Source organism: Tympanuchus pallidicinctus, unplaced genomic scaffold (genome assembly GCF_026119805.1).
Source record: "Tympanuchus pallidicinctus isolate F22 unplaced genomic scaffold, pur_lepc_1.0 scaffold19, whole genome shotgun sequence".
NCBI lineage: Eukaryota > Metazoa > Chordata > Aves > Galliformes > Phasianidae > Tympanuchus > Tympanuchus pallidicinctus.
Window position 1 is genome coordinate 10,261,514 of NW_026294710.1, and position 121,896 is coordinate 10,383,409.

The 121,896-nt window shown below is 43.3% G+C and overlaps 1 protein-coding gene and 1 long non-coding RNA gene across 6 annotated transcripts; one reads left to right on the forward strand and one right to left on the reverse strand.

Moving 5' to 3' along the window:
* The first annotated feature begins 22,808 nt into the window (after window positions 1-22,808).
* On the forward strand, window positions 22,809-116,862 carry FAM107B (family with sequence similarity 107 member B). Of its 5 annotated transcripts, none has more exons than XM_052681054.1 (4): window positions 22,809-22,831; window positions 107,417-107,600; window positions 112,158-112,311; window positions 113,729-116,862. In XM_052681054.1, exons 2-4 carry the CDS (start codon window positions 107,473-107,475, stop codon window positions 113,843-113,845), a joined length of 399 nt encoding a protein of 132 aa, XP_052537014.1. In that variant the 5' UTR covers window positions 22,809-22,831; window positions 107,417-107,472; the 3' UTR covers window positions 113,846-116,862. The 5 variants fall into 5 exon arrangements, with proteins under 5 accessions (XP_052537014.1, XP_052537015.1, XP_052537011.1 ...); XM_052681055.1 differs by lacking the exon at window positions 22,809-22,831 and adding an exon at window positions 55,986-56,132; XM_052681051.1 differs by lacking the exon at window positions 22,809-22,831 and adding an exon at window positions 91,291-91,585.
* On the reverse strand, window positions 23,346-34,240 carry LOC128079653 (uncharacterized). The gene is made up of 3 exons (XR_008206271.1): window positions 34,067-34,240; window positions 32,942-33,095; window positions 23,346-29,172 (listed from the first exon to the last, which is right to left on the reverse strand). It is a non-coding gene; the product is annotated as an uncharacterized LOC128079653 (long non-coding RNA).
* Window positions 116,863-121,896: the final 5,034 nt, after the last annotated feature.

Genomic DNA, 121,896 nt, shown 5'->3' on the forward strand with positions numbered 1-121,896 from the left:
AACAGTGGCAAATATAAACAAATGTTTTGGGCCATTAGTTCCTCTAATGAAACAACCAGGCACAGCTGGACCTAAGTGGTTGATGAGGTAGGTTCATCCCAAGAGGCTTTGTCATTGATTTCAGTGCCCGAGAATCAGACATAAAATGCTGTTTGGAATTCACAGGCCTCAGAAGGCTTCAGAATAGGCACAGGGAACTATTTTAGGTTAGGGATGCACACAGAGACTAAAATCCTTCCAGGAATAATAGCAGGTTCCTGTAATTTGGGCCCAGCTATGCATTTTGAATGTAGCCCTTTGCACCTTCTTGTCCAAATATAAGCAGCCACAGCTTTCCAGCTGCTCTGCTTGAATTAGTGCTTTTTTTGTAACTCTTTTTAATTAAGCAGGAAAATGCTGCAGCAATAGCAGAAGGGACCCTTAGCTGTGCCCTGAAACAACGCACCAACAAAATGTTGCCTTCTCTTGGAAGAGCACATCCTTTTCACCTGTACACATCGATAGCTGCCTCTAGTCCTGACATTTTACAAGCTCTGAGAAGAGAAACTAAGCAAAGGTAAGAGAGTCCTATGAATTCACCATTCATAGGAACCAACCCCATAAGTGTTTGGACATGTTCACCTTTTCTGGAAGTCTTCCTAAGCAGATCTTGTTCCAGTGTTAAGCCCAGCTCTTCCACTGCTTCCACTAACCTGTCTGAAAGCTCTTCTGTCTGCTGATATCCTCCTCTGTGGGCCTGCTTCCTTTTATAGGCCAAAGCTTCTTGGTTCCAGCTGCCTCTGCTGGGAAGTTATGTGGCCTTCAAAAGGTTAAAAGCAAATGTAAATATTGTACTGCAAAAATAGTTTCAGTTCTGCTTTCTCTATTGAACCTTAAAACCCAAGTGAACTTCAGTCCTTCCCATAGCCTATTTCTCCACTCTCTGGGGTACATACACAAGATTTTTTTTATTCCAGTTTGTCTGCAATTATTCAATCAGACGTTCCACAGACATTTATCTCTTTGACAGAAGCATCTAATATTCATTGCGCTGATCCTGTTACATACAGCCTACACCCTTTGCAGCTTTTCTTAATTGTGGCATTTGCAAATGAATAATTAGAAACACAACAACAGCTACTACAACAAGAACAGAAAATCACGCACACACACAAAAAACAACAGAAGAGATTGTTCTTGTGTCAGCCAAATATAATAATGCATAATATTTGGAATGTTGCAGTCTCATAATTTCCAAGACAAGTCTGTTTCCACTGTGCAAGAATTCTGCAGTTTATCATCTAGCTTGCTCAACAGAAAAGCATGTGAAATGAAGTACTAAATCTTGAGATCCTTTCTGGTCTGAAATCATGCACAGCTTCAGAGAGGAAGCAGCGGCAGTTCCTTCTTTTGTGAAGTTTAAACAATAAACTCAAGGAGTAAATGAAAATTATTTATCCTGGGCCATCGTCCACTGGCAGAAGATTAATGGTGTTGTCTCATGAGAAGAAGTGAGTCTTTGTGCATGTGACAGAGTGAAACAGAGTAGTATTTAAAGTACAAAAATGGCCACAAGTTGATATGTGAGTAGATGCATAGTTGAGGTAGAAGGACAGGAGGAGAATACTCCTGTGCCCACAAAATCCCTTCTGAAAACCTTGGTAACTGTTGGAACACCTCTTGACCATCTCTTGAAATACCCTTTGAAATATTCATTGCTGGAGATTGGTATTTCCAAGCACCTTTCTCTAGCTTAGAAATGGTGTGCAAAACAGTTTCACCTTGAAATTCCTCTCCTTCTCTTGGCTTTCATCTTGCCAAGGTTTATCTGGCCCAACCTCAACAGCTGAAGTCATCCACCATCACTGTGTGTCCCAGTGTGCTGGGACATTCCCTCAGGCTCTTTCCAAATACAGCTGGGCCTTTTCTCCCTGCTCAAATTAAGCTGTTCCAGCTCAGAAGTCTACAGTTCATATCCTTCAGTTCTGCGCTCCTGGCTGTGGACTGACCATGGTGGGCTGGGTCCCTCTTGCTCATGGTTTCTTGCAGATGGACTGAAAGCAACTGATTACTCCCCTAACCTCTTCTGTTACTTCCCTTAATCTCTGGATTGCTTTTTTTTTTTTTTTTTTTTTTTTCTTTTCTCCTTGTATGATTTCAGTATTACTTGCTCCAGAGGGAATAATCATTGATAGAAATGTCCATGTCCAGGAATTCCTCTTTGGTTCCTGGTTGTGACTTGCTGGTGCTTTCTTTGGCCTTTCCTCATCAGGATGAAATCAAATCTGCTTGTATGATGGGAAAGGACAGGAGAGGGCTTGTGTGCCTGAGGGCAGCTCTGTTCTCCCACCACACTACAGCTCATTCAGTAGAAGCTGGTACCTCTCAGAGCAAGACATAGCAGCTGCTCTGCCTTTCTTCTTATGTGGTCTGATGGTGACAGGACAAGGAGGAATGGCTTTGAAGTAAAAGAGAGGAGATCTAGGCTAGATCTTAGGAATATTTTATTTTACTCAGAGGCAGTATTTCTGGAGAGCTTTCCTGTTTCCAGGGGGATTTGTCTTCTCCACAGGAGGATTTTCCCAGTGGGCTTCACTTGCACGTGTTGGGAAGAAAACTGACACAAGGAGATTTCTATTAAACCATTCTTGCAGCTCCCCAGGCTAGTGTAATTTAGCATTTTCTCAGAAATAATAGTAACACTTATATCATTTTTCATCATCATTAGTTTTGCTTGTGGAATTGCTTTGCAGAGAAACACCCTGGATACAAGTGCTGGTTGAATCCCATTGTGTTGGTTCCCTTCACCATCATTTTATTAACAAATGCTGCCAGCAACGGAAAGGGGCATGATTTTCCAGCAAAATCAGCAGAATCACATGTGCAGAGCATGGGATAATTTCTCAGTAAGATCTGCCTGGTTAGGTCTGAAACTCCAAGAGGGAGGAATGCGTGTATTCATATATAAAGGAGCATCTGGAGCCCAGCTTGCTTTAGTGCTGTTCCTAGGAGACTTATGCTGGGTGCTAGACAAAGCTATGATCATTTTTGTAGTTTGCACTGACGTTACAAAGCAGTGTCTCATTTAGCTCACATGGGCATGTAACGAGAGGAGCTATGCCAAGGCAAGGCATTAGAGGAATAAGTCTCTACAATCTAGCATAATGAGTTTATTTTCTAATGTAGTGCTTGAGATTTTAACCCAGCCTCTGCTCTCATACCTCCTCCAGGTGGGTCTGGCCCCTTAGTCCTTTCCCACACACTTTGCTTTCCTCTTCCCTGAGCCTGCATTTCATCTTTTATTTCTTAATGTTGCTCTTTGAACTACCCTTGTTACACAATAGCTGTAAAACCTAACCTTCCCTTCAAAATGCCTTAGCAAAGCTATGTAATATGTAATGAGAAATACTAAGGGTAGATGTGGCACTGAGGTACGTGGGTTAGTAGGCATGGTGGTGGTGGGCTGATGGTTGGATTAGATGATCTTAGTGGTCTTTTCCAACCTTAATGATTCTATAATTCTATGTTATGCTTAATCAGGGCATCTGCAGTGCTAGGATTCCTGGTGTGCTGAGAGCCACCGGCTTGGCAAGGTGTGACTGGTGGTGCTGCTCCTTGGGATGCCACCAAAAGAGACCAAAAAAATGCATGTTCAGGACTGATGAGCTCAGGGAGGTGTTTTAGCGCGTGGCTCTAAGGTCAGTGGTAGTTGGCTTGACCATGATGACCATGATTGACCATGATTGTAGGAAGGGAAGGGATGAGAGAGAAATGCAGAGTAGTGCGAGCCTCCTAATTCAGTGGGAAGGCAAAGGTGGAACGGAAAGAGAAACTCCCTTATGCTAAAAAACTGCAAATGAGGCAGTGTGGGAGACGACCAAAACCAGTCCTGACTCTGCATCCTCTCCCAGTCCTTCCAAAGACGTTTGGACACAAGCAGCATGGAGACCTGAATACGTACTTTGAAATTTCAATTCTTTATTCACTCCTCCAAAGAAAAAGTATAAATCTTATCTGAAATTATTTCTGTTTTTAATAAAGATTTGTTTGTCAAACAAAACAAGCAAACAAAAAAGCCAAGACAAAAAACTTTCATCTAGCTTGCTAAAATTATTAATAGTCATATGTACATCCATGAATTCTAATCCATAACACAGTTTCCAGCAGTATTATTGTTTGATACCAGTATGGATGTTTCAGGTCCCTTCTAACATTTCTTGTTTGTATCGTAACATGCCTTGTGGCACCTGTAACCTCTAGAAACAGCCAATTGCAATGATGCAGGTGATTTTCTGTAAATGATTGGTTTAGAGGCTTTTAATGCATTTTGGACCTCAGTCATTATGGATTTCTGGAGATGGCAAAGGGTAATAAGATAATGGATATGTATTTTCCACTGCTGTGCTTCACTCATTTTGCCAGTCTCCTCTGTGCAGGTGGAACTGGAGGGCATGTATCCAAAACAGTTACACTGCACTTCAGTTTGTGCATGGTACAATGAGGAGCAGTTTAGCAGAGCTACCAAACCACGGCAGGAATTTGGCTTCACACAGGCTTTCTTAGAATCACAGAATCATTAAGTTTGGAAAAGTCTTCTAAGATTACCAGTCATCATCCCTTCACCACCATGCCTACAAACCCATGCCCATAAGTGCCACATCTGCATATTGTTTAAGGCTTCACACCTAAGGGGAGTGTGGTGAATGTGTTGATGTTCTGGGTCTTTCAGGAGGTGTGAGTAATCTAATATGTCAAGGTAAACTTTTTTTCTTTTTAAGCAAGCAATTAGAGGTGAGCTACTTCACTTCCAATTTCACCTCTTTTTTATCCTTGTTCTTCAGTTGGCTTGCAAACAAATGGGGGATATTAGGGGAGAAAATGCAGGGATGTGATGCAGATATTCCTTTGCTGGGCATCATATCATAGCATATCTCATTATCAAAAGACTTAGGTAGCTCCACAACCTGATGCACTTCCAGGGCTGACTTAAGAGTACTGGAAATCTAGCTGTGACTTCAAAGGGCAATGCTTAGCTAACATTCCATTTCAGGCTGGCACAGAAACACAGAGAGGTTGTGTTTCTTGATGGAAGGACTTACACATTTATCACTTTGCACTCTACCAGGAGTGTTGGCTGGGGAAGGGCAGCAATGGAGATCTGGTTCCTTGCTTGCAGAAGTCATTAGCTTGCTGCCAGCCCCTTCTTGCTGAGAGAAGAAAATCATGACCACTTCCCCTCCAGATAGCTCACTTTCCTTTTCCCTTCCCCTTCTTTGTCATCCTTCCCAGTAAGTAAAGGCATTTTCAACAACCAACCTCAACCCCAGCCACCTGGTGCCCCCATCCCATAGGATGCCCCTCACTGGGGTCATAGGAACTGCTCCAGTGCCCACCAACCGCTGCTCCTCTGATCTTGGTCCCCTTCAAGCCCTGCTGATTGCACACCCAAATTGCTACAGCTGGCTGCTTTGCTTCAGTATCCTATAATCAGAAAACACGCAATACAGAGCACTGCTGTAAGTTTTCAACCTTACTGAGAACCTCCTAAGCAGACCTTCCTTTTTACTTCACAGAGATTCTTTGCTAACTGCAAAAAAGTCTTCTTAAGAGTCACTTTTCACTCTTCAAACATCAGTACTCCCAGGCATGCCTAAGACCAGGGTGATGGTTCTCCTCTGTGTCAGATCTGGAGATCTGACCAGGCTGTTGCACATTTATTATAAGCAATTGCTTTCTCCTGTTTTTGTACAGGCTCCTTTGTCAACCTAAACTTCTCAGAACAAAATATGCCATCAGTACACGTTTCAGGTTTGGTGGTGGCTCCTCACTTACCCTTCTCTCCAGAAGAGTCCTCAGGTGCAGAGTGCTTTTTCTCCCAACTTTGGATTACAGAAGGACACAGGGCTCAGCCTGGTCCCTGTGTAAAGTCCCGCTCTGTTCATTTGTCTTCTCTGCTCTTCACATCCCATATTCTCTAGCGCAGCATGGGTCTGAGGAGGTCTGCTGCAGGTTTTGGAGAGAGGTGAATTATAGAATCATTAAGGCAGGAAAAGACCATTACAATCATCTAGAACAACTGTCAATACATCATCCACGCCCATCCACCATGTCCTTCAGTGAAGAGCTGTCTTACTGCAATAACCACCTCAGCTAGAGATGGCACTGCAAAAGAGCTTTGCACCACTCTGTGCATACACTGAGATTCATTGTGGTCATTGGCAATTGCTAAAATACCAGTTCTGTGCTCAAATGAGTCACCTGAAGCTTCCTAACACTGAGTCTCATCAAGATATCCCAAGCAGATTGTCACAAACTTATAATATTTCCACATCCCTGGGGGGTAAAATGGTTTATCTGCTGATGCGACCACATGCAGAACTAGAAATTACTGCCTGACTTCAGAATTTTGATGCAATAAAATGAAAGAACTCTAAAAGTAATCCACATGACAAAATGGATAGCCTTTAAGGGCAGAAGGAATCCTTACCTCATCTAATCTAATCTTGCAGAGAGCAAATGAAAGGCTGCAATGAGGTCACCCCACAGCCTTCTTTTCTCCAGGCTGAACAAGCCCAGCTCCCTCAGCCTGTCTTCATAGAGGAGGTGCTCCAGCCTTCTGATTACCTTCGTGGCCCTCCTCTGGACCCTCTCCAACAGCTCCCTGTCTTTCTTGTACTGGGGGCTCCAGACCTGGACACAGTACTCCAGATGGGGCCTCACAAGGGCAGAGTAGAGAGGGACAATCACCTCCCTGTCCCTGCTGGCCACCCCTCTTCTGATGGAGCCCAGGACACCATTTGCTTTATGAGCTGCAAGAGCACACTGCTGGCTCATGTTAAGTTTTTCATTCACTGGTACCCCCAGGTCCTTCTCTCTGCAGGGCTGCTCTCAAGGACTGCTCCTTCCAGTCTGTATAAATGCATGGGATTCCTCTGGCCCAAGTGCAAAACTTTGCACTTTGCTGTGTTAAACCTCATTAAATTCATGTGGGCCCAGCTTTCCAGCCTGTTGAGGTCCCTCTGAATTGCATCCCTTCCTTCCACCGTGTCAACCGCGCCACTCAGCTTGGTGTTGTCAGCAAACTTGCTGAGGGTGCACTCGATTCCATCATCGATGTCACTGATAAAATTGTTAAAGAACACCAGTTATTACATTGAACTGCAAGGAGCTGAAAGCTATTTGTGCTTGGAAAGTAGCATATGTTTGACAGGAACGCAATTGCAGGTCCCCACCCCAAAGTAAGCCTTTGATATTGTGATGAAATGAGCTTTGTAAAATAGCAGGATGGTCTCCTCCTGTGAAGTAACAGATTAAATCTTGATCACCCTGATGTTGACTCAACTGTTAGCAGCCAAAATATTACTTGCTCAACACACTTACCTCAGTTATAATCTGCAGCAGGATGCTGTGGTTAGGGTGTCTCCAAAATAAAGTGGAGCATCACAATTTCCCCATTAAAAGAGAATTCTTCATCCTTACCAAAGGGCAAATTAAAAATGGGCTTTCATGAATAGTTCAAACTAATTCAAATGTGCCCAAAGGGAAAACCCGGCTTGTCCTGTCCCATCTCATTCCAGCCCAGCCCTGGCTGTATGTTGCTGTCACCACCACAGTTGTGACTCCACACAGTGAGGCAGGTCAGCCTGTTAATCTGGCTGAAAAACAACCCAGCTCTCTTCCTCTCATGAACTACCTGTATTTCTGCACACCAAAACCAAAGGTAGATTTCCTGGGGAAAGAAAAGAGGTGATAACCCTCTCTCCATTACTACCACCCAGTGTAACATGAATTTAATGAGTCATGCAATGCTAATGACTGTTCTCATTGCAGCTGTGTCCTCCTCCACCATGCACATTATAAGGGCTGTTCCTGCCTCTGAGGCTTCAATATATCCTCAGAGCAGAGATGTCTTTCTCCAGATGCTATTTCTGTGGTTTGTATTTTTCCATGCTCTATGCTGCATTGCATGCTGTGCTCACCTACACTTGCACAGAAGGGGTTGGAGCAAATTACAGGGAAGGAACATGCTGCAAATGGGGGACGTGACGAAGCCCTTCTGTAGGGCTGTGCATGCTGTTTGCATCTTGTTAAAGCAGAACGTTTTTGGATCATATTTTTATCAACACCTCTGATGATTAAAGATGGAGGTTTTTTTTTCATTTTCCCAACTTGTGCCAGCAGAAAAGTGCAGCCTTTCTCACTTTGGTGCCAGGCATCCAGAGAGTCTAAGCTATTGTTGCTGCAGTTGCTCTTTCTCCATGCCCTGCACATGTCCCATCAGATTGCTCTCAGATAGTCACTGGGACTTTTTCACTTGACAAATCCCAGATGGAAATATGGGAGCCCTAATTCTGGGCCACCCAGAGCTGTAGTGACAGGTCTACAGCAAAACAAAGGAGCAGACAGAATGCTTGAGGCCTGTTTGTGTCTACCATGAAGCTCTGGTTTATCAGAGGTAAGCAGTGGCCTGAACTGTATGGCACAGCATGGAAGCTGATTTCAATGTTTTTATGTTAAACACTGCTACAAAGAGCACTTTTCTGCAGTAAAATTGCATCAGTTCACATTCCTGGAGAAGCTGAGACCTCTTCCACACACCTTTTATTGTCGTTCTGAATCCAACACAAAGCTGATTCAGATCAGGTTTTCCTCTGTTCAGAAAGCCTTACTGCAAGCTTTCTGGAAGAATTTTTCACTAGACAATGCATTTATTGTCTGAATTGTTAAAGCTGCCCTGCTGATAAAGATCTCATCCCTCCTCCTCTGAAAGCTCTACCAAGGTTCAATGGAAACAAGAGCAAAGTGACCTCTGCCATTTTTCTCCTAGCTGGCCCATCCTATGGTTGGGGTTCCAGGAAATGGTTCAAGAGGGTCTTTCCAAGTCAGCATACCCACATGCCACTGCTGTGTGCAGGGATTTGGTCTGCAAGGTCCCTCTCCATCCCACCTCTGACCAATCACACAATGTCACTCATCTGTTCCTTCCAACACATAGGAAACTTTTTTTTACAAGACTGGCATCTCACTGATCTTTTGATGACTTACACCAATCTGGGTTTTCTCAGGCTCTGTAAAATCAGGGCAGCCTTCAAAATGGGAATAAGAGAAAAAGTTGGGGAAAGTAAACAATGGCATTAAAATTATATGCACCCAATCCTGTCTTCTTACTGCCATTTTCCAAGAATGCAAGAGTTTCTCCTGCACAGGTTGGGTGCCCACAGGCCTCAGCTCATCTCCTGCTTTTTGTCAACAGCACAGAATTCACCTTTTCACTTTTTAGGGAAATGGGGACACTTACAGAAGTCGTTTTGGTTCCCAACTTTCACAAGGAGAACACAGCAGACTAGAAAAGGTTTTATGCATAACAAAATAATAGATTTAAGCAAGTCACCCTGAGGGCAAAAGCACAGGGACCTTCTTCTGAATGACTAATTTAAAGCCAATAAATTACTATACTTATTATTTTAATAGCCAAGTACCACTCATGAAAGAAAAATACTTGTCTTGCAAAGACATTTCTCTCAAAGTTTTGAATTCGCATGACTAATTTGTTCTTTTGAGCAGACCAAATCGGACATCCATCTGAGTCCAGTTTACAGCACACAGCACTTTTTCCACAGTGCAGTTCAATCCCAGTGTTTTGGCACTGCTAGACATTAATGATTGCAGAAGTGAAGATGAAGAATGACCATAGTCCGAAGAATGCTCTTTACCCTGCAAGTCTGGTGACTCGCACAGACCAGACAGATGTAGGTATTTCCCCTGCAGAGGTCACATATCTTTAGCTCGCAGACAGCTTGTGAGATGTAGAAGCTCTGAGATGAAAGTAACCGAAGACTTTTAAAGGTTGATTCTGGTATCTAGCTCTGATTTTCGTAGTATTTTAAGAATAGCACATCACTGGAAGCATCCCCTACCTCTAGACCTTGAACACAAAAACAATGCAGAAGAGTGTGGTAGGGCAGCACAGTGACAGGGAGGACACTTGCAGTGATCCCCTGCTGCTCAGCTTTGGACCTTGGAAAGGTGCAAATGAGGTGTTCAGAGCCAAAGAGGTCGAGTGGGGCTGGGAGATACAAAGGCAGATTCAGTGTGCCCCAGGGCCAAAGAGAAGATACATACAAGGGGATGGTTAGTTCTGAAGAGAGGAGAGATGAAGCACTGAAATAGCAAGAGGAGAGGGAGGCAAAGGTGTTTTTGTTCGAGTTTTACAGCCAATACCTCAGAATGCAGCACAGCAGGGGTGTTGTGTGACTGCCTGGGCAAAACTGCTGGGAACCCTGGAAAATAGGAAACTGTGGTGGTGTCTGTGCAGGACAACGGGCTTGTACCTGGCACATTTGAAACATGATGCTGGGACTTGTAACGCACACAGGAGAGCTAGGAAGGCATGTTCACTCCCCATCCTTTGCTCTACTCTGGACAAACTTACTTGGGAAAGCCCAAAGGAGGTTTCTTATGGGTAGATGTGGCTGGAGGGCAGCATGCAAAGATCCAGAGGCACTGAACATCTCTGTCCCTTTCTGGCTCAGATTGCAGGACGCAGGCATTCTTCTCTGCCACCTCTGCTGCTGCCTGAGGGAGATCAGCTAAGTGTTACAAAGAGAAAAAAGCTAAGAAAGATCTCTCAACTGCTCCCCTGATGCACAGAAGCACAGTGATAGCTGCAAGCAACTTTAGTTTTTGCCTTCTAGAAAAGATCATTATGGGAAACAATAACATTCCTTCACAATTTTAAAGCCATCAGAAGGTACTGAAGGGAAAGGACAGTGCTGCAGAATACAAGTTTTTCTTTTGTATTCTGATTGCCTAGAATCATATAATCATTAAGGTTGGAAAAGACATCTAAGATCATCCAGTCCAACTGCCAACCCATGCCCACCGTACCCACCAACCGTGTCCCTCAGTGCCACATCTGCCCTTTTCTTGAACGCCTCCAAGGACAGTGACTCCACCACTTCCCTGGGCAGCCTGTGCCAATGCCTCATCACTCTTCTGTGAAGAAATTTGTCCTAATATCCAACCTGGGGAGATCCTCTAAGAAAAACAATCAAAAAGCAGGATTAGCAGCTAACTCATCTGCTCTTCACATGAGTAGTTGTGTATGCGAGGTCCTGTAGCAGCTTAATTCTTGACAGTGGCAAAACTTCTGATTTAGCTTTTCTAACAGAAAACTGTGTTTTTTGGGATAAGCTACCCCAAATCACCTGTTGGGGGAAATGCATCTCTGAAACGTATCAGTCCCCAACCAAAGGGAGAAGTGAAATTTTGCTCCCCTCCACCCATTTCCTCCCCTTTAATAGCAATGTGAAGCACAGGAAGGAGAAGGAAGGCATTTTTTTGCCCTTAAAATAAACTCCAATTGAGAAATAAGAGAGAACCTCAGCTTTGTCACCACCTCTCTCTCCTGCCCCACCAGCTCTGCTCACAAGGACCATTCTTACCCAACACCAGTACTGCTAACCCAGGAAGTCTGTTCACTTGAGGGGGATGAAGGTGGTTTGTTGCCCATTGGCAGGGTATATTAGCAGGCTGTGGGGCTGTCCCTGTGTCATAAATCCCCCGTGCTTCCTTCATTGATTAGTAAGCACAGGAGTATCATGGTAGGAGACAGAACCAGTATCCCACCTTTCATTTCATGTCTGCAGCTGATACAAGTCTAAAAACTTTCACCCTACTTCCTGCAATAGGGCTGTACCAAAGGGAGCTTTTTAGAGAAAGCAGAGGTGGGAGTGGGTCCAGTGTGGCCATGGAACAGGTCAGGAAGCTCCTTGAAGGAAGGTTCAGCTCTGCAAATCTGGAGAATCTGTGCCAGGGTGTGAGAAGCCTAAGATCAGGCAGGTACAGCCCTGCTATGAGACCTTTCCTAGTTCTGGGTGTTCGGCTTTGACCACAGAAACCAGAAAGTTCAGCTTTCTCAATCTTTATTGCAAAGCCCCTTGCAGGATTGCACAACTGCCTCATGGCTCAGTCATCTGCCAACATTGCTACATGAAATGCAGATATATGTAAAAGGGTTTAATGAGGATCTTCTTTCTTTCACTCCTCTTCTGTTTTAACTTTCAACCCTGTTGCTTACTCTAGGTCAACTTGCTTGACGATGGCACCTAACTTAAGGCTTTCTGGAAGCTGCTTGGTGCCTGGAGCTCTCTGGACACAACCAATGTCCAGGTACCTCCAGCAAATCCAGATCAACCGGTGATATAAATCTTGGCACGAGCAGGACACCAGCATGGGGATAATTTCTTGTGCCTTGGATCTTCCAGTGGAAATTACCTCAACTGCAAATATGTGAAGGATATAAAAGTGGGGAGGCAGCTGAGGGTGGTCCCAGATTATGGGAGGGCTGCGCTAAGCTGGGCAGTGATTCCCTGAGCACTGAGGCTGCACTCACACACAGCCAGGGGGAGGAGGTGGGCAAATGTATTTATTTGAGCAAATTACGTTCTCTGATGTGAACATGTAAATATCAAACCTTTCAAATGTGGTCCTGCACTCTCGGGATGAACAGAAGTGATATGAGATGCAACAGAGGTTGAAGAAAACTGCCCACAGAAATTAGGCACTCCAGGGAGATTTTGAGAGAAATTTGGTTCTACTACAAGAAGATGTTATCACTGAAATATTTATTGCTTCTAAGATTTCTTGCTGAGGACCACCTATGTTGGCCCACGTCCTGTGATACCCTTCCTTTCCAAGTTCTGCCCAGTGCCTGGTGTGGGCTCACCAAGAGCAGCAAAAGTGTTCAGCAAAAGGATGAGATGTGATGATGCCTGGGGTGCTCCTTTAGCACGGATGGGAGAAGGATAATTCTTTGAATTGACCATTTACATTCAGAAGCCTTCCAATGACCCCCAGTGTGCTTTCTAAGAATATTTATGTTTCTAGATCCAAATGGTTGCACTTCTCTGCTTGGTAGAAGGAAAACCAGTTAGTAGTGTCTGTCTATGGGCTTAGTTAAAGTGAAGTGGGAATCTGTGCCTGGGAGTAGGCACAGATCTTATCTCTTGCTTTTTGCAAGCACTCTCTGCTTGTGTCCAGCCCCCATCTTAAATTTCCTCCTCCTTCTGCATGCATGTAACTGCTGCACTGATCCCCTGCTGCCAGTTTTGGGATGGATTTGCTCTGCTCTGCCTCTGACCCACTCCTTTATGAAGAAAAAGCCTCTACCAGGCTCCTAGGTGAGAAACATCTGGCCACATCTCACAGCCTCATTTTGCTTGACCTGTTTGCTACAAACAGCACAGAGAGCTACTCTCTCCCCATTGGCACCACGCTGATTCACTATTGATTTTTGTGAGCTTTGTCCTCCCTTTTTGACCTGGGGAAAATTTGTCACAGTGTTGTAAATATCCTAGAAAAGAGATGCAAAAGGATTCATCTTTTGCACGGATATTAAGCAGTGCTTTCTTTTGTAGCTTTCTGTCTCCATACATTCCCAAATTAACAAATTAACAAATTAACAGAACTTTAACCTCTCCAGCTCCTTCTAATCTCTTCATAGCTTTGGCCACTCTATCATTATGGAAATCTTAGTTATTCCAAGAGCCTCAATGAATTCTGTCACCAGAGAGCAGGATCTGCCCATTGCCAGTTATTTGTGTGTGTCTTCTTTCAAACACTGAGGCAAATATTCCAGGAAAAGAGGAAACAGTGAGAGTAAAGATCATGGAAATCAACAAGTTGAGGGCATGCGCGGTATCATAGCAGTCCAGAAACAAGAGCTCTCAACATTTTCCACAGATACCTGCAAGAAGCAAGATGCCAGGTCCCCAGGAAAGTTACCTCTGGGAGAAAGTGCTTCTGATATAAAATGCTCTCCTTGGTGGACCCAGCTGCCTGTCTGTGGCTGCCCCTTTCAACTTCAGCAAATACATCCTCATAAGCATCTCTCAGAAGGCTCGCAGCTCTTTTAGGCAAGAAAAGGGCCCAGTGCTTAGGTACCAGCCCTAGGTCAGCCTTAGAAGCTTGTAGGCTCTCTGTAGTCCACTGGCAAGAAAAAAAAACTTTCTGTGCTGGGTGCATGTGTATTTGTTGAGATATGTCCAGGTATGGTGGGAAGGGTGGATAGGAAATTGCCTGTCTCACTTATAGCACTCATAGCTTGCTCCTCTGAAAGCAGCTCAACAGGTTGTCTCTATCCCACCACACGTCTCTGGGTGCATCTGACCTACTAAGTCCATTCCATGGAGACGCTGTTTTTCTCTCCTTCTTTTTATCCTTGTATTCCTCCATTCATTATAAGACCTTTACCCTTTCATTCAATTTGTATCTACAAAGTCCTCTGTTTACAAACAAAGATTTGTGACCCTGAATCATAGAATCATAAAATCATTCAGGTTGTAGAAGACCACAGGGTTGATTTAGGCCAACCATCAATGCTACCCCACCATGCACACTAACCATGGCCCTCAGTGCCACATCTGCTTACTCCCAAGGACATCTTTGAGACCTGAAGGCTGGAAGAGCAGAAATGATTTTTGAATGTCTATTTTGATATAAAGGACAGAGGCAGGAATATAATCCAAAGCTGAGACATTAGTGCTATGTGTTTGAGAACGCTGTTTTATCTTGAGGTGTAATTAAGATTTGTTGATGCACTCAGTGCATTTTCATACAATCAAGAGGCTTAAAGGCAGCCAAATTGAGGCTTTTATTTCAGCTGGAAAGTGGTTTCTGCTACTTCTGTAATGTTTACGTAAGGAGACAAAAAGGTTTTCCAGGCAGAAAATAAAAAGCTGTTTATGGGAGCTTGAGCATTCGATCACAGAGCAGGGCAAGTCTGGAGAGAGCCAATGACAAAGCATTCTTGCTTGAGGAGAACCAGGGAGTGAGCAAAGGACCAGGGATCAGGCAATTCCAGTCTGACCAGCTTTTGAATTCCTGAAAATGCCTTCCCTCTTTATAAAAAGCCTTTTTATCATAAAGATGATACTTTGCAGTGCTGCTATTCCAGCTAAGCTCATAACTCTGCCAGATGAAAAATAGACGAGGTGAGAAGTGAATCCTCTCAAAAGCAGAAAACTTTCTAAATGTAGTTTTGAAACATATATATTTATATACACACATAAAAGTTATGTATATTTATATACACACCATATATTTATATACACACGTATATTAAAAGACAAACTACCAAGAGGCCAAGAAATTACACAATTACTTGCTGTCAACTTTGCAGCAATGGGCAGCATAAATACAACTCATAACACATCTGGAAGTTTCTTCTGGAACTGAAAGCCCCAAGCCAAGAACAACCTCTGACTTCCATGTGCTTTGGGCTGTGTGACTTGTATTGTTTAAAGAGAAATGTGTTTGCCTCACACTCTAAACACAAGGGAAATTGCTTTTCATGGACCCCTGACCTGGCGGAGATGGGGGGCTATGTGGGCCAGGAGCTGTTTTATGATCTACTGGAGAGAATGGAGATTTTGGTAAGAGCAGCACATGGGAGATGGTGTTGGTGGCAGACCACAAACATATTCCCTTCATAGCAGTTTGTCCCATTGCAACACTGCGTGGTCGGCAGCATACAAAGGCTGAATGTAAGAGTCAAGATGGCCATGAGAGTCACAGATGAAGGGACAGAGTATCCTTTAAAAACAGATATGTGAGGAGAAGTCACTGCTGGCACCAATTGCCTCTACAGGAAAGGGAAGGCCAAACAAGACTTTGGGACTTGTGCTGTTTCCCAATGGATTGGAGGAAGTGTGTGACCAGGCAGACCACTATTTGTTCTTGTTTAGACAGCTGGTGGTATTGCTGGTCTGGTGGGTATTACAACCTGGTTAGGTTGGTTTCCTTCCTCTCATTCTTTGTGGAGAACTGTTTGGATGCTGTGGAACCAGTGTGGGTGGCTGGTGTTGACCCTCACCTACTGGGTCCAGAGTCAGGGAGCACAGCTTTTGACACCTCTTCTGCAGTTCTTTTGGGGCAAACTCAAGCTCGCATAAGCAACTCAGAGTATTCTAAATTAGTTTGAGGTCAGTGTGGCAAAGATCCATGCTGTAAACAAGGGATCATTTTTGCAGTTCCATCTTCCTGCTATTCCAAGGAGCATCCATGAAGGGGATGCTCAGTGCCTGTCTGTGTCACGCTTCAGGGGTTTTGGTCAGGATGAGCCAGGAAGTCTTTTCCTCTTAGGGGAGTAATTTGTAGCAGTTTTTGGAGGAGGATGTGGATATTGAGGGCAGCTACTAATCTCCAGGCCTTTGAGCAAAAGGGCAGCATGGTTCCTTACTGGGATTTGCAAGAGCATGGGAGCGGAAGCTGGGAAGAGTGGGTGGGGTGATATCCCCTGTGGCTTGTCTGTGCTGAAGAAAACCAGCTGTCAGACCAAGTGCTCATTGCCAGCCTCGTGGTCAGCACAGTCAGCTGTCAGGTCAGACATCACCCAACCTCCAGCCTTTTTGTGCTTCCCTTTATCTGTGCCTTTTTCAACACACCACAGCCTTCTCTGAGCTTTTCTCTTCTTCCTGGAAACCTGGTGTTCTCTGACCTGTGTCAGCAACAAAAGTATCTGTTAGAAGATTTTACCAAAGGGAAACTGCTGAGCAGCAGCAGTACCTGAGAAAGAGGTGGTGATAGAAGCTGGAAGTCCAACCAGAACTGTAGATTTCATGCCTCATATCACAGAATCACAGAATCACAGAATTGTAGGGGTTGGAAGGGACCTTCAGAGATCATCGAGTCCAACCCTGTCTGCTTCCTGTGGTCTGGGCTTGGAGAGGTGAATTAGGAAGGTTTAGCAATCATTTATTGAAGCTCTACAGGTGGTTACTCATCTACCACTGACCACATCCTCATGCTCTCTCTTCATTGCATGTCACCTTGGTGTCCCTTCCAGTTGGACCATATCTGAGGACCACACTGGACTCACAGGTCCTGGCATACATAATGAGGTCCTGTATCCTAAGGAGATGTTCTGGGCCACTGAGTGATGATATATAACATGCCTGTGTCATCCCTACCATCCATCTCCCCCAGCCCCCAGCATGGTTCAGGTGACAGTAACAAAAGATGCTTCCCAAGAAGCCACAGGAAAGGGCAAACCCCTGAAGTTATGCTGGTAATGGTCTAGTGTGGTGAAGAGGAAACCTAGAAAGGCAACTACCTCTGATCTGGCCACATGGTTCCTATTTCTGTCAGACACCTGGTAGGTCTTGTGTACCCTATCACATTCACATATGGAATTTCTCTGTTAATAACTGGAAGGGGAAAGAGAAGACAGTGAAACTGTGGGGAAAGGTTCTGATGCCTGCTACCTTGAAGGAAAAATTGTTTGGGTTGAGTCTTTCCACTTTAACATGTAGGATAGATGTAGACCTTTAAGAAAATACTCTTCTTACTGTGCCTAAAAGGGACTGGTGAGACTAGCACCTGTCCAGCGAGCCCTGCCAAAGTCCAATTCCCTCACATTCCCTAAGATCGAATGTATCCAGCCCCAGCTTCCAGCCCCAGCTTGTTATTGAGAATAAACACCCCAAACATGAGCTGAGGAGAGGGGTACAGACCTCATCCAACTAGAGGAAGCTGTGACTACCTCTCCCAGTGCCAAGGAGCAGCCTCAGTGAGCAAGGGAATGATTGGGGTGGCAGGTAAGCCTCCCTGGTGCTCCCTTCCTGCTGAACAGTAAGAAAATCAATTTTTCCCTTGCATTTGCCTCTCTGACCTGTCTCCTCCTCTTTGTTGGGTTTTGTGGAGGCATTATCCCAATATGGATACATGCAGGCATGTATGTCAGCTGCCACATCTCTTGGTGCATCACCACTGTAAAATGGGAAGTGTGTGATGGGAAATGCACTCATCTGCTGCACAGCAGTGGAGCTGGAGCCGCTGGAAGAGTCTCTGAAACCAGAGGCTGTAGCTGGCAGACCCTGGCACTGAAATATCTGATCCCACACCAGAGTGAACAGAGAAATGTTGGGCTGCTGAGCACCCAGTGGTGCTGAGGCAAGATTTTGCTTTTCTTCTGCAAAATTAGAGCATGTTTGTGGAAATATTTCGGTGTGGCCTTGCAGCTTTCCTGCTATGTTCACAGGTTCTATTGTATGTCTGTAGAAAATCTGAAACGAGAAAACTGAGGGACGAACTATTTATCCCATATCCTCTTACATCTCTGCATAGATACCAATACAATATAATATACCCATGCTAATACACAGGTAAGTCCTCAAGCTCATGCCTGAGCTTCAAATCTCAGATGAACTGCTGACAGCAAAGGATGTCCCTGTCCATGTCACTGGAAGGTCTTCCTTGACTGCCAGCTTGGATTTAACTGAGGCAGCTGAAGATGTTTCCCAGGCAGGGCACTTCTGGGCCCTGGCTCTCTGTGGGCCCAGGCAGTCCCCAGGGCTCTCTCCTTGCTTCAAATCTCTGCCCAAATTTCCAATGAGCTGCAGCTGTACTGCAGCCCTTAAGAAAGGGATGAAGATGATGAGTGCCTTTTGGATAGATCCTCAAATAATTCTTCTATGAGAAAGGTGCCACTGATCTGAGCTGGATTTAAACCAGCTGAGCTGTTGAGAAACCAGATGTGATTTACTAAGAGGTCAGGAGTGGAGCAGGGAGAGATAAATGGCCAATTTCTGATGTCAGAGATGTACATCCCATCACCAGAAGGGGGGTCCCATCTCAGCCGTGCTATGCTGGTGGAGGACGCAGGGTGGTATATCTGCCCACTGGGCCAAAGGGAAACACGAAAGATCAGCTGCAATTGTTACAACCCAAACTACACAATGGAATAAGCTGATCATGTAGCTTGTCTCTTATGTCATAGTTGGCACATGAACCAAATTCATGCATTTCTAGGGCTTATGGGCCGGAAATGTAGTTATTATAAATCCTCTTATCTGTCCCACAGAGCCTATAAGAAAACATTCTCTTTTTATCTTTGAAGTGTTGAAATACATATGAAGCATTCCTTGCCCTGTGCACCCATACATATCACTCTTGCCTATCACCATGCTTTCATTCAAGACATTATTTCATTCCCTTAGCATGTCATTAACAAAGCCATTCCATCCTTATTAACTCCTAGCAGGGAGTAATGCCTACACTGTTTGTCCTACTCCATTCTCTGATCAGTTTGAACAGGACACTTGTCCCTGGATTTCCACACTGGGGAAATGTTCTTCATTTTCCTCAGGAAAATGAAACATTCCTTCAGTTGAAGTCTGATTAAACATGGCCAGAAGATCCTGGCTCTATTTAGTGCTAAGCTGCATTTTTCAGATGCCTTGACATTACATCAGCTTCTGATAAAAAATATCACATCTTGTGCCCTCCTTTTTACTTTTTCCCCATGCAGAGCAGTTTGCATGTCTGGTGGCACAATTCAGCAGTAGTCCCTGTACTTAGTTCCTTGAACTCATTGCGGGTGGGCTGGACTAGATGGCCCTTAAAGGTTCCTTCCTACTCAAAGGATTCTGTGATTCTATCATTTTACAAGAAATGCCTGTCTTCCAAAATTCTTTTTTAATATTCTACAGTGAAAATTCTTGGAATATAGTGCCTTTATTTCAGGCACCATTGTGTCATGACCTGCATCTTCCAGCATAGCTAGACTGTCTCCCAGAGACTCTTCTCAGCCTGAAACTTTCACAAGCACTTCTTGCAAGTGAAATCGTTTTGGAGGCAGAGTATAATTTACTGAGAATAGAGCATTAATATCATAATCTAATAATTTATAAACTCAAATCCAAACAAATCTCCAAAAGGCATCTTGGCAACATTTCCAGACCTACCACTTCAGAGTGTCATAAATACTGTTGTGTTGTGGGTTTTTTTTTAATCAAACACTGAAATTTTCCATTAAGGATCTTTCTGTGGGTTAAGTTCAAATTGCAACAAGTGAATGGTGCTGTTACTGAGGTGGCAAAGCAGCTATCAGACAGCTGCTCTGGGGATGAAAGATGAGCAGGGGAGTATACGTTAGGTGCAAGATCTTTGCTTGCAGCTTCCTGCTTGCCTTTGCACCATCAGCTTTACCCTATTAATGTCTCTACAGACAAGAAATGTTACAGCAGGTGAAATCCAGTGCTGATGCACTGATGCAGCTGTAAAGCCAGGGAGATACACGACAAAAGTTTTCCCCAGAGCAGACCAGGCTGAGCCTTCACCCAGTGTATCCCAGTTGCATCACCTACTCTTCCACAGTCATTTCTTTTCCATTTCCTCCTCTTTACCCCCATGATTTCCTCTCTGATGTCTTTCCCCTTCTTACACAGCCTTGCTAAACTGGCTTAATTCTCATTCAAAGCCATACTTCCCCACTGTGAGATTATAAACAAACCTCCAAGCGGATGTGAATGTTCATCCCTTGCCCCCCATGCAGCTCCTTTGTGTAATTTCTGTCAAAACAATGCTGAATAACAGCAAACTGTTCTCCAGCTTGTCACTTGAGAGGTTGTTGTTGTCAACAGGTTCTCCATAACCACCTCATCCATCCTCCTACTCCACTTGGTGGCTTGGGTGTGTGACAGATTTGCAATCCACACTGCATTTTTAATAAGCCTCTTTGGACGTCAAAGGAATCATTCTGAAAGTGAAGCTCAGCCCCTCTGACCTCTCTGAGCTTCCCTCTTATATTTAATCTGGAAATACTACTCTGAAAGCTGAATGTGATCTCCTGCTTGCTTTATGCTCCAGCAGCTCCTGCTTCGTGTCATTCCTGGGGCAGAGTCCTCAAGGCTGGATCATTCACATTCATTTCCACAACCAGCTCATCGCCAAATATCCCATAAGATTGAGGCCTATCTAGTGATGTATCTGTGGTTTACAGCCTGCAGGAAGGCTGCAGTTATTTGCCTGTGGGTGGAAAACCTAGATCTGGAGAGGTGAAGTGGTTTGGCCTGATGTTGTGCAGGAAATGTGTGGGGAGGAGGGGGTGAACCTGACCAGCAAGCTGAGCACTGGGCCATCCACACCTTCAGTACCGTGTTCAGTTTTGAGCCCCTCACTATGAGAAAGGCACCGAGATCCTGGAGAATGTCAAGAGAAGGGCAGTGAAACTGTGAGGGGTCTGGAGCACAGACCTGATGGGGAGTGACTGAGGGAACTGGAATTGTTCGGTCTGGAGAATAGGAGGCTCAGAGACCTTATTGCTCTCTATAGCTGTTCAGTAGGAGGTTGTAGCAAGGTAAGAGTCAGCCTGCTCTCCCAGGTAACAGATAGGAGAAGAAGGAATGGCCTCAAGTGCCAGGGTAGGTTTAGGTTGGATATTAGGAACAATTTCTTCTCAGAAAGAGAAGATAATTCTATGATTCTATGATCCTAGAGGTCTTTTCCAATCTTAATGATTCTTTGTCTGCTATGAGGAACAATAAAGCAAAAAGTTCACATCTTATTTTAAATACAAGTGATTTGCAGCAAAGCAGAGTTGCAGGCTCTGTGGCCAAAGCTGCTCTGAGTTCCCCAGAATGTAATTCATCTTCAGGTTAGCGCCACAAAACCTGCTGCCATTGCTTGCTCGTGTCACTTGAATGTGCTCGTCTTTTTCCCCTTTAAAATCATATGGGCACTTCTGGCAGGGCATTAATCAAACAGATTTGAAAGGGCTGAGAGAAGGATCTTGACTTCTGCTAGTTTTCAATTACATTTCACTAAGGTCATTGCAGACGAGCCTTCGCTGTATCTGGCTGCAGTCCTAGAGAGCTATGAAGCTCCATCCATGTGTCATCTGCTCATTGCCCAGCGCTGATTTGTATCCTGGTAGAGAGCAGAGCCCCCCTTCTGTCACTCAGGTCATCTGACAGCTTTGTGTCTGGCCCATGACAGTCTTTGCTGTTCATCCTGAGCTGTGTCCAGACTCACCTGTCTGAAGTGACTCTTTCAGATGGGACAGGTCACCACCTGGAGGAGCCTCACTGAAGCCTACAGGGCAAGCTCAGTGTAAGCTTAAGACAGAAGAGAAAGTATCCCTCTTGGGCCAGCTGGCCTCAGACAAGGAAGAAGGATGCTGGGGGAAGAGGGCTGCATCTCCACAGGCCTACGGTTATCCTCCATTCCCAGTCATTTTCCAAGCAGTATAAGAAACCTATTTCTACCACATTGAATGTGGCCATATGTGTAATGGCAGACAGAGCAGAGGCCATCAGGTTACCGCATCGTTAACAGTGGCGCAGTTATGGGAAATACTGGATTCCTTCTCTTAACTAAACTTGAGATGACAAGGCAGATGTTGATCTGTGACCAGATCTTGTCTTCTGAATGTTGAGGACATTCACTTCGCAAGGGACAAAATCAGAAGAAAAAACAATTGTGCCTTTTTCTTTTTTCTGCATTTGGCATCAATGGGATTTTCAGATGACTGGAGTTAGTATTTTAATAAGGAAGAGTTGAATAATTCTAGCAAAATTTTGATTCCATTCTGAAACGGATAGAGTAGCTCTATGTCTTCAGCTGGAACACGAGACGAGCAATGTGGGGTTTTTCTGTCAAAATTATGTCTTGGATTTTCATCTCCAGCCAACTACCACTCAGATTCTGGGTGGGCTTTATGAGGCTTCACACAATTTCTGAGCTTCAGACCCTCCATACACATTAGTGGCATCATGGGGAAGTGAAGTCTGGCACGGAGCTGTTGGGGAGTTTGCTTTCATGCTAGGCATGAATTACAAAACTATTAGATGAAAGATGCTTTTGATGTAGTTCATGTTTTTATTTGTTATTAAAATGTTCAACATTCACATGCAAAATCTTTTGTCTCTTTTTGACAAACATTTTAATCACGTGTGCTTTCTCTGTTTTCTTTGCTTTTTCTTTGGAAATGCAACATAAAAGGAAGAAGAGGAGGAGGAGGAGTCACAGAAGGAGCTGGATTTGCCAGTCTTGGAGAATGAGCCTTCATCAGGTACACATGGTGTATGGAGCTTGCTTCTTGTTGGTGGGGCCAATTTAAACCTGTCTTTTTATAAGTTGACCTGATCCAGGATGATAATGTGATGACATTCAGATAGCAGCAAACAAAACACAAATACATCTGAGATAACAGCTTTGGGATTTGTTATATGTCCATTACAGCCTGCTTGTGATCCTGTGATTTTTTCAACACAGTGTGCCTGTGCCTGTATGATGACAGGACAGACATTTGCAGCTAATGCAATTTAAAAAGTCTTTGACCTCATCCCTTGCAAAAGATAATGAACTATGGTGTGCTCAGTATTTGTTCTCTCCTGCAGTCCATATACCACAGAGGCATGTTCTTATAGGGAGAATGAAGAGGAATTTGTCCATTTTCACCTTTAAAAATGTCACTCTTTTCCCTAACAAGAAATGTTGGGCTGTGAAATCTGTCTGTGAATTTTGGGACGTGAGTCACAGTCAGGCTGCAGGTTGCTCATTCCTGTTTGGCAGAGCTGGCTGTGAAAATCATTGACAGCTCCCAAAGCATCTGTTAAAAAGGTATCAGTGATGTCTGTTCCCTGCCATTCTGAGCTTGTTTTGGTGGAAACTGCTCCTTATCCTACTCATGGCTGTGCAGACTTGTTTCTGGCAGTCTTGCAGACCTCCTGCTCTCAGAGATTCACTGTGAGGACCCGTCAAAAAGTATTCCCTAAGAAGAGAAGACCTCAGCCCTGATAAGAGATCCTCCATCATAAACATCAGCATCACTCACTGAGTCTCGCTGCTGCATCTGCTTTGTAAACTCAGAAAGCAGAAGACTGATTAATTTGGCCCTGTGAATAATATAGGCCAGAGAGCATTTAAATCTGGGGCAATTTGTTAAAACAGTTTGGGTTCTGTTAGTTATACTGGATGGAACAGCTTGTTGGGTGGAATGAATTTCAATTAAAAGCCCTCCCCTGGGACATGGATCCATCTGCCCACAGCAAGAGGGGTGAGATCCTACAAAAACGTGATCCTGGATAAATGCACATGAGAACATCCACGTTTCTTCCACAGACACATAGAATCATGGACAACCTTTACAAGTGCTGAGCACACACTGATGGCAGAGGAGCTCTGCCTGTGGGGTTGGACCCAGGGGTAGTGCAGCACAGCAGGATGGAGCTGCAAAGGTTGGCATTGTGCTGATGGAAAACGAGTGGAAGAAAAAAGGTATTTCTGTCTTCCTTGCTCATGTCAGAGCTGAATCTGCCCTGCTTGGACAAGAAGGGCTTTGTGTGCCACGTCTGTGCCATGTCCTGGAGGCAGCATTGTAAGGCAGCAGCAGTGAAATAAAATGTTTCACCGATGTATTTTTCACCCTTCGTCAGTTAGAATCAGCTGTGAGGTAGCTTTTATTTTTTGTGGCAGACAAATGAAAGCAAAGCTCCTGGCTCTTGCATTTGCAATCCAACAGAAACACTAATGAGCAGAGATGCTCTGAGTAGATGGAGATCAATACTGAGCTGGAGATTTGCCTCGATTTATCTCGATTTATCTCGATTCTACTGAAGAGAGAATGTAAGCAATATTTAGTTGATTTTCTGGGAAAAAGAGCAGCAAATATTTTCCATCTCAAATCTGAAAAGATCAGAAAACATATGCAATTTTTTTAATGTTGCAGACAGGAATGCATGTCAATTTTGTAAAATGAAATCTGTATTTTCCTGGCTAAAAACAGGACGACGCCAAATGAAATGAATGTCTGTGAAGAAACTAGTCTTAAAACAAAATACACAACAGAAGGGTTATTTGTCATAAACATCTACGCTAAACCCAGTTAATGAGCAGCAAGATACAAAGATGAATTTGTAGGAAAGCCTGATGCCTCAGGAACTCTCTCATGTTTGGTCTAGATGATTTTGTTGGTCTTTCCAACTTTAGAATCATGGAACAGTAGAATCACCAAGGCTGGAAAAGGTCTCTGAGATCATCCAGTCCAACCATTGACCTACTGCCAATACTGCCAACTAAGCCATCTTCCTTAGTACCACACCTATACGTTTCTTGAACACCTCCAGTGGTGGTGACTCAACCACCTCTCATGTTATGTCCATCTGTAACGTGCTGAGAGCTTCACAGCACAGGAGTGGTGCACTTAGGGCTTCACATGTACAGTTCAGGCAAATACACGGTCTGACGTGAGAATATGCTTTAAAAATAAGAGTATGAGTTTCGCTAAGTTTTGCTTGCAAAGATGCCTTCTTTGCCTTAATACCTTTGACAGTAAAAAGTATAATAATAAAACAACACATGAAAGCAATCACTGACGTCATCCAGTACAACCACCAGCCATTCCCCACCATGCTCTCTAACCACGTCCCTCAGTGCCTCGTCTGCTGTTTCTTGCACACCTCCAGGGACGATGACTCCACCCCCCTCCCTGGGCAGCCTGTACCAATGCCTCACCACTCTTTCTGAGAAGAAATTTTTCCTAACACCCAACTTGAACCTCGCTTGGTGTAACTTCAATCCATTACCTTTTGCCCTCTGATCACTTGCAGTGTTGGGGCTGGCTGTCCCACTGCCCTCCAGTTGGCAGATCTCTGCTTAAAGATGAGTGGCACAGAGATCCATACTAACAGCTCTAAGATAAGGCTGTGTTGTGCAAACAGCAAGTTTCTCTTCTCTGTATCGTTTTGCTACTGCACCCTCTTTACCAAGCCCATCGTTGGGCATTTCTCTTGGCACCAGCCATCAATACCACAGTGCTGGGGAAGGATAAACTCCACAGAGCAGCCTCAAACCACCCATCCCACCTCCGCAGAGCCTGAAAGCAAAGCTGCAGTAGGAAACCAGTGGAAATGAAGGGAAAACAGTGTTCTGGCTTCTTGCTAAAGAAAATCCACAGGATGGTTGCTCTCTTCTTTCTGCCACAGTGTGGTTATGTGCTGTACCACAAGTGAGCTGGCTGCCACCCAAGCAAAGCAGAAATCATGTTTTGGTGCCAGACTCGGAATGTTTGCAGGTAGCTCAGTGTGCATATAGCTGGAGTGGTTTAAAATGTGATGGACATCAACGGGATATATCACTCCTCTGCATCTGGTTTGGAGAACAAGGATGCTTAAATTAACTTTATCATTACATTTAATGATTGACAAGACAGAAATACCAGCATTGGGTGGTGAACTGCCCAATAAGGCCTGGGCACCAGGCCGTGTCTGCTGCTGGTGGCAAGAAAGCACATGACTGCACCATGCATATTATTAAGCATTTCAGAATGATTTCTTTTACTGTCTTCCTTAAATGCAGGATCAGGCCATGTGTATTCTTAACCATGTTAACCTTTGAGGTCCCTTCCAACCCAAGCCATTCTATGATTCGGTGACTCCATGTTTATACGCACTGCTCTTCTGCTGGCAGCTGCAGTTCAGTATGTCTGTCTGTCCTTAGCTCACAGCTTTGCAGAATTTCTCCATTAAACCCCAACTTCCTTATTCAGCTACTGAGGAATGAAACATTTTGCTATCTCAGACTTCTCTTCCTGAGGTAGCAACTTACACAGGAAAAGCTCAAACTGGCCAAGATGTTTATTTCCTCAGCAGCGAAAAAGCTGCTTTAGCATCAGGTTAACAAATGACAAATGAAGCAGTGTCTAAAAAGGATATTGCTGAAAGAACTCAGTAGTGCCAAACAGAGTTAGACCAGAGATGGATTTGGGTCTCCAATGTTTTACTGCTTCCATCAAACAGTGAGGCTCTGGCACAGGTTGCCCAAAGAGGTGGTGGAGGTCCCATCCCTGGAAACATTCAGGGTCAGGTTGGACAGGGCTCTGAGAGCCTTGATCTAACTGTAGATGTCCCTATTCATTGCAGGGGAGTTGGACTAAATGATCTCTAAGATTTCCTTCTGACTCAAACAGTTCTATAATTCTATGTGGTGTGTGAAAGTGGATGTTTTGAGCAGTGCAGCACCCACACCTTAGGACAGTCTCTCTGCAATGCCACATAACAAATTGGAAGCTGAAAATCAAGGGAAGTGCTGGAAATAAAGGGGCAGAAAGGGCACAGATTGTGGAGATGTCTTATTAAAAGGAACTGCCTCAACATAGTTTATTCCCCAGTAACAAATGGCTCAAAATATCATCAGTATCACAAATACACTTCTAAACTCTGCTCCATTTGTGTGTATTGAGATAAGAAGCACCTAGAAAGACCTTCTTTTCTACAATGTATGCAAATATATACTGTCCATCTTGAAACAAGTCACCATGGCACATGGATTTGATCCAAAATACAGATGCCATATAACATGTCAGTGCTCAGAAAGCAGATTCTTTCACATTATTTGCACGTGAGCTGTGCCCTGTCCTGGCCGTCCTAAAACTGTGAGTGTTTCTAATTGGCCATCTATTGGAAAGTGAATCTATAGAGGAATGGGTTCCCTGGTGCTTCTGGACCATTTCACAACTCCAAAGCTTTTGAGGAGCCAGGAACACCTCCTTTGTGGGATTTCTTCTCTTTTCCTCCATGGGTGGCAGGGAGAAGGCGTAGGATGTGAAGCCATCAGCCAGCACAAGAGTGAACTACACTGGACATTGTTGTGTGAGCACTTTTCCTTTGATGTGGCAGATAAGCAAGTAAATACTGGGGGATTTATTTGTATTTCCTAAAATGGGCAAATGGAGCTGGAAATCTTGAGGGGTTTGTGATATTTGCTATTTCCAATCAGGCTAAATATACTTAAGGATAACCTTTATCTCGGTATCTTAACACTATTGTTTCTAATCCCATGTTTCCTTTATTTAAAAAAAAAAAGCAAAGAGATTCCTGGAAATGTAAGGCTCATTTAAAAACTGCTGGTCCATCATTTTACCATCTCTGGAAAGAGAATGTGGTCATTAAGGGGTCTGGCAGTTCAGCCCAGTTATTATTTTATTCCATAGAAATCCCGAGCTCTTTCATTGTGCTCAGTGAGGCTTTCCTCACCTCCTGCTCTCATATACAAAGTGTAAATCACTTCTCTTGAAATTCCTTTTGGACCACCCTAGACATCAAAAAAGTCTTGCTGGAGAATCTGGCACTCAGTTAAAACACATGAAACCAAGTCAGCAAAACTTCTAATCGTTCAAAACCTTTCCTTTAATCATAACAGTAATTTTCCTTGGCAAATTCCAGAGGAGCAATCTTGTTGACATGGCCTTTAGGTGGTACTGAACCTTTGGCAGACCTCCTGGGTAGAACTCAAGGAACCTTCCTCCAGTCTTTTGTGCTCCACAGATTCATGCTCTCCAGGAGCAGGTCTGTCACCATTCTTAGTAGAAGAAAGTTTGTGTGCAAGGTTCAGGTGGACTTTCCTTCTGTGAATCTGCTTGTGCATGAAGGAGAGACATTTATGCTACTTTTGATCTGTAGGATGGGACCTAAGGCATAATCTTTGTGACTGCTTGAGGATGCACACAGTAATGGCCACATCCCAGCAAATGCACCATTACAATTCCCCATGGAATTTGCTCTACCAAGATCCATTATCAGCATTTTACCTATTCCTCTAACAAAATCTTTTCTTTTAACTTAAGACCATGAAGTACAATATATTGAGATATTGACTTACAAACTATGTTCACACATCTTAAATTATTTGGTCTTGAGTGCCTATTTTTTTTACCAGGAGATACAAGGCTTGAAAAACTTTAGGGAAGAAGGGCTGGAAAAAGACCCAATTTAAAGATTTTTAAGTTATCAGTACTTCTGGAAGAGAAATAGAAACCTCATGGCTGAAGATATGTGCTTATCAGCTTCTGAAGTCACTTATTTGGCCTTGGAGATTGGATACTGAGCTAACAGGACTTTAGATTAGATCAGGTTCAGTGATTCTCATGTTCCTTTTTTTCCATTTGCATACCACAGGCTCTACAAGTAATCTTCTCTAAACTTCTCCTGATGAAGTCAGGTTTGTGTGTTGTCCACCGGATCTGTCTCTGCCTCTCTAGTCTTAAAATTTCAGTCACTTAACCTAGAGTGTATGAAGCAGAACAGATGTGAATATGATCTAAAGGGGATGTGTGAAGCTTGATGTATATAGCATTGGGTAAAAACACTAGTACAGATAAAAGGGCAGATATGGCACTGAGGGCCATGGTTAGTGGGCATGGTGGGATGAGCTGATGGTTGGACTGGATGACCTTAGTGGTCTTTTCCAATCTTTATGATTTTATGATTTAAGGATCCAGATCTGCTCCTGCTGAGAGGAGTTTTCCCTCGGCTCTGTAGCTTTGCCATGTCTTTGTGTTGAACAAACTTCCAAAGGTGATGCTGCTGCCACCACCATGGCAAAGCCTCAACCCATGGGGATTCCAGGGTGCTGCTGGAAAGCAAAAGACAATGAGGAGACAATAAGTCCAAGAATTTGGTAGCTGCTCTTGCCCAAGAGGAGAAAAAGGAGAAAAGATCATCATGACCTTCCAAACTTCAATTATTGCTTTTCCCAGTTTAGTGGCACTGTGCTTACTTCTCGGCGCTGGTGTTACTTGTGAAAGAGCATCCACAAGCAAAGCTCCAGCCACTATCTACAGGAGGGAAAGAGGCTGGGTTTCCTGCAGGGAAGGAATGGGACAGGTGGTGAAAACTTCATGGAAAGGCTGGAGATTTATTTTTCCAGCTCTGGCATAGTGGAACACTCCCAAACACCTCACACCTACCGCACCTACTGCTTGTCATGCAAGCAAGAATAAAACCCTGAGTCTCTGTGGGTCTGTTCAGAGTAGAAAATGTCTTCTCGGTGCCAAAAAGATCAGCAGAGTATTTTCTGCACCCACTCTCCATAAAGTGTGGTGTCACAGAGCACCGCTCCTTCTGGGGCCATGGGGGATGGCAAAATCCCTGAGAGGTTACAGAAGGGTCTGAGTGGGCAGGAGCTCTGTGTACAGGTCTGCTGCCCTCACAAATATTCGTTTTTTTCCCCTCACCCTTCTGTCCTATTTTAGTGAGGGGAGAGGGAGAGAACAGGAGTGATGCTGTGGCGTGCCTGCATGCCACCAAACAGCACTGCTGGACGAGTAGGTAAAGAAGTAGGTGAACTTGAGTATTCATGCAGTGGAAAATGTGGGTTTTTTTAACTATCTGCTGGAGAGAGACTCTTCCTGCTCACATTTGGAACTGTGTGAAGCTTGCCAATCACAGGCCTGCCTGGAGAAGTGTAAAGGATATACTCTCTAAAATATGGTCGGGTTTCTGGATCAAATTGGCTAAATATGCTTTGGAGGCAAAGTCTAGCATGGGTATTCTCCGCGTTAGACTTTGGAGATGTGTTTAAAAGAGCTTCTGTGCTTCAGCATAACGTCCTTCCTGCTGGGGCCCCTCTGATCTGGATGCACAGGCTGGTGGGAAGCAACAAGTGGGAGGACCATCTGGCTCTGAAACACACACTAGGACACATCTATGCAGCCTGACACGAGGGAGCAATAGGAGTGAGCTCCCAAAGGCAGTCTTTGGCCATTGTATACACACAGAGCCCACGTACAGCAACCACAAAGCAGGTCTATGCATACTTCCCTCAAGTATGGAATAGGAAGGCAGAAGACAAGGAGAGGTCATATCATCCTGGGTACTGTTGGGGTGCCAAAGCTCAAGACACAAATAAGAATAGGATATAGAATCATAGAATCTTTACAGTTGAAAGGGACCTCTGAAAGCCATCTAGTCCTGCAGTGAACAAGGACACCACAGCTAGATCAGGTTGCCCAGGGCCTGATCCAACCTCACCTCAAAAGTCTCCAGGTACACAACCATATCTCTGGGCAACCTGTTCCAGTGCCTCACCATCCTCACTGTAAAAGACTTTTTCTTTTTATCCAACCTAAATCTGCCCTCTTTGAGCTTGAAGCCATTTCCCCTTGTTCTGTCACCACAGACCCTGTTACCCTGTCCCCTTCTTTCCTGTAGTTCCCCTTTAGATACTGAAAGTCCACTCTCAGGTCACCTCACAGACTTCTCTTCTCCAGGCTGAACATCAATGGCTCTTCCCTTGTCCACTGATGCACTTACATCATCATAGAAGGGCACTAGTTTGGTCAGACAGGATTTGCTCTTGGTGAAGCCATGCTGGTTCTCCCGTATCACTTCCCAGTCTTTCATGTGCCTTAGCATAGCTCCCAGGAGGATCTGTTCCATGATCTTTTTCAGCACAGAGGTGAGACTGGCAGGCCAGTATCCTTTTTAACCTTCTTAAAAATGAGTGTGATGTTGCCTTTTTTCCAGTCACCAGGGACTTCACCTGATCGCCACAACTTTTCAGATATCATTGAGAATAATGCTCAGTGCTGCTGTGCTCCAGCATAGGAAAACCAATCTTTGTGCCATGAGCCTGAGGCTGAGGAGAGACAAGTCATCTTCTCTGTGTGTTCCTTCAGATTCAGCATGAAGGGATTGGTTTTGGCCCAGCTGCCTGCATGGGGAGCAGGAGAAAGAAAATAGGACATTTTTTCTGGTTCAGATGTGAGAATTACTCTTGGCTTGTCAAATAGATTGTGACTGTGCATTGATTTCTTTAGGAATATTCTTACATATGGCAGTAATGTCCTGGATGAGTAGAAGGGAAGGTAGATATGGCACTGAGGGACACAGTTTAGTGAGTATGGTGGTGACAGGTTGATCGTTGAACTAGGTGATCAACCTTTATGTTACTATGATTCTATAAGGGAAGAGCCATGGTTGGCAGCATTGTCTGAGGATTAAAAGAGTCTGGGGACCTGGAATTAGGGTTTAATCTACTCAGGACTCTATATGGACCAGGTGGACCTGATGGGACCACGTGAAAGGTTCTGCGCTTTCGTGTCCAAGAGATATCAAAGCTTGATGTTTGCAAAGCAGAAGGCCACATACAGAGAGCAGACGGGTGGTGAAGCTCAGCCTACCTGAACCTGAGTTCTGAGCAGCCTGATCTAGCTGTACATGTCCATGTTTGTGGAAGGGAGTTGTGACTAGACGACCTTTAGAGATCCTTTCCAACTCAGACGATTCCATGATTCTACGATTCAAGGAAGCTGGAGGTGTACAGTCAGGCCCAGTGATAATTTGTCTGGTGCATTCTTGCATTTCCACTTGGCTTCCTCTCCCACACAAACCAGCCCCCCACACTCTCATCTGTCTGATTTCTCAGCTGTAATCCTCACCCCATCCATATCCCTGCTGAATGCGGTCTAGACGCTCTAATTGTATGTAATCCCAGAGCTGTACTGAACACCACACTGAGCCCTGCAGTTCTGTGCACGCTGGGGATTCATTAACACTCGTCTTTGCTGCACATTCAGAGCACGTTTTGTTAAGGATTAAAAGGTGAAGGTGAGGATAAAGGTGAAAGCACACTACATCAGTGTTTGATAAGCAACACCGCATTGCACTGGTTTTTACTTAGGAAGCTCATGTTGAAGAGAGGCATGATGCTATCTAAAGTACATTGCCATGCTTTTGTTGTGCTACAGCTCTTGAATTTGCAGACACAATGCAGTCAGGAAGACTTTAAAGGTCTCTCTGTATGCACTGCCAGCTTTTTGGGCTGCCATTGGCTGCTTTGTGGACAACACTCAATGTCCTCTATTTATTTTCTGCTATATGAAGCAGAAGTCTTCTAAAATTACGCATTCTTTCTTCTTTTGTTTCCTACCACTTCATGATGAGGGCAGCCAGCCTTCAGGAGGCCCTCATCAGTCTTACTGGGACATCCAAGCTGAAGAGATGACCTCTGCAGTAACATCTCATCTTTCCTCAAATCAGGGCAGTGAGGCACTGGCAGTGCTGCCCAGAGAAGCCGTGGGTACCCCATCCCTGGAGGTACTTAAGGTCTGGTTGGATGGGGCCCTGGGCAGCCTGAGCTGGTGGGGGAAACCGACCACAGGAGGGGTTGGAACTGGATGGACTTTAAGGTCTCTTCCAACCCAAGCCATTCTGTGATTCTATGATTAGCATTCAACAAGCTGCTACATGAGATCCTTGTATGGGGCAGGCAGTGGAAAACTCACTGGTTGTTTTGCCCAACACAAGCTATTTTTAATCAGTCTCAAGCGCTCGGCAGTGAGCGAGTTTCAAGTTTTGGAAAGTGTGAAAACGAGCTGAAGGAAATCAGGCAGACAACTTACCTGGCTTTGGAATAAGAGACAGGGGCCAGATGGCCAGAGGTTACTGGGGAAAGAGGTTTTGAATGACAGGTGTTTATCCTTCCTTGCTCATAAGCTTTCTTTGTGAGGAGGGAATGAGTGAGGAAGAGCTACATGTTTTTATGTCCTTTGAAGCCTAAGAAAGAGAGAAACAGCCTTGTTACAGCAAATAAATGTGCAAGACTTGACAGTCACACACAGTGAGGAAGTACTGACAAAGAAAATGGATCAAGGGGAGAGTTTATTGGCTGCTGAGATTGGAGAGAACCTCAGAGGATGGTGCTGACTGGTAGCACTGGAAGTGGTGGCTCTCCTAAGCAAGTGAAGGTTGACTTCTTGCAGCCTCATGGACTAGAGGGGAGAGGGCTGCGAGAAGCCAGCGATGTGACAAGGAAGGTGTTTCAGTCATTCCACCCAGGTCAGTAGCAGGAGTGACTCAAAATATGTCTCCTCCTGCAGAGAGGACATCCTGGAGAGATTCATGAAGCAAACAAAGGAGAACAATTAGGGAAATCTTCACAGCAGTTGTCCATATTAGAGCATGAAGATACAGCCAAGGCATGCCCTGGGAGGAGATGAGTTCTCATGCTGGCATGCTTGGTAATCGAAATATTCCTGCTCAGGCCAAGATTCATTATTTCCTTCCCTTCACTGACTGCTTTGTTCCTTTTTGCCCCCCTTTTTTTCTTAACTATAACCAAATCAAACCCTCTCCCCATTCAGGCTCCTGCCCTGACTCCACATACTGGGTGGGTTCAATGGCAGTCTGTGTTTTCAAAGCTACAGGAGATGAAGTGTGAAGGACTTCCAGGCACGCTCACAGGCTGGCTCCCCCAAGGGTTAGCAGCTGCTGTGTGGAGCAATGCTCTTCCTGCTCTACAGCCGCAAGCACAGGAAACAGATGTGGAAATCCCCCTAACCCAATACTCAAAAGCAACCAAAAGCAGGTTCAGGCTCTTTTTCTATGTGATGGCAACGACTGATTTGTTATGAGAACGGAAAAGGGCTGCTGATTCTGATAGTGGTGTTATCATGTTGCCACGCAAGCAAGCAACAGAGGAGGAAAGCAGACTTCGCTTTGTTCTCTTGCTGTTTTTCTGACTTAACCATCAGCCAGGTGAAAACTTCACAGGTCACCAAGATGGGTCTGTGGAGTGCAGTCAATAGAAGCACTGTTCTCTTGTGTCTCAGACAGCAGGGGATGGATATGTTGGCTGGAACTCACCTCCTGGCAAGTTGGAGTGACAGGCAGAAGACTGCAAGTTGGGTTCAGTCGGCTGAACTAGAATTTATCTCTAACAACAATGAGCATGCGTTGCAGCCAACTTGCACTGTCAGCTTCCTCCCAAGGAGGGAACAAATGCACTGCTCATGGATGCAGCCTAAAATTTGTACACAAGTCCTGAAATCACTGACATTTCCCCCGAAAGTGAAGTTTGGCAAACTTCTTGCGAATGTGTTCTTGAAGAATTTCCTGATGCTCAGTGAAGACTATCTTATGTTATTACAATCGATGCACATGTTGCTATTTTCATCCTAAAATGTAACATCTAGCTGGGAAGAGTCATGATGGAAATTCCTTGAATTATTAGTTCTTCTCTTATATTTAGTCTTGATTTGTGCTGGAACAGGAATAGAAATCTGATAAGGGTTTGGGAGAGGGATTTGCATTCATCAGAATATTTTACAGAGCATAAAATCATGAGGGACTATAAATACTTTATTTTATAATTTATTTGACATATCAGGAGGAAGGCAAAGATTACAGCTGCTCCTAAAGGGCGAGCCAGGATCTGAGCTCTGCTACAGAGAAACCAAGTGGGAGCCAAGCCTGAAGGTCCCACTGTAGTAAAAGGAAGGAGCTGCAACTCCATTTTCCCAATGGCACATTCAGTCAGAGATATCCATGAAGTGTAACATCTTCAAGCAATGCCTATGAGATATAAGAGCATTTTGTATCCAAGGAAGTGTCTAAGGGACTAGGACCCAAACCCCACTGCTTTGCTTTTGATATCACCAGGATCCATTTGGCCAATTGGATGAAAGCCTTAATGTGTAGAACAGCATTTTTTTTGTGAGTCATTTGAGCCTGGAGAAAAGAAGGCTGCAGGGTGACCTCATGGCAACCTTCCAGTACCTAAAGGGAGCCTATAAACAGGAAGGGAGTCAACTCTTTGAAAGGGTAGATAACTGCAGGACAAGGGGAAATTATTTTAACTTGAAGGAGGGAAGATTTAGGTTGGATGTCAGGGGGAAATTCTTTACAGAGAGAGTGGTGAGGTGCTGGAACAGGCTGCCCAGAGAGGTTGTGGATGCCAGCCCATGGAGGTGTTCAAGGCCAGGTTGGATGGGGCCCTGGGCAGCCTGGTCTGGTATTAAATGTGGAGGCTGGTGGCCTTGTCTGTGGCAGGGGGGTTGGAGATTCGTGATCCTTGAGGTCCCTTCCAAGCCAAGCCATTCTATGTTTCTATTATTTCATTAAATGTGCGTGTGATCCTGAAGCACCTGTGTAGCTCATGCTCTTGGTGATTTCCTAGAGTGTTAGTCAGTGTAACCTTGCCCAAACACCTGCAAACTCAGAGTGTTCTCAGTGCAGCCACTGTTGCAGCCACCTTCTCCTTCTCTTTGCCTTCACTTTGGACAGAAAAAGTTTTACAAACTGAGATGTAGGCAGTAGAGCCAATGGGGCTGGAAGTGCTGCCTGGCTCAGCCTATCAATCTGATAAATAATTGCAAAACAAAGTGAATTCTGCTGTAGCTATCGAAACCACTGGAAATGTTATCTCTCTTGTTGCAGGAAGTTGGATGGGCCCCTTAATCTTCCTCACGCAGGGAGGAGTAGGGCTGGGGAAATGCAGCTTTCGTTAAGGAAGAAAAAATGATGTAGATAATATGTAGTATTTTTGTCAGCTCCTTAATTGTAGTTGCCAAGGAAATGTATCCTCTTGGGCCAGGGTAGTGTAATGACAAAATGCAAACAGCTTGATTCATGTTTATGGAGGGACGGAGCCAAATCTATCTCTGGTGCAGCTCAGCCAAAATGCAGAGCTGGATTTGGCTCGTTACTGAGCGAGCAGTGCTGTATGAGCATGTTCTCCCAGGCTATTTTTTCGAACAGCACCTCATTTATTAAAAGGTAAAGTTTAGGAAATGTAATTTTCATGATTTATTACTACTTGCCTGCCAGTTGTTCGATCAAGGACTCTGCCAGTCTGTTCTTTGCATTTTTATATGCTAGAACAAATGCTCCAGCGTCAGGATTTAGAATCTGCCTCATAAAGTTTTAAATCAGCAGCACTAATCCTTTCCTCTTTTATTATCACTTATTTCTGCATATTTTTTGCAGGACATTTCTAAAGTAATCAACAAGTTATTAAGCTCCCATTTGCCATATTGCGTTGTCTGTCTAAAGATAAGTAAATAATACTATTACAAATTTGCAGTATAAGTTACCACTGCGGAACACCATTATGTTTTTCAAGCAAGAGGCTAAAAAACTCACAATGCTCTGTTGTGTATTAAGTGTTTGCTCAGACCCAGCTCATTCATGTCCTCATCCCGCAGAACAAAGATCAACAGGAGCTGTGCCCTGCATGTAGGATCACGTACACCCACTGTGAAATAAGGTCCAGGCCTCTGGGTTTGCAGGATCCTCTTTGACCTCAGTACAGTCGCAGGCATGGTTCAGCCCTTGTTTTTTAATTCCTGTCTGCACTCTCTTCCTCTTCTTTTCTTACACCAAGGGAGAAAGTAGCAGCGCCTGGCTTGCAGAGATGGAGAGTTTGAGGATGTTCAGCTCTTAGGCTTTCACACGAGGGGAAGGTCAAGAAGCGTCCAGACCTCTATCAACCTCTCCTTGAGTGCTAGGGATACATACAGCTCTTCATCCCCTAGCAGTTTTTTTCTGTAGTTTGTTCCAGCAAAGCAAAGCTTATGTCACTCTGCCTGCTCTTACAGCAGAAAATGTAAGCTATTCCAAAACCAAAATGCGTGCCCTTCAAAAAAGGGATCTGGAGCACAAGCCTTAAGTGAAGCAGCTGAGGGAACAGGGATTGTTCAGTCTGGAGAAGAGGCTCAGGGGAGATCTTATTGTTCTTTACAACTGCCTGAAAGGAGGTTGTGATGAGGTGGGAATCAGCTTCTGCTTCCTGATCATAAAAGGAGAGGGAATGGCCGTAAGTTGCGCCAAGGAGGGTTTAAGTTGGATATTAGGCAATATTTCTTTTCCGAAAGAGTGGTGAGACATTGGCACAGGCTGCCCACCTGTGTCAGCATCCCTGGAGGTCTTCAAGAAATGTGCAGATGTGGCACTGAGGGATGTGATTAGTGGGCATGTCATTAGTGGGGATGGGCTGATGACTGAACTGGATGATCTTCACGATCTTTTCCAAACTTTATGATTCTTTGATGTAAATCTCACTAAAAAATAAAGGTGTTTCAAGGTTTGCAACACAAAACTGAAAATGATCTGCTTGTCCAAGGAAATTTTTTGGCCCTCCAAGTTTACAGTAAACCCCCAAAGATATCTATAGAAGAATATTCAGTGAACACTGAACAGACTGGATTCTTGCAACTCATATTGAGTGTGAAATGGAAACTGTCAGGGTGGCAAAACCTTTCTCTAAAATCTGAAAGATGAAGCAAGCTGAGGAAGAAATGAGGGAGAAGTAGGAATAGATAATTCTTAATTAAGAGCTTTTAGCTGTGAAATGAGCTTGCAGTGCAGTTAGGGGAGAGCCTCCTGCTATCTTTAGGAGCCAGGAAGCAGGAAAGATTAATCTTAATTTCCAGAAGTCCTTGCTACCCCGGCAGAAAATAATAGAAACTCAACATTCTTCACTCCAGTTGTCACCAGAAGAGACCACAATTCTTGCAAAACTTCAATCTCGAAGGAAAACTAAAAAAAAAAAAACCCAACCCATAAAACCAATCAATATATATCAAAATAAGATAGACTCTGAGAAGTTCAGTGAGAAGTTTTACATCTGTGCTGCGTTTCACGCAGAAGATGCCTGCGTCATGCACAACTCACAACAGATGGGTGCACTTCACCACCAGTGCACTGCAGGGCATCTTGGATTGCAGCACAGTTTTTGTTTTATCACAGATAATGGGAGCTGAGTGTCACTGTGATCTTTCCTACAGATGAAGGGCATTTATGAGCAAGGTGGGGGTTTGCTACCAGCCTGTCCTTTGTAGACATGTTGGCAGGTTATTGCCTGTGCAACTCAGTGTGTTTGTGTAAGCTGCTGTTCACTGTTATCTGATACCTGAGAACACTGGAAAAGCAGAATTCAAAGCCGTGTTAAGGTTTAAGTAATTTGGATGTTCTGGGGAGATCTTGTATTAGTGGCTTTATTTTCAGTTTTAAGAAGCTGTTATTTGGTAGACATACAATATCACATTCTTAAAAAAAAAAAAGAAAGATTAGATTAGACTGGCCACGGGCAAATTTAACAACGTTCTTCTATTTCCTGTCAGACACACAGACTGTTTGCTTAGGAATTTGTGCCTCTCGGTCCACATTTAACTCCATTTGTTGCCTGCTTTCTATTTATAATGTACAGAGCAATACTGTTTGCCAGTAACAGTTTAAACAATGCCAGCAATATACTGCAGTGTGTGCAGTAAAGGAAAGGGGAGAAGGCATTCTTAAATAAGTTAGCCGACCAAATTTCTGTCTCATTTGGATACTCAGGGAACCACAGGAATGAATCAGAAGTATTCAAGGTTGGCAGTGGAGCCTGACAGTACTGTGTTAACAAGGAGATGGGGAATAAAGATTCAGTACATCATATGTGGTGGAGGAGTCCCTTAAGAAGGAACCTTGTTTTCCTCAGTTTCTGGTGTTTCTGCGGTCTGTGACTTTTGTCAGTTCTGCCCACACACAAGAACCAAACTGGGCTCAAACCAACACAAACTCCAGAGCATCATTTCTTTTTTTCTCCTTCCAACCCACTGACATCTCTACTGAACCTCTGTGCATGTGCCTTCTCCAGATCTTTTCAGAGCCACTCACTTTTTCTCTCTCAGGGTTGTTTCCTTCTCCTTTGGCAGCATGTCTCTCCACCTTTTCACAGAATCATAGAGTTGCAGGAGTTGGAAGGTCTGGGGGATCCCAGTTGGAGTTGGATGATCTGGGGATCATCAAGTCCAATCCCCCTCTGAGCAGGTTCCTTACAATACATTGCATGTTCCTCTCATTGAGCACACAAACCTTTGCTGAGTGTTTCAGTGGGTTACAAATAAAAGCAAAGTTCCTGGACACCGAGCTTCCAATGGAATGTCCACATTTTCAGCTGATCTCATCTCAAGCACATCCTTCAAACACGTTGATTCTTTCCCCAAGAAGAGTTCAGCTTTAGGTTCACTGGTCAGCAATCAGAGATAATAAAAAAATGGGACAGCTGGATCTCTGCGTCTGGTCTCATATTCTTCCAGTAACAGTGAGAGGGAACGGCCTTAAGTTGCACCAGGGGAGGTGAAGGCTGGACGTTAGGAAAAATTTATTCTCAGAAAGAGTGGTGAGGCATTGGCACAGGCTGCCCAGGGAGGTGGTGGAGTCACCTTCCCTGGAGGTGTTCAGAAAGAGAGTAGATGTGGCACTGAGAGACGTGGTTAGTGGCATGGTAGGGATAGTTGACTGCATGCCTTCACTGTAGGCCCTTGTTGGAGACATGCATTATGAAATAACCATAATGGGACCAGTCTCATCTTTGTATTACAGTTAAATCACAATTAAACACAAACTGAACTAAAGCATGCTCCATATCCCCAGAAATGTGAGGTGAAACCAGCAGCATCTCATGCAGGACAGCTATCTGCCTTTGGTTTCGCTGCTCCTTTAGGTTTACCATTCAATAACATTAATCTGGAGCAGAGACACTCACAGGCCAAAGCAATTAGCTCTCAGTCAGGAAGTTCTCCCAATGTCAAGAGCATAATTCTCTCAGCCCACGCAGAGCTTTGCATTCCTGCAGCACATGGGGCCCATTAACACTCCCTGCAGCCCTTAGGAATGGCAATTCCGGACCAGCTCTGCCCCAGTGCCTTTCAGCTGCTACTCCTGCCCTGTCCCTGCTCTCATCGGGGCTACTTCTGACTCGGTTGTTGCTACTGTGATGGCAGGCTCCTTAGTAAAACCCCAATGGATGTTTTCTGCTGACCCTGAGCCAGTGCCACATGCTGCAGGAGGGGCTGGCAGCTCTCCTGTTTTGCTGGCTTTGAGGACGATCATGGTGTTGAATTGCTGAGTGGAGCCAGCAAGCCCCACAATTTTGCCTCATTATGCTCTAATGAAGCAGGAGCTCCAATGTCTGTTCTTTTTCAGCAAAGCTGGAGGAGAAATGTTATATGTCACTGAGATGAAACTTGGAGGATTCAGCAGTCTCTGAGTTTAGATTCGTTCTGATTAGATTAGTTCTCTAGACAAAAGCAGCTCTTAACACAAAAAAGTCAGAGAGACCTCTGGGCACATCTGGCCCAACCCTGCTCAAGCAGGGACACCCGGCACAGAGTGCCCAGGGTCACGTCCAGGTGGTTCCTGAATATCTTCAAGAAGGCTCCACAGCCTCTCTAGGCAACCTGTGCCAGCACTCTGGCAACATCAGTGCTTCATGATATTTACACAGAACCTCCTGTGTTCCAGTTTGTGCCCACTGCCTCTTGTCCTGGCACTGGGCACCACTGAAATGAGCCTGTCTCTGTTCTCATTGCACTCTCTCTTCAGGTACTTATGGATATTGATCAGATTCCCTGATCTGAAGCATCCTCTTCTCCAGTCCCAGCTCTCTCAGTCTCTGTCTTCTCATAGCAGAGGTGCTCCAGTCCCTCTGTCATTTTGTGGCTCATCACTCTTGAATCTGAGACATGACAGTCAAAGTTAAGGACTTGCATCAGCAAAACTGATGAGAGACAAACCTCCTTGTGGCTCATCCTCTTCTTCACAGCTCATATATGCCACAGCACAGAAAGGAAAGGACAGACAGAAAAGAGGGGCAGACATCTCTTCATATCACTTTGCAAGTAGATTTTTTTCAACAAGGCTATTTGTTGAAGCCTAGTCCACATGGTTTCTCCTTCTGTGATTACAAATCCTCTATGAAGAGAGAAATGGGTTGTAGAAGATATGCACACCTGAACCTATCTGGAAAAAAAATTCCTGAATTTCAAGGTAATATATCTTTATTGATAGACATTTAAGAAGCCAACACTCACAAAGCTTCCTTTTGCCCTGCATCAAAGTGGGATGCATGGGTACACATAATGTTCAGCCTGTAGAAGAGGAGACTCAGTGGAGACCCTATTGCTCTCTGCAACTGCCTGAAAGGAGGTTTTGGTGATGTGGGGGCTTGTGTCTTCTCCCACGTAACAGTGATAGGACAAGAGATAATGGCCTTAAATTGTGCCAGGGGAACTTCAGGTTGGATATTAAGAAAAAAAAAATTCTCATCAAGAGTGGTGGTGCATTGGCACAGGCTGCCCAGAGAGGTGGTGGAATCCCTGTCCCTGTGTGTGTTCAAGAAGTGTGTAGATGTGGCATTGAGGGATTTGGTTAGTGGATTTGGTTTGGTGAGGATGGGCTGACAGTCAGACTGTGGAATCTTAGTGGTCTTTTCCAACCTTAATATCTATGATTAAGGAGGTGATTTGAAGAGTTTGTTCTGCTGTCACCTGCCTTACCTTTGCTTGAAGACTCTCTGAAGCATTCGAGGCCAGGTTGGATGCGGCCCTGGGCAGCCTGAACTGGTGGGTGGCAACCAGCCCACGGCAGGGGGTTAAAACCAAACGACTTTTAAGATCCCTTCCAATCCAAACCATACTGTGATGTCACCGTTGTTGAAATGGGTGCGAACATTCCCATGAAAAAACTCAGCTCAGGTACATCAGTTTTATTATCTTTGTTTCCCAGCCAAATGCAATCTCACTGGAAAACTCCAAATCTTGTTTAAGCATTATCCCTGCAATTTGCACCCACGTACATGTAATTGCAGGTGTGTTTTTTCTTCTGGAACTGGGCACAAAAGAAGCAATGCCTGCAGTTTTGCTAAGCCCTCCGAGAAGCACAAATTACCCTCCTATATAACTGATGACAGAAAATCACTCCCACAGTCATTTGCAGGTGCCAAAAAAAAAAAAAAAAAAAAAAAAAAAAAAAAGGAAGACAAATGTCATTTTGTCAGTTTGAAACACCACCGAAATTCAGGATTTCAGTCACTTGACAAAGTGATTCATCTTTGATTTGCATCCAATCCATGTGCCATGAGGTGTAAATGCATGTGTCAGCTGGACACTTTGACCTCAGCTGTGAAGCATTAGCTCCACTGAAAGAGAAGCACAAAGCTCTCCTGCCCGGATCCTTCAATAGCTTTTCCTGTAAGGCTAACTCTTCTCCCAGCACATCACGTCACTGCTGTGCAGCAGGGTCAGCCCCTACACGTCTGCCAGGTTCAAATGTGTATTCAGAGTGTGAAAAGGGATGGAGGACTGAAAGGAGATGTGGGTGGACAGAGAACCAGCAGCCTCATTTCTTCCTTACAGGGAAGAATGTTAAGGCATGACAGGAAAGCAGAACAACAGGAAAGCAAGCTGAGAGGATAAAACACAGTGTGGAGGCCACATGCTGATTAATGGACTCCATGGCCTTGGCATCTGCTGCTGACCAAAAGCAAGTCACAGGAATGTCCTATAGCTGAGCCTCTGTGCACACAGCTGTTAAGTTTCTTCACTCTGCTTGAGTTTCCACCCCTTTCAATTTCTGACCTTGGGAAGCCATGTTCTTGTACATGTATGCAAACAAGGATGTGGAGTCTGACCTGAATTGTTCAGACCAAAATGAAGGTGGGGAAATCTACGATGGTGTTATTCACACATTTTCCCACACTTGATCAAGTTTATACAACTAGGACTCATTTTATACTCAGGTCAGTTATGCCGCATGAAGGACATCCCACAGATGTAGGAAACACTCAAATAGTCAGCTTAAAGTCTCCTTTCACCACTTTCTCTTGGCCACGACCACTTTTTTATTTGGGATCCCAGTGTTGGAAGGGCTTGACTGCCTTCCCTGGTGCTGTTGGACACCTCTTGGCAATCATGAATCAGCTCTATGGGTGCCCCCATGAAGAGGTGTCATTGGGGGGCTATGCTAGCTATGGCACTGTGGGATAGCTGGATAACTGTCTTTGGACTTTACCTACTACCTCTGTGAGCTTGTAAACTTTAGCTGTACCCCTTCTCAGGTGCCTTTTCTCTAAAGTGAAGAGTCCCAGCCTTTCTTATCCCCTACTGTAAGGCTGCAGATCCATCTGTCTGTGCCTCCCCAGCTCTACGGGTCCTCTGCTGATTTTGATACCTGAGAGCTATCAGTCACCTCAAGATGGAATTGTGCTGCTTTTTTAAAGTCCTGCAGAGTCATTCTCTGCTCTCATTCACGTGGCAAAGTTACACTGTGTGAATTACAGCTGTGATACAATCCTAGTTAATACAATTTGGAGACAAAGAATTATCTCGAGTTCATTAAACCAATCATTCAAAAAATGAATTAATGTTTTCTTATTTGTTTATTTGTTGGTTTTAATTTTGCAACCTGTTTGCAAACAGTTTGTGAACTTAATTTGTACAAATCCACAGAACAAATGATATACTTGAAGTTATTTACTCAGCTTTAAATTGGCCATGACTTCTCTGCTCGTTTTAGCTAAATGCTCATTTTAATTTCTTGTGTCTTGTTTCTAATTGCAACCTTATGAGAATCCCCTGAAAAGACCTTGCTTGCCTGTTCCTAGCAAACAGATCGTCTTGCAGCTGGGTATAAGAGGAGCTGATGAGAAAAGCATTTCATTGTTTCAGTCTCACTACTCCCTTCCCTTTGTTTCCTTCCACTGTGAGGTCTCCAGCTAGCAGATTACTTCCTGCAGCAAAAAAAAAAAGAACCTGGTGAGGCTCCATCTCTGCTAGCAAAGCCATTGTGCTGATAGACCAGAAATTTCCATCTCCATCCTTTTTCTCTGTCCCCCCTTGCCATCACTTCAGCACATTGCCATGATCCCTGGACCCAAGCAATTTTTCCTGTGTCCTGTAGAGCCATAGAAAGGAATTTCTATGTCCAATAACTTCTTTAGATGCTGGCTATCAAAGAACTTTGGACTATTGCATCGTATCTGAAACATACCAACCTCCTAACCCCTATGCACAATGTATTCATGATGGGTGACATGAAAGAAACTGAAGTGACAGTGCAGATATTCATGCTTTGGACATTTGGGTTGTGGATGCCCCGTCCCTGGAGGTGTTCAGGGCCAGGTTGGATGGGGCCCTGGGCAGCCTGGTCTGGTATTAAATGGGGAGGTTGGTGGCCTTGCCTGTGCCAGGGGGATTGGAGATTCGTGATCCTTGAGGTCCCTTCCAACCCTGGCCATTCTGTGATTGGAGGTTTGGATGATCTAAAATGTCAGAAGCACTGAAATTTAGTCTGCTTCTGTAGATGTAATAGCTCAGGATTGTTTTAATTGGGTTATATATTTAGTTTAAATGAGCATGAGATGGCTCTAATAAGATTAACAAATGAGATAGGCTGAAACCAGAACCATTTATCTAACTCTTCCCAGTTAGGGAGTTTTGATTACATCCCAGTCATTCCCACTTTGGGTTTTACAAAACAAAGCTCATATGGCAGCACAGATTATCGTATGCAAATGTGGCTCCTGACATGGTTCTAGGACTGGTAAAATCACGTTTATATGCAAGACACGGCAGGTCCTGGGAGAGCTGGTGACACATGGTAAGATTAAACTTGCTCTCTCTTAACACTTGATCTTACAGTCTCTGAAATGACATGTGCAACAAGCCAAACCTTTGCCATCACTTTTCCATTCACTTTGTTACTAAACAAACATGTATCTCTACTGTGGCTACTGTGAAACCAGGACAATGAAATCAGTGGACAAAACCAAAGTATCATAACTAAACCCCACAGAGCTTCCCTCTCCAAAACCCATCCTACAACTTACACATAAACAAAACCTCAATGATTTTCCACTCTGTCTCTTCGGGGAGGGGACATATGGAAAAAAAACCTGCTCATCACAGGAGATGAATGAAAGATCCCTCCAGTGCCCATTACACCCAGGGAACACAGACAATGGGGTGCATGCTCCTGGGGACTCAGTGGTAAAGGCATGGAGATGCCATTTGTGTAGGGCTTAAAGCATAGGCTGGCATCATAAGCTGCTGACAAGAAAGCACTGACAATTATCCACACAACTGGGTTTTTCTAGGATCACGAGAAGTCTAACATCAGCTTTTGAAGAAGAACTGGTATCTCCAAAAAGAATTTTTCTGTTGTTCTCCTGCCCCAACAAGAAACTGATTTTTAGACTCAGTGGAAATATCTGTCAGAAGTTTTAGGAAGGCATGTTTAATTAATGTATGAACTAAATGTGGAAAATGTTTGATTTTAAACTGAAACAAGATTGTTTTCAAATATTCATTTAAGGATTTGCAAGAAAAAAAAAAACACACAGAAATTATGTCTGAACAGCTCTTTTCATCAGAACAGGATCAGCTGGGGGATTGCATGTACATCAATAAGGAGATAAATTTGCAATTCAGTAAAACAGAGCAGAAGAGTTTCTATAGACTGGCAAAAAACACCCTGTAACTACGAGCGAAGAGGAAGGACCAGGCATTTTCTGCAGGGCTGTAATGAGGACCAGATATACAGGGACAAATCCATCTGTTTCTAAAGACGAGACGTTTGCTGCTCCCCTTTCGGGGGCTGTATTTTTATAGAGTTTCATTTCTGATGTTTTCTAACCATGATTGAATATTACAGGACAGGAAGGAAGTGAAATATTTCACTTCTGCACTTCCAGGAAAAGCTAGCAGGAAGCTTTTTGTTTCCTTTTTTTCCCCCTCTTTTGTGCTTATGGGGATTTATTTAATGCAGCCGGGAGGCAGGGGCCTCCTGAGATCTACTTGTGCATAACACTACGACTGCCTTGCATTATAAAAGAATGCAAATACAGCACACACTGGCTACATGGGTCACATCTATTTGGGGAAATATTTATATTACCTATAAGCATGTAAATAACAGAGTCCTCTTCACCAAAACCTACGGTATGTACAGGGCACCTTGGCCTTAATTAATAGCAAAACAGAAAATAGCTGATCAGAAATGGAATACACGGGGTATAAGCCTGAGGGAATTACAAAGGAGATCAGCCAGATTTAATCCTTTGATATAAAGGGCCACAATTTAGCTAGATGAGCACTATAGCCATGCAAATCAGAGCAGAGCTTTTCACTGAACTCATTTGTTTCCGTAATTGTTTGTAGGGGAGCAGCCCCACTCACCATTCATTAGCATTCATCCTTTCATCTTTCCTTAAGAAACACTCCGTAGGTTTTTTGAAACAACATCAACGTTCTTATAAGCCAAAGGCAGAGTTACAAAGCTAGAAAATACAAAACCAGTGCATTGACCCGTGCTGGTTACTTAGGGGAAGTGAAACCTCATGTTGACTTGGTTGTTGTTTTGAAAGACACTGTATGTATTTTGAGTCGTTTTGTTTATTTATGTTGGCAGATGGGAATTGTGGGCCCAAGTAAAATGAGTCTCACTGATTTTGAAGGGCTTGGGTTAGGCCACGTTGCTGAGGCCTGAAAAGGTTGCCTTCATTGATTGTAGGATAGTGTTTCCCATAAGATTTTACTAAGTGTGAGTAGTTAACATTTACAAAACACATTTTTTCCCCAGTGGTAGCAGAGTATTCTCTTCATGAAAAGAATACCAAATTTTGGAATTTCTTTCCAAAATGGCGTCGCCAAAACCTGATGTGAATGTGAGGGAACGTGCTCATGGGAAGCTCTGCTGAGTTATCAGATTTGTAGAATTCTACATCCATCCCAAGAGGCTGCAGGTGGCTGAAGGCTGCAAGAGCAGTGGGATACTGTGCATGTTTGCCCCATTCTTATACATTCCCTAAGCATCTGCATTTGTTCTTCGTCAAGGATGGTCTAGATAGATCTGCAATCTGAACGCTACAGCCACCCTTTCTATCCTTATATTATGATCGGTGAGAATGAAATGGCAAGAAAAGAAGTTTCTAAGAGGACAGATTCCACTTCTGTGCAGGCTGTGTAGCTGTGGTTGAGAAAGTGTGGTCTAAGAGTTCCACCATATCCCCACATGTGCTCCTCCTCCATCTATCATCTGGTATTCCAAACAGTCTTACTCTCCTCAGTGCTAAATTGTGATCTAATAAATAGCACACATAGATGTTGGCAGTGGTGAGACTGCATATTTGTTTCCTTCTACATGTCAAAATTCACCCTGTATTTTGAGCTAGAATAACAAACTTCATTAGACAGAAATAAATGCTGTGCAGAGAACATAACCTGGGTTTCTAATGCACAGTTGAGACAATTCAAGAACGTTACACTGGGTCAAATTGGCTTATGACCTCGGTCAGGTTTCACTATTTCCATTGATCTTGTTGGTAGATATAAATTCGCCCCCTGAATGAAAGAAATCCTTCTGTTTCTTTCTGTTTATCCAGACGAAAATACAAAGCTGTAAATAAAAAATGACTACCTACTAGTGATGAAGCATACCTGTCATATTTGTATCAACACAACACGCTACTTATCGCTATCACCAGTGGAAGGTGCTCACAGTGGTGAGGTTCAAGATGGGCTGAAGCTCAGGCAGGACCTGTAAAGCTGTCCATTCGTGTTATTACATGTGCAGATGGTCACAAATGGTGATGGCAGCTGTCTCAATGGCTGGAACTTGCAGCAGGTACTTGAACTATGAACAGAACAACTTGTCTCCATCAGCACTGAGGTGTTGAACTCATCCTCCAGTCCAGGACATAATTCATCTGCCTAAAATAGTAAGATAAGCTTCTTCCTTTTCCATTTGCTATCTGGCATTCACTGATCTCAATAACAAAATGTCTTTCTTGTATCTTCAGACAGAGATTAAGCATCTCCCAAGACTTCTTATGGCAACTGGAGGCACTAAAGCAAGTGGCTTTTTAAGTACATTTCCAATCACCTCAATTGTCACAAATGTAGCTCTTGCAGACAGAAATACTTACAAGTAGTTCTACTGACAAGTGTAAGGACATCCAGTTTTGAACACATTTTTCTGTTATGAAATAAGTCAACGCTAACAGGAGTGGTGATATGTTATTTATTTGGAAACCACATAGAAATCACAAGGAGACTGTCCTGGAAATGCTTAGCTTCACTCTTGGGTATTCATGTTTACCCTACTTAGGAATAGCTTATCTCATTTTGTGTTCACTGGGGAAGCCACTTCTTGAATTGAGCTCTCCAGTAATTGAAGAGACATGCAGGATTAGATCAGGTTTTATAATGAGGGGAGAACAGCCCTGAGCAGATGCTCTCAAGCAAAGCTATAGTTTACTTATCTAAGATATGGTCAGTCAATAAGAAAGCCTCAGAGGTCTTCAGGGTCGCCACAGTCTCAATCAACCTGCAGATTTCTTTATAAGGAATGCCAGCTGGTTTCTAAACCACAGGGGGCGGAAAAAAAAATAAAAATGAAAAGTTGGGCGTGGAATAATGATTTATTATAAGTGGGAAAGCAGAACGTTGACAACCTATTTCTGTTAATTGCCTATGTTCCTGTCATAAATTCTTATTATTATTCGTATTAGAATTGGTGACTAGAGAATCAGCTGAGAACATAAGCTGATCAAGCTGAAATGGATCTATTGTGTTTGCACTATGTCTTCACAATCCACTGGAGAGGACTCTGATGCAACACTTCCCATGGTTTCTTTCTTGATCACACACAACCCACTGCTGCTTGACTTTGAAGCCATGGGTGGAAGTGCAGGTTATGGCCAAGGCTCTGCTTTCCTTTGGGATGCTAACACATTTACTCTATCCTTAGTTTCTTCCCACAGTTTTTTCCCACGTGTCTAGAAGAACAAGACAAGTATTCCCCTGATTGATGACTCACTGAGAAAGAATGAGAGAATTTTAACTCATTTTAGCACAACTTCCCCTGAAAGAACGACCCTAGAATTAGCAGAATCATAGAATCATAGAATGGCTTAGGTTAGAAGAGACCTCAAAGATCATTGAGCTGCAATCCCCATGCCTTGGGCAGGGCTGCCAACCACTAGATCAGGCTGCACTGGTAGAATGCAGTGCCACAGATAATGCAGGCAGAATTTCAGTGAGAGTGCCTAAGACTTGCCCAAGCCAGAAAGCTGTCATGTGCAGGTGACACATGTGAACCACTGCTGTGATGGACATAGACTCCAGTGTGCAACCTGCCTGTGACTTGGACAGTGAGCAGCTGGTGCTGACTCCAACTGCCAATACTGTTTCAAACTCAGTGTGTTGACCTGGGTGTCTGCCAACTCTATCACTTCTCCAAGTCATCTGTCATCCCTTGGCTTTTTCTCTTTTTCTATGACTTTATGGAAAAACAGTGGAGATTTGCTACCTTAACTCTCACGTTAAAGGTTTCTGGGGGAGCTGCATGCACTCAGAACTCATTGGACACTGCAGGGGTGTACACTGACTTTGCAGGGCTTCCACACAAGCTCTGAGCTTGCATGGGACTTGCTGCTCTGCACAGCACGACCCATTCTCATGGATTCCTGCCCAGGAAACCCCAAAGAAATACTGGGAATTCAACACCTAGAGATGAAACTTTCTGCTTTTAAATGTCAGGTATCAGCAAAAACAATGTTTTCTTTCCTTTCTTCTTCCTGCTTTATTTTATATTCAAATGTGGTGAACTATAAGGTTCTCATTAACTTCAAATACAGTTTCTCTGAAACAGAAAATCTTCTGTTTACTCATTTCTAAAATAGACATGCTTATATACTATGGCAGGAAGCATGAAAAGACATAAGCATAAAGAAAAGACGTGCTTCCAAGAGTTGACATTGACTTCCAAGAGTTGTTAGGCTTAACCAGCACTTTCAGACTGTGCAATAGAAGATGCTGTAGAGTCTCAACCGGTGTGTGGGTTTCTATAAGTGTGTATGTGGTTCATGGCAAGTCTTTGGAGTTCAGTCATTATGACATAGAATATAGAAAAAAAAGCTACTTACATGTACTTGGTGATAGGACTAGGTGATCTTAGTGCTCTTTTCCAACATTAATGATTCTATGATTCTGTGTTTCTACTTTATGGTTCAGAGGATGGAGGACATCTGTCTGTCTTTCCTATCATGGAGGAAAAAAGACTGTTATGTGCTGTCACGGGAAATGACACAACATTGTCTCTGTAAGGCCACCTTAACTACAGTCTGCTAGCAGCCTGTCTTCTTCAGTAAATAAAATAGCTTGGAAATGTAAAAAATAACAAGAACAACAAAAATGCAGTCTGTATATCAATCCAGATGTGTCTAACTGGATATGGGGACAGAGTTTCTCACAGGCTTTGTGTCACATTTTCCTGTCTTTCCAGCTTTTACAGCTGTATTTTTATAAACCTTTCTGTCATTCCTGGGAAGACAGCTGGGCACAACTTTGTAGGCCCTGTACAGGCAGAATTCCTTGTGATCCCCATGGGAGCAGGAGCAGCTCCTAGGTCTTCATTAGGCTTTGCTGCTTCATCCCATCTAAGAGAAAGGAAGAAATGAGAGCTCAATCTAAACTTGTTTGAAGGATGTGGGAATTTTTGCAATGGCTTCAATTTGGGAAACATCCTCTGTATTTTCTCTAGAGAAGTCAAACAGAGAGGAATTTTGGTATTATTAATCACTGAACCTCAAGGCTTTGAGTCTAGAGCAGATGCCATGAATCTGATACATGCCCAGTATTACAACTCTGAGCCCACCAATTACCACATGTCTGAGGATCTCATTTCCCCAGAAAAGTGCCGTGAGAGCTATGCACCTCATATTTGTAATGCATGAGGTGAATGTTCACAGAAAGACTGTGTGCCTTCAGGATGAAACTGGCACACTGGGAACAGAGATCTCGATGCCTGCTTTGCTGTGTCAGGGACAGTAATACAATTTATGGTATTAGAATGATCAAAAGTGACTACAAGGACATGAGAATGCAAACTGAATCAATGGACACATAAGAATTGCAAGCTATGGGGTGAAGGTGCCCAGAAAACCATGATCCATGTGCAGCGATGATTTTCTGACCCAATCCGGTAAAAGCTCCAGATTCTAAAGGTCGGTACTTAATTTCATTTAGAGATTAACCTCTTTAGAGTCTCCTATCTGTAGATTTCAAGCTGTGTCATCAAATGAGTCGGTGATATTTGTTAGTCTGCTAGATCAGAATATGAGGTAAAATGACATCACAAGGCTACCCAGCCAGCCAGCAGCTGGAGAAGAAGGTAGAAACCAAGAGTCCTAGTCCTACTTTAAGGAGAGCAGAACAGATCTCCAGAGGCAAGGAGAAAACAGTCTCCAAAACAGTGGTCAAATGAAATTCTGCAGCTGGAAGGTGAATAAAATCCTCCTTTTTTCAACCCCTGCAGCCTGGGAAATGAGCACACTTTGGATCCAACCGTGCCACATCAATGACAATATGGAATATTTGAGCCAGGGGTCAGTCACAGGGGGGCAGCTATTAACATATGGGATTTATCTGTCTCCTTCTTCCATAAATACGCAGCATGCTGGATAATTAAATTCCTGAGTGCCAGTGTGGAAAGTACTATTTTTTTCCACTGTTCCTTGTGATTCGATCCAGAATCATTTCCTTCCACTGTGTATTCAGAAGGGAGGAAACAAAGGTGGCATCCTGATCTTCATTATTAATACACAAGAAAACTTGGAGGAAATCCCTTTTATTCCCGTGGTTTTGTGTAGAGAACTGCAAACTGGAAATCGTATTGTTTGGCTCCCATTTGTATTTATTCATCTCTGTGCATAGCAGATGTTTTTTCAGATATTCTCCAAAATTATGGTGTAGAAAAGTCTTTATAGCAACTTGCATTCCAGTTTATTTACTTTGATTAAAGGAAAAATTCTAGGAAGAAAATCAACAACACTGTAAGTGACTTTGTTTCAACAAAGAAAATCACTTTCTGGTACAGTCAGTGCTTCTCCATGTTATCTGCTATACGAGCAGTGCTCATCTCATATTTATAAATGAAAGTAGGTAATGGGGAAGCATATTGCCACTTTGGGAAAAGGAATTACACACAACTAAAGAATTTATGAGGAAGGCAACTAGCTGAAGCTTGTCAAGCTGCTGCCTTTTGTAAGCAGTAGAGGCACTTCCAGAAGGAATTTAACCAGTTCTAGAATAGACACCTAAGGTAGGAGGCACAAATCTCTCTCCCCCATCTCTCACCTACCCTAGATGACCTGCTTAGACCAGACGTCTGCTTTCAGACAGCTAAAATTAAGCAAGGGGAATCCCACAGCAGATGGCTGTAATCCACTTTGCTTCTGCCATACACAAAAAAGCTACTATCATTATTTCAGATTACATTATGGTAACACTCCAAGGCCAGGTATGGTGCAAGCATGGAGGAAGATGCAATCCCTGCCCTACAAAGAGAACTCCAGTAGTAAAAGGATGACTTTGCTTTTAATTCCAAAGTTTGGCTGAAAAGAAATATAAACAGCAACAGGCAATTAAAATACAAAATAGAAAGATGTGATTCATAAGATACCAAAATGCCAAATTAGTTACATTCTTTGAAACTTACATAATAGAATGACTATATATTTTTTGCTATGATATTAATAAAAAGGGGATTTATCTTGAGTGTTTCCAGAGCCCCGTCCTGTCTGAGAGTTGTTCTAAAGTGCAGCAAGTTTATTCATGGTTTAGATTCCAGTATAGTGCTTTTCATTTAAAATGTAATTGTAATGCTTGACATTTATACAGTGCTTTTCATCTAGAAAGACCCCTGAGACTTTATCAACCTCTTTCTGGAGTTTTAGTACAGCCGTTGCTGGTGGAAGGCTCATCATGAGTACAGTGCAGTTGTGGTTAAATTTCCTCATCACACGGACCATGCACTGTGATTTTCTTGTGGTCAAGGGCCATGAGGCACACACTGTGTGCCTTAAAGAAAGAGGGGGAACTCAAGGAACCTGAGTGGCTGGTGGCTGGGAGACTATACTAACTCCTCATGAGTCCTTTTTCCTCAGTTATGAGCTGGAGCTGAGATAAAGTGACTCAGCTTCTCCAGACCCAGGCATTCCAAGCAGCTATTCCACCAAAACCAGACAACCACGTGACACAGACCTGCCCCTTAAATTACTTGTGAGATGTCTGACTCAAGGGTTATCATTTGACACTGCATAAGGCACCGAGTAAGAAACTAAGATAACCTGTTGATCTCTGCCATCGTTGGTCCTCAGATGTGTGAGTACTTCCAACTTTCTGCTTCTCTCTCCCAATTCTTCCTTTCTTGTGTGTGTACAGCAATGCTTTTCAATCTGGATGTAACCATGGTAGTGTTACGGACATCTAATGGAGCACAAGTTGATAGTATGTGTAACATAACCACACTCTTCAAACTGGAACAAGCTAGCTATCACCATGCAAAACGCCTGTGGCAAGGTACCCAGAAATTGTTGGTAGCTTCAGCAAAGTGTTATATTCTGTTTAAAGGTGTGGATATGCAGTATATGTTGGGGAAATGGTACATATTGCAGCAAAATAGCTGTCTGAGCTCAGAAAGGGTTGGGAAATACTGATGTAAAGTGCCAGATTTCAGAGCAAGGACAACTGCCTCTGCAGTGTCTAAAGCAATGGAGATAAAATTTGATGAGGACTACAAAGTATTCTTAGAATATAAATAGTTAATGCTTAAACACAAAAATGATGTGGAGAGGTCTGTAAGGTCAAGAATGCAAAAGACAGGGAAATCTAGCATTCCAGCTGCCTTTGCTGTTCATTTTTTTCTTCACTGTTTGCATGTGTCTGGTAATACACCTTCCTTGCATGTTTCTAAGAGAAGGATAGTGTACAGAAGAGGGAACTCAATATTCAATACTGATACCGTCTCATCTGTCTAGGCACATCACTTTACTGCATTTAATTAAAAATAATCAATTTTTATGAGGTTCTTCTCTCTATAGTAACCGTGGGATCTACATACAGGAAGAAACATACCTCACACATACCTTCACTCTTGTGATGAAATACTCACCTGGGGTATGAGACAGGTCACAGTCAAGGCTCAAAACTGTGAACATGGACAAGACAAATAGCTGCCCAGCTTGCAGTGCTGATATTGACTTTTTGGGGATCATGTTGCACTTCAAAACATTTCCTCAGCATAGCTCTGATTGCATAAGTTGGCACTTGACAACAGACTTAAAAGGCATCAGAACTGAGAGCAGCAACACACACATTCTGGTTTTCATCCATTTGCCACGTTTCACACAGGTACTTTGTGGTTGCCTTTTTTTCTCCAGTGATAGAACAGCTGCACACAAAGACCTGAGCAGTCTTTTAATACACGCCAGCACTCATGATTTCGGCCTTTCCCCACAGAAGACACTTCTCCCTACTCACTAATTTCCCTTGGACGTGCAGGGGCAGTGGATTATTTAGGACAGACCCAGTGGAAACAGCACCACCTGCTGAGTGCCCAATATCCTTCCGACAGAGACTTGCTTCTTGCGGCTGGGGTTTTTGGAGAGCCCATGACATTGGATGCTGAGCATTACTCAGCTCCTCAAGCTGCAGTCTGACGGGCCCAGCAGCTTTCCATCACTGGGATGATTCAAGATGCTTCTGTCACTGTGCCATGACGCAAGGCATCTGCTCTGAAGAAACTCAAAATAATCCTGGTGATAAATATACAAAAGAAGCTGATTTAATCCGAGTACATACAGCAATATATAAACATACATTTAATCCCCAAAGGTCATTTTTTTTTTGGTTCATACTCTAAACATCCACACACTGTGCTATGTTGCAGACTCCGTCCTGTTTCTGTCACTTATTGCAATGAAACAGACCTTGGGGCACAGAGCACCATAGGGATGAACTGCAGAGCAATCTGAGCCTGTTTTCTGCACCTGGGTAATGCCTGGATGTGTCTGCTTACAGAGTGGGGATCCTAATTCCTCTCTAGTAGGAATATCAAAGGAGAGAGTCCAGAGGAAAGCCACGAAGATGATCAGAAGGCTGGAGCACCTCCCCTACGAAGACAGGCTGAGGGAGCTGGGTTTGTTCAGCCTGGAGAAAAGAAGTGAGGTCACCCTGCAGCCTTTCAGTACCTAAAGAGAGCCTACAAACAGGAGGGGAATCAACTCTTTGAAAGGGTAGATATCTGCAGGACAAGGGGAAATGGTTTTAAGTCGAAGGAGGGAAGATTCAGGTTGGATGTCAGGGGGCAGTTCTTTACAGAGAGAGTGGTGAGGTGCTGGAACAGGCTGCCCAGGTGCTGGAACAGGCTGCCCCATCCCTGGAGGTGTTCAAGGCCAAGTTGGATGGGGCCCTGGGCAGCCTGGTCTGGTATTGAATGTGGAGGCTGGTGGCCCTGCATGTGGCAGGGGGGTTGGAGATTCGTGATCCTTGAGGTCCCTTCCAACCCTGGCCATTCTGTGACTCTGTGGGACAAAGTGAAGCTTCAGCAGATTTGGACAAAGAGAGCAGAAATACAGACGAAGGAGCTAAAAACGGAGGCTCCTCTTGAAATAGGAAGAAAAAGAGGAGTCACTCGCAGGTAAAACAGCTCAGCCGGCGGCCCAACGCCCTCGGCACGTTTGGGAACCACCTGCGATGAGACCAGGAGTCCCGCGCGTACAACAGCCCGTCCCGCAGCGCTCAGCGCGGATGGAGGCAGCACAGCGCTCTGCGCCCGCCTCGGGACAGACTGCGGCCCCGCGGGCAGCCCGTCCCCTCCCTTCTCTCTCTCTTTCGCTCAGCGCTTTTTTCCCCCTTTCTTTCGCAGTTTCCCCCTCGCTCCTCTTCCCTTCGCTCCTGACAACAAAGACAACGCGGGGCTCGGGGCCGGGGCCGCCCCGGCGGTGACTCAGCGGCAGACCCGCCCCCGGCCCGCCTCGCCCCGGCCCGCCCCGCTGCTCGCTCAGGCGGGGCCGGGACGGAGCCGCGCGTGTGTTGGGGCCGCGCCGGCACTGGGCGAACAGGCGGGTACCGCGCGGCCTCTTTCGTTCCCTCCTCCCGTCTCGGGGTCTTTTTCTCCTCGTTCCCCGCCGAGAGCCGCCCCGGCGAGGTAGGTGCAGCGTCTGCCGGCACACAAAGGCGGGTTGGCTGGGCTGGGGGAGGCGCTGCCGCGAAGCCCCGTTTGCCCGCCCGTAGGTGTGATCGGGATCGCGGGAATAGGAGATGCCCGTCGTTCTTAGGGGGGCAGAGAGACGGGAGAGCTCCTGTCCGAGCAGGCGGCGGTTTTGCCCGTGACGGCAAATTTCCTCCTGGTTTTGGTCTGGTGGAACGGTTTCCTCCTTGAAACAACTTCTGTCGTCTCCAAGAGGAGCCCGTGGCCTGGGGGGCGGCCGCCCGAGGGTCCGGGGCTGCGTGGGGCTGGGATGGCACAAAGCTCAGGGCAGCGAGCGCAGCTGAACTTCTCTGTGCAAAGTGTGCATCCGAACCCATCTTTACTTCGGAGCGAGAGCAGGCTCCGCTTGCCCTGTGCGCCCATTCTGTGGCTCAGTCGGGGTTTCAACCCTCCTGTGTGTTGCGAGTCCAGATCTTCCTCTGCATTGGGTTGCAATGGTGCAACTGGCTGCACATCGAGGAGAACAGGCTGCCCAGAGAGGTTGTGGAATCTCCTCTGGAGATATTCGAGAGCCATCTGGATGCCTTCCTGTGAGATCTGCTGTAGGAAGCCTGCTTTAGCAGGGAGGTTGGACTCCATCTCCACGCATCCCTTCTAGCCCCTGCAGTTCTGTGATTCTGTGAACTTGGGTGCTCACAGTAAGGGATGTACACAGGTCTCTGTGACTTAATTATTTGGTTCCTTCTTCTGTTTGATTTTTTTTTTTAATGCCGGAACTCACTGAGCTGTATGTCAGTGCTGTGTACTGTCTTGGTTGGAGCTGGTTCTGCAAGTTCAGGGCACACTTGTAGGACACCTGGGAGGCTGTAGGAGCGAAGGGGACAGTGTCATTAGCAGGGTCTGTTGTGGCAGGAAAAGGGGAAATGGTTTCATGCTTTTAAAAGAAGGGAGGTTTAGAGTGGATACAGGGTAAAAGTTTTTTACAATGCGATGGGCAGTGATGCTCTGGAGCAGGTTGTCCACAGAGCTGGTGGACACCCCATCCCTGGAGACATTCGGCTCTGAACACCTGATCTAGCTGTAGGAGTCCCTGTTCATTGCAGCAGAGTTGGATTAGATGACCTTTAAGGTTTTCTTCCAATTCAGTTCAGTGATTCTGTTAGGTGATAGGAACGTGTGAACTTTTGTTTTTCATTAAGAATTTGCAGAGTCCAACAAAAATGTATCAAAATGCAGAAGAAATCTTTTGAACGAGCACAGTGTGGTTGTTGTGTGTAGTTTGTTGCAGGCGTGTTATTGAATAACTCTGGCAGCAGTCTGTTCTGCACTGTGGGACTAAATATGTGTGGACTAAATCCTGCAGCACTGATCAGGATATTTAACTTTCTTTGGCTTGGCAGTGAGGTAGCAGCATAGAAGAACATTTTTAAAGTGGACATAACTTGTGGCTCTTTTGGGCAACCAGAGAAGCAATCTCCTCCTGATACAAATTGAGAATCACTTTCCTTATTGATGGCTGTTTTCCCAGCAATATATGGACAGTGTATACAATGAATGTGGTAGCTGCTTGCTTATTGTCAGTGGCATTTGCTCACTAACAGTAAGTGATTGTTTGCTGGGCTTTATTAAGAACAACACAAATACCCTATATCTCCTAAAACAAAGCTTTCATTGTCTTAAAGCAACTATGAGCCAATTTCATGGTTAGTGAAGCTCCACTGATGTCAGTGGAGTTTTGCCAGGATGATTTTGGCAGGTGAAGTGTCACTTGTATTTTTTCAGGGTCCAAAATGCCATGAGTAATGTTGCTATTTTATCTCCAGCATTTAAGTGTCATTAAGCATGAGTAATTACAGTGTTAGGCTGGTTTTCCCTGAAAGTTAGGGGTGAAGTGGGGATCCACTGAAAATCAGATCTAAATATTCTCCCATTTGCTCTCCCCCTTCTGCTACAGACCTTATATCCCTTGGTTTAAAATCTTCATTCTTTTTCAGTCTTGGCACCTTTTTTTCTCTCTTCAAAATTAAGAAGTTTCTCTGAATCATGAGCACAGGAGGGTTTTGAGAGTAGCTGTGTTGAGCTGTCCTACAATAACGCTGTGCTAGTAGGTAAGTGATGAACTGCATGGCAGCTGCAGTTTGGACATCTTTCGTTATTCACACATGCACATGCCTCTTCTTTACAAGCTGATCTGTGTGGTAGTTACGGTCAGTGCATTTGCTGAAGTGGCAGATTGTTTGACAGAGTCACACAGTGTAACAGCCAGGCTTGAGACAGACTGAGTGAGCGGATCAGGGTGTGCGGGGGAAAATTCACTGCATTTTTACACAGTGCTATGTGTGCTAATCAAAAACAGTTCTGTTTCTCAACACCACATCTAAACATCAGTTATGTTACATAATGTAACATAATGTTAGTAAGGAAAGAAAAACCATCTAAAAATTGGAGCAAAAGAAAACTAGTAGAGAGAAAAGCAAGGATTCTTGCTTAACAGTTGTGGGAAGAAGAATGGAACTGCAAAACCAGTAATTGGCCTTGATAGATGTTTGGATCCAACAAAGCTTCAAGACATGATTTAATTGAACAGAACTATGTTATCTTTGTATGCATGTAACCATACTAAATATGTTTGTCTGACTCTAAATTGTCTGGCACTGTGTTAATTTCAAAGACAGTAAGCTTTAGTGCTCAGCTTTACAAAATCTTTGATTCATTTTTATATCTGACAGTTTGATACAGTACAACTTTGGATCTGTCTGTTTTCATGTCATAAGTACAAAAAGAAGAGCATGTCAGACACACTTCCCAGATGGTACTATTCTGACATTTTTGGAAAAAACAAGCATTAAAGAGTAAGCTCCACATACTGTCTGACATCAGAGAGAAGCCCATGTGTTGCACAGGTACACTCTGTTGAGTAAAGAACTGGCTGGATGGCTGGGCCCAGAGAGTAGTGGTGATGAATGGAGTTAAATCCAGCTGACAACTGGTCTTGAGTGGGGCTCTCCAGGGGTTGTACAGGGCCTGTCTTGTTCATTCTCTTTATTAATGACCTGAATGAGGGCATTGAGTGCACACTGAGTAAGGTTGCAGGTTACACCTTGGAAGGAAGTGTTGATCTGCCTGAGGATAGGAAGGTCCTACAGAGGGATCTGGACAGGCTGGATAGCTGGGCTGAGGCCAATGGGCTCAACAAGACCAAGTGCTGGGTCCTGCACTTTGGCCACAACAACCCTGGGCAACGCTACAGGCTTGGGGCAAAGTGCCTGGAAGACTGCAAAGGAAGAAGACCTGGAGGTTAAGGTGAGGTGAGCGTTAGCATCTCTTCCTGAGTAACTGGCTGTAGGACTAGAGGGAATGGCCTCAAGTTGCGCCAGGGGAGATTCAGCTTGGATGTTTGGAAAAACTTCTCTGAAAGAACGATCATCCCTCTACCACAGGGAGGTGGAGTCAATGTTCCTGGAGGTGTTCAAGAAATGTTTAGATGTTCTGCTAAGGGTTGTAGTTCAGTGGGCAATATTGGTGACAGTTGGATGGTTGGACTGGATGATCTTGGAGGTCTTTGCCAACCTTGGTGATTCTATGGTTCTGTGGAAAAAAAAAAAGAAGTGCTTAATACTTCTTCAGTTCACTGACTAGTCAAAAGTTTATTCTGGTTTGGCCATAGCTTGCATGTTCTTGAGCATCAGTGCTAGTATGGTTTGAAGCTTAAGATGATGGTGGAAGGCCTGAATTTTTTTTTTTTTTTTTTTGTTAATGTACCTGCAGAGCATGGAAATTGAGGCTTTAATGTTTATTTCTAAAGCAAGACAACAGAAGGGTTCATCTCTAGAAAGAGAATTGGTTGTATAACCTGAACAGAGAGGTTGATTGAAGAAGCAGTTGGCCACTACCAGCATGCATTTTGCTTGTTGTTAGGTCATGGCAAAGAGGAGTTTTTTGTACTGATGAGTCTTTAAACAAGGTCATTCAGCACATACAGGAGAGAGAAAACAGAAACATTTTTCTTCTCCTTTCTACGTCTTCCTTTAAATGATGGGCATGGTTTTCTCAGACATGTCTCTGGCTGGATTTCTGGGGTGCTCCTTCAGCTCATTGCGGGTGAGCAAGAGCCAACAGAAGAGAAGTGGGAGGCCTGCAGAGCCAGGAAGGTGCTGGTGAGACCATGACTGCTTCTCTGTGGCCCCCTTGGCTTGGTTAGATGATGTGAGTGCAGATCCTAGCAGATCCTGACCCTCTCTAAAGGTACTTTCTGTAGGTCCTGCTGCTTCTCTGTTCTGTGCAGTCACACACCTAGCTGATCTTAGTGCCAAGGGTTGTGTGCAGCAGGGGGCAGTGGGGGCAATTCTCTTGTGGCAGAGTTCTCGTGGGGATTCTGTGAGGAGGCAGCACTAATATCTGTGAGGAAAGGCATTTCCTTCTTTCCACAGAACCTGAAAACATTACAGGGTACCTGCTTGTGTTTCATGGCACTGGGAATACAGAAGTTTGAGCTAAGGCTTTGTTGGCGGTTAGAATTGCAATCTCTCACTGTCTAAAGTTTAGTTTCAGAACATGTTTTAAGCTTGCAGTCTGCTTTGTGTTTAGTTTATGTTTCATGTGGTGAAGGGTAGGAAAATCACAGGTGAGAAATCAGTGTTTCCAAGTTATGTCTATCAAAGAACAAGCCACAGAGATTTTGGGACGCTTGTGATTTAAAAATATGATACAGTCCAGTGGATGCATTTCAGCTTAGTATTTACTGCTATTCTTTTGTCCTGGATCTAAAGCTCTCAGGGCAGGGTTTGTTGTGGCTTGGTGCAGTTTGAATTCTGGTATAGATACAGTCTAGCTTGGAATTAACGAAGCCTTTAGCAAGTCATCAGCTTACTTTGATGAGATGAGGATGCTGGTTTGATGAGGAGAGCAAGGAGCACAAATGCAGTCAGACTAAATAAGGCACTGTTATTTATCCTATGAGCAAAACTTCTGGATTTGCTTACATTTAAAAAATTTCTCTGGCAACACAAAGCTAGAAGTTTGCCTTTTGGGCTTCTCAAAGAGAGGAATAGCTCAGTCTGCTAGGAACAAATTTGTTTCTTTCAGGTGTGATCTGTTTCCTTCTTTTTTGCACTTAAACTGAAAGTTCAGGCAGTGTACGTGCTTGCAGGATAAAATGTAAAACCTGTGTGGTGTCCTCTGGCAGGTCTCAGCCCATGACATTTAGAACTTCATTAAGAATCCTGTGGAGAACTATCGTTAGGATGATCAAGCACGAAATGTGCTTCTGCTATGCAAAGTGCTTTAATGACCTGGACAACAACAGCCTTGCTGTTTCTTGTGGTGGGGTGGATCTTAGTTTTATCCCTCAGCCAGGAATTAGTCATCTATCCTGTAAGCAAGAAAGCTACAACCCGTAAAGGCTTTTGGAGGAGAAAATGCCCTCATGTTTGGCACTGGTTGAAGTCGTCCTTCTGCTTTGCAGCGTAGTGCATTGTTGGGAGAGAAACTGAGTCTTGAAACCGTAAAGCAAAACCCACATTAAGCTGTTTTTGTGTACTTGAATGCTGAGAGTTCTCCCGCCTGTGCTAGAAAGACATTCTGTTACTGTGCCTGTGCCAGCTGGTGCTAGCTAACTCTCAGGGTCCAGTGGCATCTGCTCTGAATCAGAACCAAACACTGCCAGCCAGATGTATTTCTATAGCGATGGCCTTCTGTGGGTCTTCGAGGATGATGATGGCAAATAATGGAATGATTCTTTCCATTTCAATCCTCATATGTGCAGTGAATGGCCATTCATAACACCTCATGTATTTACACAGGCCTTTGTTCTCGTGCTAATAATAAAATGGAGTTCACAGCTCCGAGTGTTGGACACGATGTGACAAGAACTGGGTCAAGATTGTTCATGTGTGCGTAAATGTGCTCCTAATCTAGGCCAATGGCTATGCTGGGTGCTTCTAAACAAGCTATAAAGATTTCAGAAGGGCTGGAGTTCAGCTGTCAGATGCATGAAGAGCACCTCTTGCTGAGCAGAGCACTTAAAGATCGGGATCCAAATGCATGGTCTTCAGTTGCTTTGCATGTTAATGCGAATAAAGGAGAAGCTTTGCTGTTTGATACTCCTGGAGAGCAAGGAATTTAGTTTGAGCCAAAGGAAATTTTCTTCTTACTGGCAGGATGAGTTGCTGAGCAGTCCTTTAAATATGTTCCCTGCTTCGTTGTTTCCTATGAAGGACATCCCTGCTACCTCAGTTTCCTTGCAGGTATCATCAGGGAAAAAGATGATGGGCTGGCTGTCCTGCTGTGTTGCTGTTGTGTCCTTCAGGCTTGCTGCCGTAGCTGAGCTCCTTGCTGCCTTTCATGGAAGAATGAACCAGGCTGCCTCTTCCCAGACTTGCTGAGATGCAGCTCAGTGCTTGCCTCTTTGTAGAGAAAGACAGCCAATTTTCGTCTGAATCCGCTAGGATATTGGGGTTCATTTCTGGAGAGGATATGAAGGAGTTTGATTGGGTTATGGTAGTCTTTTGTTGTGATTTATTTTTCATCCAACTCTCCTAGGCCGTTTGTTCTTGAAGCTTAGCTATGTCATGTAATGCAAGCTGTAATGTATGGTCAGTATACAGTTCAACTTGCATAATGTGTGGCACATTGCCATTGAAAGTAGTCTGGCCAAAATTCATAGCTAAGTTTTTTATTTTCACCTTTTAAATAATGGAGAAAAGGACAGGAAAGGAGTAGTGGCGTGGTTTTTTTGGGGGGGAGGGAGAGGGGAGAAAGGGAAAAGAGATTTTGGGGCTATTTTGAAAAGTAATCCATTTTTTTTTTCCTTTTTTCCAAGTCTCAGAAATACTTTTGTGTAATACAAAGAAGCAAATCAGAGCATTGTGCATTGTAACTGACTTCCTGGTTGTGCTGGCAGTAGGCTTTGCAAGCCGAAGAGATGACTTTGTAAGTGACTGGCAGGCAGCCTGGCTTGCTTGCTCTGTGACTCTCCTATGAGTATCCTTTCCAGGTACTTTTTGTCACACACAGCTGCACAAGGACACACTGACCTGTGTCAGGCACAGGGAGTTGTGTGTGTTCTGGAGGAAAGCCCTGGCTGTGTGGTTCTGTTAGTGCAGCTAACTCTCCAAAGACAGTCTAAGCATGTCCACTGTTTTCTTCATTTACCCATGTCATCTTCCAAGTACAAGAAAACAAGTCATATTTACAAACATATTTGTAAAATATGAGTGAATATGAGTACGTTATTTCTTTTTTCTGGGAAATTAATTCTAGCTGTAAATTTAGCTGTAATATGTGAGAAATGTTAGGTATCTGAAGAGCAGCAAACATTATTTCTTGGGCTGATGTCATGTTACATTGAAAAGCTGTACAAAGAGGTTCTGAAGTTCCAGCAACTGGAAAGCTAGCCTTGAAATGTAATATGAAGATTGCAGATGTGAATGTCCACACCAGTCACCAGTCAGTCTCTAGGTTTAAAAGGCTGAAATGCATTACAGACATCATTCTATCAAAACACCCTCTTTTTGAGGAAGATTGAGTTCTTGGTCCTGTCAGCTCAGCACTGTTCAGTCACATCTAAAGACAGTCTCAGCCACGAGGAACAGTTCAAATAAGGAAGAGAGTGAGGAAATGCTGATTAGAAATGCAAAAAGATGAAGCATGTTACTTTTTTGTCACTAGTTCAGTGTTTTTGCAGACTTTAGTATCTATATAAACTGCTTTATTGCTCATGCTTATTGCATTACGTGAGTAATTTTTTACTCTGCAAGCTGCCTTACAGGAATCTGTGTACTTTCTAGCTAGTTAAGGTCCACTCTTCTCTGCAGAAGTATTAAAATGTCATCTACTTAACCTATTATCTGCTTCCAGGGAACTAACAGGATTGACAGATAGAAGAAAACATGTTTCTTTACTCAAATGTAATCCACTTCCCAGTATCAGCTGGAAGTAACAGCAAAGAGGAGAAACACTGGTAGATACAGCAAACCTTATTATCTAGGAAAATAGGACTGAAAGAACCCTAAAGCAAAACTTCTCTCTTGAAAATCTCTGCCACAGATGTCACTTTCATTGTGCAGTGTTGTAATTGATTCCTCAAATAATGGAGGTCAGTTATAGGTGCAGTCAAAGATTGGTCTGGCCAGTGATAACTTTTTAAAGGCAAAGAACTTTAAAAGAAAGGGAAGGTTTTAAGTCTTGGGAGGCCCCTTGGATGCTATAGCAGTGGTCCACATACATAGCTAAATTTTCTGCCTGAATTACAATTCAGATGTATCTGATCTCTTCCCAATCCACTGCCATGGTGTCCTGCAGCGAAGTCATTTTATTTCCTTTCTTCAAAACTGCCATGATGTTGCTGGCATAGCGTGACTACAGATGGCATCGGCCACAGGAGGGTTCCTGTCTCTGTGACACTGAGGCTGAGGTCAGCTCTGTGAGGTATGTAGCTTTCCACCAGATACTGCAATGCTGTGCCATTAGTCTCTGAGTGTCTGCCATGTAAAATTCTTAATTGTCCCAGTGCCAGCTTTCAGTAGAACTTTTTCCTCCTTCAGAGTTATGCAAGAAAAAAAGCTCTAGCTGCCAAAGGACAATGCTGTCACTTATTTTACCTGTCTGTGTTTCACTGTATCTTTGGATGTCTCTGTTTTAATGCTTAATTCCTTTGACTGCCATATCTGGTAGCATACAGGCAGAGGGCTGCATTTGTAATGAACTGTAATGTGCACTGGAAGGCAAGGGTGGTTTGGTAGTGAACTTTAAGGTGAAGGACTATGTGCTTTAAAAGGGCTTATTCCTTCCATTATTGACTGGAATTGAATTAATGAAGTCCCTTGTTTTAGGATATTTGATGGTTTGGTTTTTTTTTGTTGTTTTTTTTGTTGTTATTCTTTTTATTTTTAATGGGAAGATTAATTGACTGCTAGAACAGCCACTGATGTAGTTAGTTTTCTATCGAAATGAAGATGTTTAGAGTTCCATGAAGTTGGGCAAGATAGATTATACATATTTAATCAACAAAACATTGAATAAGAAAGATAAGTCATTACAAAAGCCATGAAATAAGGAGCTCTACTCTCCTTCCTGTTGGATCCTGTTCCTCCAGGAAGGGAACTGGAAAGATTGCTTTACTTTAAAATACAACCATTCAGATTCTTCAGGCTCTATAATCAATTATCAGTCCTCTTTCAAAATTCTAGCAGAGGAAAGATGCTATAAATTTCTTCTTGGATATCGTGTTTTGCAAAATGGCAAGCTTAGAAGTGCGGAGTAAGAATTGGTATCCCTCAGAAAGGGGAGGATGTGAAAGCTCATCAAGGCATGTACAAAAAATTATGATAATTATTTAGTGTAGTTAACCTAGAATCATGGAATCATAAAGGTTGGAAAAGACCTCTAAGATCATCTAGTCCAACCATCTACCTCCCACCAACGTTGCCACTAAACTATGCTCCTTAGTACCACATCTACACGTTTCTTGAGTGCCTCCAGGGTCAGTGATGCCACCACTTCCCTGGGCAGCTGTTCCATTGCCCGACTACTCCTTCAGAGAAGTTCTTCCAAATATCCAACCTGAAGCTCCCCTGGCACAACTGGAGACCATTCCCTCTCATCCTGTCACTGTTACCTGGGAGCAGGGGCTGACCCCCACCTCACCACAGCCTCCCTTAAGGCAGTTGTAGTGAGCAGTAAGATTTTACTTGGGCCTCTTCTTCTCCAGACTAAATAATCTCAGTTCTCTCAACTGCTTCTGTTGTGCTCTGCCAGAGTTGAATACAGAGGGATGATTGCTTCCCTGTTCCTGTTGGCTATGTTGTTTTTGGTACAAGCCAGGATACCACTGGTCTGCTTGGCCACCTGGACATGCTGCTGGCTCATGTTTAGGTGAGCATCAGCTAACAGCCCTGGGTCCTTTACAGTCTTCCAGCCACTCTGCCCCAAGCCTGTAGTGTTGCCTAGGGTTGTTGTGGCCACAGTGCAGGACCCAGCACTTGGTCTTGTTGAACTTTATCCCATTGGCCTCAGCCCAGCAATGCAGCCTGTCCAGATCCAGATCTGTAGGGTCTTCTTACCCTCAGGCAGATTGACACTTCCTTCCAAGTTGGTGTCATCTGCAAACTTACTGAAGGTGCACTCAATGCCCTCATTCAGGTCATCAATAAAGATACTGAAGAGAACAGGCTCCACTATGACTCCTGGGGAACAACACTTGTGACCAGTTGCTAGCTGGATTTAATTCTATTCACCACCACTCTCTGGGCACAGCCCTTTACCCAGCAAAGAGTGTACCTGTGCAAGCCGTGGGCTGCCAGCTTCTCCAGGAGAATACCATGAGAGGCAGTGCCAGAGGTTTTGCTGTAGTCTAGGTAGCCTATGTTGACAGCCCGTCCCTCGTCCACCTGGCTTGTAACTCGGTCATAGCAGGATATGAAACTAGGTAATTTCTACTTAGAATTCTGTAGAGTCATTGCGTATTTGAAAATCAAACTGTCAGGGTAAACAAATGTATTTGATGAGTTAAATATTTATTGTTGTCCTTTTTTACTAATTGGGAAGCAAAGGCTGAAATGATTTGATTACAGCTATAACTAATTAGCAAAGGATAGAATTTTAAGTCGGGACTTTGAACCAAGACGAAAAAACAAACAGGATGGAATATTGCAAACAATGCGAATGAAAAGATAACATAAACATGTTAAACTTTGTATTTCAAGCAGGAACTTACTGCACCAGTATAAAAATCATCTTCCCTTAAAGGCCTTTAGGCAAGTAGGCAGCTTAAGAAACTGCTGTGAGGTGAAAACAGGATCTGGTTAGACCATGGTCATTTCCTTACCTGATGGTTCTGTGCCTCTGATGTTACCTTTATTACATTTGTTGCTTCTCAGGAAATTCCTTAAGACAAATTGGAGTTTAAATTGTATTTCCAAATAATTGAATCTGAAATGAGGAACACCAGGCAAATTGGGCTTCATCTTGAAAAGCTGCAACAGAATCCTGCTAAGATTCCGCACTCACCTCCCAGGCTGTGTGTGTGAATCACCTGAAGCAACTGCACTAAATGTGGAAATGTAGCTGAGTCAGAGACAAGTGGTCGCCATTCTTTGGTGGGATGTCATCAGCTACAGTTGAGCTACATTGCAGTTTCCCCCCTATCTTCCCCCTATCTTTTAATTTCATTAGAATTTGGGCTGAGCCAAAGGATGAGCATTTCTTGTTGCACAGTGTCAGTGTCTGTATGTTGAGTGACAGCCGTGTGCTATTGTAACAGCACTGGGGATTTTCCCCTTTTCTGAAGCATTTGGAAAGCACTTTGACTCACTGCACCACATGTTTTGGTCAAACCATTTGCATCTATGGTGAAAATGAATAGACAAGGATTTTTCTTGTTGCTCCTGTATGCATTTAAGCAGTTTGGACTTCCTTAATGATTATTTCTTATTTCTAAACATAGTTAATTAAAAAAGCAAACCAAACTTTTATTAGCTTTCCATACTATTATGGGTGTTCTCTCCTGGATGTTGTTTGAACCAGATTCCTTTGCTTTAACAATCTCATGTTTGCTCTGGTGCCTGTGGTTCGTTTGAATGTGAAATAGCCAGCATTCAACTGAGGGAAAACCTGGGGTAAACAGGTGATAGCGCATGCTGGGCAATCAGAAGGTCCTACAGTGATCCTAAAAACAATTTAAAAATATTTCTGTAAACCAGCTGTTGAATGAGAAGTGGATGGATGGTTGGAAGCTTAAAACTTGAATCGTTCCAGTTTGGGACGTTTAAAGCTTAGACTAGATTTAAGTGCTGTTACTTTGAAGCCCTTAATGGAAGGGGAATAGAACAGCATATCTGAAATGCCCTTTTTCTTTGCTTAGGGTTTATAATTGAAGCTAGAACTTGAAGTATATGGAATCACTTTGCTGTTCCGAGTTCATACTGTTCAAGTGTAGTGTGGTCAGCCTAAATGCTCTAACTTCAGAACTAAAGGCTGGTTGGAAACCAGCTGAGGTGTACATGCATGTGCACTAAATATCAGTGAAGAAAAAGTCTACCTTGCAGTTGTTGATGGTGGTGTCACCGAGCTTCTCCTCCCAGCACCCTACTTGACTCCTCATTGCCTTTCACAGGCAGGGCATGAAGTGCAGAGCAGAGCTGAGTGCTTTGGTACAGGGCTGTGTAGGTCTTCCAGAGCCAGGTAATGATGTTGGACTGCAGGTGGGTCTCTGCCTGGTCTGTTCTAGGCATGAACAAAATAAGCAAGAGATGTAAAGGCAAATCAGGCATTGCCTGGAGTAAAGACTTTTAGTGATATAACTTGTGCTCAGCTGAGTAACTAGCCTGAGGCTATTCTTATTGCAGGAGAGCTGAACCTTTAGCATTACCCAGTATATGGCAATTTGCTAAAATTTAACTTTTTAAAAGTGAAAGTTGCTTTGGAATATAGGTGTCAGTTATGCAGCCAAATGACAAAGTCTGTAAAACGACCCAAAGTGCTTCTTGCAAGGATATGAATGGAAGTCGCTGAGGCAGCATGTAGTGAGAGCAGAGAGGGGATGTTACTGGATTTTAATTATGTCCAATGTGACAATGGCGTGTTTGCTTTTCTCTATAAGTTCTTTGTACTTAAAGCTGGAAGAGATTGGGATGTTTTTTTTTTTAATTTTTATTTTTCCAAATGTGCTACAGATGCCAGAGATCTTCTCTCTTCTCAGAGATCTTCAAACATCTTCTTTCAGATGGAACATGGGCATTCTGGCACCTTAGATTTGATCTTTTCTTCATCATTATTTGATAAATTTTGGCCCAATTTCTTTACGGAAGGGAAAAAAGTGGATCAGATTATGATACCAGGTTGTTATAGTAGAATGGAAAGAAAAGGAAATGAGAGAATTCAAGAAAAAAAAAAGTCTTTGAGGTTCATCTGTTTGAACTTGCACTGTGAGCTGGAGCTGTAAGCTTTCTAGCTGATCTGTATGAGATAAGCTTGCATGAGCCTTCTGCACCAGAATCACGAGCTTGGACTCTTCTGTGCTGCATAAGGAAATCCCTGTTGTCATCCAGTTCTCATGCAGTCAATGTGCAGACCCTCAGGTGTCGCCTTCATGGTTGCTTCGTCTCCCATATCAGAGCAGCATTCTTTCCATGTGTCTAAATGTGTTACAGCATGGTTGCTACCTTTGTAGAAGCCTGTTGTGGAAGCAGACCACACTGATTTCCTTCAGCACGATTTAAACTGTCATTCTGTGGGTGGCTGCAGTGGGGAGTGCTGGCTGCGCTTTCATTCTCACTGTCAGACCAATGAACCATACCAAAACTCGGTGAAGCTGAAGATGGGGGGGAAAACCCCATATAAGTCTGCCCCCTCATTCCTTTACCATGGTAAAAGTGCAGTGCTTACGTATCACTTCCTTCTAGAAGCTGAGTGTAACCAAATGAACAATTCCTGTAATTCAGTGAGGTGTATTGAGCAGTCTTGAAAAACTAGAGCGGAGAGTAACCTCGTTATTTCAAACTGTTACGTGTTTGTAAACTAATTGCAGGGCTCTGAGCTGAAAGAGCAGCCGTTGAGTTCAACATGCAGCAGGGTTATGCCACAGAAAAAACACAGCTTGCTTTTGCATGAAATGGAAACTTAAGCGAGTCTGAAACTCAGTAAGCCCGCAGTGAGGATACGTTCACTGTGTGCTTTACAGTAAAGGTCTGCATGGTGCGGTGGTTTCTTTGGATCGTTGGCTTTGTCACATCGTGTAAAATCAATCTTTGCTTAAATAGGAAATAGTTGGCAAGGAAAGCTGCTGCAGACCTGTGTGTCTTCTATCTGTGTTATCTCTGCTGGCCGCTAACCACATGTTTTAGCTGGTGTCCTTCCCAGTGCATGAACACGCCTGGTGAGTAATGCATGAAAAACAAACATAACAAGGCTTGATGTGTTTGGCCAACTTGAGGAGTGTAAGGATCTTGTTGGTTTTTGCCCTATTTCCTGCCTTTGCTTTTTTATTCCAAATTTCACTTTTTTAATATAGCTTTTCCCTTGCCTATTTTTCCTGCGTGTTATTTATTTTTTTTTTTTCTGTGGGGATGCTATGTTGAATGATGAATTTAATTTTTTGTTTTAGCAGTAGTTTTTTATTTGGATCTTGCAGAGAGCTGCATGGGTATATTTTTGTAATTTTCTTTTATGTTAGTATATTAAAGGAAGGCTAAGGGCCGTGTTCTACTGGGGAAAATGGAGGGCTGTTAGAAACATACCACTTCTTACTTTCAATAAAACTTTAATTAAGTAAATGTTCTATCTGGCCTCTTGCCCACATAATAAATACAAACTAGAGAAACTTGCCTAAGTCATTATTATCTGTTAGCAAAAACGTTTCCATTTCCATCCCACAGTGGAGCTGTGGAAAAACTGCTAGCAAGTACCTTTATGCAAAGAAATCTTGCTTACTCAGCTTACCTGGTTCCCTACATCTGTGTGTTTGTGCTGCTATCCTAAAGGGTCACCTGTATCAAACCGATCCATATTCAAAATTGCCTTTGGATATACAACACAGGAAATATGTGGTAGGATTCCTGTTGGCTTTGTCTACCTGAGTACTGCAGTATGTGGCTGCCCTCTGCAGAGTCTTTGGAGAGGAAAATTCCTGTTCAGGACAACTCCTACCTTGCAAAAAGTTACCCACAGTGGGCAAGGACTCCTCAACCCATAAGTCAGGATTTAAGCTGTCTGAGCCAGTGTTGGGCAGCTGGGCTAACCAGAGCAGACAGCAGCTTGTGTTACTTGAGGAATGAATCTCCCTGCTCTCACCTTGTATAAGGTGTTTGTAGTTTTGAGTTGCTTTTTTGGAGAATGATACCTGCCTGACCTGCCCTCTGAAAGAAACTCAGTTGATATAAATACTGTCAGGTGATTGTCCTTTGAGAGCAGTTGCAATGAGGAATTAATGAGGAAGGAAATTAGAGCTCTTATTGTCTTTGTTTACTTTTTGTTCTCGAATCGCCCATTTCTTATCTCTAATCTTCAGCTCCAGCAAATGAGGTTTAACTGCAGATCCTAATGCTGAGCTGATTAGGCAGAGATCTGCAGATGAAATGTTAAGCTGTCAAAAGGGAGACGTGCATTTGGGTCCTGGCTGAGCTGCCTGAGATGAAAGGACATTTTGTTAGCTCCTTGTCAGAATGACAGTGTGCTACAGGAGTGGAGCTTCAGTTCCAGAGTGCTGTGTCCCTCGGGATCCAGGGCTGTGATATCCATGTATTTGCAGTGTCAGCTGTGTCACCTTAATGGGGATCCCTGGACACAACCCCACAGTGCACAAAGGAAGGATGCAGTGGCAGCATCCACACCCTGTTTCTAGCCTGGCTTCCTGAGTGTGAGTTGAGGCCCTGGCTGACGTTTTGGGTGCAGACTTGCCTTCAGCTATGGGCTCAGCGTGAGCTGGCACACACAGCTTCTTCCAGTTGTCCTTTTGCAGGGTGATGTTCTGTGGTTGTGGTGGCCTTTTTCCAAGGAATTGTGCTCAGGATGCCTTTCAGCAGTGTGGATGCTGATGGCCACAGCTCAAGCATCCTTGCCCACGCACTGCTCTGGCTGGCTGCAGCTAGTTGGCCATTTCCAGTAAATTGCAGATGCTGTCAGTTTCCTAGCTCTGCTTTTTTGCTGGAGTCACTGCAGCAAGAAAGCATTTTAGGAGCATCTTTTCACCATCAAATTATTACTGTGATTACTTTGCTATCTGAAAAGGGCAGATGAAGGATGACTCCTCCCTAAACCACAATGACTCCCAGATTCTTAAAGTAGCTGAAGTCCATTGCATGTTAGCTGTCCTGAGCTGCCTTACAGCTCTCTCCATGTCTCACAGGAACTTTTATAGCAGAGGATAGCAGCCTCTGGTAATGACCAGCAAAGGGAGGGAGGGGAAACAGTGTCTTGAAAGCCTACTCCCTGCAGGTAGAGAATCCCAATGACCAGTAAGTGGAATTCTCTGAGAGCAGGGACTTCCTAGGGCTGCTCCTTAGGTCACAGGAAAATCCAGCATATTTTTCCAGCCCACTTTTTCATTTTCTTGCTCACCATTCAAATTAAATTTCCTTGTAAGAGTTGTTTATAATTGCAGCTTTAAAAATGGGAAAAGCTGTCTTGTGGCAGACTGTAATACAGTGCTGGTAATTATTTTAGAGATGACCTCTGCTTTGCCTCTTGCCCTCTCATCTAGCATCAGCTCACTCCTATGTTTTCTAAACTTTTGCTTTGCTGCTGAAGCCTTCTGCTATTGTAACCAGGCAAAAAATGAGCTCAGACAGAGCTCAAATGACTGCTGAACCAGTTCAGATCTTTTTAATGGAAGCCTTCCTTCTCTCAACCATTTTGTACTCTTTTTAATTAAGCCATAAAACTTCATGTGTTTGAACTTTGTGAAAACAAATCCAAACTCTCTTCTGTGTTAGTTACAGAACGCTTTGGTTCTTCCCCTTGTTTTTATTTCATATTATTTACTTCATTGCTGCTGGAGTAGCTGCTCAGGGTAAAAAGACACTGCTTTTCAGCTAGATGACTTAAATCTTTCATAAAGGAAGATGTAAACCAAACTCTTTGTGAAATGAATTAAGCATCCATTCCAGCTCAAGCTTTAAATAGAAAATGTGGATCATTTCAAAAGCCAGCAAAATTTGGACATGATAGAGTATGGAAGAGATCATAGCTTTCAGCATCTGAGGAAATAAAGGAGAATGTCTGACTGACTGTTTCTGGCAAAAACTTGTATAAGTTTGAAACTTGGGGTGTATGCATATGGTCTCACGAGATGGCAAATCTTTGCAACCACGTGCAATACTGAGAGGTACGTGAGCATCAATCTGTATTTACAAAATCCTCTGGTAAGTATCTGTTCAGTTGGTTTTCTTTTCCTGAGGCTGAGATGTGCCAGCATCAATTGTACATCTTAAGTGCATTTCATCTCTCCTTTTGTGTTCTTGATTTGCTTTTTGGCTACTGGCAGATCTTTCAGTGATACTTCAGGGTAAAAAGATCTCAGCAGCACAGTCAGTGATGTGGAAAAAAAAATTATATCTGCTTCCGAGCTTTTCTCTGCACTCCGTATGTTTCCTACATTTTTGGATATGGTATGATGTTGTCCGAGTTACTTTGGCAGGTTGTGAAAAGCTTTTTAGAAGGGTCGTTCTGGTGTTTTGGCAGAAAAAGTTTTATCTTCTGTCTCCATGATTCCAGCAAACCTATGGCCACTGCAGTATGTGGGTTCTCTCCAATTGCTGTGCTGATGTTTGCACTTTCCCAAGGTACTGCACATGGTTGCTTTTTTCTTTTAATTTATTTAAAAAGGGATATTTCAGCCCTGCAGACCCAGCACTCTGTATGCGTGCAGTAAATGACTCTTGTTGAGATCAATGGTTTCCTGTGTTTTATTAGCACTCCAGTTTCAACTGGTCCTGTAATCTCACGTTTCTTTTTATAACTATTTTATAAGGAGAAGGACCCAATTAAAGCAGTTCAGGTTTCACTGTTACAGTGCTGTTATCCTGTCCCTCATCACAACAAACCTGCCGTGGCTCTCCGCTGTGCTTTGCAGGCCTCTGGCATGTTCCCCCTGTGTTCCTATGTTTGCACTGGAAGCTTCTGCAACCATTTATGCCGTGGTATCTTTTTGACCATCTCTGCCTCCTTTTATCCTGACATGTACACATAAGCACATAATCTGATGTTTGGTCTGTGCTTTTAGCAAACAGGCCTACATTATTAGGCGGTTCCACATCTGTGTGCCAGACTGTTCCTGACACTGAAAATTCCCAAATCTGGTAATGTGCTGCCCTCATCTTTGGCTTTTGGGTAACGTGGCAGCATTTTGTGCCAGCCCTGAGAGCAGCAAGGTATGAAAAGAGAAGGGAAAGCGGGTGGTAGCTGCTGTGGAGAGGTTAGAGCAGCTTCTGCTATCCGATGTAGAAAGCCAGGTGGTTTCTCTACTTGCCAGTAAAAGTGAGAGAAGTTGGGCAGGAAAGGGGCCAGTCTGTACCTAAGCAGCAGTCATTCAGATGCAGGTTGCTGAGCTGTAGCAAGAAGAAAAGGTAAAGGTTTGTGCACTGAGTAGTGTGCCTTTTGAAGAATGCTTCTCTGTGTCTGTGAGGAGGAAATAACACAGGTAACCAGAGCCTGAAGACTTTTACTGAGCATAGAAGTTTTCAAGAAGACATTTTGGAGGTGATGGCTCCAGCAGCAAATTCTAGATGCATCTCGTTGTGGGCACTCATCACTGCTGTGGTCTCCTCTGCTCTTTAACTGGGAGCCAAATGGAGTATGGAAACAGCTGCTGTTCGTGCCTTACCTTGCTGTGTAGGCATCCTGCCAACCTTATGATACAGAATGAGTCCTGACCAGGATCCTCTGATGGGGATCTGAGATGCAAACATTGACTGTATGTTCAGGATTGACAAAGGGCCTGTTCTAGGGTGAATGTGTGTGTGGGGATAGGTCTCTTTAAATTTGCAGATTGAAACTTTTTATTTAAAATTAGAAATACATACACAGAGAAGGTTGTGTACTAGTTTTAGAACAACTGGAATAGTAACCAAAAAAAGTCAAATTGTTAATTTTAGATGATAATTACTTTTCTTGAATAAGCTTGATCTGTTGCCAACATGCATCCAACCTGCTCCAAGTGATTGTATTTAAGTAATTAAAATCAGTTTTGCAGCAGTGATTTTGCAAACTTGCTCTGTCTTCACTTGTTTTAGAGCAACTTTTCTATGAATAGCTGCTGAAAATGTATTTGCTTTGAACGCTGGAACTGAATCATTTTCAGTGCTGTAATAAAGAGTTTGAATAAGTATCGTATGCAACCAATTAGTGCATCTTACCTGCCTGTTAAGCAAATAGAATGCTCGTATTACAGCAACCCTTCTACGGAGTGCAGCTGGAATCATAGAAAAAGCTACAAACACTTCAGTCAAGATGTGTCCTTAAATCATTTTGATTTTAGCATTTGTTCAGTCCAAGAATACAAATCAACGCTGATATTTTTTCTCTGATGTCGTCTTGAATCCTTTTAAGCTGAAGTGAATAATGGAAGCATGGGATTATTTTGAGGCAGTCCCTTGCTCTGTTCTAAAACACTGCACCCACAGACTGCAAGCTTTGAATGTGCAGAAGTTCCCCCTAGACATGCATGAATATATTTGTGTGCAGATTGTGAAGAGCCTTTGTAGCCTTTCAAGGCAGGACTACCTTGGGTAAAAGCAAGTTTGGAAATGGAAGCTTGTTATGACTTCTTAGATCTAACAGATGCCTGGATAAAGGGAATTAGTCATAAGAGGGAAATCTTAAAGCTGGTTTCAGTTGCATTTCAAAGATGATGGTTATGTCAGCGATTTACAACTTCAGCTTTCTCTCCACCACCAGAGTCAATAAGTGGTAATGTAACATGAGGTTCTGCAAGGCACTGTCTGGTCTGTTAAAGCCTGCATGCGTGTTGAAGCAGATGTTTGAAGCAGATTTCCGCTGTGTGTCTGTGTCTGCCAGTGGAGGTAGAAGAGATGATGGGTGTTCCTCAGCACAGGACTGTTGTAGGTTTGGCTGACATGGACAGTTATGCAGGTTTTGGCTCATCCTTCTGGGCTGGGGTGGAGGATCTCTGCCAGCTGCCCCAGTAAGGCTCTGGTTTCTGAAAGGTGATTGCTGGTCGTGTCCCAGCACTTCTCTCCAGTGCCCTTTGGGCTTTCGCAGTGCTGTTTGAAGTTCTTTAATAGTCTGTTCTTGGTTCCCTTTGGTTCTGAAGACTTATTACCCATTACCATAGAAGATGGAACCACTGAGGCAGGCAGAAGGAACGCTTTGAGTCTGTGCTTTCCTGTGTCGCTGCCAGCTGCTCTCCTGTGTGCAAGACAAGCAGGGAGACAGTGATTTTGCAGTCTCCTTCAGTCCCTGTGACGCTCTTATGTGCTTCTTTGGCTCTCTGGAGGAGATCATGTGCTTCTTTGCATGTTTGCTCAGTAAATAAAGGAAATGTGTATCAAGTATGTTACCTCTTTGGAGATCTGTAACTTTTTTAACCCTTACTATTTATCTGAGTGTTTGTTATTAACAAAATCACAGTACACTGAAAAGCACATTCAGTTCCATCCATACGATGGCTGCAATTGTTGCCTGGCCAGTATTGAAAGCCATTCCATCCAAGTACAAAACCTAACCAGTGGCAGAGGGAAAGAGTCTGCTAATGAGATTACAGGGGAAAACATCAACAAATGAAATTCTCAGTTGTGAAGACTAGGAAAGAAGGAGAGCAATTTATGCAAGATGAATGAAAAGAGGCCTTGGTTTGCAGATTAATTAAGGATTAGAATTTATACTTTAAGTGATGGGACTTGATCAATTAGCAGAATTACAGTTTTATTGTTAACGTACGTGAAATAGACTTAAATGTTCAAAACATAAATATTGAAAGCAATTAATATTGAAAGCAGGATGCAAATAGAGGAAGGGGAAGAGGTAGAAAGAAACTGTTGGGGTCTCTTTGTAAAGCAGGGCTTGTGGGATCCAAATTATTTTATTTATTGTCCTCAGCCATTTTCATTATTAAATATTGGTTCTCTTTTAATCACTTTTTTTTCCAATCAAATAAACTTTTTGTCTAAAGAGAATATAATCCAGTTTTTTTGTTTGTTTTTTAAACTTCAGATCTTTAGGTCAGAAGGGAAGAAAGCTCACATTTGTAAAAATAATTCTGTTTCAGAGAAAGACTTGCTTTCAATTCTTGTCAGTGGCTTAAAGAACCAATACAATGTACTAATGCTGCATTTTTCTCAATAGCTTGCTGGAATGATAGTAACTTTGTAATGGGAGAAAAATGTTAATCTATCAGAAATGATTTGAAATGATTAATTCAAGAATATGCGTTGACCAAATAGGTGTACCAATGCAATGAAGGCATGCATGACGCAAAGCCTTGGAAAGAAGCATCCTGCTCTGTGCACTGCACCTATTACAAGATAGGGAACATGGATTATTGCTTAAACGTCTCGATTCCATCTACATAAATATCTGTGTTGTAATTCTTCCCAACCTTAAAGAGCACTAAAAGAAGATACTGAACTGGCACCATTACTGTTTTACGTCGATAAAAGCTAATGAAAGTCAGTGAGAATTTGTATGTTCTTAACATCAAACATTGAATCATATCAAAGAATCACAGAATGGCCTGGATTGAAAAGGACCACGGTGATCATCTAGTTTCAACCTCCCTGCCATGAGCAGGGTTGCCAACCACCAGACCAGGCTGCCCAGAGCCACATCCAGCCTGGCCTTGAATGCCTGCAGGGATGGTGCCCCAAATGGCTTATAGAGTGGCTTTTCTGCTTTTGATATTTATGGTTAGTTCCAAATATATTATCCTCCTCCCCTCAGGTGGATGCTTAAAAAGAAGGAAAAAAGATTTGCAAAAAATGTAAGATATCTGTACAAACTGCTTTGTTTTCTTTTTCCCCCTGGGAATAACAGAACAGCAGCATACTATTTTTCTGTGTATGGTTAAGGTTATAATCCTTCTTCACCATGGATGGAAGAGTAGCATTGTAATGCAAACATAAATCTAATTAAGGAAGTGAAGATTTCTCATCAAAATCTGATGTAAAGTTAATGCAGTTGATCAGAAGGGGTCAAGCTGAAAGCTAAGCAGAATAACCTTTCAAAACACTGCATCTTTTGGTAAATGCAGTGAAACTGTGATTTGTCTGGTGGACAATTAAATAAACAACAGGGATGTGCTTATGTCATTAAAGCTATACCCAAAATAAAGCTGTGTCAGAAAGCTTGAATTAAAATAGAACCAAAAAGCTGTAAGATGTGGGAGCAGAGGCCTTATTGTGGAGTCGAGTTTTGAGGATGCAGCTCAGTGCTATCAGGATGCCAGTGTGGGTCAGCTGGCTGTGCTTGTAGCCCATCTGTCAACTGCAGTGACCAAATAAAGCAGCAAATGATGGGGGGAGAGGAGAGAAAGACATGCTTATGCAAAAATAAAAAACTGTTAACTGCTGAAGTTTTAATGTGTTAGTATCATATCCCTTCAGTGCTGGATAGTTTCTTTTAGAATTCAGAGACTTGTCTTCATCCCGTCTGGCATTACAATTGAAATGTCTCTGTTTTTCTTCCATGCAAAACATACTTCCATGCTTGTAGAAGGTGATTTGCAACAAAACTGAGCCAGAGCTGTGTCTCTGGAGCAAGAGAGCTCTTTGCTGGCTGTAGTGACACTGGTGACGACTCCTTGGCATATGAGGTGCCTGGCCGGGTGGGAAGAACTCATGGAGACACCATGTATTCAGGGCAGTTTGTAGAAGGGCTTTGGATAAGGCTCTCAATTGCCCTTTGAGGACACGTAATGCACTTTTTTTTTTTAATTGAAGCCCTTTGAAGGGCATTTAATAATAAATATGCTTTCTCTTAGAAGTCAGGGTTAGCCAGGCTTGCCAAATGAAAACATTTTAATCTGCTTTGGAAATTAAGACAGCAGATCAGTTCAGTGTCCATAGCACCCACCTCCTATTGAACTGTTTCACTATCAAAGGGCTCTCACTGGGGTAAGGTTTCTTTTTGTTTCACGTGGTCTGTGAGTCACTTTGGTTCTTGAAATCTGCGCGTACCTGTCTCCCTCCATGACCTCTTCTGTAAGAGGTCTTGTGCATATTTCTGCTCTTTCTCACCTGTGTGCTTTGCTGCAGGCTTCTATTGGGAGGAAAGAGTCATTTATGACTTGGGACAGATATTTTTTTTTTTTCTGTAGGTAAGAATAAATCTGTCATTATTTTAGAAAATATTTGCACACTGATGGCACATATTAGGCATAAAATGCTTCTTTGATATCCCTTAAAAAGAAATCCAGGAACTCCTTAAATCAATATTACTGCTTTTCATTCTCTGCCTTCTCAGCTTTGCCTGTTGCTTTTGTTATATTCACTGTATGAGCTTTTCATGATGGTATTTTCCTTCCAAAAGTGGCCTTGTTACTCTCCCTTGCTTTGTTTCATCTGCAGTGCACACAGTTATGTGATGAATTTGGGAATTTGGTATCACAGTTATGTGATTTATGTGGGAATTTGGGGTTAGAGTTTCGGAACAGCTCTGCAAGTAATTTCTTTAAAAAATCATTTTCTTGCTATTTTTTTTTTTTTTTTAATGGGAAGAGGGTTTTCTTATTTTTGCCATATCCACTATCCTTGTGTGTTGATAGTAGTGGTGATTTACTGTCTTAACCTGAAATTTAGAAATTAGGTGCATTGACTGGGGCTTATTGAAGCCAATACTCCTTCCCCAGGGAGGGTTAGTTTGATAATGACAAAGAAATGAACTTGGTGGTGAGATTGACTGCTTTGGAGAAGTGGGTAGCTGTTAATGTTTGGCCCAGAAGATCTAAACATATAAGGGACTGGTAGAATGAGTAACCTTCCTGCACTCAGTTTTATTCATCCTGACTTTGTTGCCTGTTCTTTTTGCAGTCACAAAAGTAGACTCTAATTTAGTGCAGATCTTTATCATCGTCTCCCACTCCTTTGTCAGCATAGAGATGGACACAGCTCTGATATTAATAAGCCCACAAACCATCCAAAAGCAGGTGAGGCTGCAGTTCATTGCTGGTGTGCTGAGCTCCACTTAAGTAAGGTATCTTAGAAGTTATTCAGAAGCAGCCTGAGTATTTTCTGATCATGACAGAGCCTGCTAAGTCTAAATGCACTTTCTTTCCAGAAGCATGACGGTGTTTTCCTGCAGCATGATGCTGGCCTCAAGGTTACATCACCATTTTTTCTTACTTTTCTGTTTTATTCTTTTCCCTGTTAAAATAAATGAACAGACTTTTCCTTCATCTGTGAAAACTGCAGTTTGAAGTGGTGCACGAGCTTTGCTCATATGGTCAGCTCTAAAATGCATAACAGTTGGTATTTAGTTAGTGGAAAAGGAAGCCTTGTTTTAATTGAGTCTGTTATAATTAATAAATGAAAACTTATTAGTTATATCAACAGATTTCTAGTGCTGGCCATGTGGGCTGTCAAAGCAATTCAGCAGTGTTCAGGAAGAATTTTTATTACTGAAACTCTTACAAAAAAGTAGTGCTGTCTTTGAATGTCTTCTAAGTTGTCTGTGTTAATTTCTTCCTGTTTCTAATGCAAATCGAATGAATAGTTGATACAGGGCTAATAATGCAAATGATGTGTCACCTTTTAGAGTGCAGAGGGATCTCCTGGTATTAATACTAAACAGGCTTCAGTCTTACTCATTCTGCAACTTTAGTCTGCCAGACAGACTTCAGTTTTTTTTGCATATTTTGTTAATGGTTTGCACATTTGGGGAATTGTTTTCCATAAGTCTTACTGTAAAAAAAAATAATCAAATCCAGGTTATTTATTAAAAACTATTTTAATTAATGACAAAGTATATATATATATGTGTGTGTATTTGTATATTTTGGAGCTGAAAACTTCAGTCATGTGGCTTTAACCACATGCAGAATGCAAACACATTGCTTTTTCTTGGCTGCAAATGTACTGGACTTAAAAGAAGTGCAGATAGATGCAAGCAAGAGGGATGCTTGGGATTGTCTAATCTTCCCTGAGTTTGGGTCATCTTTTTCCAGTGGAGGAAAATTCAGCAGTGTTCAGTGAGCGCTTAACTAGGCTGAACTTGAAGTTATTGAATCTAGAAGTGGAGTGGATGGTCAAATGCAGCAAAGTTAACCTTACAGTACTCAGCTGGGACTCACAGGGTCTGCCTTTAGTTCTTACAGAGCTTTGGACAGATAGTTTGATTTCTTTTTTACAGTCCTCATCTTACTGGCACTCTACAGAGCGCCATGAAGGCAAATTGGGAAATGTGCAGTGGATGATTGCAGGCCCCTACTCCTACCATTAGCCCTGGTCTACATGTGGAGGCAGTCAGGTAAAGAGAAACATCTCAGGAAGGTAACTTCGTGCATTTCAGATGATAAACGAGCACACAAATGTGAGTTTCCCAGGAGCTGTGGTGTGTCCTGCCTTTCTTTTATGATGTAGTGGCTTTTCTCTACCATGGGTGTCCAGCTGCATGTAGTGGTACCATGACTCCGTCTGGATGCTGGCCTTGGTAAACTTGGGGCTGTACAGCACTTTCTGTGGTGGTCCTAATTGTGACGTGGTGTAGTGAAAGTTAGCACAGACACCTCTGTACAAACTGTGGGACGTGTCTGATGCTCACATGTGCCATGTGGTGAGCAGCACTCAACAGGACCACAGCCTCCTCAAAGAGCCTGCCAGCAGCATGGTGCTGCCATTGCTACTGAGAGTAGCAGTGTAATTGCAGCAAAGCAAAAACCTGCGCCCATAAAAGCATAGAATATCTTAAGTTGGAAGGGATCCACAAGCATCATTAAGTCTAACACCCAGCTCAGCTTGCCACTGATGTGCTTCATAGCACAGTCTGCCTACTGCACAGACAGTATCCAAATTGCACCTCCAGTTTCTCATTTAGGCACTCCTGAAGCAGATCTCAATCTTGCCTTCTGAAACATTTGAGGTTTTATGCATTTCTTTAATTTCTTTGAAAAATGTCTCAAAGGGCACAAAGTTCTTTGCAGGCAGTCAGGGAATCCCTGTGCCCCATCCCAGTGGATGTGCTCCTCCACCCTCTTGCTGCTGGTCCTTCTCCTGTTCTCTTCCTGCAAGTCACTTGCAAGATGGATGCGCTCACGTGAAGGGCATCTTTTGTAGCATTTGTGTCCTGGAGGCTGCATACTGTCATGACAAACTATGACGATCTCTTTTTTTGAACACGTTTTCCTAATGTGCACGTGTACTTTTGTCAAGGGTACCCATCCCGTGCTTCAAAGTAAAGAACTGAGTTGTTCAGAAAAGCTCTTAAAATGGTAAGGGGGGATGACGATGATGCTGGTGTCTAACGATGAGTCTCATGCTAATTTAAACATACATTTATTTTGAATTTATTTAAATAACTGTAATAAGTACTACCAGAGCCACATTTCTCAAGACCCAGTAGCTTTTAAGTCTTGAAAAACTCCTCGTGTGCATGCACGTCTATAACTTTTAAACATCTTTCATATAAATCTAGATTAATGAAGTGTCTTGAGAGTACTTGCCTGTGTGTGCACTTAACTTAAGCGTGTGATGATTAGAAGCACAGGGGCTGTTCAGCCTGGAAAAGAGAAGGCTATGAGGTGACCTGAGAGTGCCTTTTCAGTATCTAACGGGGGGCTACAGGAAAGAAGGGGACAGACTCTGGGCAGAGTCTGTGGTGACAGAACAAGGAGAAATGGCTTCAAGCTCAAAAAGAGTAGATTTAGGTTGAATATAAGGAAAAAATCTTTTACAGTGAGGGTGGCAAGGCACTGGAACAGGTTGCCCAGAGATGTGGTTGATGCCCTGTCCCTGGACACTGTCAGGGCCAGGCTGGATCAGGCCCTGGGCAACCTGATCTAGCTGTGGTGTCCCTGTTCACTGCAGGAAAATTGGACTAGATGGTCTTCAGATGTCCCATCCACCTCTAAGGATTCTATTATTCTATGATCTGAATATCTGAATAACTGATTACAGAAAGACAGAGATGAGCCTGTAGTTTTTAATTTAAATAAAGGAAGCTGGGACCAACTTTTATATGGGACCAAATTGTGCTCGCGTGTCTCCTTGTGAGGAGGCTGTCACGCATTTACAATCTGATCTCATTCTTCTCCAGTGGGAACAGATGGGGATTTTTGAACTGGGATCAAATTCCTGGAAAGTCGCTGCACTGACATTTCAGGAAGGTGTCAGTGGAAGTGGGAATGTGGATGGCAGAGGGTGCAGCAGCAGAGAATGCTAAAAGGAAGAAGCAACAACACTTTCCTTCACTTTATTCAACACTGTGGTGATGACTGTGAATATACAATATTTCACTGTAGTAGAATAAACAGTCTTTGCCTTGCCTGTCTGGGTTCAGTATGAAAAGGATCCTCTGCTTGATTTCCTGTGCCCTTTTGTAATTAGCTCAAAATTCTAATTCTCAGTGACACTTTCAGATGTGATTGTATGAGTCTTCCTCCCACCAGTCTGCTTGGGAATCCTGGCTGCCTTGCGGGTATTTTGATGAGACCTGGGAAGAAGATGGGTCTGGGAAGGTATTTCCTCTACTTTCCCCTGCTCTTACTGGCCTCGTTCTCTGGCTTTAGTGCTGCTGCTTCTATCCTGTGGAACCTGGAAGGAAAAGCTCCAACTCATCCCTATGGGTGCCATCACTTTGGGCCTGAGGCCCAAAAAAATTTGAAGACGACTTTGCTGCCTTTTGCTATCTAATGGAACACACAGAAATGTATGTTTTTATTGTAAAAGAGAGGTTGTAGGGGCAAAACAAGACACAAAACCCATCACCAAGATGTTATATTTAGTCATAATTGTTTTAAAATGTTCCATTTGGCGATGTGATTCTTTTCTTTTTGACAGGCTCTTCTCACTAGTATGGCAGGGTGGTAATCTTGTTTGTCCACAGCTTTTCTGATAGAGTTCCTCTGGCTTTGTCTGGGGTCTGGAGATCTTCTGAGCAAGTTTACAAGCTGGTTAACCCTAATTTAAAACATGCAGTGTTTAAGAGAACAGCATGTGCTTCTGATGGAACAGCTTCTCAACACAAAATTCCCTCACTTCTCTCTGAACATTAAATATTCACATCAGAGAAGGTCTGATGGCTTTCCTTTCAATTGTGTGGCTCAAGCCACAGTGCCAACAAGATTTTGCATTGAATTGAAACTGCTGTATTGTATCAGACTAGAACTGCTTCTTATTTGTATTTATGAGATACCTAGTCGCATGATGGGCTTTTCAGAGCACATCTGAGCACATCTTTTGTTTTCAGTAGATGTGCAAAAACTCCGTGTGTGTGAATGTGTGAAATAGAACTGAAATGTGCCATGGCTTTGGAAATGGTTTGTGGTTGGTGAACTTCAATTTTATGGTTTCTTTTTTAAAGTTTCAGTTTATCAGTTGTTTTTGTTCCAACAAAAAGCAAAAATATGCAACTTGTGTTTTTCAAGTCTTTGGATCTGGTGAACCCACACAAGACTGAAATAAGAAAGGGAACTGTTGCTGGTGGGTGACTGGATGTATGCAAGAAAACTGGCAGACAAGTAGGCTGCAAATGTGGTGCTTGTGCAGTGCAAGCTGCTCGAATTTTAATTCACAGTACACAACTCTGACTGGCATGGACTGCTCTTGTGTGCATATCTACAGCACAGACATTTGCTGCTCACCCGAATACACAAGGTTTTTGTGCCTTAACGGATGGCTTCCTCTTCGGTGCTCCTTTATGACAAAGGTGTGGGAACAGACAAGACAGGAAACATCCCATTGCATTGCTAATTTTAACCATCACTGGAAGGACTCAAGGACATCACTGTGCTGTGAGTATACTGAGCTGCATCCTCAAACACGCAGCAGCTTCCACGTGCTTCTGGCATCAGTATGGCACTGTGGTCTCTGCTTCACAGCACTATAAACAACATGAAGTTTTTACCAGGCACTAATTCAGCCCAAAGGCCTTCTGCTTCTCTACGGAACATTTTTGCCATCTGGCACTATTGGGTCAGCAAAGCAGTTTTGCTACATGATGCACCAAAGAAAAGAACAACAGTCAGCCTAAATCTTGAAGCAGCTGCTTTAGAGCAGCAAGCAGGCTGCCTGCTCTAACATTTGTTCTCTGTATGCAGTAGATAATACTATCCCTTGCCACTGGATCTCTTTTTTGTGATGGCACGAGCTGGGGCAGGACACCTCCTGCTTTACTGGGACAACTGTCCTTGCTGAATCTCAGAGAACGGAACAAATGTGTTGGGGCAGACCTCACTGGTAATTTCTTACATTTTTCACTGTCTCTTTTCAGGCCTGCACATGTGTTTGGAGTGTGATTTTCTTTTAAACGATATGATACAGTTCCTCTTATGAGTCTTAACTCTTGTCCAACAAAGACCCTCTTGTCTGTTATACATGAAGCATATGCTGGCATCTGCTCCGTTCTTTTGATCAAGTATTTGGCAATATAATTATGTATGTCAAGTTGTTCAGGCTGTGCTGACTTGTACCTGCTGAAAGATTTGCCCCACGGTTTATGTCTCTCTGTGGCTTTTGGTTGAGTCAGCAGTTGGAAGATGCACATAAATATTTGTGGGCAAATTATGTAACCATCTGCACTCGATTCTTTACTTCACTGAAAGCCAGCAGGGTTATATTTGGTTTGCTAATAGCCAAATAAAGGTAATATTCATTCATATGTGTGGATTGAATAAAGGATTTAGAAGAGTATGAAAGCATTTCATGTGTGAAATGAAACTTTAGGAATCCTAAGGTTTTGGCAGTGGAGAGGTTAATCGTTCATGACAGAAAGCTTTGTAATTGCTTTCTGTTTTGGAGGAACTGGGCCTCAGGGGAACAGCTCAAATGAAAGAGTCCTTGGGTTCTGTCTTGTTACTGCGTTCAGTGGCAAGTCAAGACCTAATGAGGGATCATCTGGTATCGTTTAAGGGCTCTTCCAGTATTATTTTAGTGTCCTGTTCAGCATGGGCTTCGCTAATAGCTGGTGAGCTGTTTGACTTTCAGAGGCTTCCCTGGAAATCCCCTGGATGGTGGACCATAGGTGGTTTGTCCAGGATTCAGCGTGCAATTATTGCATCCCCATTTCTGTGTGTTCCACACAGTATTCAGACTACATAGGTTTGTATGCACTTGTTCTGGATCCCTACTTTTGTCGCTCACTTTCTGCAGGATGATTTTGCAGTAGGCATTACTGTCTGTCCATCTTGCTACCTTGTGAAGAAAAAAAATTAATGCTGTCTTTCACCATGCACATGTCCTGACTGTTTATCTGACCTGTAGCCTATTCTCTGGCTGAGCTTTGCACATCTGCAAGAGAAGTTGGACTGAATCCTTACGGGTCCCTTTTAGTTCGGGCTGTTCTATGACTCTATGCCCCTGTTTTTCACTCTTGCTTTAGCACATAGGCAGAACAGGCAGATGTTGTTATGAAAAAGATGTTACATCTGAGTATATGGTAGAGAGATGAGTCTGAATCACTGGTTTCTAGTTTTTCCCTTGTTTGCTTTAGATGTAGTCTGTATTTCAGTGTTAGCAGTGATGGGCAGCACTGGGAGTTGAAAGGGAGTTGTCCCATGTTGGTGAAGCTGCCCATTCTGGATGAAATACAGCTGCTTTTAGTGCTGGATACAGGAGCTGTAGCTTGAGAAGGGCTCAGTGTTACTCCAGCTTCTGGGTCTTTGTTTTCTTTTTTTCTGTTTGCCACTTGCTCCTTAAAAGATTCAAGCACACCAAGTAAGTGAATCTGATAGACAAGGAATGAGCTCTGTCTGAAGTGACACAAAAGGCAAGGCTTCTGTAAGCAACGTGAAGAAATGTCCCTGCTTCTCATGTGCATCAGGTGGGGGAGACGTGGCTGTAGCAGCAACTGGCCATTCCTTGCAGGAGCAGAGCAGTTGCTTCCACTGCAGCTGCCAGTGTTAGAGGGCTGGGCCTTTGCGATGGCGTGAGCCGATGCAGGACTCCTCCTGCTTTACTGGGATAACTGTCCTTGCTGGATCTCAGAGAATGGATCAAATGTGTAGGAGCAGAGCAGGCAATTCCCATGAGTAGGCAGCTGGTGGAATCTCCTTGTTGAGAATTTCAGCCCCGTGCTGGAGTGCTGTTAGCTCCTGCACTGATGAATACCATCACATCCCTAACAGGGTCACCGAGAGGCTTCCACATGGGTCACTGCAGGTACCCCACCTGCCAGCTGTGCAGAAGAAGCAGAGCCGCCAGAAATACTCCTCGTTTAGTACTTTTCTTGGTAATGATGTGACTTGCAGAGGATTTTTAATTTAAATAAAAAAGAGAATCAAGTTGTTCCGATTTAGTTTTGATTTTTATTGCTTCTAAGAAAATGCTTTGCAGGGCTCCATCTCATTAGTGCCTCTATTCAGAGTGATGATCCAAGCAAGGGAACTAATAATAGTGTTTAACAGTGTTCCTTTTGATTTGAGATCTGCATAAAGAGCGATGCAGAATTAAAGTACTCAGTGTTTTGCACTGCTTTTTGTAGTCTGAACTCTTTGTGACAAGTGACATTAATTTTCATGCAATTCTGGAAGAAAGAAATCGGATAGCTATTTCTAATTGTGAGTAGTTAGGAATACGGTATGTGTGTAATGTAGGAGAGATTGATTAGACTCATTATGACATGAAATGAAAATGTCAGATTGCAAAAATAAGCAATAGAGGTGTCACAATTTCTTTATTACACTCTGCCTTAGGTTTTGTAATACTGAAAAGGGATCATACACCACCTCCCCCCAAAAAAACCCCAAACCATGCTACCCTGAAAGAACATCAGTCAACACCAAATGATGTTACCCTGCAGAACATCAGAGAAGGGGAAAATACTCATAATTATTGGGGAAAAACTGACTCCCGGGAGATGGATGAGTGTGATTTGTTTGAATAATTGCATGAAAAGAAATAAACAGACAGGAGAAAAAAAAAAAAAAAAAGAAATATATATTCTGGTTTAGAACTGCAGATGAGACAAGATTGCATCTCCTTATGTGCACAAGTTTGTTTTCAGGGCTGTGGCAGAAGTGATGGAAACCCTTCTAAACAAGCCCTAATTGCCATGCCAAGAAGCTCTGGAATGAAAAAACATTACTGGGTTGTTTTCTTTCAATAATCTGTAGCTGCTTCTTACAAGAACCAATGTGTTACTGTGATAACTTAAAACTTTTCTAAAACTAGGATCTGATGTCCAGACCCTTCTTTTATTCCTGCATCCTTCTGTGCTGATGAGAACGAGCGGTGGGAAGATGGACGCCCTGGTACCCCCTGTTAGCAGAGGACAGCCTCGTGGGAGCACTGCTTTCTCATGTCCTCTGTGCTCTTCTCCAGATGTGATAAAGATAGCTTCTGAAATGAAAATCTCTTAAACAGACTTTTCATTATGATTTTGTTTCTGGTACGGTTGACTCTTGCTCTATATCTTCTTCTATCCCCAAGTTAGCAAAGGCCTAGCTCTGTATTCACTACTGCTTAGGAACTGGCCAGCCAGTTTGATGTTCTGTATATGTATCAGCACTAAAAATTAAGCAGCTGGAGCTTAAAACAAGTTGAATAATCAGGTTTAAGTCAGGTCTTGTTTTGGACTGAGATCAAGAATGAAACATTTTGGCTCAGGAACGTCAGAGGATGGAGACATGAGGAATGTTGAGGTTCTGCAGCAGCTTGCTGTGGGGCAGGGATGGGGTGAGCAGCCTCTTGAAGTTCCTTCCAGCCCCATTTTCTAAGATTCTGCAAAAAACACAATTACAGTGCTTGTTAGCTGTGCAATTTGCTGTAGATACATTGCTGTCAGCAACTTGCATGTGCTTGGTGTCTGTGTACATCGTTTTAGTTGGTGCACTTTGTGGGAGAAGTGTTAACGGGTGCATTGCTGCAGGTCCCCAGCATTGCACTCCCACACATGAAGGTGAACCCAGGCCATTGCCCTTGGCAGTACTGCGTATATCAGCTCGTAGAGAGCTGTAATATCAACAACTGTGCACGTTCCTGAGCGAGTCAGATAACCTGAGGAAGATTAATTGATTGTAATAGACTATCTCCAGCCCATTCCAGCCCAAAGTAGAACCTTATGTTATTTATAGTAGTTCTTAATCTGATCGTGGAATCTCAATGTCAAAACATGAAATTTTGTGAGTGTGGCTCTCATTCTCCTGGCAGACCTGTAATTTCTGAACTCGTCAATTCTCAGTACCCAAGCTGAGCTGCACATCAAGTGGCTGTTATTTATGAGTACAGATGCTTAGCTATTTTAAAACTAACAACAAAAAAAACCAACCCTGCCCAAATAAAGATAACAACCCCCTCCCAGTAAGACTCATATCCAGACCTTAAGAATATTAACCTGATTCCGTGGAAACAGAGCAGTGTAAAACTCCGTCTTCAAATTTTCCACTTAATTAATACTGGGGAAAATCTGTTCCAATGTATTTTTAAAGAAGTGGTCTGGGGATGTCAGTGAAAATGTTTCAAGTATTTCCACGCAGCCCTATTTCAGGAGAATTGCTTCTGAAACTCATCTCTGGTAAAAAACAGCTCTTGGCCAGATTTATCCCTGGGGTAATTTTCCTTCATGTTAATAGCATTGCAGGAAGGGTGATTTTGGCTTGTTCTTTCATTTATAAAATGGGAAATATGTATAACTACAACCCATCTTTACCCAAGGTATATTTCACAGGGGAAAAACATGCATGATTCTATCATTACTTTGTTAATTTAATTATAACAACAGATGTGGCATTTAATCTATTTGACTTTGTTATTCAGTTACTAAATCCTACTCAAAGAATGTTTTGATTTTCCCCAGCTACAGCGCAATAAACCTCGCAGCTTCTTGAAATGTTGAGCAGCTTTGCAACTTCCTCTCCCTCTCTGCATCAATAATCTAATCTTTTTGCTGCTAGCACTTTGCTTTGAAACTAGATGTAAACCTGTCTTTCTTGCTGCTCACACCAACAACTATTTCCTCCTCTGCTCTTTTTTGTCCCTTACTTTCAAGTTAGAAAATAAGCTAATTTAAAGGCACAGCTGTTTCAAACAAAGTTTAAGCACATTTGTGTTCAGTGGCATTTGGTACATATTTAAGAAAGTGCTTCTCTTCAAGTCATTTCTCATATTGGAAACCAGAGTAGTAAACTAGTAAGTGCTACTTGTGTTTGGTGGCCTGGAAATAACAGAAATATTTCCAGTGGTATTTCCAGTGCTATGATTTATACTGCCTTCAAACAGAAATCTGTGCCTCCTGCTTAATCAGGATGCACAGAACTGAGACGTTTGCAGCTGTGTGGGAGTGGATGCCCATGGGTTCTATTAGGGGAGCAGAAGTTCTGCTCAAGGGCTTCCTGTGGCTGCTGCAGTGGTCCAGCAGGGCTCCGTTGTCTTGACTGTGGTATCTCATCACTGGGCTGACTTTGGCAAATCAGCACAAGCACACTCTAAAGGAAGTTTTACCCAGTGCTAAGATAAATGGAGTTGGGCACTTCCTGGAGGTGCTGTTCTTTATCTCTTTTTTCTTTTCCCCTACAGATAAAGCCTAAATAGGCATAGACCAACTCAAAGCAGCAGTGTGGAGATGTTAAATCTTTTAGATGCCAGGCTTGAATGACAAGGATCACAGTAGCTATTTTCTGTTTTTCTCCTTTCCTCCATGCCCTGGTCCCACTTCTTGAGTAGCCACCTCCAGGCTACGACCTCAGTGTTTCACAGACTATTCTCAGTTGGAAGGGAGCCACAACCATCGCTGAGTCCAACCCCTGACTCCATGCAGGACCACCCAAAAAGTAGACCATATGTCCAAGAGCGTTGTTCAAGCACTTTGGCAGCTTGGGGTGCAACCACTGCCCCTAGGAGCCAGTTCCATACCCCATCACCCTCCAGTGAAGAACCTTTTCCTAATCGCCAACCTGGAGTTGATGTGTTGCAGTTTCTGGCCAGGTTTGAATTCTTGGGAACTTTTGGTACTGAGGATCTGCTGGGCTCAGCAGCGAGTTGAAACGTTGATGATACTGCACTACTCTTTGGAATCCCACATGAAGGACAGAAAAATTATTTATACTATGCAGTATTTATGACATGGTAATTTAATGTAGTGATTGATGAGATTTTTTGACTCCTCATGAGATTTCAAATGAACAAAGTTAGATATGTCAGACTTAATGACCCTTCCTTCTGCCCTTTTGAACAGTTTGATTTCCAGGCACAAATTTCCTCTCTTCTCTTTTCCCAATCACTGGGACTTTCCACAGTTGTGTAATGGTTTGATTACCTTCCTGCACAGGTTGGAAAGGGGTTTTGTCACCCATGGGGAGCAGCTAGGATGGGTTCTTCCTCATTCAGCTTCCTTCTTAATGCAGCAGTTTGCATGAGCACATGGCTTTAGATGACTGCTTCAGACCTACAACATGCTTGCCCCGTGCAGACATTTTCTTATCTAGCTAATTAATCCACAAGGTATTGCAGACAATGTGGTGAATAATACAGGAAATGATTAAACTGCTTTCTTTCCACTGTTTTATTTTATACAGTGTGTGAAGCCTGGCATATCCGGCTCACAGGAGATGAAGCAGAAAGCAGTGACAGGTTGATGTGCTCAGTGTTATTGTAGTTTATGAAAGCTAGGGTGGAATTTCTCATTCTTTCCGCTTTTTTCTTGAGGAGACCTTTCCCAGTGCTGCCAAAAAGCAGGCTGGGGAGCTTCATGTAATCCCAGCAGAGGAAGGTGAATGTCTCTGGCAACTGATTGAGGGCGATGATAACTGACATTAGTGATCAGGGTAGCTGCTCTCAGTTGCCCCCTGGATCACCATGCTAATGCTATAAGGAGCTTGCTTGCCTTTTTTAGCTACAGCAGTTGAAGGCCTAAAGGTAGGTGACATGAATGCTTCTATAAATATGCATAGTTTTAATCAAGTCCTTGTTTATATTTAGATAATACAGTAATGGTATAAACAGAGGTTCAAGTGGGATATATAAAAGATGTTGAAGAAGGCTACGACAAGTGGTTGTTGTCTTCAGTTTTTAACTGAGGTCTTGAGTAAGGTTAATAGAAGATGTCTACAGCTGGACTATGCTGAATTATTGGAAGTATTTATTTCCCTGATGTAAAGAAGGGGAGAACGAGATGTGAGAATTCCAATGAAGTTCTTGGTCTTTCATGTATCTGCCTTACTCATGTACCATGCTATCTCCTCCTGTCTCTCAAACAATTTATTGATGTAATGCAGCTGTCCTTTGGGATTTTGGGGGAAGGGATATTTTTTCTCTAAAACGAATGTCACCATTCTCCATCAATGGAAATAACCTGAGCTTAAAGAACTCTGAAATTCTTCATAAACCTCCCTGAAAAATCTCCCGTGTTGTAGCCTCTACAAACTTCTCGTCTAGTGCTGGAAACAACCAGCAAATGTGCTGATCTCCCCAGCAGTGAGACCAGCACTTACGCTGCTGGACAGGCACAACTGCTGGCGTGCACTCAAGTAAACCCCTGCTGCTGACTCTCAAAGTTCATCCACTTGCTTCCAACTTTTAACATTCACATTGTAGTTTTTATCACTGTGTGAATGAGACTGTAAGCATTGCTTTCCTGGAAGTGCTGCTTTTTCAACGGTAGTAAATGTTTATGCTGAACAGAAGCCATAGGAAAACACAGAGCACAGTAGGATGTGAATCAAAATCAATTTGCAGACATACACTTCCTGTCTCAAAATGTGGACCACTGTAGAGCCGCAAAGATTTATTGTTTTTTCACCAGGTCCTAAGGTGTGTGTTTAATTAGGTGTGTTTGTGAGAAGGAAATGACTCTTGAAAGAGGGTATTGAGCTTGAAACAGTGCAGTTGTGAGCTGAGCTGCATACAGAACAGTGCCATAACACTGAGCTGCGAGGGAGGTGACAGCTCTGCTGCTTAACGGTACTGAAGACACCATCTTGCACTGCTTGCTTTGTAGCACCAGCCTTGTAGAGCTGACAAGGTGAGCCTTGGTGATGGAGGTGCTCACTTAACTTTTTTTTTTTTTTTTTTTTTCTGAAGAAATTCAGCTGAACCATTAACTAAACATGGGTGGGATATTGGGATATTAGCTTTGAGTGAGAGATGCTTGTCCAAGGGTCATATTTCTTTGCAGGAATGCAGGATTGAAAAGGACTGAAAGCTGTTGAAAGTAAAACTTCCAAAAGTTCTCCAATTTAGGCTCCAAAGTCGATTGACTTTCTGGAAGGTTTGGGATATAAACTGGGGAAAATGCTGCAGCCCTTCTGACTATATTTATGTGGCACATCTGTTTCCAATCTGGAATAACTTTGCTTGCTACCTACACAAATAAATGAGTCTTCTGATTTTCATTAGCATATTGCATTGGAAGAAGTTTCACGATGGCAGCTGACAGTGCCTGTTTGTTTGGAAGATCTTGCTTCCTTGCAGGTCCTGTTTGAAAACATGGGTACATCATGAGCCAAATGCTGCAGTAAGGTGTCTAAGATCTGGGACTGGCTGGAGCAAGCCGTCATCTGCTAGTAAAGATCCGTTAGGCAAATGTGGTTGAGCTACACACTGTTCAAACCACCATGCCCAGACATTTACTGGTTGTAGTTTGTTGCCATCTGTACCTGTGCGTTTGCCCCTGGCAGCCCTGGAAACGTACAGGTGGGACCAGAATTCAAAACACAGCACTCAGGTTGGATATTAGGAAAAATTTCTTCTTATTAAGGGTGGTGAGGCATTGGCACAGGTTGCCCAGGGAGGTGGGGGGGTCACTGTCTCTGGAGGTGTTCAAGGGAAGGGCAGATGTGGCACTGAGGGACGTGGTTGGTGCGCATGGTGGGGATGGTCAGCGGTTGGCCTAGATGATCTCAGTGGTCTTTTCCAACCTTAATGATCCTATGATTGTATGGGCTGTGCAGGGGAGGGCTGCTGGATGAGTTTTGATGGCCTGCTTGCTTTCATAGCCGAATGCACTGAAGAACCGCTAATGGATCCTCTGTTGTGTTTCTGTGCAGCTTTGGGGATTGTTTCATTTTGGATCAGTATGAAAGCAGGTGGGACACCATTCCCTCTGCAAACAGGCTGTTGGCTAAGCAGACTAGGAAGGAAGTCGGTGTTTATAATATTGTATATGTAGAAGATACAGAGTAATTAAAAAAAAGGCTGATTTTGACATTGGTGTTGAAAGATTAATGTTGTTGTGATGAAATAAAACCTGACTGCCACAAACGGTTACTGTAATTCAGATGGTAACGTAGATGTTAAACCTGCATTGATGAAGTGTCTGAAGAGGCAGAATTTGTGCCCTGCTGAGCACTGAGATTACTGAGGAGTGCATGCTGCTTTAAAGAGGACAGATTTTGATAAATGAGTCTCCATCTTATTACTGACACACTTGAGAAGAAAGTGCTGTATTCACCAGCGGGTAGGAAAGCCCTAAGGCTCCCAGCTCTTATTCTGGCCCTTCATCCTGGAGATGCTTCTGAGGACATATTTCCCACTGCAAATTAGGAAAACATGCATTGTATGTGTCTGGGTTTGTTGTCTGAATGAGAAATCAATAGACAAATAGCAAAAATAAATAAATAATAATAATAATCTTGTGGCTGGTAATAACTTGGGCAGGAAGAAATTCATAGAAATAGACACAGAGTGAAAATGGCAGTGATGGTCCTTAAGGCATAAGAATTAAAAATCCCATGCACTTCTTTTGTAACACCAAGAGAAAATTCCCAGCCGGTGTGTTATTAATTTTAATCTTTCTAAGCTTTCTTCTGTGTATGTGCTAACCCATAACTTATCAGCTTATTTTAAACATCGTCAGTTTCATTTTCTAAGCTTCAGGCAGCCAGTTACCTATTTGAATTATATCTTTTGACTCTGAAACAAGCATTTTTTCCATCATAAAAGTCTGCTTTACATGAAATGTCTCCAAATTTTTTTCACAAAGTGCTGCCTATAATAGAACAAAGCATTGCACTGTCATAATTTATGATGTCTCTTACTGATCTGCTCACCCAAAAAAGCATGTTTTGTGCTCTCTGCGTTTGGTATCCAACATATTGTCTTGTGCTGACAACCACAGCCTGTTCCAGATTAATTTAAGCCCAAGTGTCCTGCTCAGCATCACAAATCCAGTATTTGCTAGGGCTGAGAATAGAGTCTCTCTTCTGTCATAACTCAGTTCCTCACTGTAATTATGGGGCAGCTCTCCTTCTGAATGAGTGAACTTCTATCATGACCAAGCCTGTTATAATGAACAGGTTCCACTTTATTTTCTGATGAATTCTCCTTCCTTAGTGATTCTTTTGCAGTTTTGAAACATGCTTCCTCAGTGAAACATAGTAAAAAGGAAATGTTGAATTTCTGTTTTAGCAATATTTGTTAAGCAAGGAGGTTGAGGAAGTGATTATGTTGCAAGAGAATGGACCGGCTCTGTTAGATGAAGGAGCTTGAGCAACACGGCTTAGAATGTGTGGGAGTGTAGTACAGGTCAAGAATTTGCAGCGAAGGGATTTCCACCTCCCTTTATTGATAGAAACATGGGTGTATTTGCAAGCCACTGTTCCTGCAGGTGAAGCACAGCTCTAGAAGTCAAGAATGCATGAGAGAACTACCCAAACATCAGTTCCCCTTGAACCCTTGATCACAAGGATTTTTTTCCCTCCTTCTAACAAGACATTTCATTTTTGGAGGTTGCATAGCCATGGAGCATGCAAACAGTGGCAGTGCTTGCTGCCGTGACCGAGCACACTGAGCTCACTGAATTTCTCTCAGTATTCACCAGTGACCATTTGTTTAGTCTCTTATGATTCCAAAACAGAGGCATGTGTTTAAAAACCACGATCATGTATACTTGTTGGAATTTTAATTGCAGTTTTTGTGTATTTGTTTTTTTTTTTTTTTTTTTTTTTTTTTAATAGCTCAGTTAACTATTGAAGGAGAGCAGGAAGAGGACCACAGAAAAAACCTCTTGACGTTTCTTTGTTCATTCTACAAATATCTGAGACAGTAAGATGATGTCTTGCTGGGGATGCAGTATGGTGACCTCTTAAGGATTCCTAGCATGGTTTGTTGCACATTAAGCTTGCCTGTAAGCTTCCCTCTTTGGTTCTGGGCCCAATGTGCAGTGAGAGCCCATGTCCTCGGTTCAGCAGAGGGCAAAACCAGGGCTGCCTTCAGGCACCAACAGGTACAGCTGGCTACTGACAGTGAGGAGAGTTCATCAGTAGATATTCACCACGGCCTGACTGTCTGTGAATGACAAATGGTACTCTGTTCTCCAGAAGCTGTGTGCGCTGCTTCCTCGGATCTTCACCAGCAAGAGCCAAGTTGTGACCTAACACTGGTTTTGTTCCCCGCAGCCACAATGTGTTTAGGCAGCAGACATCTATGCCAAAGACTTTCAGTCCATTCTTGGCTCCGAGTCTTGTGCAGCCCTTTGTTCTTTGGCTTCTTTTTCTTTGAGGTTTATCTTTATTTTCTCTTGCAAACATGAGGAGACAGGAGCTCTGTGAATTAGCATGTGACTCTGGGATGCGGGTAGTTTGTTTTAGTAGTTAGCTGGAGATCCCTGCAGTACCTCATAGGACTGCTGACTTGTTTTCTTCTTTTGCGTTTTTGCAAGCTGAGCTGACAGTTTGAATTCTCCCAGTTTATGTTCAAATCCAAGCCCATTTCTTCTGCAGCACATAGAGCAAGTGATCCATCCTGCTGAAACCCCGAAGGAAGGAAGCAAGGAGCAGAGCTGAGGGACTCTGACTGATGCTGGTGGCACGGCTGAGCCCCTTCATCAGTGCTGCTACTGGAGGACAGGCTGGGACTTCCCTCCAGGTGGTCTGTCAAGCAGAAAGGTAACAATTGTAGGAAATTCCTTTCCCGTCACCAACTCAAGCTCAACAAACAATCCCTTTGTGAGGGACTGGGGTCATCCCTCTGGTTTCTTATTTCTCTTTGTTAGCTGCTGGGAATTTGTCAAGAAGTTCCTTTATGGAATCCATGGATTATGGAGTGGTGGTTTGTTTCTCCCTCCCTGAATTTCATCAAACCTTTCAAAGAAAACCAAAGAAGGTGATGTTCTAGAAAACCTCCTAGAAACAGCCCAGTGTCACCACACTGCTTAATTTGTTCGGCCAGAGTATAAGCTAAAATCTCACCTACGTGCTTGCTAAGCTGGTGTGGCTGCTTTTGGTTTAAATGTTGACACTGTGGGTTCTTCATTCAAGCAAGGCTGAAAGGACACAGGCAGCTCATCTCTGTGAGGAGCACATGAATGTGGTGTTCGGATGGAGGCTTCTTGTTTCTTCAGAAAACAATGCCCTTCCTCTGCGAGCAAGGCAGGATGTGCTGTCCTTTCACTTGCTGTGTACCCAGTGATATGCAGCTCTGCCCTGGTTTCAGAGCTCCCTGATTTATGGTGTTGCAGTAAGAGCTGCTGACTGTAGCTGCTCAAAGAGCATGTAAAAGTCAACAGCTTTGACAGATGTGACCCAATGTCAATAGTTTTGCTTTCTATAATTTCGTGTCTTTGGGGCTCTCACTCCTTCCATTAAACAGTGAAGAGGTGATGTTTCTGTAGATGCATTGTGGCACATTGTGTTCTTTCAGGTCCCCTGTTAATCACCTTTGCAGTTTTGTAACTTCACATGTATCTCAAAGCTGTCTTAAAGCCATCTGATGTGTGCCATGGCTCCTATGTCATACATTTTCTGAAGGCTTGTTCTGACTGACATGCTTGTAAATCCATTAGAAAATTATGGTACTTCTGGTTAAGGTCACGAGGAGGGTGTGGAACAGCCTATTCTTTAATTTCGTGCTTTGCCTCCCTTTTGGAGGGTCAGGTCATCAGTTTTATTCTGGCCTTTTCTTTCAGGTCTTTCTTCCTTGCCTTTGTAGTGGTGCCCTTTTGGACTGAGTGCCAGTGAGGAGCCACATACCTAAAATACATCTCAGAGTGTGAGAGCAGATAAAACAGGTCTGGGCAAGGAAGGGTGTCGGTTTGTGGACACAGTGCAGACTGGAATGTGGATGTAGTTGCCAGGGCCAAAACCAGCTTGCAGAGGTAAAGGCTTTTTTTCTTTCCTGTGAGTAAGCTGGAAATGTATTAGCTTGGAGTAGTGATATGTGTATGAAAACTATTCCTTTTAGTTTCCTTTTCTCTGTTTCTAAGAAAAGATATTCTTTGTGTTAAGAAATCAAAATTCATAGAATCAAAGAATGTCCTGTGTTGGAAGGGGCGCATAAGGATCATCAAGTCCAACTCCAGTTCCTATAAGCTGGATGCCTCTTTGAAGCTCCTTGCCAGCAGAGAGAGAACTTGGAAAAAACAATTTTACTAGCAAAGATTTTTCTTTTCTTTTTCTTTTTTTTTTTTTTTTAAAGCCAGGAAAGGATTTTCTTCCTGGAAAATGAAGAGAACTTGAGAGGTTGAGTTGGCAGGTAATCGATTCACATCTGCCTGGTCTGAGGAAGTATTTTGTTTTTATGTAACTACCTATGAATTTACTTAGGAAATGGGCAAGTTGCACTGAAAAATCACTGTGTGATTTTCATTACGCCAGAGTTTTTAAATGTGTTGAAAATAGCCATCTTTTGTGTAGAATTTCTTTCAAGTTGTCATTCAGAAACAATTTACACCCCTTATTAACATGGGGAGACATGACAGCACAGCAGATCGTGCTGTGCCATAACTCCAAACAGTGCTGGTGTTTCCCAAAGATCAGCATGAGGCACGAAGCAAGATCTGGAGGTTCACTAAAGCCTTACACTCCAAAAAGCACGAGTTGAAGATTTACAGCACTGGTGTAACTTAAGCAGCATGTAAACTACTCAGCTCACTTGGTCTCATTTTTGTTGCTGTTCCTACTTAATGTAAATCTGATTAATGCAAAGATTCTAATTTACAGATTTCATTTCAAATGCTTATTAATTGCATTCATAGACTTATAAATTTGTAAAATTAGAAGGGATAATTATCCTGTAATTTGATCTCTCCATGTGATTGAACTGCCTTTGACTTCACATTACAAGTCTTTCAGTCAATTTACTACTGCATTTTCCTCACTTTAAAAGTGTGTGCCTTATTTTTAGAAATGTGTTTTCTAGTCCCTGTCTCCAGCCATCTTCAGCCTTGCTGCTTGTAGAATAAACAAGCTGGTCTTAAACGGCACATTTTTTAAGTCAAGTAGACTGAGCTCTTTTGACCACACCAATATACGGTGTATTCTTCAGTTCTTAATGTTATTGCTATTGCATTTCGTAGAATCATAGAATCCTTACAGTTGGAAGGAGCATCTGAAGGGCGCCTAGTTCAACTGCCCTGCAGTGAACAGGGACACCACAGCTAGATCAGGGCCTGATCCAGCCTGGCCTTGACAGTCTCCAGGGCATCAACCACATCTCTGGACAACCTGTGTCAGTGTCTTGCCACCCTCACTGTAAAATATTTTTTCCTTACATCTAACCTAACCTCCCTGAGCTTCAAGCCATTTCCCCTTGTTCTGTTGCCACAGACCCTGCTACAGAGTCTGTCCCCTTCTTTCCTGTAGCTCCCCTTTAGATCAGGCCATTCTCAGGTCACCTCACAGCTTTCCCTTCTCCAGGCTGAACAGCCCCAGCTCTCTCAGCCTGCCCTCATAGGAGAGGTGTTCCATCCCTTGGATCATTTCTGTGGCTCTCTTCCAGACGTGTTCCAGCAGGTCCACATCTCTCCTGTACTGAGGACTCCCCATCTGGATGCAGCACTCCAGGCGAGGTCTCACCAGCGCAGAGCAGAGTGGCAGGATCACCTCCCTCGCCCTGCTGGCCACGCTTTTGATGCAGCCCAGGATACAGTTGGCTTTCTGGGCTGCGAGGGCACACTGCTGGCTCAATCCTGCTTCCCATCCACCAGTATCCCTTGGTCTTTTTTGTTAGGGTTGCTCTCAATCCTTTCATTTCTGAGTTTGTATTGGTACTGGGGGCTGCCACAACCAGGTGCAAGACCTTGCACTTGGATTTGTTGAACGTCATGAGGTTCAGCAAGGCCCACTGCTAAAGCCTGTCTGGGTCCCTGTGAATGGCATCCTGTCCTTCTGGTGTGTCAACCACACCCCACAGCTTGGTGTCATCAGCAAACGTGCTGATTTCCTTTTTAATGTTCTATTTGTTACACATAGCAAAGCTGTGCTCCCTTGCCAGTCGTATTTATAGGAGTGCCAAGTAACCTAGCTGCTCTCTTACTCCAAAATTTTGTTATATATACTTATCAAAGGTTGGTTTACCTTTTTTGTCCTTTAACTGGCATAGACTTACGCTCGAATGAATCAAGTGCACAAATCTCTCTTGGTCATCATCGTTGTTGTAGCATCCAGAAGAAGATTTCCATTTAGAGAGCATGATTTAACTTAGAATCATAGAATCAAATTGTTTGAGATGGAGGAGACCTTTAAAAGTCATCTAGATGAACTTCCCTGCAGTGAACAGGGACACTCACACCTAGATGAGGTGCTCAGAGCCCCATCCAGCCACACCTTGAATGTCTCCAGGGATGGGGCACCCACCACCTTTCTGGACAGCCTGTTCCATTGCTTCACTTCTTGTGTTCCTGGACCTTGCATGGAAACACACGTCGCTCCCTCACCTCTCTCACCAGTTCTTGGTGAACAAAATACACAAAAAATACAGAAACAACCATCATCATGTGTTCCTCTCTTGTGTGGAAGAATCTTGCTGAACTGTGTGAACTAGACTTTAACAGCGTTCAAGACTCACCAGTCTCTTTTTGGCAGCTGATGTCAGATGTTTGAAATGTTTCCACTCTCCATATTAATAAGATGCTGCTGGCTGCTCTGGATGTTTTTCCCCCAGTGGAAATACCCCTCCTTAATCTTAAAGCCTCCTATGACTGAGAAATGACCGACTTGTAATGCTGATGGCTTCACAAACAGACCGTCTTAAAAGTAGGACCTTCTGCTAAAAGGCCGTGGGATTTTTTGTTTGTTTACTCAGAAGTTTAGCAGTTTTGTACAAAAACACTGATTTTGGTCGGTCTTTTCCCTTCCCCTGCTTTGACTGGTCTCTGTGCCAAAAGCTTCTGTTCCTGTCTGTAGGAAGTCCTTTACCACTGGGTGACACTGTTTGATAGTTCTTCACATTTGCAATAGTCAAGTCCTGAAGAAACTGTCCTCTGACTCTTGGAACTTCTGGTTTTGAATTAACGCTCTGTTTTTGTATGAAATGTACATTGACCTACTTCTCCTGAACGTCACGTTTACTGTGGTGCATAAGAATTACCGTGTAGCACAGAGGTGAAAGCCACATACACATTTTCAGTTGCACGTCTTTACTAGTTGTGATTTATTGCTGCCAAGTGAATGACATTAGATTAGATGGAAGGGAGGAGGTGTGCACGGCATGCCAATGTTCTGTGAAATGAATACACGCAGTGCTTTCTGGGAACAAGGTGCATAGTTTGGTTTATTTCTGTGAATTTCAGATTGGAAGCTTAGCGTGCCAGTGGGTTGGCCAGGGACTAACATTTTGGGAAGATGTGTGCTATTCACAGCTCGCTAGTTTTTATCTGTGTCTTTCTGTCCCTTCTCTGCTCTAATAAAACATAGATGCCAACCAGTTTTACAGGGAAAATTCACACCTGAGTTTTGCCTACCTGGCAAAAAGACGACCTGGTCTCCATCTGCAGTGGTGAACACAAGTCTTGGTTTCCTTCCTTCCCTGTGCTCTTACAGTTACCTTTGTTTGCAGATTTTCAAGAGGCACTCTCTCTCCTTTTCTACCTCTTATTGCACAGCTTCATCGGTATGTTTTCAGCATTTTAACCAAGCAAGAGAAGAAATTCAACTGCGTAGGGCTGTTGGTACATCTAGCTCGTTTCAGATATGCTGACAGAGGTTGCAGCTGTAGGGAAAATTATTTTTTATTACAATAAATTCATGCTCGTTTGTTTTCATGATTTCGGTTTAAGGTGAAAACACTCTTAAAGACTCTTGTCTCTCTTTCTTTTTTTCTAGATAGACTGGAAACTAAGAGGGACCAGTCATTGTGCTCTTGCCAGCATCACCCTTTAGCCATTAGCCTCACTGGGGATGTAGGCTCTTCTCTTAGCACCCAAGGCTTTACTGAACTTCAGAGCGCAGGAACAGAGATTGCCTGGCAGTGTTTAAATTGTATGAGAGCCGTAAGCAACGCTTTGCATTTGAGAGAACTGTGGTAGTAGGGAACACTGCCCCAGATCTTGCGTTCCCTTCCCCTTTAGGTGTCAGTGCCAATACAAACATCTTTGAAATGACCCTTTTTCTTCTGGTTTCTCATCTAGTGGGTGTTTTATCTGTGCTGTGTTGACATTACGTTGTCAGCAGTACTAAGGGAAGAAAATGAATGTTAACTGGATATCCTTAAGGTTTGGAGTGCTTTAGTTCATTTTAAAAAGACAGTAGGAATAGTTTCAGTAGCTGGTGAGCCCTGCTTTTCTCCAAACTCATGGCATCGCTGAAATTGCTTTGTGCTGCTCTGGTCAAGTGAGCAGGAGCAGCACCACAGTTACTGTGAGGAGTCTCCATGGTCCTTCAGTCTTCTGGCAGCTGTGTGGCTAATGAAGCCATTAGCAGCTGGTACCAATACCTCGCTCCCTAGGTTTGAGGCTGGGGTCCGACAGACCCTGTTCACTGCCACTGTAGTCAGGAAGGTGTTCTGAGTTAATGTGGCTGTGTTTATGTGGGCCCAATTGCAGTGTCATCTGTCAGGCTCACACATTTTTTAAGAGTGTTGCTATGAGATGTGCCATCAGACTGTGGTAAATGAAAGGAGGAGGGTTAAAAATACTTTTAATAAATTAACCATTTCTATTTGCATTTAATAGTAGCTTAGGAGGTCTTTCTTACTGATGTATTCCAGTGAGGTAATCTCAATGTTGTTGCAAAGGAGAAAGGTTACATATATTCAGAGAGCTTATAAAATCTGCCTGTGAGAAGGGTGTTGTTAGTTAAATTATTCTGGCATTGTACTGACAGCAAAATTTCAGGCTTGCTACTTCATTTAGTCTACTGTGATCCAAACCTCACTGTCCCTCTGAGCTGCAGAAGCCTGCATGGATAGAAGCCAAGCTGCTTGGACACGGGCTGGCATCAGCATCCTGCCTGGGAAGAGTATTTTGCATTCTGTTTTCAGCAGCTCTAACTTTGAATGAAAGGGTGAACTGTGGGAAGTTATTAATGATATCTGTAATCATGGATTAATCACGTATATCTTTGCAGTCAAGTGCCTCTTGCTACACTGAGTGCATTTAGATGAAAATGATAATGGTGAAGGGCTTTGATGTACAGTGTTGAGGTGATTGGAAGCAGCTCTTTAGCTTTCTGTCCAAGCTGGACTGTGCAAGGCAGCACTGTTTGAGCTGGCACAGTGAACACTTACTCCAATTCTTCTCAAAATGGGAAGGAGGAGAGTAAAACCATATTTCTTCCTAAAGAATGCCTTTGGGTTACTTGTAACAAACCGCGAGTCTATGAAGTAGTGTAAAGATCTAAAAATGTAAGTCTTAAAAAACAGCGTTTGATGGTTTGCAGTACAGCTCAGAACAGATGTTCTGACTTTTTCCAGAATAAAATCCGATTTCAGGAGGAATCCAGTGTTTGGGCTAATGCTTCTGGGGAAGATATTAATTCAATCATTTAGTAAGACAAAGAGGAAATGATATGAATTTAGCTCTAATGTAATTTTTGGATCCTAGACTAGTCTTATTTTGATGTTCATCTGTATTCCTAGGCATTTATTTGTCTGCTTTTTAAGGGGCCTCAAGTCTACCTCTGCTTCCACAGCTGCAAATAATTGTGGGAGCCGTTTGAAGGGTGAAAATGCCTCTTATATGTACAATCATATAAATGTCTGGTGTCTCACAGGAATTTTTATGTATAGATTCCATGTGTGTATGGTGATTTCTGGTATGATAAATACCAGAGAGAAAATAAATGCAACTCCCAGAATGCCATATAAACACAAGCTTTTTTTTTTTGCATGAACTTCCTTCTCTGAAGCCTTATGAGCTCTGTTGCTGCAAATACTCTGGCATATGGAGAATCCTACAGCCAGTGTTGTTAAGATCTACCTTGAATCTGCTCAAAATGCCAGTGACTGTCCATAGCAATCTTGGCACGTGTCTTGCGGGGATTTTTGCTGGACAAAACTCTGTAGATGGAATAAAAAATGAAGAACACCAGAAATGGACATGTATCCTGGAGATGTTCCCCTTAAAAGTTACTTGCATTCCTCTAGCATGCAATTATTACATTGAGAACAAGCTCAGCCAGAACATCCAGTGTATCCAACTCTCTTTATCTCAGTTTTGTTGTAAGGTAACAGTGAAATGCAGAAATGGATTATGCTTGATGTGTGGATGACTGAAAGGAGTCTCTCCAGCAGCATATTCCTGCCAAGTGATTGTTTGGATTAAGGCTTGGAAAAATATAAAATACTTTGTGTACATTCACAAGACAGAATTGTGCAGAGACCATTCACAGAATGGCCTGGGTTGAAAAGGGCCATATTAATCATCTGGTTTCAACCCCTGCTACGTGCAGGGTCACCAACCACCAGACCAGGCTGCCCAGAGCCACATCCAGCCTGGCCTTGGATGCCTCCAGGGATGGGGCATCCACAGCCTCCTTGGGCAACCTGTTCCAGTGCGTCATCACCCTTTGTGTGAAAAACTTCCTCCTAATATCTAACCTAAACCTCCCCTGTTTTTCCAGTAATGCTGGAACATTACTAATGACATGTAATAGTACTGCACTTCATGTTCCACTGCGATGATCTGAGAGCAGCTCTATGTGTTGTGGCTTTTGCAGTGATGAACAGTAGGGACTCACTGAATAATCATGATGATTTTGTCATTCCATTAAACTTTGTTTTTGAACTTACGGGATTCTGTTATCAAGCTCGGCTGATGTACCGACGTGTTGTCTGAATATCAGAATGAAACTCAGTGGTTATTTACACTTCCAGCACGGTTCCTGTCTATTGTGTGCTGAACTCTTGGGGCCTCAGTCTCCCTTTGTGAAATCTACCTGTGTTTTCCTAAATGTTTGCTTTGAAAGGGTGTGGGTAGAAATCACACTGTGCTGATTGTGTTGGTTGCGTATTGCAGGACTGGGATGGTGGCCTTCAGCCAGGCCAGCCCAGATTTGCAAAGGGTGGAAGAGGATTCAGTGAGCAGAAGATGGGTCCCCTGCAGTGGTAGCTCTGTTTGGAAATCCTAGCTGAAATCACTTGCAGCTTAATCACATGTGGAAATTGTCTTCAGCTCCCAAAGGAATTTCATTCATTCATGCTTGCTTCTGGTAGAGTTCATGTTACATTAGGAAACCACTATTTCTGACCTTGGAGCTGAATACACGTTTTTAAAAATAGACATGGGACAGAAGAAAGAACAGACTCCACTTTAAGTTTTTGCCAAAAGCAAATATACAAGTTGCAAAATATAACATCAAACTTTCTGAGAAACGATTGATTTTTCGAGGGCTCATGTTAGAAAACCAGTATGTTGTTCATGACGAACAGTTGTGGGTGATTCTGCATTTTTCATCTTTGCCTAAGCAGATGGAAAACTTGTCTTAAAGAAGCAGCAGGTCATTTTCTGGCTGATTACACAGTTATACTGTATATAGAAAACTATACTTTTATGATTATACGGTGCTTTTATGGAGAGCTGTGGATGATAAATGCCTTCCAAGAGTCTGGCAGCCCTACCAGAGCAACAGAGCTGAGAGTATAGAAGAACAGAACTTAATACCCATCCTCTGACTGAAATAAACCTGTGGATACCAGAGTTGTTTTAGTTGTGAGAGGCCTGACGTGAATACCAAGGAAGTATGAATTGCTGCATTCCTATGTAGAATAAATAAAAGGGGAAAAAAACCCTAGTTTATTCAGTCATTGATAAAGAAGGTAAACTTCCACACTTGTAAGTGATGTGCATCGAGAAATAGGCTCTGTTTGGGGTAGTTCCTTAAGTTTTGGCCTTTTTATAGGACTTGCAATTATACAGCACCGTGGTCTTCCCAGCAGTGCGTGGCAGGAGGATAAGAAGCAGCAGGCAGAAACTGGAACACAGCTGCCATAAGGGAAAGTTCACCACGAAGTGAGCCTGGGAGCAGGTTGCCTGTAGAAGCTGTGCAGCCTTAGGGGACTTAGGACCTTGCAGGATAAAGCCTTGAGCAGCCTGGTTTGATAGCTGATACGACTTTCAGCAGGTTAGACTAGAACTGAATTTCTTCTCATCTGAATTTTCAAAGGGTTCTTTGTATGTGGTGTTTGTGGGGATAGGTGGTTGCTTGAGTGAAGCAAGAACGACTCTGAAGGGCTGACTGAAGTATTTTTATTGTATAGTCAACATCAGAAATGGGTTTGTGCCATCTGCTGCAATATGCTTAAGTTGTTTTGAACCACTGGCACTGCTGACAGCTACTTTTTCTTTACTAGTTTCAGAGATCCCAGTGAGAACTAACACTCCCACAGAGATCAGAAATGCTACAGATGTCCTCACCATGAAAAACTAATGCCAGGGCCACCCTGCTTCTCATGGGATTAGCTCCGTAGAAGCTAGATGTGTGAGATGTAGCACCAATAACAGCACGCAACCCCCACTGTGCTTTCAAGTACAGACACTGAAAGGGCTTTTCAGGGTATGTTAGACACATTCAAATCCAGCATGGCTTCCCTGCATCCAGTGACAAACGAGTGCTGTGGTTTCCCTTCTTCATCTGTAAGCCTGCTTGCAGCCCTGCTGCATGCTGGTAATGTTCTGTATGAAGGTATCTTACAGTGGAAACCTTTTCACTGTGCCAAGAGGTAAGCACTGGTTACAGTGGGATCTGAATTAAAACACAGATTCAGCTTCTAATGGAAGATACGTGGCAAACCCCAGTGGTTCTCTGACTCATCTCAGAGCTCCATACTCTACAGCATGCAGCATTCGGCTGTTCTGTCAGTCAGGCTGATGGAGGTCTCTGCTTTTTTACTTTTATGTCCCATTGATTCATCTCTGTAAAACCCACATGCTGTGAGGTTGTTTTTTCTTGTCCAATCAAGAGACCAATGTTTGTTTCACCAAGCTGCAGCATGCTGGATTCTGTGTGCTGCTTTCTGGGACAGCAAGTGGAGACAGAACTGCTCTGAGTGTGTTTTGTTTCAGACGCTGAACTTTTTGTGGCCAAGGCTTTTAGTGGAATGGGAGGGATTTCTTCTCAGAAGTGTGGTGAAGCATTGGCACAGCCTGCCCAGGGAGGTGTCACTGTCCCTGGAGGTGTGCAAGGAAAGCCAGAGGGACATGGTTAGTGGCCATGGTAGGGATGGGCCAGCTGTTGGACTGTGTGTTCTTAGTAGTCTTTTCTAACCTTAATTATTCTATGATTCTATGACTTATTTCACATCATTAGGGATTTTCACATGTTTGACTTGGAATATTTGTCCAGCTATTAGAATGAGAGGAATCTCTGTATCCCAGTGAAGGGATGAAGGGTTTTGAAATTGCCATCTATTAAAAAAAAAAAACGGTACTGATGTTTGCACTGAGCACATTAATTTACTAAGACAAAATCTATCCAGAAAAGCTTGAATGTTATTAATGTGTGTTATTACAGTGTGCCTCTGCGTGTTTCAGTACATTTTCAAAAGGCCTTTCAGTGTTGATTTACCATAGTCTTCCCCTCCCCCCTTGTTTTCCAGACACTGTGAGTAAGGACACCGAACCCAAAGATCCATTTCCCATTCCAAGAAAGATTATGGCTGAACCGGACTACATAGATGATGACAACCCTGAGTTAATTAGACCTCAGAAATTAATTAATCCTGTGAAGTCATCCCGGAATCATCAAGATCTCCATAGAGAGCTGCTTATGAATCAGAAAAGGTAAAAGTCTGACAATCACGTGTGCTGTTCCTCGACCCCAGACACACAGCTTGAGTTTCATCAAAATGATGTTTCACCCCACACCCACTGGACGTTCATTGATGAAAACCTCGTAGATGAAAAGACTGCAGTTCTTAACCATGGTGTTTATTTGTTTGAATTTGAGTTCAATTGGTCCAATCCTTCTTTCTGTGAGAATTTTATCTTCTTTTCCAAATTTAATCGTTAGCTTTATTTTCAGGCAGCTTTGATATCCATTTTAGTATTGAATCATTATATTCATTACAAAGGCTTTGCCATATTGCCTACTGTTTATGTGTAGTGTAATCAGTGGTGCTACCTATGCCAGCTGCAAATGGGATACTTAAAAACCTATGTATAACCAACAAAGTCTAAAACAGTGCTGACATAATAGTTGTGTAAGAAAGCCATAGGCTGCTCTGCTGTTTCATCTGAGTCTTAATGTAACTGAAGGTCTTCCATGTCTGCTTCAGTGCTGGTCAAAAACTACACTGAAGATGTCAAACACAAGATCAGTTGTTGATCATTCAGCATTCAGTTGATCAGCTCTGTAAAAGCTTATGTAAATTAGACTTGCCATGTGGTGTTTGTGAATACTCACTAAAGGCTGTTTTCATGAGGAAGAGGTTCAGTTCTCCCACGTCACATTTCATATTTGTTATCAGCACTCTATTTTGTCTTCAGCTCTCAACCTGAATGGATTTTGTCAGATATTTGATAGTCACCAACAATATCATCAAATCTGTGAATTTTCACCATTCCCAGCACTTCTAAGCTAAAGAAATTGTATATTTTATTTCAGAAGTTGTTCTGTGCTTACTTGATCTTTCTTACGTTGCAGTGATAGCCTGATGCCTGCTCTGCTGCTGCACAAGTGTTTCTTTGTGTATTTTGCAAATTCTGCTTCCTTCTTAGTTGGATGGGATTGTGCAGCTGTTGCTTTATATATTGCTTGTGAAGATGTAAAGAATTGGAACGTGATTTCATCAACTGTGCTGAGACACAGGGGCTTGGCCCAGGGTAGATGAGGGTCTGCTGTTAAATCTCTTCAACAACAAACAACTCTTTAAAAGAAAAAAAAAAAAAACCACTAAAAAATAGCTGCCTAACTACACAGAGGAGAAAAAGCCTCCAAGCTTGTGGGACTCCACCATTTAAACAACTAACATCTAAACAATTTAAACAAACCACCATTTAAACAAACTAACATCTATATAGATTCATGATTTGATGAAGATATCCGGTGTTACTTTGATGTCAAGAGTGTAACCGTGCATGGCTGTCCTAGCAGGAGTAAGTGAAGACGTGGTGTCTTCCTGCCTCCTCACAGATTAAGTAGAACTTGCAATTCAGGAATCTTATTTAATCCTTCAATAAGATACATAATTTTAGTCCTAATGTTCCTTGGCCACTTGCAGCTGGAGTGATAGTAGATCCTTTAATCATCATTTCCACATCTCTTCCAATAACTCGAATGCTACGAGGGATTGCAGTGTGGGTGCCACTACATCAGGAAGTGGTTTGGACTTGATTTGCTCCTTTGTCTTTTGCCCTCATTTATCAGCTGCCTGTGCAGTTCTTAACTTAAGGCTGCAGTAACAGATGCACCCTGAGTGTCTTCTCTACAGACTGTCTACAAAACAAAGAACCACTCAAGAGGCATATCACACGGGCAGGGATGTGAGGATCCCCAAAGCAGAAGTGGAAGAACTATTTCAGAGTGCATTTGAAAATAAAAGTTGCTGTTAACACCCATTCAGGCTTTTTGAGACCCAGGACCTTAGTAAAGTAGAGGAAGAACTACTTCGGTTCAGCTGTATATTTGGCAGAAGAGTTGCATTCTGAAAGTTTCTCCTTTTTTCCCTTTCTGGCAGAGTGGTGTTTTGAGGGGAGAAAAGGGCCTTTTCTATGTGTAACAGCAAAATCCTCACAAATGCTAGGCTTAGATACTTAATTCTAAATGAACTGCTTACACAATACAGCATTTCTTTAGTGATGAAGAAGTAGAAATGTTTTACAGAATGCCAACTGAATTGGAAGAAACTGGCCTAAATAGGTGTTTGTCCTATTTTTTTTGTTAATGGGATTAAACATCAAAGTCAGTTCCCAGCACCACAGAGTTTAAAGGCATTGAAAGGAAGATAGTTGAAGTTTCTCAACTTATGATTTTATTGTAAAGGATGTGGAGACTGCACTAAATTAAGTCTACTTTTTTTCCTTTTTAAGTTTATGAAAGCATAAAGCACTTGAAACCAGTATGAAGTTCTTTTCTTTCTGAAGAATATCCTATTACACAAAACAGTTGTGCTGCCCTCAATACCCCTTCTTCTCTTATTATGATTTTGATTAGTTGCAGCTGTTAATTTTAGAGCCTTATTTATTGGTGCAGAAATGAAATACTTTGAGGATTTCAGCAGCAGAAAATCTTCTTTGAAAAGATGTTTAGGACTCCGTGCTTTATTCTGTGGCACTACCTCTGATATGAGGCTTTTCCTTGATGTAGGTATTAGGTTTGTGTTATCACACACACAGAATCACAGAATGGCCTGGGTTGAAAAGGACCACAGTGATCATCCAGTTCCAACCCCCTGCTGTGTGTAGGGTCACCAACCACCAGACCAGGCTGCCCAGAGCCACATCCAGCCTGGCCTTGGATGCCTCCAGGGATGGAGCATCCACAGCCTCCTTGGGCAACCTGTTCCAGTGCTTCATCACCATCTGTGTGAAAAACTTCCTCCTCCTCTGACATAGATAAATAAGGGGTATGCTTTGCTATTGCAAATTGCCACGTATGTGGAGGAATTTCAGTGCTCTGATAGAAGTGGTCAAGCACAGTTTGTTTGCTCTGCTTTTTTAAGACTTTAATCATGCAGAGGTGGTACAAGACACCTACTTACTCCAGTAGCAGCCTGCTTGTTGCTTTCCCTCTCTAAATGCAGGAGTGAGAATAGGATTGACGTTACAGGTGTTGTTTCACAGCCTGACTGCTGATCCCTTTTGATGAGATGGAGAGGTCTTCTGCAGGTGTTAGTTGTGCTGTAGTTAGGATCAATTGGACACCCAAATCAGCGATGTGTAACGTTACTTAGCAGCTTGCATCTGATTGATGGCTACCTTCACTGCTCATCAGTGTAGAAGTTCCCATTGATTCAGCTCTCACTGACCCAGCTGTAGTAGAAGTCATTAATAGTAGTAGCAGTAGTCATTATAATAAAATATTACTTCAGCTTTTCTCTGCCTGACTTAATTTTTAACTGCTGAAATGTAATTAAAATAGCATGAAACATAAAATATTAATACAGTCTTGCAGCTTGTTGCATTCAGGCCATGAGATGCATTATGAGAAATATGGAGCAGCATGTGGTGTTGCTAAATATTTGATTTTGCTGCCAGGGTATGTACACTGATAGAATGTTGCATAATATATGGAGTCGCTCATAGATGCCACTGTAAAATGGCTTTTTAATATCTTTTTAGACATGCTATCAGATACACATGGAAGAATTAGGCGAGCACAGATATTACACTGAGAAGTGGTAAAAATATGCTTTTTTTGAAAGCTTCTTCAGATTACTGAATTTCTTGAGATTGAAGTTAAAAATGGCTGATGTTGAACTCGATGTGCTCATACAGCAGTCATCCCAGTGAAAACTACAATAACAAAGGCATATTTTGGATCTTTCTTCTCCAACTAATAATGGAATGATGAGGGTATTCCAATTAGGATCCTAGAATATCTCGAGTTGGAAGGCACTCAGAAGGATCATGAAGTCCAACTGCAAAGAATAAGCTTTGCCATTTCAGAGTTGTGGGCTCGGAAAACATTTGGTACTGAAATCTCATCAGATCATCCTTGCCCCTTTGTTTGATCTCCAAGGTGACTGCAACCTTTTTTTATGTGGGGTTGTTGTTGTTTTAGCCCCTTTCTGTGTGATTTTCAGCACAGCCTGGGAGCTCTCGCTGTTCTCAATGGAAGTAGTGCAGCAGCCAGGCATGGCTAAAGCTGTCATATTGTCAAGGAAGGACTGCATTAATGATTCCCAGAAGCAATGTGACAAAATCCAGAGGGACGATATGTTTTTGTTCTGTCCATGCAGCTGGACATACTACCCAGTGCAGGACTGTCAGAATGCAGTCCCTCTGAATTATCAGCCAGCTTTGTTTGTTTGTTTGTTTTCCACAATTAGTTTTCAGCTCTGATTTGTGATGTTTTTAAAATTGGTTCTTCTGGAGCAGAGAAAAAGAGAGGGAAGGCTCAAGATGAAAGCCCTAACAGAGAATTATTCAGGAGAAACATTAGCATGTGTGTTAAAGGGGAACATTCTCAGTGATAATATGGCTTCATTTCCAACTTATTGTTGGAGACCAACACATCTTCTGCCTATTTTTTGCTTTTAATTAAATATTTGTTTTTCAAAGTACCTAAATGGGCAGCCAGTTGACTTGAGAAAACCTGCCTACAGGTTTTGTCAGCTTATTAAAAAATGATCTTTCTTCCTTGTTTCCTTCTCCCTTCTACTCCCATTTAATTTGAAGGGGTCTTGCACCTCAGAACAAACCAGAGTTACAAAAGGTGATGGAGAAAAGAAAAAGGGATCAAGTTATTAAACAGCAAAAAGAAGAGGAGGCACAAAAGAAGAAGTCAGACCTGGAAATAGAGCTACTGAAACGGCAGCAGAAGCTGGAGCAGGTAAGATGGGAGGTAACACTGACTTCACACATCAATCTCTGAGCTAGTCACCTGGTGCTCTAAGAAAGAAGCAGCAGATGATTTTTGCACAGTTCCTCTGACAAAATGCAAATGAATTTTTCTCAATTAGTCAGTTCACACGCTACCACTGCCTCGTTTGTATGAAGAGATGATCCACCAAAATAGATGATAGACTGTAGTGCACTAAAACTAGATACTTGGTGAATAAAAACCTCAGTTTTTTCTTTCTTCTGGGCTGTGTACTAAACGAGGTGACTTTCTAAGGCTACAGAAGGTTTTCTTAATGAATGAATTGGCTTTTTCAGATGAAGGAAAACATTCTCATACCCTAAGTACAGAGAATTATATGGAGGTGCAGTCTTTTGCTGGGAAACTTAACTGCAAAGCAGAGGGACAGCCAAATGTCTTTGGGCCTCGTAAGGCACTCTGTGTACCTAAGAGGCAGAATTTCTTCAATTAAATACCTTGTGTATTTAATGAATGCTCTAAAACAGAAATCAATTAAATTTCTCAACAGAAATCAATTAAATCGAATAACTCTCTTGAAAATGAGGTATAGTCACATCAATTATTATGTTTGGCCCTTTTTTTTCTATTACAGTTTTTCTTAATCAGGCATAGAAGTATTTTTGGAGGGAGAAAACCATTGTAATTTTAAATATATCATCCTGTCACTTTTGCCTTAAGCCCTCAGAGAGATAAGGTCAGCTTTCAAATGGCTTAGTCTGTGGGAAGATGCTTGATTTGGAATTCAGCCACCCAAGGACACAGGTAGAATAGAAAATTCTCTTAGGAGAGGAAAAGCCTGCTCACTGCAAGTAATGCTGTGACTTTGTAAGCATCATGGGGATGTCATTAATTGACAGTATGACACGTGGAGGAATGTTGTTGTGATTTACTGTAACAGGGCATGTTCCTCTCAGCGAACCAGAGACAAAGGAGGCATTACTGAGGTGAGCTAAATAAGACCAGCAACGTGGTCCCCATTAATCAGAGAGACCATGGTGTGTTCTAAGACAAAGATCCTTTCAGGAGCTTTTGTTAGTTTTCTAAAGGGTTGTTTCCTTCTTTCTGGTGACGTGACCTGTGTGCCTTCACTGTGGATTGCTAAGCAGTCTTTATTCTGTGCAGTGTGTAAGTAAGCTGCTGCATTAGCACATAGTGCAGGTTTTTGTAGCCTGCTGGAATGATCTACAGCCAAAGGTTTGAAAAGGCTGATAGTTTGTGAGAACAGATAGTCCCAAAAAAATTCAGCTTTATTTTTTCTAGGAGAGAAAGAAAAGAAGCAGTTTAAATTGTTTTGCACGACCAGTTATTGAAACTGTTACATTTTTGTCCTTTCTTTTGATTATCTCTTTTATATGCTCTTATATTTAACACATGAATCTCCTTTAAGCTGGAGCTGGAGCAACAGAAGATACAAGAAGAGCAGGAAAATGCACCTGAATTTGTCAAAGTCAAGGGTAACTTGAGGAGGACGGTCCAGGAAGCTGCGGAAGCACCAGACTCATAGAGGCAGCGCCCACTAAGGCTTCCAGCTTTCCTGCTCTGGCTGCAGAGAGACTTTTGCAAGTTGTCTCACATTTGCCCCATCAAGAGGGAAAAGAACAGCATTCACCTGACACTTACTGAAGATGAGATTTTTATTTCCTAGGACGAGTGGATGATAGACTGTAACAGATCGACTTGCCAAATGCAGTTCTGGGACTGATGCGTGGCATCGGGAGTCTGTCAGTTCAGTGTCATGGACCAGTGCTTATGGAAGTGCTTACTCAGAGATTCTAACCAGGGATAGTGGGGAAGCTTCTTCAGTGTTGCACTGCTTTTTCTCTCTTGTGATTCTAGTTTAGTGGAGGTACACAGATGATATTTTGCTTTAAATCAAAACAAACTCCTCCTGTGATATCTTATGCAACTTTACTGTGCAGATAAGTTTTCTCCGTCTAGACCTAAAGCCTGTGTATATCTCACAATGTATTGGTGTTCAGTTGGAATTTGTATCAAATCTGGGATGACAAGAGGTGTGTTGGTCATCAATGCCCATCCTCACAGGGACAGGCACTTGCAGGCAGAATGGGAATGCTTAAAATTCACCAGCAGTGAACAGGTGAGCAGCCTTAAAGCCCAATTCTCCCTGTTTTGCATGTAGAATCTGGGCTATGAAAGAGCAGAAATTCGATGATCCTTTCACTAGAGAATCAAGAAGCTGATTTATCTCTTTCTTTAAACTTAAAATGTTATGTGAAGGTCTGTACAGTGCTACCTGTGTATTTACGTCTCTTACCTCTCGATGCAAAATGACCTGTCTTCTAACCTTTGTATTTTTAAATCCTACCTACTTTACTGCTGTGGCCTTTCTCCTCCGAGAACATGCTGGTCTGAGTGCAGTGTTGGCACATGACTCATTTGCTGGAACTGAAATCAGGAGTCTTTTCTGCCATCAATTCCTGCTCAGCTGTTGAAGGAATTTTCTGTAGCTCCTGCAACAGAGCAGTGTTTAAACCAGACCAAACTGATGGTTGGGATTTACCAAAATGGAGAATTCTTCCCTGAAGTGAGGCATAAAATGACATTCATTTTATCCCGTCCTTCCTCTAGCTTCAACAGAGGGGAAATGTTTTACCACCGACTCTTCAGGTCCAATTCTGTCACGTTCTGCCTTTCTGCGAGTTATTCCATGACTTGCCATTAAATAAAAGACTGTTCAGTTTTATAGGGATGGCAGAATCTCATCCTTCATGCTTATGACTACTAGTTATCCAGGAAAGCCTGGGATGAGGAGGGGGGGAACAGATTACTCATGTAGGATTATAGAGTTGGATTCTTACCTGGTGTGAGTGGATGCTTTGTCTTCAGAAAGTGGGGAGAATTCCTCATCTTCCTTGCTTAGCATGTTCCTAGCTTTCACTAAAGCTGTACTCATCCATATCAGCTGAGGATCATAGTCTTTGCCTTAGGATGCTAAATGAAATGATTTTGACTTTGTATTTATAAAGGACGTAACTGTCCAAGAACACTTTTTACTAATATCGACAGTGGCATGTTTGTATTGTGGGGGAGGGTCTGTTGGTTTGATTTTTTAGTTTCTTTTGCCTTTCCTGTAAGTATCAGATGTTTTAAACACAATTTCAGCATAGCACGTGGCACAAAACGCTCACAATTAGCAGTGTTTCTTAGAGACAGACTTCAGTTTCTCAAGATCCAGGCATTTATTATGAGGACATAATCATATCAGGAGTAAATTGAATTGTGATAAGTGTATTGCCATTGATTTAGATTTGCAGTGTGACTCATATCTAGATGATTAAATGTGAAGATGGTCTGCCAGACCATTCTGATTATGGAGTTACAAAGAACAAAGGCCAAATATAACTCTTTGTATTTTCTCAGAAGAGGAACACTCAGTGCTGCAGATTCTTCCTCACTCTTTCCCTACAAGAAGAGGACCTACAGTTCTGGCACTTGCACTGCTTGGATTTGTTCCATATTGTTGATTGTTGGGACAGTGTTACATACCAGAGTTCCATGCCACACATTTAACCTTACCATTCTCCCGCCTACCCAGCTTTGTCTGTTGGATTCCACTCTACAATTAACCTGCTGTTCAGTATGGAAATGTCTGGGAATCGGTGAGGAAACCCTCCTCTGGCTTCAGCAGGCTATTTCTTTGCAGCCCTTTGTCTTCAGTGAATATGGCAATCCTACTGTGCAGGCACAGCAAAATGAGTGGAGTTGGGTGCAATCCAAATGGCACTGGAGTCAGTGGAGACAACAGTTTCTCCTTGACTTCTGTAAGCTTTGGATTGGGCCTTCCGAAGCAGAAAGCGTGCTGCTTCCTCTCCATATCAGCTTGTGATTCAGGGTAGTTTCATGTTACGAAACACAGGTGGCCAGAAAACCCCCTTGTACATACAGTGTGAAGTAGATTTTTTTTGTTTTCACTTCAGCGTGTTCATTAGAGCATCTTTGAATCCTGCTGACCTTTTAGTCTAGGAACCCAAATCACTCTCCTATTGATTTGACAAGCAAAAGCCTGTCTTTAATGTCAGGATTGGGCTGGGATGAGTAGCTCTTTGTGGTAGTCAGCTATCAGAGCATGAGTGTCCTGGGTTGCTGCCTAGGTAAGACACTGCTTGCCAATGGAGGTGAGCTATTCCTGATCTGTCCTTCAGCTGCAGGGGATCTGAAGCAATCCTGCAAACACTTCAGTGATTTGAAAATGGCTTGCTTACTTTGACCACTTCTGCCTCTAATAAGGCAGTATTTTTAAAAAATTCTTGCTTTTGATAGTATAATAGTAAATTTTTTAGATTTTTTGTGGCTTTAACCTTCTGTTAATATCTGCACTTGTTTGAGTGTACATATATAAATATATATAAATATAAAAAAGGGAGCCTTAAAGGATTTGTTTTCATAATTTAATATTTTTTGTATTTGCTCTTGTATAATTGTTTTTAACTAAAGGTATTACAAAAATGAGGAATACTTAGAACCAAAGTCATGCTTAATAAAATCTTCTACATGCTTGGAGTATGCAGCAGTGTCTGTCATGTCCTGTTGGAATCAAAACTGTGAAGCATCAAGATTGTGGTGACTTCTAGGTCCTTAAAACTCCATCTGTGTTTGTATACGCAAAACAACTGGCAAAGTAATTTGCAGGAGCAAGGTAAGTTGTGTCTCTTAGTCCTATTATCTCCTCATATCTTTAAAAAGGGCTTTTCAGCCACTGCGAAGTGAGGCAATGAGGGGAAACTCCTGATGGGAACCAAACAATTTTGGCAGTCATTCTTTCTTCTAAGTTTATCAAAGCAGAATTCAGCCTTGGAACCACAAGCATTATCACTGCTCCATTGAAAAAGGCAGTGAGGAAGCAGTAACGAGTCTGCTCCTGGGTTCAGTCCTGCAAAGGGGCTTTTAATTTAGCTGCCACTCAACCCTGTGGTTCTAGTATGACAAAGCTGGACAGGTGAAAGAAAGTGTGTGCATAAATGATTTGCTGGTTTAGAGTCAGATTGTTCTGCGCCTTGGAAAGAAAAATCTTAGTTAAGAGAAGGAGGAAAAGCTGGCAGGGCATTGGAGACACCGTTGGAACAGGTGGGGGTGATCAGTTCACCCCCAAGAACCTCAGCTCATCCTGGAGAGCCCCAACTAGCAGGAGACAGGTGTTGGTGGATGGGGAGACAGAGCAGAGTGCAGTGAAATGAAGTGGGGGAGGAGGACCAGAGTGGTGAATTCAGAACAGATGTCAGGAAATGCTTTTTCCTTCAGAAACTGCTCAGCATGTGGAATGGATCCTGGCAGTAATGCTGATGCAATGGTGCTGGGCCTGCTCCAGGAGCTGTCAAATGTGGGGGAGGTAAGAAAGAATAGAGTTAATAGAGAATAGGTTTTTGTGGTCTGGTGGAGATATTGCCTCGTGCTCTCCTACCTCAAGCATATCCAAATGTGTTTTGAATTATCCTTTGATATTTCACTCCAGCTCCAGAATGAAAACAAAGTGGAGGTCATTTGATATTTCTTTTGCAGCAAGTCCAGCGGAAAAGCTGATCTTCCTTTTGCATGCCTTTTTGGATTGCACTGAGCTAATACATTTTGTCGTGTGGCTTTGCAAGCGTGGGTCTGCTCTACAGGGATCTTCACAGCGGGGCTCTGTGCTCCTGTGGCCATGTGCAACTTGGCTACGCTGTGCCATAGCTGTGTGGAGAGAAGCACTCTTAAATCTTCTTGGTGGCAGATGCAGGAGCCATAGATGTCATTCACACCTTACAATGGCTGATGGCAAACACGGTGACCAGAGGTGCTAAAGAAGTGAGCAAAGTGGCTGGAGATGAACCAGCTTCAAGTGCTGCCGTTCCTGTATTATCACAACTGATGTTTTTAGGGTGGTGAAGGGGAGGGTGAGTTGCATTCACAACACTAAGCAATGGGAAAAGCACCAGCAGTTGGTGAGATCTGAAGAAGTGGAACACCAGATATTTTTTCACCCCACCACGCCAGTTTAAACTGCTTGTGTTATGCTGTGATCTGACAGAATGAAGATTGGCCGTGCCCTCTTAAACTCTGATGATGGTTCTCCATGGTAAAAGCCATGGTAAAAGAGCACTGATATCCATGGTCCATCCTCTGGCATTGCTATAACATAAAATTGGAGCCAGGCCATCACTTGCTGCCTACATTGCCCCTCTGAGGCAAGAAAGGGATTTCTGTTCCACTGACTGGTTACCCAGGGGCTCGGTGTTGCCTCAGATGGGTACATTGGAGCTAATTGCCTGGATTTCACTTGTACCAGTACAGAGAAAGCAGCCCTCTGCAGTTCAGCTCCACTTTGACTCTAAGGGTGCCTGCAACTGCTGACCTGGAGGGAACATCTTCACTGCAAGGACTCTGAAGCCACGTTTGAATGCCGCCTCTAAACATCCATTCGTTCTCATAGAATTTTGTTCCCTTGTAATGATGAGGTACTGTGGCTTCTGAAAAGGGCTGGGGACAAGCAACATGCCCTGGGTCAAGCAGTGAGGGGAGGTGGCACCTGTGGTTGTGGCAAGGGAGATCGAACACCTGAGAGGGGATCCAGGAACCACAATCCCCTTCTAGAGCTGTAGCACTTAATTATCCAAGCAATCGTTCTCAGAATTAGCTTCTGTTATGTACCCAAGCCTGAGATCAGGCGGATGGCATGAGCAATTTAACACAGATTGAGGCTGGCACCAGGAAACCTCAGTCTGATTAGATGGGAAGAAGAAGTATACTTATTTCCCCCTCTTCAGCTGTTCTGAAAGCAATCTTTCGTAATGCAATTGAAATGCCAAGTCTACTTCATTGTGCTTGAAAATTAAAAAGCAGGCAGCGAGCTTCAACCCCTTATGAAGGTTCACTGGGATCCTGTGCCACTCGGTATGAAGGGGCAGAGGACACTGCCTGCAGAGCAGTGCACCAGTGGAACTGCACCTGCTCTGGATTTGGAGCACAGCAGCCTGGTGCATCCCACGCCATCTCCTTCCCTAAGGGGATTTATCAGGTGTTAAAGGGGACTTTTCGTGTTACAGCCAGCAGGATATCTGCCTTTAACAGGTGAATTGTCTTCTGAACAGTGCCGGCATAGGCTGAGCGAGGATTCTGCTCCAAAAAGTGGACACGTTTATTGCAGTGGTACTTATGCTTCAAGACTGATGGTTAATTATATAAATCAATTTCTTCTACAAGGAATTAACTCATCAAATGCCAGAGAGTAATTTCTCTTCAAAATGCAGATCTTGATTTTTTTTTTGTCATTTTCTTGGTCCCAGAGAGTTCCTTCTGAGTTGCACCCTAAACGCTCAAAATATTAATCAAGAAATCATAGAATCATTAAGGTTGGAAAAGACCACCAAGATCATCCAGTCCAACCATCAGCCCACCCCCCCATGCCCACTAACCACGGCCCTCAGTGCCACATCTGCCCTTTTGTTGAACACCAGTGATGGTGATTCCACCCCTTCCCTGTGCAGCCTGTGCCAATGCCTCACTGCTCTGAGAAGAAATTCTTCCTCATATCCAACCTGAAGCTCCCCTGACACAACTTGAGGCCATTCCCTCTCATCCTGTCGCTGTTACTTGGGAGCAGAGGCCAACCCCACCTCAGCACAACCTCCTTCAGGCAGTTGTAGAGAGCGATAAGGTCTCCCTTGAGCTCCTCTTCTCCAGATGAACAACCCCAGCTCCCTGTAAGACTTGTGCCAAGGCTGAACAGCAAGTCCATCCCAAAAGCTGAGCCCTGTGCAAAGCATAAAATGTTCCTGTGTTCAAACCTATTGTACCGTACCTTTTCTTCTTTATTTTCTGCCCTCTTTTCCTCCTTGAAACCTCACTGTGCTTTAATTCCCTTCCCATTGCCCCCTTTCACCCCCGGCTCCTTTTGCCTATTCAGGCCTCCCTGCCCCTGGATTCTTTCCCAGGCCCGGTTTGTAACGAAAGGTGTTTCATTCGAGTCCTTGGCATGGATCCTAAAATGAGTGTGTGAGGCTGAGAACCGCAGCGCTGCTCAGAGCGAGAGAACTCAGCCCGTATCCTCGGTTTGTGGGAGCACGGGGAACGAAAACGTGAACACTGGGGGATAACTTGCAGACAGAACCGAGAGCAGCAGAGCTGAGCAGCGCTGCGCCGGGGCTGTGTGAGGCTCCGGGCTGCTCCCGCTGCTGCCATCTCCTGGGCGCAGGGAGCGGAGCGGTGTTGGGCGGTCCGGAGGGTTTCCCTTCTTCTTCCTCGAAAGCTTTCCCACTAAAACGCAGCCTTGCCGAGCTCTGGGGGCTTGTTGTATCAAAACCTGGTGCTTTCTTGGGGAAACACAGGATTAATTAGCGATTTTGCGATGCAAATTACATTACGGTCCCTCTGTGCTGAGACATTGTGCAAAAAAAGCCTTGAATGTGTGAAGATTTCAGTGATTCAGGAGATGGATTTACAAACGCTTTATGGGGCTGCAGTCCCCACGGATGTGCTCACTGTGGGCCATAGGGATGCTTTGCCAATGGCATGAGGGTGTCTGCGAGCTGTTGTTGCAGTGGTGGGTCCCCGCAGAGACCCAAAGCGTTGTCAGAAGGCATGAAAGCCCCCAGGTGTGCTGGGGCACATCTCCAGGGCTCATCCTCACCCCAGGTCCTGATATCAGCCCATGGAGACACCTCCAGCCATCAGCAGCGGTGCTGGTCCTGTTGGAGAGCACTGCTACGTCCTTCATGACCCGGCAGCCCTCTCCTCTTGGGTTGGGCAGGGTACAGACCTCACCAGAGCGTTGGAAACATTCAGGGTCAGGCTGGGCAGAGCTCTGAGCACATGATCTAGCTGTAGGTATCCCTGTTCACTGCAGGGGAATTGGGCTAGATGACCTTTTAGGGTCCCTTCTAATTCAAACTATTCTATAATTCTATGATTGCTCTGTTTCACAAAGGAGCTCAATGGGACACCATTAAGATCCCAAGCTCCCACTCATCCCTCTTCAGTTTCCATCTCGATCTACAAACCTTTTCTCCCTCTTTTTCCCCTTCTGAATCCTTCCTTTTCTTCCTAAAGTTTTCCCCTTCCCCATCCCTGCTCTCCATCCTCTCACTGCCAGCAGCATCCTCCTGTTGCCATAACGACAAGCAGCAGCCTGGCCAAATCAGCCAGACCCTGCCACGCTTCCCTGCCTGCATCAAACCACCTCCTGACGTGTGAACACTCTCACTTCCTCCTCCAGCCTTTACCATCTGTCTGCAGCAGGGAATGCTCCATTTGGGAGCTGCTGGCCCTCTGCACAGCCGTTTGCCCCTTCCACCTCCTACACAGATATGCCTGTGCCACTCAATGGCATTTGTAAGAGTGTGCATGTAGGCCACAGCCAGACCTGCTCGTGTGTTGGGGTTAAGACCTGCAGGTGACATTTGGTGTTTCCCTGTGCAGGAAATAGATCTGCTGATGCTTGAGGAAAGCCCATGAAATCCAAAATGAACACCTGAAAATAGGAGAATTGCTTAAAATATAGTAAAATAGATGTGTCCTGAGCTCCATCCTGACATGCCCGAAAGCTGGCATTCAACAGGGTCGTGA

Excerpts from the sequence above, each read along its gene's own strand:
- FAM107B (XM_052681054.1), top strand. The coding sequence starts at position 107,473 with ATGGCTGAACCGGACTACATAGATGATGACAACCCTGAGTTAATTAGA. Across the intron at positions 107,601-112,157 it reads CTGCTTATGAATCAGAAAAG|GGGTCTTGCACCTCAGAACA; the intron begins GTAAAAGTCTGA and ends TTTAATTTGAAG. Across the intron at positions 112,312-113,728 it reads GGCAGCAGAAGCTGGAGCAG|CTGGAGCTGGAGCAACAGAA; the intron begins GTAAGATGGGAG and ends ATCTCCTTTAAG.